General features: G+C 41.3%; 2 protein-coding genes and 1 non-coding gene across 22 annotated transcripts; 1 reads left to right on the top strand and 2 right to left on the bottom strand.

Annotated features, from left to right (window-relative positions):
• Nucleotides 1-26,565: 26,565 nt before the first annotated feature.
• PWWP2A (PWWP domain containing 2A) lies at nt 26,566-72,653 on the top strand. 18 transcript variants are annotated; one of them, XR_011257360.1, is made up of 8 exons: nt 26,566-27,297; nt 44,107-45,071; nt 54,397-54,516; nt 56,910-57,068; nt 59,569-59,643; nt 66,501-66,561; nt 67,964-68,139; nt 72,473-72,653. XR_011257360.1 is itself a non-coding variant. In XM_069592520.1 (5 exons), the coding sequence occupies exons 1-5, from the start codon at nt 26,696-26,698 to the stop codon at nt 56,921-56,923; spliced, it is 1,785 nt and encodes a 594-aa protein (XP_069448621.1). In that variant the 5' UTR covers nt 26,566-26,695; the 3' UTR covers nt 56,924-59,001. The 18 variants fall into 18 exon arrangements, 9 of the variants coding, with proteins under 9 accessions (XP_069448621.1, XP_069448618.1, XP_069448623.1 ...); XR_011257356.1 differs by lacking the exon at nt 72,473-72,653 and adding an exon at nt 49,698-49,781 and having other exon boundaries at nt 67,889-68,084; XR_011257359.1 differs by lacking the exon at nt 72,473-72,653 and having other exon boundaries at nt 56,910-57,105; nt 67,964-71,102.
• LOC138441916 (small nucleolar RNA SNORA33) lies at nt 38,199-38,328 on the bottom strand. The gene has a single exon (XR_011257484.1). It is a non-coding gene; the product is annotated as a small nucleolar RNA SNORA33 (small nucleolar RNA).
• Nucleotides 65,053-140,227, bottom strand: TTC1 (tetratricopeptide repeat domain 1). Of its 3 annotated transcripts, XM_069592531.1 has the most exons (10): nt 136,850-140,227; nt 122,536-122,596; nt 113,496-113,701; nt 112,061-112,423; nt 83,961-84,021; nt 82,792-82,904; nt 79,794-79,830; nt 75,246-75,394; nt 72,888-72,942; nt 65,053-65,670 (listed from the first exon to the last, which is right to left on the bottom strand). In XM_069592531.1, the coding sequence occupies exons 4-10, from the start codon at nt 112,391-112,393 to the stop codon at nt 65,537-65,539; spliced, it is 882 nt and encodes a 293-aa protein (XP_069448632.1). In that variant the 5' UTR covers nt 112,394-112,423; nt 113,496-113,701; nt 122,536-122,596; nt 136,850-140,227; the 3' UTR covers nt 65,053-65,536. The 3 variants fall into 3 exon arrangements, with proteins under 3 accessions (XP_069448632.1, XP_069448631.1, XP_069448630.1); XM_069592530.1 differs by lacking the exon at nt 122,536-122,596 and having other exon boundaries at nt 136,850-137,357; XM_069592529.1 differs by lacking the exons at nt 122,536-122,596; nt 136,850-140,227 and having other exon boundaries at nt 113,470-113,701.
• Between the last annotated feature and the right edge of the window lie 3,952 nt (nt 140,228-144,179).

The raw sequence follows: 144,179 nt of genomic DNA, 5'->3' as shown, positions 1-144,179 counted from the left end.
GGTGTCTTATATTTAAGTCTTTCGGCCATTTTGAGTTTTTTGTGTGTGCACATGGTGATTTGCATACAACTGTCCAGCTTTCTCAGCACCACTTGCTGAGGAGACTCTCTTTTCCCCATTTTATATTCTTGCTCCTTTGTCAAAGATTAATTGACCATAGATTTGTGGGTTTATTTCTGGGCTCCCTATTCTGTTTCATTGGTCTATATGTCTGTTTTTGTGCCAATACCATGCTGTTTATTTTTAATTTATTTGGCTGTGACAGGTCATAGTTGTGGCATGTGGGATATTTTAGTTTTGGGAGTGCAGAATCTTTAGCTGCAGTATGTGGGATCTAGTTCCCTGAGCATGGATCCAGACCTGGGCCCCCTTCCTTGGGATCATGAAATCTTGGTCACTGGACCATCTGGGAAGTCCTGCGCTGTTTTGATGACTGTAGCTTTGTAGTATTGTCTGAAGTCCGAGAAGATTATGTCTCCTGCTTTGTTCTTTTTCCTCAGAATTACTTTGGCAATTCTGGGTCTTTTATGGTTCCCTTAATTGTATAAATTGTAGGATAATTTATTCTAGTTCTGTGAAAAATGTCATGTGTAATTTGATAGCAATCGCTTTAAACCTATGTATTGCTTTGGGTAGTATGGCCATTTTAAAAATAGCAAATCTTCTAATCCAAGAGCATGGAATATCTTTCCATTTCTTTGAATTATCTTTAATTTCCTTTATTCATGTTTTATAGTTCTCAGCATATAAGTCTCACCTCCTTGGTAAAGTTTGTTCTTATGGAAAATTTTAATCATGCAGAAAAATAGAAGAAAAATTACAATGCCTTCTATTTCTAACATTCAAATGTAAAATATTAATTAATACTTTAGAGTATTTATTCCCAGGAGTTTTTATGCATTTAAATAATATTGCAATACTTTATATCCAAAGACTTATATCATAAATACTTTTCATGTTAATGCAAATCTTGATGAATACAAGTTTGGTTTTTTTTTAATGGTGATGATATTCTTTTATTTTTGAGTGGTGAATTTTCAAAACTTTCTTAGAATTTCTCAATGGTATACTGTTCTTCACATGTCTGAGACCCAAGAACAAGGTAAACTCTTCATTCCAAATTCAAATATCATTTTTTACAGCAGCAATCTGAATACAACTTTTAAAGTTGCATAATATACCATGGAGTGGCCATATTATAATTAATTTACCAAACCTTGTTAGGTAAATTTGGTAAATTTAGGTTGTTCCTTTTCTCTCCCCTTTAATAAGGTGAAAGTGAAAGTCACTCAGTTGTGTCCGACTCTTTTAGACCCCATGGACTGTACAATCCTTGGAATTCTCCAGGCCAGAATCCTAGAGTGGGTAGCCATTCCCTTCTCTAGGGGATCTTCCCAACCCAAGTCTCCTGCATTGCAGGTGGATTCTTTACCAACTGAGCCATGGTGCATAGTGATAAAATCCTTTGTATATAAAGTTTAAAAAAAACACCTAGAAATTGAAAAATTAAGGGACCTTGTTTATATTATCAAGTTGCTATTCAAAAAGAAAATATCAAATTGCAGAGGCTTGAGTGCCTAAAGGAAAGCTCATCTCACTCACCTTCACTCACATTTGATATCACCATTTCTTTCATCTTTACAAGTTCTCTGGGAAAGGGCATGGTCTCTCATTTTTGTTTTAATTGGAATTCTGGTTCCATCTCTTACAAGCCCTTGGGGAAGCTAGTTTACAGTTCCAAGCTTTGGAGTCTGGGACTTACTGGTGGTCCAGTGATTAAGACCCTGCCCTTCCACTGAATGGGGCACAGGTTCAGTCCCTGGTGGGGGAAGTTGCACTTGCTGTGATGTGTGACCACCCCCCCCCCCCAATATATATATATATATATATATATATATATATATATATATATATATAAACAAATAAGTTTTTGAGTCTGTTTGGCCAGGCTTGCGGTGTTGGCTTAGCTATCACCAACTGTGTGATCAGGGGCAAATCACTTCACTTTCCTTAGTCTGTTTTCTCATTTGTATGATGAATAAGAGTTACTGTGAGAACAAAATGATTTCTTATTTGCAAAGCATCTAGCAAGTAACAGTTATTATAATCACAAGTCCAGTATGACTAAAAGATGTGATTATTATGGCCTCCTTTATATTTGTGGCTTTAAGATGCCAGTCTCCCTAATCACCCACCCTGCAAATTTGCAATGTCAGGATTTGAATTTGGAGGTTCACGCCCAGCAGGTTTCTCCTCAGCTTTCAGAAGTGTGATCTCCCTGAGAGCTGAGCTTGGAGAGCCGAAAACCAGGAGGTAGACAAGTTAGAAATCAACTGTAACTCAAGCATGGGAAGCTCGATTCTAATCCCTTGTCAGGTAGAAAGAGGGCAGAAGTGGAGTGGTCTCCCAGGGCCTCAGGCACTGTTTGGAAAGACGGAGACAGGCAGCCCAGCTACAGCCCAACCTTCTCCAGAGATTCCTGACAGTTGCCAGCAGAATTGAAAATGAGGGAGACTAGTTAGATAGAAATTCCTCCTCCATATTCATGCAGGATGAAGGCAGAGGTGTTGATTTCCTCTTAAGCACACGTGTCACTTCAACTGTAATTACCTTTCTGCAAATTCAAGTACAGACTGGGGTGGGTGGGGAAGGGAAGGATGTGAATCTATAATGGGATTCTAAAAAGGAAAACAAAAGCCACAACAGCTCATCAAATTTATAACCAAATGCCAACTGCAGTCACTTTCTGGGACAATTATTGGGACGTAGAACTGATGGAGAACTGGATTTGTTTGACCAGATGTGGGTTCTCATAAAGGAAATTCACACATCAGGACCCATGAAATGGAGGCTGCCCCATTGGCCCAGCCCAAGTCACAAATCTAAGCCTAAGTCAAGCCTTATCTTTTAAAAACAGCCTGTCTCTAGAGTAAGAAAACAAGATAAAACGGGATTTCAAATAAGATACAATTTGGAATCAAAACAGGTCCAGGTGACTGTAGGACCAATCTCCAACAATGTGACTCAGCCTCTTTAGAATTTAATAGGCTATGATCTTTGATCTCAATTACAAGGTCAGGGACTTCTCTGGTGGTCCAGTGGTTAAGAACCCACCTTGTAATAACGCAGAGGACGCAGGTTTCATCCCTGGTTGGAGAGCTAGGATCCTATATGCCACGAGGCAACTTAGCCCGGGTGTGGCAACTACTGAGCCTGATAGCTCTGGAGGCTGCACACCACAACTCAAGAGCCCGCACTCCACAACAAAAGATCCTATATTACACAAGGAAGATCCCGAGAGTCACAACGATGGCCCGAAGCAGCCAAATAAATAAATATTTTAAAGATAAGTTATGAGGGTAAGGGGAGTTCCCTGGTAGTCCAGTGGTTAGGGCCCTCCACTTTCATTGGATGGCCGCAGCATAAGTCCCTGGTCAGGGAACTAAGATTCTGCAAGCTGAGCCACCGAAAGAAAAAAAAATTACAAGGGCACATAAAGATCACACCCAACGGAGAAATAACCCTTGAATTCCCTGGCCCACCCGAATCATGATTATTATGTACGCCATAATCTGCAATGAACAATATTGAAGATGTTTCACCCTATGAGACTCCAGAGTTATCTGAAGTTCCCCAGAATCTGTGGGCAACTTTATCATCAGACATTTAGCAAAATCAAGAGTGCTAAACTCAGAAAAACATAATCTAAAAAAAAAAAAAAGAAAGAAAGAAAAACATAATCTACCAAACTTTTGTCTAAATTGATTGGATATCCATTAATAGCACCAAGGCTACACAAGGAATCATCCCCATTGTTGAATCTTAAATTTTACAAAGATTACTGTTGCTTGCACCAGGCCTTGTAATACTCCCATCCTCCCAACTAAAACAATGAGTGGGCAAGGATGGCAATTTGTCCAAGACCTAAGGTTGATAAATAAAATTGCGATTCCTCATTTTCCAGTTCTACCCGATCCAAAGAGCTATTATCACAGGTCCCACCAACTGTTAAACGGACACAGTGGTAGCCTTCAGCTCAGCTTTCTTTAGCATCCCTGTGGACCTGCATCACCAACATTTATTTGCCTTTCATGGAACACTCAGCTATACACTCGGACCACAATGCCTCAGGGATTTACTGAGGCTTCCACATATTTTTCCCAACTCCTCTAGCAAGATCTGAGCACCCTACAATCCCCTCAGTTTTACAATATGTGGGTGATGTGTTATTATGTTCTTCCACACAGGAAGTCTCTAAATTAGACTCAATATATTTACTCTAACAGTTTCCAAACAAAGGTCACAAGTCCTCAAAGAAAAAAACTCGAGTTTTGCAATCAGTATATTTACTATTTAGGACATGATTTAAAGTGCTAGGGGATTTTACTTTTCTCTAAACTGCATACAGTGAATACAAAACTTTCCCAAGCCTACTATAAAAATAAAACAAAACAAAAAAGGGTTTTAGGCCTGGCAGGATATTGCAGGCTTTGGATTCCTAATTTTTCCTCAAAAGCTTCTCTGTTTTATGAACTCACCAAAACCACACCAGAACCATCCTCAGGGGAAGACAAACATGAACAAGCACCTACTGACCTTTAGACAGCCCTCCAAAATCCCCGGCATGGGGGCCACCTAGCTATGACACGTCTTTGGAGTCCTCCATGAAAGGAATAATCAGGCTGTAGGAATTTTTTTTTTTTTAATTTTTGTCTGTGCAGGGTCTTCTTGCAGCTCTCCAGCTTCTTTTTGCAGCTCACAGGCTCTAGAGCTCGTGGGCTCAGTAGTTGCTATGCACAAGCTTCTCTAGTTGTGGCACCGGGGCTTAGTTGTCCCACCCAGCATGTGGGATCTTAGCTGCCCAATCAGGGATCATAGCCACGTCCCGTGCATTGGAAGGCTGATTCTCAACCCCTAGACTACGAGGGGAAGTCCCAGGCTTTAGGCGAGGAAGAACAAGACCTGCCAGATATGACAGCAGGCCGCTGAACGTGGGAGCCAGGGCTCACCCAAATCAGCTTATGGCAGTCACAGCTGCAACTCAGTTAATAATAGCCTCAACAGGTCTAAACTGATGCTTATCTCAAACATCTCACGCTGTTGTTCTAAGATCAGCATCTTCTCTCAAGTAGACCCACTGCTTATAGATTCTGCTTTTGTCTCCATCTACATCTTAAACACTGCCTGGCTTGGCTTCCCTTATCACATGCAGGAAAAGAACATGGCTGCGAGACAGTCACTTTCCAATTAGGCACCCCACATCCAGACCTAAAGGACATAGGCCTACATAACCCAGATTTAATTCTCTGTGTGGATGGGTCTCATACTGAAAATAAGCAGTGAAAATATCAAGCTGGTGATGAGGTCACTACTCAATATGAGTTCATTGAATGCAAACCTTTCCTGGAGGTAATTCAGCACAACAGGCAGAATTATTTGCCTTGACCAGAAGACTGCATCATAACTCAAGAAAAAGCAGTTAACATTTACTGATAGCCACCATGCCTTTGGCATGGTAGATAGTTTTCCAGCTTCAAGCAACTCCTATTAAAAAGAGGGAATAAGTGGAAGTTCTTCTCTCCACCATTCTCCTCCCTTCTAAACACGCTATCATTAAAATCACTCGTAAAGAACTGAACCTGAAATACCAGAGAAAGGCATGGGAAGATTTTCATGCCATAGTCACTGCATCCACACTTCCCCTACTAAGGACACCAATACTAGAAATCATATTAAAAACAAATTATTTAGGGGACTTCCCTGGTGATCCAGTGGCTAAGACTCTGAGCTCCCAATGCAAGGGGCCAGGGTTCAGTCCCTGGTCACGGAACTAGATCCCACATTTGCTGTTGTTCATTTGCTCAGTTCTGTCTGACTCTCTTTCACTCCATGGACTGGAGCACACCAGGCTTCCCTGTCTTCATTATCTCCCAGAGTTTACTCAAACTCGGGTCCGTTGAGTTGATGATGCTATCCAACCATCTCATCCTCTGTCACCCCCTTCTCCTCTTGCCCTCAATCTTCCCCAGCGTCAGGATCTTTTCTAATGAATAGGCTCTTCACATCAGGTGGCCAAAGTATTGGAGCTTCAGCATCAGTCCTTCCAATGAATATTCTGGACTGATTTCCTTTAGGATTGACTGGTTGGATCTCCTTGCAATCCAAGGGACTCTCAAGAGTCTTCTCCAACACCACAGCTCAAAAGCATCAGTTCAGTGCTCAGTCTTCCTTATGGTCCAACTCTCACATCTGTACATGACTACTGGAAAAACCATAATTTTGACTATACAGACGTTTGTGGACAAAGTAATGTCTCTGCTTTTTAATATGCTGTCTAGTTTCATCATAGCTTTTCTTCCATGGAGCAAGTATCTTTTAATTTCATGGCTGCAGTCACCATCTGCAGTGATTTGGGAGCCCAAGAAAATAAAGTCTGTCACTATTTCCATTGTTTCCCCATCTATTTGCCATGGGACCAGATGCCATGATCTTAGTTTTTTGAATGTTGAATTTTAAGCCAGCTTTTTCACTCTCCTCTTTCACTTTCATCAAGAGGCTCTTTAGTTCCTCTTCACTTTCTGCCGTTAGGGTGGTGTCATCTGCCTATCTGAGGTTTTTGATATTTCTCCTGGCAGTCTTGATTCCAGCTGTGAGTCATCCAGCCTGGCATTTCGCATGCATATAAGTTAAGCAGGATGACAATATAGAGCCTTGACTTACTCCTTTCCCAATTTGGAACCAGTCTATTGTTCCATGTCTGGTTCTAAGTGGTGCTTCCTTACCTACATATAGGTTCCTCAGGAGGCAGGTAAGGTGGTCTAGTATTCCCAGCTCAGTTTGTTGTGATCCACACAGTCAAAGTCTTTAGCATATTCCGTGACACAGAAGTAGATGTTTTTCTGGAACTCTCTTGCTTTTTCTATGACCCAACGGATGTTGGCAATTTGATCTCTGGTTCCTCTGCCTTTTCTAAATCCTACTTGCCTTTCTTTGGGATTGGAATGAAAACTGACTTTTTCCAGTCCTGTGGTCACTGCTGAGTTTTCCAAACTTGCTGGCATGTTTAGTGCAGCACTTTAACAGCTTCATCTTTTAGGATTTGATATCGTTCAGCTGGAATCCCATAACCTCTGCTGGTTTTTGTTCATAGAACATGAACAAGGCTTCCTAAGGCCCACGTGACTTCACACTCCAGAATGTCTGGCTCTAGGTGAGTAATCACACCATCGTGGTTATCTGAGTGAATAAAACTTTTTTTGTACAGTTCTTTTGCCACCTCTTCTTAATATCTTCTGCTTCTGTTAGTCCATACCATTTCTGTCCTTTATTGAGCCCTTCTTTGCATGAGATGTTCCCTTGGTATCTCTAATTTTCTTGAAAGAGATCTCTAGTCTTTCCCATTCTATTGTTTTCCTCTATTTCTTTGCATTGATCACTGAGGAAGGCTTTCTTATCTCTCCTTGCTATTCTTTGGAACTCTGCATTCAGATGGGTATATCTTTCCTTTTCTTCTTTGCCTTCCACTTCTCTTCTTTTTTTTCAGCTATTTGTAAGGCCTCCTCAGACAACCATTGTGCCTTGTTGCATTTCTTTTACTTGGTGATGGTTTTGGTCACCACCTCCTGTACAATGCTATGAACCTCTGTCCATAGTTTTCCAGGCACTCTGTCTACCAGGTGCAATCCCTTGAATCTATTTGTCACTTACACTGTATAATCATAAGGGATTTGATTTAGGTCATACCTGAATGGCCTAGTGGTTTTCCTTACTTTATTCAATTTAAGTCTGAATTTTGTGATAAGGAGTTCATGATCTGAGCCACAGTCATCAGCTCCCAGTCTTGTTTTTGCTGACTATATAGAGCTTCTCCATCTTTGGCTGCAAAGAATATAAACAGTTTTATTTCAGTATTTGACTGTCTGGTGATGTCCATGTGTAGATTCCTCTCTTGTGTTGTTGGAAGAGGGTGCTCTGACCAGTGCATTCTCTTGGCAAAACTCTGTTAGCCTTTGCCCTGCTTCATTTTGTACTCCAAAGCCAAATTTGCCTGTTACTCCAGATATGTCGGGAGAAGGAAATGGCAACCCACTCCAGTGGGATTCTTGCCTGGAGAATCCCACGGACAGAGGAGCCTGGCAGGCTACAGTTCATGGGGTTGCAAAAGTCGGACATGATTTAATGACTAAACCACCACCACCACCAGGTATGTCTTGACCTCCTACTTTTGCTTTCCAGTCCCCAGTGGTGAAAAGAACATCTTTTTTTGGTGTAAGTCCTAAAAGGTCCCGTAGGTCTTCATAGAGCCGTTCCACTTCATCTTCTTTGGCATTAGTGGTTTGGACATAGACTTGGATTACTGTGATGGTTAATGGATTCTTGCCCACAGTAATAGATAAAATGGTCATTTGAATTAAATTTGCCCATTTGCTAACCATTTTCAATCCCACATACCACAACTTAAAAAAAGACCCTATGCACCACAGCTAAGATCCAGTGCAGCCAGATAAATAAAAATAAATATTTAAAAATATGTTTATTTGCTTGCACAGGGTATTAGTTGTGACACATGGGATCTTCAGTCTTCATGGCAGCACTCAGGATTTTTAGTTGCAGCATGTGGGATCCAGTTCCCTGACCAGAGATTGGATCTAGGCCCTCTGCATTAGGAGCAGAGAGTCTTAGCCACTGGACCACCTCAAAAGGTTTTATATCAATAAGATCTCCAAGCTCTGGGATATTCAGGATGGCCATTTGGTTCTCCCACAATCTCTTTTCCATAACTTATGTTCCATGTCACATGATAAGAAAAGGAAGAAGTATTTACAAGATTTACAAGCTATCAGCACTTTCTTTCTCGAGGAGGAAAGTGAGGAAAGTGCCAAATAGTGGCAGACTTTTAAACTTTAAAGTTGTCTGAGTGCCTGAACTGCTAAATCAATAGCTGCCCAACAAAAATCCCTGGACTCTGACCAAAGTTGTTCTTGATAATAGATAGCCCTTGATTATCTTTTAGATGAGCAAGGAGGTATCTGTACTGTGGCCAACACCACTTGCTGCACTTGGATTAATAATTTAGGGAAGTTGAGATTCGGCTGTGTAAGATCACTGAGCAAACCATTTTACTTAAGAAGGTGACTCCTTCAACAGGGTTTTTTTTTTTTTTTTTTTTTTTTTTTTTGATCTATCTGATCTGAGTTGGTTTGAGTTGCATGGACTTTGGCCTCAAAGTACCCTCCAAATATTGGGTGGCATCCCAATATTATATTCATTCATTATTATAATCATTCTAATAATCTCCCTGGTGTGCCATGTTCTCTCAAAGGTTTTAAGTGCATGCCTGCAGCCTCCGGGAACCAGACAAATGATCTCCGTTTGCCTAGAGCTGATCTCAGGTGGCCTCAGCCTGTGGGGGCTTGATGCAGGATTTTAGTTCCAGACCAGAGACTGAGGTCAGGCCACTGCAGAGAGAGTGCTGAGTCTTAGCCACTAGACCACCAGGGACAAGACCCTGGCTTGTCAGCTGTGTAGAAATGAATTTCCACATAGAGACGAAAAGTAGTGAAACTAACAATGTGTTTATCAGGAGGAAAAAAATTGTAAGCATGGATAGAAACACTGGCAGGCTCAGAGAGAGTCGCACCCTTGCGGTGATTTGAATCACTCTTAAAGGGTATTTCTTCTGGGTTTCTGTTGGCCAATCGCCTTGCTTTTCCTAGTTCTGAGTGTATTTGGCATATCTTAGGATCCTCCCGTGTGTACTTGTGCATCTCTTAGCCAAGATGGATTCTAGTCAAGCAGCTTATGTGTACTTTGACATCACTTATTATGACATGATGCCCTCTCCCTTTTGACCTTCAAGGAGCCTTTCTGTGCATGTGTAGTTGGGAAGGTCTCCTGGACTTGGAGAATGAGGAGTATGTGGTCTTTTATCTCTTATCTGTGCAGGACTTTGCTATTCTCTGGATCCTCATCTGGGAGTATCTGTCCCCAGGGGGACAAACTCTGGCTGCTGAGCCTGGGGCCAATTTATCTCCTGCCTCAGAATGTCAAAAATGAGATGAAGAAAATAGCCAACTCAGGGACCAAGACCCTGGTTATCCTAGCCTATGAATTCCAGTTGGAGATCCAACCTGATCCCAGCATTCACAGGAAGCAGTAGTGTAGAGCAGAGCTAACACCTTAAGTTTTAATCAATGCTCTAGTACAACTGAGAGTATTGATTAAATGTGGTGAATTGATAAATCACCTTCATATATCAGGACCTACAAAATGGAGCCTGGGGCTTCCCTGGTGGCTCAGATGGTAAAGAATTCACCTGCAATGTGGGAGACCTGGGTTCAATCCCTGGGTTGGGAAGATCTCCTGGAGGAGGGCCTGGCAACCCTTTCTAGTATTCTTGCCTGGAGAATCCCCATGGACTGAGGAGCCTGGCGGGCTGCAGTCCATGAGGTTGCAAAGAGTCCGGGTGAGCGACTAAGCACGCCAGTGGTCTGATCCAAGTTATAAATCTAAACCTAAGTCAGCCCACACTATCTGGAAACACCTGACTCTCTAGGAAACTAATCACAGTCCTCCAACTCAGCTAAAGCTGGCTCACCTTACCCCAGAGAGCAGGACCTCCCTAATCTCCTGGTCAATCACACCCTGTTTCCACATTGCTTCATCTGATACTCTTTTGCCCAAAATCCCTTAGAAGGAGTACTCTGCTGCTTGTGAGGCACTGTACTTCCCCATCCATGGGTTGTTTTCACTTAAGTAAAGGACAGAATACTCATTTCTAAGATGTATTATTTTTGTCATTTAATGTCCAAATTCTGTTACCTGAAAAATGGGTTTGCCTCTTGGCTCCTGATACGTGTTGAACCAAAGATGGGGTTAGAAGGAAGGATTTATTATTACTAGCAGCAAGTGAGGAGAACACTGGGGATCTTTCTCAAAGCAGTGTCTCCCCAACAGCAAAACTGGGAAAGTTTAAGCTTAAAAAAAAAAAGTGTTAATGGCTCTGTCAGGTCTGACACTTTTTTTGACCCTGTGGACATGCAAAGTCCTGAGCAGGCTTGATCAGAGGACAATTCACAATAGAATTGGGGCCAAGGTCACAGTCTACCCTTTAGATAACTGAAATCGGGAGGGTCAACATCATCATTTCATTTCCCACCAGGGTGGGGCCTTTGTTCATGCAGAACTTAACAGATATATTATTATGTATATCCCCTAAGGAGGAACTAGGACTTCAGTTCAGTTCAGTCCCTCAGTTGTGTCCCACTCTTTGCGACGCCATGAATCACAGTACGCCAGGCCTCCCTGTCCATCACCATCTCCCAGAGTTCACTCAAACTCACGTCCATCGAGTCAGTGATGCCATCCAGCCATCTCATCCTCTGTTGTCCCCTTCTCCTCCTGCCCCCAATCCCTCTCAGCATCAGAGTCTTTTCCAATGAGTCAACTCTTCACATGAGGTGGCCAAAGTACTGGAATTTCAGCTTTAGCACCATTCTTTCCAAAGAAATCCCATGGCTGATCACCTTCAGAATGGACTGGTTGGATCTCCTTGCAGTCCAAGGGACTCTCAAGAGTCTTCTCCAACACCACAGTTCCAAAGCACCAATTCTTCGGCGCTCAGCCTTCTTCACAGTCCAACTCTCACATCCATACATGACCACTGGGAAAACCATAGCCTTGACTAGACCGACCTTAGTTGGCAAAGTAAGGTCTCTGCTTTTGAATATGCTATCTAGGTTGGTCATAACTTTTCTTCCAAGGAGTAAGCGTCTTTTAATTTCATGGCTGCAGTCACCATCTGCAGTGATTTTGGAGCCCAAAAAAATAAAGTCTGACACTGTTTCCACTGTTTCCCCATCTATTTCCCATGAAGTGATGGGACCAGATGCCATGATCTTAGTTTTTTGAATGTTGAGCTTTAAGCTGACTTTTTCACTCTCCTCTTTCACTTTCATCAAGAGGCTTTTTAGTTCCTCTTCACTTTCTGCCATAAGGGTGGTGTCATCTGCATATCTGAGGTTATTAATATTTCTCCTGGCAACCTTGATTCCAGTTTGTGCTTCTTCCAGCCCAGCGTTTCTCATGATGTACTCTGCATAGAAGTTAAATAAGCAGGGTGACAATATCTAGCCTTGATGTACTCCTTTTCCCCCTATTTGGAACCAGTCTGTTGTTCCATGTCCAGTTCTAACTGTTGCTTCCTGACCTGCATATAGGTTTCTCAAGAGGCAGGTCAGGTGGTCTGGTATTCCCATCTCTTTCAGAATTGTCCACAGTTTATTGTGATCCACACAGTCAAAGGCTTTGGCATAGTGAATAAAGCAGAAATAGATGTTTTTCTGGAACTCTCTTGCTTCTGCGATGATCCAGCGGATGTTGGCAATTTGATCTCTGGTTCCTCTGCCTTTTCTAAAACCAGCTTGAACATCTGGAAGTTCACGGTTCACATATTGCTGAAACCTGGCTTGGAGAATTTTGAGCATTACTTTACTAGCGTGTGAGATGAGTGCAATTGTGCGGTAGTTTGAGCATTCTTTGGCATTTCTTTGGGACTGGAATGAAAGCTGACCTTTTCCAGTCCTGTGGCCACAGCTGAGTTTTCCAAATTTGCTGGCATATTGAGTACAGCAGTTTCACAGCATCATCTTTCATGATTTGAAATAGCTTAACTGAAATTCCATCACCTCCACTAGCTTTGTTCGTAGTGATGCTTTCTAAGGCCCACTTGACTTCACATTCCAGGATGTCTGGCTCTAGGTGAGTGATCACACCATCGTGATTATCTTGGTCATAAAGATCTTTTTTGTACAGTTCTTCTGTGTATTCTTGCCACCTCTTCTTAATATCTTCTGCTTCTGTTAGGCCCATACCATTTCTGTCCTTTATCGAGCCCATCTTTGCATGAAATGTTCCCTTGGTATCTCTAATTTTCTTGAAGAGATCTCTAGTCTTTCCCATTCTGTTGTTTTCCTCTATTTCTTTGCATTGATTGCTGAGGAACTAGGACTTACCACTGAACTATTGTCTGACTGCCTTTTCCCTGCTCCTGCATTTCTTTGTTTTCTAAAATCAAGGATTACTGAGACCTGTTCAAGGGCAAGCAGTGCAGCCAGGCTGATTGCAAAATGGCTTAGGCCAAATGGCTTCTTTTATATCAAGAAAGCCATTCCTGGTTCTCTTTCTCTGGGGACCTTGTAACCTATATTCTTATAACCCCAATTTATAAGCTAAATGGCTCTCGGAGCCTCAGTTTCCTCATCTGTTAAATGAGGATAATAGTACCAATCTCATGGGTTTTATAGAAATTAATGATATAAAGTATATATTATCCCAGTGCCTGCAAAATAATAAGAATGCCTGCTTATTTTTTTCTTATGGGAGACAGTTGTGGGTGTTAATATACTGTTTTATATAGTTGAAATGTTCAATTTTATTCTTACTAAAGAAGTCTTTTCTTTATAAAATGATATAGTACATAATAATAGTGATTTGGTGACTTTATCTGGCAAAATGAAGGGTTAGTATCCCTAAGTTTGTCCTCTACTAGTACAATATAGATGACAATATCTTTCAGATAATATTGTTGTGACAATTAAAGGAGAGAAATGTGAGGAGATGTTCTACATAGGTTAGCTGAGCTAGAATTAGAATTTTCTATACCAGCTCAGTTTTATAAAAATACAATATGTATCACATATATAACTGAAAAATTTCTAGTAGCTGTATTAAAAATATGAAAAGAAATGGGTGAAATTAACTCTAATAATGTATTTTACTTAAAATATCATTCCAGGGACTTCCTGGTGGTCCGGTGGTTAAGGCTTTGTACTTCCACTGCAGGGGCTGTGAGTTCAATCCCTGGTCAGAGAATTAAGATCCTGCATGCTACATGGCCGGAGAAGGCAATGGCACCCCACTCCAGTACTCTTGCCTGGAAAATCCCATGGACAGAGGAGCCTAGTAGGCTGCAGTCTATGAGGTCGCCAGGTGTTGGACACGACTGAATGACTTTGCTTTCACTTTTCACTTTCATGCATTGGAGAAGGAAATGGCAACCCACTCCAGTGTTCTTGCCTGGAGAATCCCAGGGACAGAGGAGCCTGGTAGAAAGCCGTCTATGGGGTCGCACAGAGTCAGACATGACTGAAGCGACCTAGCAGCAGCAGCATGCTACATGGCATGGCAGGGGGGTTAAAAAAAAAATACACACACACACACACACACATATATATACATATATATATATATATATACACACACACAATTATTCCCAACATGAAGATACTCTATTTTTGAATTTTAATAATTTATTTTTATTTATGTTGATTTGCAGTATTGTGTTAATTACTGCTATATGGCAAAGTTATTCAGTTCTACATACATATATATATGTATATATACACATTCATCTTTTAATATAGTCTTCTACATTATGGTTTATCGTAGGATGTTGAATATAGTTCTCTGTGGTATACAGTAGGATCCTGCTGTTTACAATGGGATATTTTATAAAATTTTTCTCCCACAAGTCTTTAAGTGTCAGTGTGTATTTTATATTTATATCACATCTCAGTTTGGACCAGATACATTTCATGTCTTCAGTAACCACACAAAGCTGGCAGCCACCCTGCTGGGCAGCATAGCTCTGAAAATATTGGCAGCAAGGCTATAGGGAGGTACAAATTTCCATCCTTCCCTTCTCTTCCCTTGTCTAAATCTTTTGAAAATTGAAAATCAGGCTATGAAAAGCATCTTCCAAATTCACCTTCCTCTCTATGGAATGTCCTTTTTTCAAGTACTCTGCTCCTTGGCTGACAGCAAAGGTTTTGGGCTCTGGGTGAGTCTGGAAGAAGATTGTAGACTTTTCTGTTTTTGTCTGTGACCAGAAGTTCTAGCAGGAGAGTACTTTTTAATTTTGGAATAACAAAAACTACTTATTGACTGTCAGGCATAGTGCTAAGTGATTTATATTCATTACTTTATTAACTCCTCACAATGACTTATAAAGTAGGTTGTTTTATCATGTTTGTACAAATGCAGAAATAAAGGCTCAGAGAAGTGAAGTAACTGTCAAAAGTCACACAGCAGGACAATGGCTGGACTTGATCTCAGTGAATTTGAAGTCATTGCCTGAACTAATGAGCTATTGTACCATCCTTTATCATTAGTAAATTGCAGAGTAGCATTCAAATTTGCCTCTGACTCCAAGTAGACAGATTCAGCCACTCTCTGAAGCTTCAGGTTTCTCAATTTAAAAGGAAATAATGATAGTCACTTTGCAGGGTAATTTTAAGGATTAAATGAGCTAATTTACTTGCAAATCTGTACTGGAAATCAAAATGATTTGTCTCCCTACAGGAACTCTAGTTCTGGCCTTTCACCGGGGGCTCATCACAATCTGATTACCATAAATTTGGTAACCTTTAGTGACAGTCCCAGGAAGTGGGACCCCAGTGCTTGGCACAAAAGCCCAAGAAGTTAGAAAATTTGGGTTGAGAATATGGGCCCTGCACGCCCTTGATGATGAGAAACTGTGGGTGAGTCCTTTCTCCTCTGTAAACTGAGGGGACAGAACCAGAAGGGGTCTCAATCCCTTCCCAGCTCTGACCCTTCCCTCTGAACAGCAGAGCACTGCCTCCCTTCCACCAGGCTCAGGCTCAGGCTCCGTGCACACCACTGCCCTGCCACCCTCCCCTCCCCGGTTTAAAGGCCCAGTGTGTCAGCTGCACGACTGTGAATGTACTCAGCGCCTGTTCCCCCGTGGGTGGAAAACGCAGAGGTGGCCTTGTTATGAATGAATATTGAGCAAAAACCACAGGGTTGAGGCTTCAGAGAGAAGTCACTATGGTGACCAAAGCCAAGAGAAGGAGCGTGGGCTCCAAGAGACCTCCAAGTTCTGGCCTTTCATTCCAGAAGTCTGCCAGCCTCCCCGTACTGGGCTCCCCCCACACCAGGAGCTCTGCTGAGTTAAGCGCCTCAAGGTCAAGCGAACAAAGCGAGGACGACACCTAAATTGGCTTGTCTGTTCCCTTCTTCCCCAGCGGCCACAAACCTGGGTGGAGAGGGCTGAGGATGGAAGGAATTCAGATTTGGATATGGGGGCCAATACTTACGGAAAGGGGTCACCTCTGAGGGTTCAGGGACAGGCGGAGGGTGGGAGCTGTGCCACCTCTAATGAACGCTGAGCCACAGAAACAGTCAAGGTCGAAGAGCTCCTTATGAATCATTCGCAGTCCTTGAAAAACTCTCTGAGGACTTGCTTCTTGTTTTCACCCAGTAAACATATGAGAGCAAAATATGATGTGCTGTGACCCAAAGGAGAATGGAAAGGGCAGGCTGGCGGAGGCTCTGGGTTCTCAGATCGGAACTCTTGTGCCTTCTCTCCATCACATCCCATGTCTCTGAGTCATGTCTGAGGCTCTGCACACCCAACCCAGACAGCCCATGTTTGTGATCTTCCTGTTACAAGACTACCCAGGTTCCATTTTATACACTTATTTATTTGCTGAAGAAAGATTTTAAACATTTTCTGTAAGAAATACATGTTCTATGTAGAAAAACGAGAAACTTAAGATAACTGGGACATGTAGATGGGCAAAAAGAAAAAGAGAGCCCGCAGTGATCCTGCCAAGTCGCTTCAGTCGTGTCCGACTCTGTGCGACCCCATAGACGGCAGCCCACCAGGCTCCCCTGTCCCTGGGATTCTCCAGGCAAGAACACTGGAGTGGGTTGCCACCTCCTTCTCCAATGCATGAAAGTGAAAAGTGAAAGTGAAGTCGCTCAGTCGTGTCCGACTCTTAGCGACCCCATGGACTGCAGCCTACCAGGCTCCTCCGCCCATGGGATTTTCTAGGCAAGAGTACTGGAGTGGGATGTCATTGCCTTCTCCAACAGTGATCCTACTCCCTAGTAATAACTATTCATTTGGTCATCTGTTTATGAATTTTGCAATTTTTTTTGGCAGTCCTGCATGTGGGATCTTAGTTCCCAGATGAGGCACTGAACCCATGCTACCTGCAGGGAAGCACAAAGTCTTAACCACTGGACTGCCAGGGAGGTTGCTACAAATGTTTTTGAGGGTCTGTTGCACGCCAGGCACTGTGCTCTCTGCGTGCTCCGTCGTGTTCAGATTCTTTGAGACCCCATGGAGTGGACCCTCCATCCCCTGACCCCTGCCCTCTGGCTCCTCTGTCCATAGGATTCTCCAGGCAAGAGTACTGCAAGGGATTATCATTCCCTCCTCCAGGGGAATCTTTCCGACCCAGGGATCCAACCCATGTCTCCTGCATCTCTTGTGTTGGCAGGCTGATTCTTTACCACTGAGCTGAAGCACTGCACTCTGTGGGAGAGGTCAAATGATGCACAAGACTGATGTCACAAGGGTTTTTTTCTGTGTATAGCTGTACGCACATTCCTTCCTAAGAAGAATCTCTGCTATTTTAAAAACAAATACAAATAAAACAGAAAGTTGGAACTTAATATAAAAATGAACCAAAGCAACATAGAACTGAATATTTTATTATGTTTGTGTTTGCAAATGTAACAGCTCTGTTGTTGCTGTTTAGTTGCTAAGTCGTCTCTAACTCTTTGTGACTCCATGGACTGTAACCCACCAGGCTCCTCTGTCCATGGAATTTCCCAGCCAGGAATGCAAGAGTGGGTTGCCATTTCTTTCTCCAGGGGATTTTCCTGACCAGGGATCCAACTGGCATCTCCTGCATCAGCAAGTGGATTCTTTACCACTGAGCCACCTGGGAAGCCCAGCACCTGTGTAGTGACAGAAATTACTGGGGGTAAGCACGGAAATAGCTGCTTAGAAACGAGTAGCCATGAACTGAATGCTAAGACTAGGGCCTGACCGGCAGCCTCTAGCTCTGAATTTGTATTGTATGCGTGCTCAGCCTTGCCCAACGCTTACATTGGATGAACCAAATGACCTCCACACTCCCACCCAGGCCTTCAGACCTTTGGGAGGGATAATAAGAATAGTTGCTGCTTCACAGCCCTGATCCAGGTAGAGATGATTGTTTTTTTGAGGTAGAGGTGATCATTATCATTTGAGACAGAGAGAAGAAAAGCAAGACAGAGAGAAACTGATGACACAGAAGTAATGCTATCAAAATGAGTTTGTGTTTTTTTCAAGAATGGATGTCATATATGAACCTCTTTAGCTGAGGTTTCCACCTGTTTTTCAGAAAGATTAAGTCTGTCAGAGCAAATGATAGTTTTTTTCAGAAAAAGCACAGGGAGCTCTTCGTAATCAACAAGCAAATAGATGTTACTCTTTGGTGCCTATATTTACTAGCTGTGTGACCTTGGACAACTTACTTAACCTCTCTATTCTTCAGTTTCCTAATCTGTAATGGTGATAATTATGTGATTATACCTCATAGGGCTTAATTGATTTAAGGCTTGATGTAAAGTAAGTACTTGATAAATATTAGACATTACTACTTGGCCTAGCACTGTGCTAAGGAAGCTATAAAATTAAGTCCTTACTTTACAAGGATCTAATAATCTAATAGCTACCACATTTGACATGAGGGGAGAACCCAACCTAGAGGAATGTTAAGTAAATAAAAGTTCTTGGAATTATTATGAGCAGGTGGGTACAATCAAAGGTGTTTAGAATCTAAGGTTAGGTTTTGTTTTTGTTTTTTTAGATTTTCTACTTTAAAGGTCAGATTTAACCTGTCAGCTTGAAACTAGAAGGCTAGACCAAAAAATGCACACTGATTTGCCATTTACCCAAGGATCTTGTCCCAGGGAATGGCTAAGGAAACATAAGAAACAGCAAAAAGATCAAAGTTGCCGAGAGTACATTCTTTGGAGACTGTGAGGCCCAGTCTCTAGCTTTGGAAGCTTTCTTTGACCTCTCTGAGGCTCCCTTTCTTGCTCAGTTGTTGCAAAGATCAATGCTCATTTCTGTAAGATACGAAGAGTGAAGTCTGGCCAACCATTAGGGTATGCCTAGCTAGGCCTGACTGACTTGTGTTTTGTTTTTTTTTTATTTGTTTTTTTTTTTTTTTTTGGACCGTGCCATGCAGCATGCCGGAGAAGGCAATGGCACCCCACTCCAGTACTCTTGCCTGGAAAATCCCATGAATGGAGGAGCCTGGTAGGCTGTAGTCCATGGGGTCACTACTAGTCGGACACAACTGAGCAACTTCACTCTGACTTTTCACTTTCAAGCACAGGAGAAGGAAATGGCAACCCATTCCAGTGTTCTTGCCTGGAGAATCCCAGGGATGGGGGAGCCTGGTGGGCTGCCGTCTATGGGGTCGCACAGAGTCGGACACGACTGAAGCGACTTAGCAGCAGCAGCAGCACGCAGGATTTTAGTTCTTAACCATTTGACCACCAAGGAAATTCCAGGTCTGTTCAACTTTTAACACTGAACATCCTGTGTCACAGGAAATATTTCAGTCCCAGACAAACTGAGACATTCAGCCTAGAACCACTCCCTCCCAAGCAGTACCCTTAGGGTCCCTTTTGAAGGAACTATGTTGACATGGCAGCTGTTGAGCATATATAGAGAGGGGCAGGGACGACGTGAAGGAACACCTGAGACCAGGGAGGAAGATGACGCAGGATGGTGCCCACCTGTGCTTGATGCCCCCAGGCTCATCTGACTGCTGTCCCAGCCTGGCACATAATAGGTGCTCACTAAATAGCTGGATAGATGATGGCTCTCTTTACAGGGATTTTCTTCAATGTTGGGATTTACTTTTTTTTTTTAATATTCATTTATTTATATGGCTGTGCTGGGTCTCAGTTACAGCATGCAAGATCAATCTTCCTTGTAGCATGCAGGATCTTTAGCTGCGGCATGCAGGATCTAGTTCACTGAGTAGGATCTAGTTCTCCGACTAGGGATTGAACCCGGGCCCCCTACACTGGGAGCTCAAAGTGTTACCCACTGGAAATCCCAGGATTTATTTTTTTTAGTATGATGGCCCCTTCCACCTGCCAGTCTGAGGTGAGGATCTGTTACTAGGGGCAGGTAATATGGTGTGGAAAGCACCTGCATTGAATAAGAGACTTCAGCAGAGTCTGTGGATGAGTGTATCGGGGTGGGGGGAGGTTTGGGAAAACATCTAGAATATTTTTTTTTTCTTTTCATCTTTTAAAACCTTTAAATGAGGTGTCCATCAGCTCCCAGTGATCCTCACCTTCTTGGTACTCCTGCCCCTGTGTGATCTTCTCCTCTTGTGTTTGGGCTGGCTCTAGTGTCTTAACTTGCTTTTGAACAGAACACAACAGAAGCGACAGAATGCCCCTTCTGAGATTAGGCTATAAGAGACTGTGACTTCTGTCTTCCTTGCATCATTTCTCCCTGGCTCTTCTCATTTGCTTGCTCTGATGAAGCAAGCTGTCAGTCACAAACTATTCTCTGGACAGGCACACATGGCAAGGAGTTGAGGGCAGCCTCTGGCCGGCAGCCACTGAGGAACTGAATTCTGCCGGGATCATGAGAGTGAGGTTAGAAGTGGGCCCTTCCCTAGTCACACTCTCAGATGACACTGCAGCCCCTGCTGGCATCTTGGTTATAGCCTTGAGAGAGCCCCTAAGTAGAGGACCCAGCTAACCCTTGCCTGAATTTCTGACCCAAGACACTGATAAAATAAATATTTTGTTTAAGACACTAGCAGTAAAGGAAAACTAATACAAATCTATACACAAAAAAGCACATATGTGCACAGCTTGATGAATTTTTATAAGTTGAACATTCCTTATAACTAGTGAGTAGATGAAAAACAGAAAAATATCAGAGTTGCAGGAAACTCCATTCATATTCCCTTTTAGTCACTAGATGTACTGTCCCCTTTCTCCTGCTAAGAATAACCTCTATTTTGAGTTGTAACAGCATAAGTTTGTTTTCTTTGTTTTTGTGCTTTATATAAATGTGATTACACAGTACATAAAACAACTTTTTAGCGGATTCTCAGAGATCCATTAATACATTGAGAACCACTGAGACACATGGAGACCCAGCGACATGTCTGTCCATAGTTATCATCACAGTCTTGGCCTGGGAGTGGGTGATCTGATTGTAGAAGAGAAATATTGGTTACTTGGACAGAAATAGGGCTAGAACAGGAGGAGCAATTTATTCAGCCACTGTGACTTCATGACGATGTGCTGACAGTTACTTCCTTTTGTCCTGAGTCTCCAGGACCCATGCTATTGCCTGTCTGTAATTCGATTTCCCAAGAGACCAGGCCCAGGAAACAAAAACTACTAAAACATAATTAGCCATATTTATCCGTCTTCATGAACCACCACCCCAGTGTTTGGGTTTTTACTTTATCTTCCCTGGGTAGGGAAGATCCTCTGGAGGAGGGTATGGCAACCCACACCAGTATTCTTGGCCTGGAGAATCCCATGAACAGAAGAGCCTGGCAAACTACAGTCTGTGGGTTCACAAAGAGTTGGACACAACTGAGCGACTGAACACATACACAAATTGTAGTACTCTGGAGAACTCAGATCAAAGTCTGTTTGAGACAGTGAGAATCCGCTTGGTTAGTCAGCTGGATTTCTTATCCCTGCCATTCATCTCTCAATCCACCCATCCTTTCAACAATTTGTCCAACCAAACAACTATTCATCTGTTATGGTCTGAATGTTTGTGTCCCTCCAAAATGCACATGTTGAAATCTCAACCACCTAGGCAATGGTACTAGGAGGTGGGACTTTGGGGAGATGATTAGGTGACCAGACTGGACTTCCCAGGTGGCACAGTGGTAAAGAAGTTACCTGCCAGTGCAGGAGATATAGGTTCAATCCCTGGGTTGGGAAGATCCCCTGGAGTAGGAAATGACAACCCACTCCAGTATTTTGCTTGGAACATTCCATGGACAGAGGAGCCTGGTGGGCTAGACTCCAGAGGGTTGCAAAAAGTCAGATGTGACTGAGCACTAGGTCGCTAAAACAAGGCCCTTATGAAAAGAGACTAATGCCTTTATGAAAGAGGCCCAAAAAAGCACTCTTGCCCCCTTCTGCCAGTGAGCATACAACAAGAATTATGCAAGCTGAAGGAGGGCCCTCACTGAACTGTCCTGGCACCTTGATCTTGTATTTCTAGGCTGCAGACCTATAAGAAACAACTTTCTGTTGTTTATGAGTCACCCTGTCTGTGGCATGTTGTTCTAGCAGCATAAATGGACCAACCTTTCAACCATTCATCAAAACCTCTCTCAATTCAGCAACAAATGCCATGTGGCTATCCATTCTATAGGGGCTTCCCTCATAGCTCAGTTGGTAAAGAATCCGCCTGCAATGCAGGTAACCCTGGTTCAATTCCTGGGTCAGGAAGATCCACTGGAGAAGGGATAGGCTACTCCAGTATTCTTGGGCTTCCCTTGTGGCTCAGCTGGCAAAGAATCCACCTGCAATGTGGAAGACCTGGGTTCAATCCCTGGTTTGGGAAGACCCCCTAGAGAAGGGAAAGGCTACTCACTCCAGTATTCTGGCCTGGAGAATTCCATGGACTATATAGTCCATGGGGTCGCAAAGAGTCGGATACGACTGAGAGAATTTCACTTTGATTTCATCCATTCTACAAATACCTCCGCTATGCTGACCCTATGCCAGGAGAAGGCTGAAGGCAGTGGAGACTAGGATATAGCAGCACATGTAAAAGCTGGATTCCCAGTAGATCTGGAAACCCCTGAGGGCAGATCCTTTGTTTTGTATTTGAAGTACATAAAATATGACTTCTATTTCCCTTTCCAGCCTTATCTCCCTAGCTTATCTTCTTGCTTATTCCTCTTCAACCACATTGAATGAGAGAGATTTCTTGATCATTAGGGTCGACTCTTGTGACTTCATGGACTGTAGCCCACCAGGCTCCTCTCTCCATGGGATTCTCCAGGCAAGAATACTGGAGTGGGTTGCCATTCCCTTTTCCAGGGGATCTTCCTGACCCAGGGATTGGACTGTGGTCTCCTGCATTGCAGGCAGACTCTTAACCATTTGAACCACCAGGGAAGTCACACTGGTCTCTCTGGAGTAAACCAAGCCCTCTTTTGTCACAGGACTTGAGCAATTGCTGTTCCTTTTGACCCAAATGTTCCTTCAGCAATGTCAATAGCTGGCTCCTCCTTCTTTTTAAATATATTTATTTATTTAGCTGGCTCAGAGGGTAAAGCATCTGCCTGCAGTGCAGGAGACCTGGATTCGATCCCTGGGTCAGGAAGATCCCCTGGAGAAGGAAATGGCAACCCACTCTAGTATTCTTGCCTGGAGAATCCCATGGACAGAGAAGCCTGGATGGAATTGCAAAGAGTCGGACACGACTTCACTTTCACTTTCATTTACTTAGCTGTGTTGAGCCTTAGTTGTGGTATATGGGATCTAGTTTCCTGACCAGGAACTGAACTCAGGCACCCTACATTAAGAGTATGGAGTCCCAGCCACTGGATCACCAGGGAAGTCCCTGGCTCCTTCTTAATCCTTTGCATTGGTTAAAATGTCTTGTCCTCAGAGAGGTCTTTTCTGATTACCTTATCTGAAAGTGACACTCTCTGCCTCTCCCCTAGCTATTCCCTATCACCTCGTCCTGTTTATTTCTTGTATGGCATTGCTCACAATTGGTAATCATGTTATTTATTCATTGCTTATTTTCTAGCTTCCTAAGTAGAAAAATAAGTCCCAGGAGGCTTACGTGTTCTTTCTGCATGCCTTTTGACTGCTAGCCCGGTATCTGACATATGGTGTGTGTGTGCTCAGTTGCTCAGTCATGTCCAACTCTTTGTGACCCCACAGACTGTAGCCTGCCATGCTCCTCTGTCCATGGGATTTTTCCAGGCAAGAATACTGGAGTGGGTTGCCATTCCCTTCTCCTGGGGATCTTTCCAACCCAGGGAACCAACCCGGGTCTCCTACATTATAGGTGGATTCTTTACCACTGAGCCACTTGGGAGTCCCCAACTGACATATAGTAGGCCTTGAATATTTATTTGTTGAATAAATGGATGAAAGATCTCCCCAGTATTAGAAATCTTGCAGAGCAAGGGAGAGCAGACCCCAAAAGATAAAGTAGGAACAGAGAGAGCCTTGAAGGACAAGCAGAAGAGGCTAGGAAGCCAGTAGAGAATCTTGAGTTGCAGGCTGAAAATGGTGATTTAGAAGGGTTACTTGGTATGCCACTACCTGCTATAAATCCTTAATTTAAAGGATTTACTGCAGTATCTTGCAGTGAATTACTGCAAGAGGTAATCACATCCTAGGACCTGAACTGTATTTTTCTCCCTGTGGGATATTATGCAATACAGGAACTCAGTGTGGGTCTCCAAGTTTCATAGAACTATATGTTATGTTTAATTGATTATGTTGAAATACAGAAAAGCAATCATGGTAAAAACTCTGTAAGTTGGGATCCATGGCTGTTTCCTGCAAGAGATCTAGCCTGCAGGGGACAGATTATTTGTTCAATGAATGAGTGAAACAATCATGCTCTTGGAAGGACCTGCATTCTCTAGGATCTGTTGCTAGCCATCTGTGTGATGGATAAGAAGGCCTGTAACCTGGCTAAGGATTGGTTTCCTCACCTGTAGAACAGGGAGAAGGTTTAACTCACAGGTTTTAAATGAGAGCTTATGGGGGGAAATCTCTGGTACAGAGTGGATCAGTACCTTTATTTCCTTCTGTTAGTTTGGAGATGCTGAACCTGCCCTGATTGGGATTTCCTATTTGCCTTTCCTAAGAGCTCCAGGGCTTGAAATAGGGCCTATGGCGATTTTTCTTTCCCATTTTCAATCCTTTCAATGTAAAACTGCAGGTTTTTTTTTTTAATTGAAATATAGTTGATTGATACTGTATTAGTTTTAGGTGTATAGTAAAGTGATTCACTCGTATATATATGTATTATTTATCAGGTTATTTTCCATTATAGGTTATTATAAACTATTGACTATAGTTTTCTGTGCTATACAGTAGGTCCTTGTTGTTTATTTTATATATAGTAGTGTGTATTTGTTAATCCCAAACTCCTAATATATCTACCCCCACCCCCACCCCCCAAGAAACACACAAAACCTTGGAATTCTGACTGCAATTTACTATATGACCTTGGGCACCCTTTTTGTGCCTCAATTTCTTTATTTATAAAATAGGTGTAATAACAGTTGGGCTTCCCTGGTGGTTCAGTGGTAAAGAATCTGCCTGCAATGCAGGAAATGTGGCAGGAGCCATGGTTCCATCCCTTGGTTGGGAAGCTCCCCTGAAGGAAATGGCAACCCATTCCGGTATTCTTGCCTGGGAAAGCCTACGGACAGAGGAGCCTGGTGCACTTAACAGTCTATGGGGTGGAAAAAGAGTTGGATACAACTTAGCAACTAAATAACATTACCAGTAACTGCCTTATAGGAGTATTTTAAGGATTATATGAGGTGTTATACCAAGTGCTTGTACTAGTGCCTGGCACATAGGGGATGCTTAGTAAGTATTGGCTGTGATAAGTCCTTATGATTCCCTTTTTCACTCCTAATTTTGGTAAACTTTCTTCTTTTCCTCCTGTAGGCATTCTCAGTGCCTATGATCTCTTCTGGAGAAAAGGCTCACTCTGAGGTACACTTTGAGAGAAATGGGTTCAGTAGAGTCTTCCAAACAAACAAATCAAGAAACTTAAAGTGGGAATAGACAAGTAGGGGCATTAGGACACTGAAGAGAGAGGCTTTTTGCACCTGTAGCATACACGAGGCAACGATAAAGGCAAGAAACCAGGTGCTACCACTTTCCAGTGAATTTGGGTTGAAAAATTGCGGTTCATGTGGAAGTCCAGCAATGCCTCAAAACTGATCTCTGAAACATTCATCAGCTTAATCCAGTGTGTGTGATGTTCTTCCTGTTTTCATTAGCATTTTCCTACTTTGAAATAAGTAGATGCATTGTTCCTAGAAAGTGGAGAGTACTCAAGGAGACACTCCTTGTGTGGGAGCTGAAGCGGCTGCCATGAGGTTATGGAGAATGTCTTTCACATCTTTCTATCCCTAGCAATAGCACAGTGCCTAGCATAGGAGGAGCTCAAAAAGTGTTTGTAGAATTATCTTCAAACTTTAGTTGTCCTTCCCAAAGAAGCTTCTCTTGCCCACACGCGGCCGCAAGCAGGTCCGCTCCTAGAAATAACATTTATTCTAAGGACCTCTGCGCAGAGATTCTTGGGAAGCGGTTCCCCTCCCTCATTACCTCGTTACTCCTCCCCTCTGTAGCCTTGAAACAACAGGCACGCCACGTGATTCCCTCCTTTATCCCGCCTCCGGGAAAACCTGGTTGATAATGGGCAGGAGTGTAGGCCAACCACAAGACTCTACTTTCTCTTCCATCCAATAGAAAGAGGCGATAGGTACTAGGCTCAGCTTTTGTGACTTCCCCCGCCCCCTTTGAGCCCTCCCCCCCAATTCTCCTCTAAGATTCGACATTTGACAACTCGTCTGGCCAATGAGAAGTTCCTACTCTGTATGAGAAGGATGGACCGACTGAATGATAGACGTCCCCACCTGACCAATGAAATGTCACAAGTGCGGGAGGGGTGTAGGATAGGACCAATGGCGCGGTGCCAATAACGAGCATCGGGGTAAGGGCGGGACAAAACTGTTTGCTGGAGGGAGGGGAAGGCCTAGGGAACGAAACAGCGCTGCCGCCGCCGCCGCTACAGCCCGAGTTGGAGGAGGGAGAAGCCAGGAAGAAAATGGCGGCCGTGGCTGCAGAGGCGGCAGCGACTGCAGCGTCCCCCGGGGAGGGGGGCGCCGGCGAGGCCGAGCCGGAGATGGAGCCCATCCCCGGCAGCGAGGCCGGCACTGACCCCCTCCCGGTCACGGCTACTGAAGCATCTGTGCCGGACGGCGAAGCTGACGGGCAGCAGTCCTCTTCTCAGGCCGACGAACCGCCGCTCCCGCCGCCGCCGCCGCCGCCGCCGCCGCCGCCGCCGCCGGGGGAGCTCGCCCGCAGCCCAGAGGCGGCGGGGCTGGAGCTGGAGCCTGAGGAGAAGCTGCCCGCTCGAGTAGTGGAGCCGGCGGCAGCCGCGCCTCAGGAAGGGCCCAGCTTGCCACCTTCTCCTGTACCGCCGCCGGAGGAGCCCCCGGCTCCCGAGGAGCGCCAGGAACCGCCGCTGCCCCAGCCAGCAGCCCCGGCTCTCGTGCCGCCGGCGGGCGGGGACTCCGCGGTGTCGCAACTGATCCCCGGCTCGGAGGTGCGGGTCACGCTGGACCACATCATTGAGGACGCGCTCGTCGTGTCGTTCCGCCTCGGGGAGAAACTCTTCTCCGGGGTCCTCATGGATTTGTCCAAAAGGTACCGCGCCCGCCCCCAGCAGCCCCCCGGGACGCCCCGGCCCTCTTGGTCCCCGGGGAGGGAGCGAGCCCAGGCTGCCCCTTTACACCCGGCTCCCGCCTCTCAGGCGCCCCGCCGCCTGCGCCGCCCTCGGGTACCGCGCGGCGCGTGGCGCGCGCTCCGAGTGGGGCAGGCGCGCGGGGCCGCGAAAGGGCGATCCCTGCCCCAGGTGGGCGCCTGGAGGCAGGTGTGCCGCCAGGTGGGGGGCGCGAGTGCTAGAGGGGCTCCCGGGTCTCACTCCCCCCACCCCCAGTCCCAGCCTCCTTCCACACCTGACCCTGGCTCACCCCACACTGAGTCGGGTGGGATAATGCAAAACGCAGAAGAATTTTCGCAGAGTTCGGGGTACAGGGTGGGGGAGATTGCTGTGTCCCGAAATTAATCTTTAATGAGGTTGGAGAAAGGGGTGTGTGCATTGGGGTTCCGGAAAGGTTAACTGTCACTCCTTACAAAGGGAAGAGCATTTATTCAAAATGAGCCCTTTGATTGTTATTCTTAATGTTAGAACTAATTCCCCCTATATAACTGTTCAATACGGAGGCATATTTGGGTAATTACGATAAATTTTAAGAGAAGCTTAAAGAGATGGGATTTTCGTTATTTAACTTTTAATATCAAGATGATGTGGTATAAAAGTGTTCAAATACTGACTTCTAAAACTGGATACAGTTTGAATGGTTGAGTTCACCCATAAACCTCTTTAGCACATTTTCATTTCTTACATTGTTTTGGGGCTTTGGTTTAGACAGGTGAAGATACTGTGTTCCGAGTCTGGAATTAAGTTAACCTTTTTATTCTCTTCTTTTGCAGATATGAAGTGCAGAGACTCCCATTCACGGCTCTCCATTCTGTTTCCTGCAACAGCACACACTCTGATGGTATCTCACCTGTTTAGAAATGGCTTATTTTAGTGTGTTTTACTTGTAACTGCTTGCCCTCCCATCAAGACACAAGAATCTTTCCTCCTTTGGGGAAGAAGTATGTAATAGAAGTATGGGAAAAGATGGGAGCCTTTGCCATTATCGCACACACTTCTTGAAAAATTTTTTTAGTTTTTTATTTATAAAGAATTTTGGGTGAAGACTTTTGCACTTTTGTTTTCGTAAAACAGAAAGCAGATAAGACCAGTGTGCTTTCTACTGATGTATTTATTTATTAGCAAGAGAGAGACTGTATGGTCAGTAGTGTGTATGCTATTGAATCAAACAGAAGTGAAGGGCAGTGATTGTGTGAGAATCTGGATTTCAAATCTGCAAAAGGAAGGTGCAAAAAGGTAAGTTGTTTCTGGAAATGGAATCCATAGTGCTTTCCTGTTTTGCAGTGCTCATTGTCCAGGTGTTTTGTTTTTTAAAATTTTCTTTCATAGGAAATTGCAGTTCTATTTTACCTATAGTACTTCTAATGAACAGCAGCTTCTTTTGTAGCTTTTGTTATGAACCTTTTACATTTTAATGTTTTGAAATGAAAAGATTTGTTCATCATTTTTTAAAAAGCCATTAAGTGAACCATATTAACTTTTCATTCCACAAATATTTTATGTAAGGCACCCTCCTAGCTATCCTAAATACTATATGTATGAGACACAATCTGACCCTCCTAGAAACTTACATGGGAGGCATACACATGGAAGTGGTGAGGAAATAAAATAGTTTTAAAAATTTAGCTCTTTGAGGAATTATTGGATCAGTGATTGATTAGTTGAAAATCCTTTCATAATATAATATGGAAAAATAGATCTGCCAATATTATTTTGCAGTCTATGCTTACTTTGCATACTTTCATGCACAGTTTTGGGGTTAACTGATGATCCAGGAGAGAAATCTTTACAGATTTTATCAAGACTGTGAGTAGAGTCATCAGTTGCTTTAAAAATAGTTTGTATCAGGAATTCCCTCGCTGTTCAGTGGATAGGATTCTGCACTTTCACTGCCTGGATCCGGGTTCCATCCTTGGTCTGGGAACTAGGATCCACAAGGCCGTGTGACCAAGAGATAAAAATAAGTTGTTTCCTATTTTAACTGGCCATTGAGTGAAACCTTTAGGTAGAAATAACAACAGCTTCCTCTATATGGGAAAAGAATATGAAGAAAAATAGACGTGTATGTATAACTAAATCACTTTGCTGTACACCTGAAATGAACACAACACTGCAAATCAACTGTACTCCAATATAAAAATTAAGAGCTTCCCTGTTTTGGTTTTTTTTTTTTTGAGTACCTGTTAAGTAACAGGCTTTGAACCTCATGCTTTAATTCTGGGCGTATTTTTCATTTAGATGGGAGGAAATTCTGTCAATTTCGCCAGTTATTTAGCTTGTAAATTGCAAAGATTCAGATGTAGTTGATCTGATTCTAAAGCCTGTGCATTGTCTAATTTCATATTCGAAAGGCAGTTGGGCTGGCAAATTTCCTGTTAAGTAGTAAGTAAAGAAGTGCATGCTTCTGAAATATATGCTTATCCTTCTGTTAATAGCTATATGGGATAATACAGAGGTTGTGTATGTTGGAGCCAGGCAGGTATTTTTAGTCAGCTCATAGCCATAGAACCTGCTCTGGAGACTCCCCATTTTCATAGCTGTATACTGGGAACATAGTAACCTCTGAGGCCTTGGTTCTTGCCTCTTCAGTGAGAGGCAAGATTGGAGGCTACTAGGCTCCTCATTGTACGTGTACTTTTCTTCAGTCTTCCAATGGGCCCCTTAATGCTTTTATAATTTTTTTATTCTGACGTGTGGCACAGAAGTGTCTTTTATTTATTTATTTATTTTTATTTATTTTTTTTTTTAAATTTTTATTTATTTATTTGGCTGCTCTGGGTCTTAGTTGTAGCATGTGGGATCTAGCTCCCTGACCAGGGATCGAACCTGGGCCCCCTGCACTGGGAGCTCAGAGTCTTAGCCACTGGACCACCAGGGAATTCCCAGAAGTGTCTTTTAAAGTTGGAAGAGTTGTTCATGTAGAAAGTGTCAGATCCTAGAGTACAGGATTTTATATATATATATGTGGCTTGATCAAGAGTATGCTTTTTGTAAGCATTTGTTTGACATTCTTTACCTTCCTGTCATTGAATTATTTTTTGCTTTATTTTTAGAATTGTTTGATTGAAGAAGACATTTTTGAAGAGAATCTTTTTGTGGAAAAGGAGCAGGACACATGTAATTAAAAAAAACCTAAAGAAAAGAAAGTGGTGCTGAATGGTACATTGATCTGGACAGAGTTTCAGGGTACATGGGTGCTGACTTCTAGCATCTGCCTCTCCAGTTAACACCTTGACTTTGGGCAAATCTCTTTGCCTGTCTGGGATTCAGTCTCTAGTCTTTATGAGGCTAATTCATTTTGACTTAAGGCAATTCACTTTAGACACAAATAAGCAAACAAACTTTACACCTCAGTTTATAGACCTAAATAGGGTGACCAAGTGGTCTGGTTTTCCTGTACCATCCTATACAGGTACCTGGTTTCCTGTACCTGGTTTGATTGTTGATCTCCTTTCTTTATTCAAAGTAGCTTGCTTCGGCAAGTAAAAAACATGGTCACCCTAAAAATGAGGATATTTGAATATCTAGTTAAAACAGATTTTGTGTAGTGGAGTATTTATTTGAAACTGAATGGCTTTAAGTTGAGGCTTGCATTATTTATTCTAGGCCTATCCACTATTTTATCCTCAGCCCTCTTTGGTAGTTTAACCCTTTCTACTTTAGCAGTCTAATGACAGTAGTCTAATGACTAGCAGATAAAGTAATCAAGTAACTCCCAGATTTAGTTTGGTGTTCCTATTGTCTTTTCTTCCTTAACCTTATGCTTTTGAAATTTTGACTTTGGTATGTTTGTTTCTTCATTTAGCATTATATACTATTCTATAGTAAACATTCCTTCAGGTTGTTAAACTGTCTCAATGCTTATTTTAGACAGAATAATCATTGGTTGTACAGTATTTAATTTTCTTATGGTAAATGAACATCCATGGTATTACAGTAAGTGGATGTTCCTTGCTCTGACATATGTCAACTGTTAGCCAGATTTGTTTTATCATATGCACACCTCCACTGGGTTATTTTGAAGCAAATCGTAAACATCATTTTACCATAAATATTTTGGTACAGATCTCTAAAAAGATAAGGCCTTTAAAATTTTAACTGTACTACTGTTGTCACTTCAAATACAATAGCAATTCCTTCACATCATTATACATGTAGTCAGTGTCTCAAAATTAACATCTAAGTGAAGTGAAGTCGCTCAGTCGTGTCTGACTCTTTGTGGCCCCATGGACTGTAGCCTACCAGGCTCCTCCCTCCATGGGATTCTCCAGGCAAGAGTACTGGAGTGGGTTGCCATTCCCTTCTCCAGGGGATCTTCCCGACCCAGGGATCGAACCTGGGTCTCCCAAATTGCGGGCAGACGCTTTAACCTCTGCGCCACCAGGTAAGGTAAAGTCGCTCAGTCGTGTCCGACTCTTTGCGACCCCATGGGCTGTAGCCTACCAGGCTCCTCTGTCCATGGGATTTTCCAGGTAATAGTACTGGAGTGGATTGCCATTTCCTTCTCCAGGGGATCTTCCCAACCCAGGGATCGAACCCGGGTCTCCCACATTGTAGACAGACACTTAACCATCTGAGCCACCAGGGAAGCCCCCTAAAACATCTAAGTTTTGTTCAAATCAGAATTCAAGTAAAGTTTATGCATTGCAATTGGTTAAGTTCCCTAAGGTTTCCATCTGTAGTTCTCCTGCCATTACTTTTATTCCCTTGCAGTTTATTTGTTAATCCATAGCCTTTTTGGTAGAATTTTCCACATTGTGAGTTTCTTCCAATTGCATCCCCTTGGATGCATTTCCATAACATTTTAAAAATAGTTCTTTTCCCTCAGGAGTAAACAGATGGGACAACTGTAGCCCCCTACAGGCCCGCAAGGGCCTTGTTTTGGGTCAGTAGAAATGATATGATATCTTTTGCCTGCCTGCAGACTTCTAGGCCTCTCCCTTAAACATACCTCCAACTTTAGTAATTCCAAACATAGAAAAGTTTAACCAGGCAAGATAACTTGCTGAGGGCAAAAGCCTTCAGCCGGAGCTTCTGAACATGTAGTTTCCCAGGCTTTTCAATCTATACTTGAAAGAAAATAAGTCTTTCTGTAAGTTGTGACTGACTCTCTGCCCCACCAGGCTTCTCTGTCCATGGGATTCTCCAGGCAAGAATACTGGAGTGGGTTGCTGTTTCCTTCCTTCTCTAGATCTTCCTGATCCACGGATCAAACTCGGGTCTCCTGCTTGGCAGGCAGATTCTTTACCACTGAGTCTTTTGAAGGGACGTATGTATGAGACCTGTGGTTCCTTTCTATAAGAGGGATCTTTAAACTGTTTGTTACTATTCTTCACATCTTTAAAGTTATAAAGCCACGTTGAAGTCCTAAAAAATCTTTCTGATCCCGTATTTTGAGAACTGATAGGAATTAAGGGATCATGAAGTAAATGCTTATGCTTAAAAATCCTTGTGCATTTTAATTTTGTGGTACGTACTTATTAAAGATTATAGCTAGTTGTATTTTGGAAACGATCTTTTACAAATATTGACTTTTGTTTGTGTATGCAGGTTGCATTAATAAGAACTGAGGTGATTTCTTTAGACAACTTCAGATTTCACTAAATTCTTAAGACAATTTATAGATTTACTTGTTTTTTTAAGGAAATATAAACCAAGACAATGATTTTTTTTCTTTACAGACATCATGAAACGTATGGTGCAATAGCCCTACTTTTGGTGGGAAAAATATACAGCCATTCTGGTGAAGCAGTGAGTAGTGGTATGAGTAGCTTATATTAAGTGTCCAGGTTGAGAATTTAGGCCCTGAAGTAGTATGCTTGAATAATTGTGCTGAGTTGTGTATATTTAAAACACTTAAAAATATTTTTGATTATTCTGCTTATATCTAAACATGTTGATAAAGAATTTCCACAGTAAAACAGCATAGAGATGAGTGCCAATCACTTTGACCCAGGCAGCTTTAGGACAGCCACTGCTGTACTGGTATATATATTGTATTGAGAGTTAGCTCTTCATTGCTGGTTGGACTGCAGTGATTTTTTTGGAAGTGATTAGTTGAACATTAAAACTCTAGTTTGAATGTAAAGAATCTTGTAATATCATCGTATTGAAAATGAATTTTGTAGACTAGATAACTAGATGTGTTAAACACAAATTATGCCAGGCATGTTTTATTGGAGTTGGGTCTCCAATAAAATGAGGTTAAATTTCAGCCTTTTATGTGTGAATAAGACCATACTTCACTGTGTACTGTCTTAAAGCAATGCTCTTGATGGAACTAAGTTTAATCTTCCTAAGATCAGCTTTTCTGTGGGGGGCCATTAAAGAATTTGTGTTCATCTTCTCTGTTATGGCTGAGTTAATTTCACATTGATTAAAAATGAAAGATATTTTTAGTAGTTAAATTGTGCCTCCAAAGTACATCCTTGTTTCTTGATATTTATTGGTCCCATTCTGTCTTAATTCCCTCATTAGTTCAGGCACACCAGCAAAACAGAGCTTACTTTAGTGGCAGCTCATGCAGGAAAGTGGAGGTTAAATTATACTCTGGATGGATTTAATAGAGAATGTTTTGGCTAAAATCTTTTGGGCAGTTTTTCTCAAAACAAATGTGCTTTTAAGGTTTCTGAGCTTCACTCCACCAATTTGTTTTTAACAAGCTGATTCTGATACAGATGACTCTTAGAGCATATTTGGAGATAACTGACTTTTAGGGAGGGGCAGTTTTGCCAAGATAGTAGGACCATAAATTTGTTAAACCTGTTTTTAAAGTTATTGGGTAATTTGATTGGAATGTAGTTACAAAGTAAGCAATACATGGGCCACTTGGGTGGCAGGTCAGATCCTTTGTGTAGAACTGGTAATTAGACTTGCAAATTGTTCCTTAAGTCTGGTTGCCCACTAGAAGTTTAAGAAGTCAATTTTTGTCTCTTTACCTTTGGACCAAGTGGCCTTAACAAAATTGTGGGGGGTTTTTAGCCTTTTTTAAAACACATAATTCCTATAATATTTGACTTCTCTTTTCTGCTTGTTCCCAGCATCTAAGGAGGTTGCCAGGCTTTACTTTCTATAATCAACCAGAGTCACTATGTATCTCCCACTCCCATTCTAGGCACTGTGCCAGGTTCTTTGTAGATACTATTTCATTTTACTCTAGGAAGTCCAATGAAGTTAAATTCTATTAATCCTCATTTCACAGATTAAGACACCAAGGCTCAGAGATTGAGTTAATTGCCTAAAACTATAAGTGGTAGGAATTAGCAGGTGTATTGAAGACACCTTTTTGCTCATGGAGTAAGATGAACAGCTGATAGTCACAGTGGTTTGTGAGAACTACATTTTGTGATTTGAACAGGAAAGCACTGAGGAACCATTTTTTTTTTAAAGTCTTTATTGGATTTGTTACCATATTGCTTCTGTTTTAGATTTTGGTGTTTTGGCCAAGAAGCATGTGGGATCTTAACTTCCCAAGGAGAGATCGAACCTCCCTGCCCTGCATTGGAAGGTGAAATCTTAACCGCTGGACCATCAGGGAAGTCCCCGAGGATGCATTTTTGAATGACATACAATTCTTTAAGATTTACAAACAGCCCTGTTCTAATTCTAATACATTTAACTATTTTGTTCCCATTACCGTTTAGCTTACAATTTTGTTGGGGAGTTACCCTGGTAGGTAGAAATGACAGAGCGCTCTGTTCTCACGCCACCAAAAGTAGCTGCTTGACTTTAAAATGTGAACAGCTTTTCAGTTAGTTCAATTTAATGAACTCTGTGGGGATTTTTGAAACTGGGGCTTCTTCTTCATATATGGTCCTAGGTCTTAAATGTTTTGCCTTGGTTGGCCTGGTCCTGGCAACAGTGGAGTCTACTTCATGGGAGGAATCACAAAGTGTCAGATTGGAAGCTTGTTGAGCACAAGATCACATTGATTAAGTGCTGGATGATTGAATTGGAAAAGACTTTAAAGACTAACCTATAGTAAGTCGTTGGACAACCTGTTTGTGGTAAAACAGAAATAGTGAAATTAAGTGAATTAGTTGCTTTTTAAAAAGTCCATCCATTGAGAAATAACTTAGACCTCTGTATGATATATCCTATTGGATATAATACAGAAATATCAAAAGTACATAGAAATCATAATGGAAACATAGAGAACTTAAGACTATGTATTGGTATCTTAGAGCCAGGATCAAGGAAATTCCTTCCAAGTGTTTGAAAACTCTAATGAGTATTTATGTTGATAATTAAGAAGATTCTTTTATTATACCAGTGTTCATTTTCAAGTGTCTTTCTCTAAGTGATGTTGTACAAAAGTGAGGTCGAGATTTGTCAGCTCTTAGAAATATTTTGCCACTTCATGGTCATTATCATTTTCTCGGATGGTTATTTTAAAAGAAGAATTTACTGTTAGGGAGTTAAATAATTTGAATACCATACAGATGTTATGACCATTTTGCTTTGAAAAAGATTGAAGTGTGTTTTCTCTATAGTTGTTTCCATATTTCCGGAATATCCAGGTAAGTAGTTGTTCTTAGAGCAGCAGTTACCAGCCTTTTGGCACCAGAGACTGGTTTCATGGAACACAGTTTTTCCATGGACTGGGGTAGGGGGGTGGTTGCAGGATGATTCAAGTGCATTACATTTCCTCTGCACTTGATTCTGTTGTTGTTATATCAGCTTCACTGGAGATCATCACGCATTAGATCCCCCCTGTTTCAGAGGATTAGTTGACGGTATATGAGTGGGAGCTTAAACTCTAAATTATTCACGATTAACCTCTTTTTTCTTTTCCTCCAAAAACTATATTTATGAAAGGGAATTGCATAGACTTTTTAGAAGATGGAGTAGATTCTTAGGATTACAGAGATGTTCTTTTAAAACTTATTCAGCCTGTCCATGCTCCCCACCCCTAATTAATTTTTCCTGGCATTCTTGTTCATAATATGTGGATGCTTTGTTTTTATGTTGCTAAAGTCATCTTCCCTCCCTCCTCACCCATTTGGGTACCACAGTCCCTGCAGATTGCCTTTATAATACTTGGGGCTTTTAGTTAAAAATATCCATTCACTCGGTTAACAAAATTGAATATATTTTATTTTTTAAATATTGATTTGTTTATTTAGGCTAGGCTGCACGGATTCCCAACCAGGGATCTTAGTTCCCCAACCTGGGATCAAACCCATGCCCCCTTCAGTTAAAAGCAGAGTCTTAACTAGACCACCAGGGAAGTCCCAGATATGTATTAATTTTACTATAATAATAATTAACATATATTATGACTGCTGCTGCTGCTAAGTTGCTTCAGTCATGTCTGACTCTGTGTGACCCCATAGATGGCAGCCCACCAGGCCTCGTATACAGTAATTATGTATACTCTTAATTAATCTTGACAATTCTATCAAGTTACTTCAATTCCAATATTGAAAAAGCTCTGAAACCAATTTTCTGTTAAATTTTTTGGTGGCAAAGCCTAACCTGACTGAGGTTATATGAGGATATTATATGTATTTATCCCATTTAGCGTGAAGTTGTTTCATTTCGCCCCTGAACTAGTAAAGCTTGATGAATCAGTGCTTATTATCTTTAAAGCTGGAAAACCTCTGAGGCCTGTCCACCTCGATGGGGTTCAGAAAACAGTATGTGGGCCTGTTAGCTCCTCCACTCCCTTAGAGGTGGATGAGAGGGGTTAAGTAGCTTGATGAAGTTTGGGGAAGCAGTAGTAGTTGTGGTTAAGATTCTGATTTTGGGGGCAACTGCCTGGATTTGTATCTTGGCTGTACTGCTCACTAGCTATGTGATCTTGGGAATGTCATTACACTCTGTGCTTTAGTTTTTCATCAGCTACAAATTGTGATGATTAATCAGTTGCTGTAAATAATTTAGAATAGTGCCTGGCACAAAGTAAGTACTATGTAGTTGTTAACTATTCATAGTTTTATGAAGTAGCTATTAAGTGGCAGAACTAAGATGCAGCGGCTATTAAGAGTCATTTAAATAGGTTTGCTTGAATAGCCTCCCAGCCTAATGCATTGTGGCCTGCAGTATAATCTGCATCTTCAAAGAACTTGAAAAAGTCTGTAAGCTTCAAGTAACACTGGTGAAGTATAACTTTCCTGTTCTAATAAGGAAGGATGACGTTTACATTTATGAAGGAGTGAGATAACTAGGAGTTTTCATGATGGATGGTGAGGGAAGTGTCTCAATTTTTTCTTCCCAATAACCCCTTGGAGCAGATGCATTTTGAGGGAATTATGGGCTTTGTCATGAAGAGAAAGTTACAGTGTCATTTGGGAAATTTAGTCCTGCTTCTTCCTTGCTTCTAAAACATAATTGAAAGGGGCTCACTTTTGATGAAGACAAATTTCAAACTTAGGGAAAGGAAGATGTTTTGTGTTCTTTCTACTTATTAAATGGTGGGACCAGACTAGAACTTTTTAACAAGTGATTTGTACTTTTGGTCCCATCACTATGTAATCAGAAACCTTCACTGGCATTGTCTTTTTAGGAGACTAGTATTCTTCCCTCACACTCTTAACCTAACCCTCCCTCATACACACGCTCGTCAACATGTCCTCTTTTCCCACCATATGGATTGTCTGTATTGTATCGCTTGTCTTGTGAGCCTCTGAACTGTCTCCTATGGAAGGGGGTATCAGTTTGCTGACGGGTAATTCCTGGGCTGCACCTTATCACCTGTTGGCTTTTTTTTTCTAAAAAACAAATGTGATTTCACTAAAATTTGCGAACTCCCAAGTTGTTAGCACTAGTTACAGTGAAGTTAAAAAAAAATAGCACATTTTGTTAAGTATTTCCCATTAAAATGCCTTGTAGCCATTTTCAGGGACCTTAATGACTTCAGTGTCTTTAAGGCTTGTAACATGGCTTTCCTATTGCCAGCATTTTCTAAATTTCTGCAGAAACACATTCAGGTAAGCAGATTCTTTGGCTGGCTTAAGTTTTTTGCTTTTTTAAAACTAACTTTAGTTGGTTACCAACATTCAAAAACAGGCAACCACTCTCTGCCACTCCTGTTTTGCTCTTTACTTAATCTGCATGGGCCCTTCCAGGTGTAGTCTGTTGCAAGGTTCATTGCCTAGTCACTGATCCTCAGTGCTTTCTTTCCCTCTAGTCTAGAACCTTTTTTTAGCAGGGACTCTTGCATTCTGTCTCACGTACTGCAGTTGATCCTAGGGCTGGGAACTAGTTTTATACTATCTGACTAATTAGCATACTTATATTTGAATAGATTTTGTGCTTAGTGGTACTTGAGGTGAATTTATGGGCATTTATGCTTAAGCAGAACAAATTTTCTTTTTTATATACTTCCTTTGGAGGTTTTAATTTTTTTCCTCCTGGTCTTGTCTGTGCCACAGCATCCCTAGTTCCCCGACTAGGGATCGAACCCGTGTACCCTGCAGTGGATGCATGGAGTTTTAACCACTAGACCGCCAGGGAAGTCCCTGCTTGAAAGTTTTGATGGAACTGAGGTGTAAACTAAATTTAAGATTATACTTTTTAGAATAATTTTTAAACTTTGAAATAATATCAAAATAGAGAACTTAAACTCTTTTATCTAGCTACACTGATTTTTAACATTTTGCCACATTTGCTTTATCATTCATTATATAAACATGTTTTTCTCTTGAACTGTTTGAGAGTAGGTCGCATACATCATTCTCTCTTACCCCTTAATATTTGAGCATTTATTTCCTAAGAGTAAAGATATTTTCATGCATAACCACAGCATAGTTTTCAAATTCAGGAAATGTTGATAAGAGAACCTTTATCTGTTTTGTAGCTCAGGTTTTATTTGTCAATTTTCCAAAAAATGTCCTTTAAAACTTCTTTTCCTTGAGTAAGTGTAGTGCATTTAGTTGCAGTAGAATGTATGAAATGGAGACTGTTCCTCCCTTTAGCTGTCTGTTACTTACTCATCGGAGGCTCAGGGTCTACAGGCAGTGCTGTGTGCTCAGGGCACCATGGTGATGGTCTGTTACTTACTCATTGGAGGCTCAGGGTCTACAGGCAGTGCTGTGTGCTCAGGGACCCATGGCGATGGTCTGTTACTTACTCATTGGAGGCTCAGGGTCTACAAGGCAGTGCTGTGTGCTCAGGGCCCCATGGCGATGGTTATGTGGCCTCACTGGTGATGGTCCGTTTGAGTCTCCTCTCAGGTCAGGGTATTGCCCTGTTATTCTCCACTGTGCTTATTATTTCCCCTGCAGTAATAATTTATCACCATGGAAATATACTGCTTCTCATCACACTTGCCCCCCTTCATTAGACAATTTAAAAAATTTAATTGTGGTAAAAACATAAAGTATACTCTTTAACTGTATGTAGTTCAGCAGTTTTAAGTACATTCATATTGTTGTGAAGCAGATCTTCAGAACTTTTTATCTTAAAAGACTGAAACTTTGTACCCATTAAGTAACTCTTGTGAGTCTGACTACTATAAGTAGAATCATACTGTCTTTTTGTGTTGGGCTTATTTCACTGAGCATAATGTTTTCAAGGATAATACATGTTGTAGCATGTGGTAGGATTTCTTTACGTCTGAGTAACAGTGCATTGTACTTTATCCATTTGTCTGTAAATAGGCATTTGGGTTGTTTCCATCTTTTAGCCTGTGGTGAATGCTGCTGTGTATGTGTGTGTGCAAATATCTCTTTGAGAAACCTTTTTTTTTTTTTTCCAGTTACTGGCTAAATACTCAGAAGTGGATGTGTTTAATTTTTTGAGGCATATATGTACATTGTATTTTATTTTTATAAAATTTTCTATCTCACGTAGCTGACTGTTGAACTAATTTCATTTGACCTAACCACCAATCTTGCAGAGATGCACTGTGAACCAAAATCAGCTTGCTTCAGTTTCCCCTCCCTTATGATTAAACTTGGTGATTTAAGGAGGGAGGTAGATGTTCTGAAAACATCTGCTTGAAATGAGTACATCTAGATATTTTAAAATATGGGTTAATTGCATATAATTTTTTCCTACTGTAGGTTTTTATAAGAGAAAAGAATCCTGAGAGAGAAAGGATTCCCTTTGTCTTTCCTTCATACACTTGATTGGAGGGAGGTTTGGTCCAAACGGAACACTGGCGTCTGTCTCAACTAACTTGCCTGAACTTCTTTTCTGAGCAATTGTTTCACATCTGCATTGGCTGAAGATTCTTTTTCATAGTGATTTTCTCTTGCTTTGACAAAATAACTATTAAGCCTCAGTATTTTCCCTCAGAATTTTGATATTCATTACTCCTAGATTATTAAGATGATCGCTAGTTTTAAACTAATTCTGAACTAGATTCACAGGAATCCGCAGAGTTAGGGCAGGGAGGTCTCCTGTCTACTTTATATCCAAAAGCTATTTTTAATTAAGCTATAATACCTGAATAATTTTCCTTTAGAAGATTTGGGTACTAAAGATTGGAAATGGGTAGGAGTTAGAATGAGTTGTTGCCAATGTGTTAATAAATATCCTCATGCTGCACAGAGAAGGGGAGGGGAAAGAGAGATGGTTTGAATCTTTCTACTCAAGGCTTGAAGTATTTGTAAAAAGTTCTTTTGGAAAAAGCTCATGCAAGGGATACTAGTCTGCTTTCTCCGTCTCCACTGATCATTAAAATCTTCCTCTGCTGAGGTCACCCTTTGGTGAGCATTCACATGGGACATAAATATCTTCACCTTAGAAAATGGTAAAGCAGATATACTTGCTAAAAATTTAGATCCTGTGTTCCACCCTAGGAGAGTCTTCACATTCAGTCTTGGGGCAGGGCTTAAGAATCTCCCTTTTCAAATACCATTGAGTGGTGGTGTGTTGTAGATTTCCCCAACTGTATTTGAGAAATTAGATTTTAGGGTTTTTAGGAGACCATAGTTTTATTGCTACTTTATATTCTTATTAAGGTTACAGTTTCATAAGTCATTGGCTTTCACACTTGCACATAGTAATATATTTTATCTGTGACCCCATATATACACATACATGAGACAGATGCACTGCAGTTACATATATTTACACATTTTTAAAAATTTAAATCACAGACATGACTCACAAAATTGATTTTGCAACCAGCCTTTCCACACTCAGTTTGAAAATAGCCATGGTTTTAAGTGTTCTTCCTGGAACCATAACCAAAATGGTCACTAAGATGGAGTAGGACATTGATGCCCTTTTCCTCTTAAAATAATTTATCGTTCTGGTTCTTTTTGGAAGTTTTGTTATCAGTTAAAAAATATTTGCCAATCCACTGGCCACAATTACCAGTTAGGCTTCTTTCTTTTTTTTCTCTCTTTTTTGGCCTGCAATTTCCATTATCATTATACAATCAAGTGCTTCCCTATGTTATTAAAAATATGTAATACTTGTATATGCATAAGAGGGAAAGGCAAAAGATCTAGTGGGGAAACTAATGTTCTTATTAAAAACTCCATGAAGGTGGACATACCAGATTTCACAGCTTATTTGACATAAACAGCTTTAATGTAATTGGCCAGATGATACGTAAGAGATATAGAAAGGATCTGAAACTCAGGTAAATTGTTAGTTGAAAGTAAGATTAAGTTACTTGAAAAATGGTTAACAATTTTTGATCTGTTAACCTCCCTGAATTCTCTAAGGTAGGAAATAGTGCTATTCTCTTTTATACAAGCAAAAACTGAATTTAGAGGGCTTTAGGACTGCCTGAGGATACAAAGTTGTTAAAAAAAGAAAACAAACTAAGATGATTGCAGTTTAGTTATCCCTAATGAAAGGAAGGAAATTTGTTCTTTTCTCAATTATGGAAATAAGTGAAAGTATAATGGGACAAAATGATGGCTTATACAAATTAGGGAATTCTGTTAATACAAATAGTGGTCTCACCTCATTAAGTTTTTTATGTAGCTCCAGAATAAAACACAGAAATACCTTTGCCTTCCTGTCATCTTGAAAAAGTGTTGAGCACTGATGTATAAGGGCAGATAATCAGAGTACGTTGCAATTAAGTAGTCAGGAAGCAAACACTTGGGTACAAAATGCTATACTGAAATAGTAAGCTACTTAAAAAAAATTTTTTTTTTTTTTGTATTGAAGTATACAGTTGAAAGTTAATTTTGCAGTCTGACATAGTGAGGAATTTTGTCCTTCCTTTGTGGATTAGCACAGACCCAAACTTGTCCCACCCTAGGTAAAGAAGGCTTTCCTCTTCTTTGTGGCTTATATTTGCTAAAAGTTGCTGGTTTGTGGTAGTCAAGCTAACAAAAGACTTCAGGAAGAAAACCACTCAAGCCTTGGAACCAAATATCCCGGTGTTGGCTCTTCCTGTATCCCTGCCCAAGTTTAGGTTATCTGTAGCCCTAAGAACTCAATCTTAAGATTTCTTTCCAATGAAGAATTCAATACATTTTCAGGGACATAAGGATGGTTTAGAGAATGTGAGAACCAAGACTCACCCATTCTCCAGAAAAACAGATCTATATAAAACATTTGCATCTAATAAGGTCAGGGGTTCCACCTGACTATTTGAAGCCAGTTCTTTTTGCTTTAGAGGACTGGCATTAGAACTGTATTGTGTTCAATACTGTTTTACTCAATTAGTGCTTAAAATTAGCACGTTAACATGTACTTGATGAAACTGGTGGTGTGATTTTATTTTTATGTGCAGGATTCTGAGTATATAGCAAGTTTAGATTTAAGGGTTCTTGATGTTTAGCTCAGGCAGATTAAACCACAGTAAGTCCACCTGAGAAGCAAGGTTATTTGACCCCTGTTTTATTAGAAATTGATCATTGTAGAGATTTTTGTTCTCTACCATAGCTTCACAAACTGGGTTTGGGTCTGTAAAGTTCTGAAATCCATTTAATGCATCTGACTAGCATCAAAACAAATGAAAATAGACTAGAGTAGAAAAAATACAAGTATGTATAACATACTATACGGTTGAGTATTTAGTGATGCTTTTGCTCAGCTGTGTGCATTTACCTATGTGTGCATTTATGTATACATGCATAAACACTGTATGGGATTGCAGTGTGAAAATACTTCTTATTGTGTGATGTGATTTTAAAAAGCTCAAAAGCCATGGTTCTACAGCTCTCTGCTTTTGAAGTTATCTGAATTTCTAATATTTCTGTGTTGTTTCCCCCCACCCCTACCCCCTTGGGGATAGGGCGGGGTGGATGAATGGGATGAGCTAGGGTAGAATAGTAGAGAAGCAAATAAATACCTGTGAATCTTTAGGGTTTAAACAATAAAGGTGAGATATAGGATTTTACTGATTGAATATTTTGGAGTAGGTAAGGCCAAATTTGCTTTGTGAAGCTTTTAAAAGCTATTATATAACCAGAGGAAGATCCATATACTACATATTTATAGTTGCATTTATTGGACATGTCTGTAGTTGAGTGTTACAGCAAATTACATTAAATATTAAGCTATCTGACAGACCTCCTTACTGATTCAAGTCTGAAAAGATCTATTTAAAATAACAGCAGCTATCATGGCATTGCTTAGAGCAACTATTGAGTATTTCCTGTTGAGTGTATGCCAAAATGTGAGACAAAAAAAATGGAATGGTATGCTTTGGGACTTTTGTGGGGAGGTCCATCTGTAGGTTTTTAGAGTGAAAAGGCTTTTTAAAGTGAAATAGCTTTCAAGAAAGGTCATATAAACAGTAGGTGGTCTTTCAAGAAATGGAATTGTAGATACTAACTTAATGGTTTCTTTTTTTCCTTCCATTTCTTTCAAAGGTTTGGGCCCCATGGGATCCCTGTGACAGTATTTCCCAAAAGGGAATATAAGGATAAACCCGAAGCCATGCAGCTCCAAAGTAATACATTCCAAGAAGGGACAGAAGTCAAGTGTGAAGTGAATGGTGCTGTTCCCAATGACCCTTCTCCTGTCCCGCCTCCTGAGCTCAGCTTGGCCGAAAGCCTGTGGACTTCCAAACCACCACCTCTCTTCCATGAAGGAGCACCTTATCCTCCCCCTTTGTTTATCAGGGACACATATAACCAATCAATACCTCAGCCGCCTCCTCGGAAAATTAAGCGACCCAAACGAAAAATGTACAGGGAAGAACCTACTTCAATAATGAATGCTATCAAACTACGACCCAGGCAAGTTTTGTGTGACAAGTGTAAAAACAGTGTTGTTGCTGAAAAAAAAGAGATTAGGAAAGGTGGTAGTGCAAGTGACTCTTCTAAATATGAAGATAAAAAACGGAGAAATGAAAGCGTAACTACTGTGAACAAGAAACTGAAAACTGACCATAAGGTGGACGGGAGAAGCCACAGTGAAAGCCAGAGAAGAAATGCTGTGGTCAGGGTTCCAAGTATCACCCACAGCAGAGGCCGAGCAGTCAGAGTGCCTGCTCAGGCAAACACGTCAAAAGCTCAGCTAAGTACTAAAAAAGTGCTCCAGAATAAAAACATGGATCATGCAAAAGCTCGGGAAGTGCTGAAAATTGCCAAAGAAAAGGCACAGAAGAAGCAGAGTGAAACCTCTACATCCAGAAGTGCGCATTCAAAAGTCCATTTCACACGTCGATATCAGAACCCTAGCTCAGGCTCCCTTCCACCCCGGGTTCGTTTAAAGCCCCAGAGGTACAGGAATGAAGAGAATGACTCTTCTCTGAAGACCGGACTGGAGAAGATGCGAAGCAGCAAGATGGCACCCAAGCCCCAGTCACGCTGCACCTCTACCCGCTCAGCAGGTGAGGCCCCTTCAGAAACTCAGAGTCCCTCCAGAGGCCCTGGAGAGGCCGGCAGTGGGGTTCAGGACGCAACTGAAGTGCTTGTGCCTGGTGAGCAGGAGGAGCCGCAGACGCTGGGCAGAAAGGGCAGCAAAAGCAGTATCTCTGTTTACATGACCCTAAATCAAAAGAAGTCTGACTCTTCCAGTGCTTCAGTGTGTAGCATTGATAGCACAGATGATTTGAAATCCTCCAACTCTGAGTGTAGTTCTTCTGAAAGTTTTGATTTTCCTCCAGGCTGTATGCATGCACCTTCCACCTCCACTTCCTCCTCTTCAAAGGAAGAGAAAAAGCTCAGTAATTCCTTGAAAATGAAAGTCTTTTCCAAAAACGTCTCTAAGTGCGTCACACCAGATGGCAGGACCATATGTGTAGGGGACATTGTCTGGGCCAAGATATATGGCTTCCCCTGGTGGCCAGCCCGTATTCTTACCATAACTGTGAGCCGGAAAGATAGCGGCATTTTAGTCCGACAGGAGGCCCGTATTTCATGGTTTGGGTCTCCAACAACATCTTTTCTGGCTCTTTCGCAACTCTCCCCCTTTTTAGAAAACTTCCAGTCACGCTTTAATAAGAAGAGAAAGGGCCTGTATCGCAAGGCTATCACAGAGGCAGCGAAGGCTGCCAAGCAGCTGACCCCTGAAGTGCGGGCTCTGCTGACACAGTTTGAAACGTGAACATGGACAGTAAGGTAGGCAAGAACCTTTGGGAGGCGCCCCAGGGTTTGTAGTCTAGTGAGGGGTAACTTCTACGAGACAGCTTGGCTAAACCCGAGAGAGAAACTGCACTCAGTTGGCTGCTTTTTTATACTTAATCTTATAGCCATTTTTAGACAGAGAAGCTTAAACTGAACAAGCAATCAAATTTTGTCTTTAGGAAAGGAGATTTTAGCAGTATTTTTCAGTTTTGAAGTCTAAAACCATCCCAAGGCATAGGAGCCATAGCCTCAACTGAAAATAAATTTTTGCAGGGACTGTTAATTGCCATTTGTACCTAGTACTGTGTGTATGTGTATATGTATATACACACATGTACATGTATGTGTGTGTACATAAATGCATACATATATAAAATACCGCCTGTCACTATGTGACACAGGTTGCATATCTGGGATCTTAAGGGCTGGTGAGCTGGGGGGGAATAGTGAGGATATTCAATGACCTTTGTTTTTTAATTAATCAGTACTTTCTATGTGCATAATGGCACAGGAGTTTGATATTTGGATGTCTGACAAACTGAGATGCTTGCTGTTAAGTTGCAGACTGGGGAAGCAGCCCAGTCCTGAGGATTAAGACTGTCAAGGCTGGCTAGGTCTGAATCATCGCGCCCTCTCTCTTGTCCAGTGGGGACTTAACAAAAACTTTCAAACTTCTGGTTTGGGAGTTCAGATAGATTTGTCTTTGGATATGTAAATAGTTGATTGCTAAATTTGGTCAGATTTCTCCTGACTGACTGGCTGTTCCTAAATTCTTAGGATATGTCCTGGTAAATTATACTTTGTGAATTAATTGTCATATATGTAATTGTTGCATTCTGGATGTACCTAGTTTGATAATTTTAAAAAAAATATTTCCGTTTAAGGTTATCTGTTTGCAGGTCAGAAAATGAGAAACTGTAATTGTGTAATGCTTTGAAATGTAAAAAAAAAAAAACAAAAAAAATAAGCTGTAAATAAAATCGACTAAATCCAAATTATTTGTGTGTGTTTCTCAAAAAGCTTTGAAAAATTTCAGGATGGTAGAAAATTATTCTTTGTAATAATATATAGAGAAGATGAAAAAAAAATCACCTATATTTTCCTGTTTGCCCTATCAGGGAATATATAATCTGAGCATAGATAAAATTCAAATGAGGGACTAATCAATATAGTCTTAAAATGAGGTCTTGTAGTTTAGAGGTCTGATAAGCTTCTAGATTTGAGCCCATCGTCCAGCCAATTTCTCATAAGTACATGGGTTTTAATTACTTCATATTTAGCTTTAATATTTCATCACGTTTCATTTTTTTTTGGTTTGTTTTACATTTGGGTAATTACAAAGACTCTTTTCTGCCTGATCTTCTGCCTCAGGTATCATTGCTTTTGGGGCTTGTAACTTAGCTAACTATTTTCTACATGGTCCATCTGTCCCTAAGATTTGATCTCTTATTTTCCATTTTTAGATTTTGTATTCTTAGTGAAAAATCTGATGGCCTTTTGGAGGCAAGTTTCTCCCCATATTTATAAGTTGGTTTCATATTGTATGCATCCAACTTAACCTTTAAGTATGATATAATGTCAATTTGACACTTTTGGAAACTTGGAACATTTAAAGAGAGCAACTTTTTGTGGATTCCTAAGTAAACAGTTTGAAATAATGTAGTTCCTATGGAATTATGAAAAGAGTTTAATGGAGACTGAAATCAATAGCCTGTCAGCTTCTTTAAGGTAAGGTACTGATATCTACAAGTAGAATTTCTTCTGGGGAACTCAGTCAATGCTTTTTGATTATAATAAACACACAATTTTAAAAAGATGTTTCACTTGAATAGAAACATATTCTTTCCTGCAAACAGAAATAACTAGTATTTTTTAAATTCTTTGATTATAATAGGCTGAAAGAAGTTCAGTGTGATTGAGGGGTTTTAAGGAAGTATCTTAAAGGTTTTCAGAGTATTTGTTTCAATTAGTGAATTTGTTCATTCAGTTATTTTCGGAAAGTTTCAAATCTAAGGTTTAGGAAGTTTTAAACATAGGCAGAGTCACCTAAGTTATGTCATTCTAACGTCTCATGAAATGATCCAGGTGAGTTTTATCCTAACAAATGTTTTTGACTGGATATTGCTAACGTAGTCAAGTGCTTGGGCAAATGTGCCCTTGTGGGCTAAACTAAATTTGTTTCAGAAGCCATGAGGAAAGAAGAAAAAAATCATGATTGTTGAATATATAAAAGTAAAACTTGATACAGTCCATACCTTTGAGGAAAAAGAGGGAGCATAATCACAATTGTGCATGACCTCTAACCATGCCAAGTAAGCCCTCAGCGTTGAACCAGCAGTCTGGTATATTTCATCTGAGTTTTCAATAAGGAAACTAGTTTGAAAGAAATTGTTATCTTTAAGATGTACTGTATGTTCTAAACACTAACAGCTGCACACTAAACTTTTATTCAAAGAAGTTTTTAAGCAGCTAAGGTCCAGGGTCCACTGTAGATGGAGATAGGATTGAATTGGGTAATTGTAGTCATTTTTCTCCTAAGTGTCTTAACGATAAAAATGGAGACACTTCTCTCTCTGTGTTGTGCATAGTCGCTCAGTCGTGTCTGACTCTGTGACCCCATGGACTGTAGCCTGCCAGGCTCCTCTGTTCATCAGATTTCCCAGACAGTGCTGGAGTGGGTTGCCATGCTCTCCTTCAGGGCATCTTTCCAACCCAGGGATTGAACCCAGGTCTCCCGCGTTGCAGGTGGTTTCTTTACAGTCTGAACCACCAGGGGAGCAACTCTATGGAGACAACCAAGTGGGTATTTCCCCCTGAGCAGAGAGAATGCTAGGCTTAGGCCAAGTCTCTAGTGGTCCAAGAAGACTTAAGCAAAGTAAAAGCTGTGAAGGCTAAAGATGTCTATTTCTAGAAATCTTCAGAAATGTAAAGCGTCATAGTGTGTTTTAGTTTTCTAGAATTTATAGATCAGAAATGGTCTGGTTTAAATTTGGAAGGAGCTCTTTATAGATGTGGAACCAGATCTAAGTTATCAGTGAAACAGAAAGTAGAATTCACTCGTCTGAAGCCCATTTGCAGGACTTAACAGTGTCCCTACTTGGATATTGAGTAAAGTTTATAGTAGTGAGTAGAAAAGACAGTAGGAATATAGATATGAGGGTGGACTGCAGGCAAAGGAATATGGGACTTAACATCAACTAAGTGAATATATACATTAAGTCTGAATATCTAATGTGAAAATACTGAGTTGCACCCCTATTTGAGCCGGTGGTTATGCTGAAGAACACATTTACATTCCTTTATATACATATACATTCTTAAGTACCTGAGTTGGGAACTGGAATACCTTAAGAAACCAATAATTTGGATCTAAAACATAAGATTTTCCTTTTTAAGTTGTGAATTTCTCTATACTTTGTGCCTCATTGGTTCACATTTGTTACTACTAGCAGAGAAGAGACTGGTAAATGTCTAGAAAAGATGGTAATATGTAAAGTCAGGACAGTGTTCTGATTTGTATCCAGTGGTGGTCTCCAGTAGGGGATTTGCCAGAAAATTCTGAAGCCCCTATTTGTAAGTTGGGACAAATTTACTTTTTTCTTTGGGACTGTACCAAGTAGGGTTGATATTAAAACAATTAAAATGCCTGATAGAGGGAATTCAGAAATAGAACAGGAGGCTGGTGCCATGCCAGTTGTCAGGAGAAATAAAACAGCTAAGCTGTCTCAATTACTTTTACCTCATTCTGACTTAGTTACTAGGTTCTTTATACTCTATTTGCCTGTGTGTTTACTGTATACCTTATTTCAACAAAGAGTGAACAGAAATGTTAACAGTTAAAGCTTTAGCAGTTAAAGTCCTGGGGATATAGATGATCTATGTATTTTTAGTTTTCCAGGATGTCTTGGTGTTTTTACCACGGAGAGTTGATGCTGAGATGAGAAGAGAAACAGCTCAGCTCTTTGTTTACTCAAGTAAGAGACTTAACCTTTATAGACTCAAACAGGGCCTTTTTCCTGTTTTTTTTGTGACTGTAGGTGGAACTCATTTCTTCTCTTATATTAATAGATCATTGTAATTTGCTGGGATTTTATTTTTCTGGTATTTAAAAACTCATTAAATATACCTAACCCAGTTTACCATTTTAACCAGTTCTGTGGCACTAAGTGCATCCACATGGTTGAGTAGTCGTCACTATTACCCATCTGTAATTTGGTTTTGGATAGAAGTCTTCTGAGTTTGGATGGTATTGTTCTGGCAGCTTGGTTTCCAGCATTCCTTCCTAACCAGCCTACAGTCCTGCGCTGTGCTAGTGGTGCCCATTTTTAAGAACTATGACTACCTCTTGGTAAAATTTTTAAGTACTAGTATGACTGTATTTACCAGAGTAGGTTTTGGGTTAAAACCATCACTTCCTAATGACAATTTTGTGAATATGAAAATCGTTTAAATGATTTTAGTAATGGAATTAATTAGTTTCCCAAACTTTGTTTACATGCAATCACACTCTTTACCATATTTTCATAATATGGGTACCGTTTTTCCACTTTTTATGTGAGTATTACTAATGAAAAAACAGATATTCCTTGACATATGTAGATAATTCTGTTTGGAATTCTAAGATCATCTTGTTTATCACACTCTGGTAGGAAATACTGAATTTTATACTCTGTCTTAAAATCCATCTTGGATAGTCAGGTTTTAATGTATCTAATTAATCTTTGAAAAAACTAATTGCCAAACTTGAATTTTTTCTTATACGATCCTATGTCATGCTAGCATAAATTAAAGACTGGTTGTGGGGATGTGTAAAGGAAATGAAACCAGACTCAGAAGTTACCGGGATTTATCAAAACAGTGAATTTGAGTCAAATTCTCACTGTTCACTGAATAAATTAGATTGCTGTAGTATATGTAGTCTAACTTGTGGGCCTTTTGTTTTAGAAATTTTGGTTTGTGAAACAATTTTATAAAACTTTAATGTTGAAAACTGGCCAGTCCTAAAATTACTTGTCTTTAAGCTTATTCTTTTAAGTTTTTGATATGTGTAAGATCTCATTAAAAAAGTTGAAAACACAGCCATTATTTAAGTATGGAATTTTCCTTTTAAGAATGTGACCGTTAATTTCCTTTTATTGATTTAGAAATCTTAGAGCGCTTTTATTACCAGAACCGTCATTTAAACCTCCTTATAATTTTTTTTTCTATCTGGTGTAGCTATCTAGAAGTAAAACTAGGTACCCCTAGTTACATAGCCAAAATATTACATCTATGTTATAATTTTTTTCATGTAAACTAAAAAACTTGTAATATTAATGCACATCAAGTTTTAGTAAGGGCTTTTTGTTGTTTAAATATTTAAAATAATTTTGTAATCCTCAGTATCCCTCACTTAGTTGTCTGCAGCACAAAGGTTAAAAAAGCTACCAAAAAAGCTTGATAAATGTGCTGCACAAAAGCTATTGAAAAAGCATGGAAGGAGCACATGCCCATCCCCCGCCCCATTCCCCAGGCACTTTACCTATTGTACTTTATAATAGGGTTCCTCCCCCCAACCCCCACTTGCCTGGGGAGACTTTTTTAAGAAATGTGAGAGGATCATCCTGTTGAGTGTAAATGATAGAAAATGGATACTTATGAGAATATAAGTTATATTCACCTGCCAGATGCAGGTGAACTAGAGAGTTAACATTTTTGCGCTAATAGTACTTGGTATCAGTCTTTTAATTGAGCAAAGGATCCTTCTTTTTCACTTTTCAGGCACATGGTGGAAAGTACATGAAAGTCTAGAAAGCTAGACTTCCTAGGCAAAGCCTGACTTGGATCTGCCGGCTTCCAAGCTGTGTGATCCTAGGCAGGTTACTTCAGTGTCATGATCTGTGAAATGGGGAGAAAAATAGTACCTGTTCAAAAGGTAATTGTGAGAATTTAAATGTTCAATGCAATAAAGTGCCTGGCCATAAAACTTAACATAAATACTTGCTGTCATAACTACCACTTTCAGTATGTGGCATAGAAATTTCATTCTGGTAGCCTCAGATAGTATCTTTCTGCAACATACATGCAGTATAAGCTTTAAAAAAAAACTTAAATATTCTTGTCTGAAAGTTCAAGTGAAGTCTCTCAGCCACTGACTCTTTGCAACCCCATGGACTGTAGCCCACCAGGCTCCTCCATCCATGCAGTTTTCCAGGCAAGAGTACTGGAATGGGTTGCCATTTTTTAAATCTGAAAATCCCACTAATCATAGTATGATCAGGTACCTAAAAGTGGCATGGTCTGAGTAGTCTCAACAGTCACCTGTGGCGAGCAACTGGGTTGGAGGTCATGGAGGTTATAGTAAGGAGAAGTCCATGAACATTACAGCTCTTGAATGAGGAAGAGTAATTGTGCTTCAGACACTTGTGTACTAATGACCAGTCACCATCTCAGAAGGCCTTCAAAGGCATGAGCAGCGTCTGAGCTGGTGGGGCTCAGTCGGGCCAAGGTCCTCTTATGAAGACTTTCCAAAGGCATTAGAACCACAGAGGTATACTTGTCAGCTTTTAAGTAGCATAAATTAGCGTTTTTTGGTTTTCTTATTTTCTTGGAACCTCAGTGTTTATTATTTTAATATTCTGCCAATTGGTGGAAAAGTGGACATTAGCTTGAACATTCCTTCTTAGTGCCACTGGTGTGATTGAGTAGGAGATTGTTTCCCATTTCTAGCAGGGAAATACCTCACATTCCAAGGCCTTGATCTGTGTGTGTTGTGGTTGTATTTTCCAGAGGGTAGTCATTTCTATCTGCGGCTCATTTTTGAGGTGCTGTTGTTTACCAACCTGTGATTTCCCCTCACCATTTAGTTTTTAGCAGGGAGTCCAGCTGGGAGTGGCACATCTTGGTGGGAGTCCTGGAATGCTGGGAAGAACTATGCAGTTTGTCTAAAACCCTAAAAAAGAACTGGTTAGAAAAACAGCATTGAGGCTGAAAAACCAGAATGTCTATTGTAAAATGTTTTTCCTGGTGGTTCATGTTGCATCATGCTACACTGTATTGAGAGGCAGCAGGATGTATGTAATCTTAGTTCTTTAGTTTTTAATTCTGGGCTTTGATCTAAGAGTGTGACCTCCTCTACTTCATTCCTTCATGTGCTCTAAAAAAGGAAAATTCTTACCCTGTTCTGGTTTGCCCCTTTATGTCTTTTCTTGCATCCCAAGGAGTAGTTGCCATTGTTGCATGTAAGCTTTTCTCTTAAAAAGGACAAAAATAAGTAATTTCCAGTGAAATCCCTACCTTTTATGAGGTTCTCCTATTTACTACCTCACTGTCAGGGTTTCCTGGTTCTTCCTAATGAATCCTGTGTGGTCAATTCTAAAGAAAAACCTTGAGACCCTAAAAGCTTTGAGGGGAAACTCAGCATTAGCACAAAAGACTCACAGGCCAGGCTCTGTGGACTGGGGTCTTGCATGTTAATATTTTACACAGCATTTCTGGGCACTGGTGGGGTTAATGCATAGGGTAAGATTATTCTTTGATGCAGCTTTTTGGCCCTCCTCTTGCCTAAAAGTGAAAAGGAGATTCTTTAGAATGATTGTTGAAACCTAAGTTTTACCCATGGAGGGAGAGGCTCAAAAGATAATTCTTTGTGTATTCATATTTCTACTTGTGTGATTACTGTTGGGTTATAGCTAATAGTATATTTGTTTTCCCATAAACAAAAGGGTAAATAACCTCATTATTGAACCTCATTTAAGAAATCTGTTCTCTTGAGTTAAAATTCAGTAAGTAATCATGTTTATAGATCAGGTGTGTAAAGTTTCTTCTTTTGCAGTATTAGAAAAGCCTTTTTTAAGGTTTTGATTAGCTACTATTTCTGATTTAGAACTCAGTATTATAGGGACTGGACATTATCTAAATCAGTGATCCCAGAGTTGCCCACACTGATATGCTACATGAGTTGTTTCTTACTTACACTGTACTTAGAGAAAAAAGGAAACAAGCAAATAGGTTAATAAAAAATAAAGCTTAACAGTAACCCTTTTGCTTAGTGTTTGGTCTCTTCTGAAAGCCTCAGAGAAAGCTTACCTTGTCAAACCAATTTCAAGGAGGTTTGACCTCACAGTAAGTTCAGCTGTTGAATGGTACGCAGAGGTGCCACTGGCATTACAGAGAAAGGGATTCAGGCAGTTTTGGTGATTCTTCAAAACGGAGTCTCTGAGCTCATTAATGCAGGTTGGGATGACAGCTTTGGCCCTTGTAGAATACTGAGACGATCAGGACTGTTCCACCACTAGGGTAGTGTTAGGCTAGTACAAGATTTTTGAATTAAACCATGAGTTAGCGTTGGCAGGCAACATTTTCATGAGCCTTAAGGCATTTTGCGGCTCAACTGACTTGGGCTGGCGAGTGCCCTCTTCTGGCCAAGACTGGTGTGTACACACCTCAAGTCTACAAGTGCTTCCCATTGTGTGAAGCCAGCAAGCTATCTAGAATAAACTCATTATGAAAATTCAACTGAATTTTAGCCTATTTTTATCTTTTTTTGGTAAGTGGATGAAAAAGAACTCAAATGCTCTATTTTTGTTAACTTGGTTTTTTCTACCATAGGTCTCAACAAATGGCAGCTATTACATCAGACAGTGACGAGCGCTGCTGCTCCCTTACAGTGTCTGACAGACCACTGTGGATTCAGACTGGGAGCGCTGACGTTAACAGTGAGACGGGCAGGTCTGTCTGGGCTAAGCCCTGCCACAAAGTGAAGAGGGCGTCATGTCATCACTTACCATTCCCTAAGCAGATTAGGCTGGACACGAAAGAATGCACTGGTTCTTTTTCCTTTGTTTGCACTGACCGTGGTAGCTGGGTGTACCTCATATTGGTGATAGTTTCTGTGAGTGAAAATAGCTTTCAGTCACTATTACTTGTGTTAAAAAAAAAAGAGAGCCGCTTCCGGAGCACTCCATGAATGGAGAGGAGTTACCTCATAGGGTGGGAGAAGTTGGGTGTCCAGTTGCAGAATTATGTCAAGTAGTGACTGAGGCTCCACAGAAAGTCAACTAGTGGGCTGTCTTTTCTCAGTCTTTTGTCTCTTTTATATTTAACTATTTAGTCATTACTTAAATATATATATATTAAGAATATGTATCTATATGAACATACACTTAGTGAATTAAATCAACCTCAAAACCATTGTCATTTACATAAGGCAAGTCAGAATTCAACGTGGTGGCAAAAGATAATGCTGAAGTACAGCTGTAACCTGTTTCTTCACATTTAGTAAAACCTCCTTGGATAATGCACAAAAAGCTTCTTCGGGGCTTTTGTATGGCAGGAAGGGCTTAGGGATTTTCGTTGTCATGCTGCTTTTGAATTTAGGATCTTTTTTTTTTTCTTTGCTTCCTTGAATTAATGCCACTTAACTCTGCCGTTTGAAGCTAGTGAAGAGCTGTAACTGGGCTGTATCATTGTGTATGAGCTGAAATTGGCAAACCAGGTCAGAATGGCACATTTTGGATCAGAGATTGTGGCTGGAATATTTTGGACTCTAAATATTATATAGGAGTCTTAGGTACTGGTGATCCCTTGAGGAAATAGCATTTTCAGTTTTCTTCATCTCCCATAGGAGGAATAGTAAGCTTCAATCCTTGGCTTTCCTGCCGACTTGAATAGGCCTCACTAAGGTTGAAGCCAAATATTGGGAGAGTCATAAATAGAAGTGTATATACAATTGGCTCTTTACCTTTTTTTCTCTTTCAGTTTATAAAATGGGGATATTTACTTCCAAATTTCCATAAGTCTAAATTTATTAGTATTATATTAGTGTAATAGTCTTAGAAAATAAAAACTTTTCTTAGCTCAATGTCAGATTTTAAAACCATGTTAATGATTCCATTGCTTTAGTAAGCGTGGACTACTGTTGCTTTGATGTGTGCAGTATTTATGGCTAGAAGTAACTTTCTATTGCTGGAGAAGAAATGTGATAGAATGCCCTGTGAAATTTATAAGCCTTGATCCAGTAAGTGAATGAAGCATGGCAGCACTGGGAAGTTTATATAAGATCAAGAGTGCTATCAAAAAATGAGAACTACACCTACTCTGAAATGTTTGGAAGTCAAATACCGGAAAGGATGGGGATGGTTTTCCTTTTTCCCTTTTTTGCTTTGTCTGTTATTCCACTGAAGATACCCTATCTTTGGTTTAAAAATACATTTGACAAATCATAATTCTCTCCACAGTTCACCTCTTGGGAACTTAAACCCTTACTGGTACTTAGGCTTCCAAGTTGGAAGGGCAACTGCAGAGGGTTTCAATGGGATTGTACCACTTCTTGGGATCAAAGTGAGGTTGTAATGTTGGGCCTTCTGGTCATGCTCCTTAGTGATTTTTGATAAGCCTTGTCCTATACAAATATTCTGTTCAGAGTCGGGCTTTCTGTTGGAGGTACAGTGCAGAGTGGCTCTGCTGGAAACCTGGTCTGCTGGTGTAACAAGGACACTGTGGTCAATGGCCAGTTGTCTTCTGGCTGCAAAGCAGTACTGCTGATGCCTTGGATGTGCTGTGTCTACCCTGGGAGGCGTCCTCCACCCCTCTCTCTGTTTCGCTCTTACATGTGTGTAGACAGTGTCATCTGCAGCAGTTTTTACCTGGTTTTGTATATAAATTTGCTTCTTAATCCTGTAGGTAGTCTGTGCTAGAGGAAGACTGCTGGTGTTTCATGGTCCACAGCGGCAAAGCTGACTTGCAAACTTCTATATTGTTACTTATGAAATGGCAGCGTAAAGAACAAAGCCCAAATCCTCCTTTTATTAGGCAAACATTCACAAATAAGTGTTGAAAAATACACTCAAGTGCAGATCGACTGTGTGACGGTGACAGCCATTTTCTTTGTGGTGGAATTTGGCCAGATATACTTTAGAAAGAATAAGAATGCTTCTGCTGGCTTACAGTGGCAGTAAGTTGTTTTCTCAAAAAAATGCACACTGGTCAAATTTAGTTGATTTTAAGTAAAAAATCAGGTGTGCTTCCACAGTCTATATAGGGCTTAAAAAAACAAGGACATCATGTTTATCATACTACTTGTGCTTAACTACATTTTCTTCCTTTTCTTTACTATATTTCAGCACAAAGACATTAGCAGGCTGCTGGTTTCATGGACCTGTACCACAATGACAGAGAACACCAGACCATCAGGACTGAAAGAAATTGGAGACTCAGATTTTTAAAGCTGCACTAAGAAGTAAATGTTCAGGCAGTGGTTAAAACCAACAGTCTATAAAGAGGCACGTGCATATTGTGCTATATTAAACTGAAGAAAAGGTATTAGGGGAATATTTTATTGAAAAAAAACTATTGCAATAAATTATGCATGAGATGAGGAGGAAAGTGATGTGAAATACGCAAAGAACTCTTGAATTCTATGTGTGAAGAATCACTGACAGTACCTTCTTTTGAACGTGAAGTTCTCAGTACAGTTTGGACACGCCTAAAAGGCACGGGATGATGACAAATGCTGAATTATTTTTCATATTAAAACTGCTTTCTCCAAGGTTTACTGTTAATCAGCTCAGAAAAGATTATCTAACATCCTACTAAAAGGATGGTAAAGTGTCCCTATACCCCACCAAGAAAATTTGGATCTTTTCTTTAATAAAGCAGGACTATATTATCTTAAATATACATTTGCTTGTTAGAACATATTAAGATGTATTTATTTGCCACCAGTATTTAATATTTTCTGCACATTTTCATACCTACATCCTTAACTTTCAAATTCTGACTCCAAGTGGACAGGCTGCTGTCAATCTTGGAGTGAAAACATACTCTCTAGGAACTAGTTCTTAATCCTGCTGAGCTGGAAAGGCTTTATTCTTCCTGTCCTTACTGATTTTATCAAGTTCACAAAAGGTGATAATATCTGAATTTTGATACTGACCTCTCTCCACAGAGAGCCCCTCTTTCTAAGTGCAAGAATTCCTCAGAGGTGTCCAGTGGGGGACAAGCAGCAGGAACCATAAAGATGGTGAAGTTTTCATGCATAAAGTATGAATTCTTATTCACAGAGACCATAATGTTTTATCTATGAAAATTACACATTATAAAAAATCTTACTTTTTCTTTTTTAATGAATGGAGACAACATTGAGAAAACCAGATGAACTTGTTAGTACTACATTTTTAAGGCATTTTATATTTGATGGTGCCGTACTTTTAATAATATACCTGAAGTTTTTTAGTGGCAATACTGATTTATTTTTTAAACCAGAAAGATAATCCATAGTGATTACTTAATACAAAAGGAAAAAAATGCCAAAAATAAAAATACAAAATTCATTTGAAGCAACATAAATGATAACTGAGCATTTGCCTTCAGTGCTCAAACTCTGCATAATCTTACTATATGTGTTTGGAATTACTTATTAACCCCACACTCAGGATTAACACAAAGTTCTGGGTAAGTTTTAGAACATTTACTATACCAGCTAGGATCTGTTTTACAACTCTAGAAAAGGTAGGCAGTCTTGCTTCTAGCAAGTTTAATGCCAACCCTAACCACGCTGTAACTAAAAGTCTTGATTCCATTCTAAGATTGTCTTTATGGAAAATTTTTTATCATGAAGTCATTGTACATTTGATCAAGTCTGAAAGAGTCAGCTCAGGAACTGCAGCAGCAGGGAGCTCTAAACACAAGCGGCGCCCTGCTCTGGCCCAGAGCTTAGGCTGGGGTCCCTCTTGTTCTTTCAGATCCGTAACCCAGCAGTACCACTTCAGGCTCATTTCAAGAACCTGGTAACTCCCAGATCATAGCAGATTTTGCATAATCAAAACTTCTAATTGCAGAGTGATGGAAATGATGAGGAAGTAACATAAAGGCAAAAAGAACTGGGAGAGATCAGGTTTTAAGTATCTATTTTTTATGACAGTTCTCAGTGGTGTTTGTTATAAATCAGACTTTCATTTTTTAAAAAATGAAACTTGGTGGTATTTAAAATCTAGACATACCATGTTTGCTATTTCACCTTCATTGCTTTAGTTGCTTAATATTTAAGCTTTGCTTCATGCTGCCTTCATCTGTATTTCAAATCTTCACAAGCCTATTTCATTTTGTAGACTTGAATGACAACAATTGTTTCTCATCTAAACTATGCTGAGACCTAAATGTTAAAGAATGTTGTGTAACATATATTCAATAAAGTCTTGATTTTTTTAAAATTTAGTTATTTAAAAACTATTTGTTTACTACTTAGTTAGGTTTTAAAGATTATTTTTAAACTGTTAAGATTCAACCACTTGCTCTCTAGGAAGCTGTTTTTAAGCAGCACTGCTTCCTTAGGAGAACCACCCATAGTTTTAATCCCTGGGAGATTTTATGGGGATGTCTTTATGACCAAGGATAGAGGAAGGGAAACTAGCTTAATAAGGAACTTGTGCACAAACATTACTGTTTTCTGATAGAAACAATCTACCATTCACAGCTGGATGTAACTAAACATCTATTGTTGGGTTTGTCTTAATTTCAAGTAGTTCTACTCTTATGGATAAACGGTTGCTTCTTTAAAAGCTGAGTACCTCCAATCTGAGGTCAAGTGTTTGACCAGAAACACTCAGGTGTCCAGAGGCTAATTTTTCCTAAAAACTATCAGACAGCTGAGATTTTTTAAGGCTGATCCAGAAACTAAAGTCAGGTAATTTTTTTTTTTTAAGTAAAGCAATCCTTTAGAAGGCTGCCTGTTATTCCAGAGTATATACAGAGTCTTTAACCACAAACATTCTCCCATTTCAGTTTACCTAAATGAGTGTAAGAAGGAAGCCACTGGAGTGTCTCCCTGAGAATGCTGGCATGTCACTGCACATAAAAGTAAGCCGTTTTCTTGCTTTTATACATGACAGCTCATTTCTGCTCTTTCAAGTAATGATTCTTCCCTCAGTGCTTTGAAGAGAGTATACTGTAAGTGTTTCTTAAGCATACTTTTCTCTGGTGAATAGCACCCTGCCAAATCTTTGCTTATTCACAAAGAAGTTTCATGGCCTTTGCTTCGATATCAAAGGGTGATGACCTTGGGATGGAAGAATACAACTCAGGCATTCTGTGCCAGAGGAAGAAAGAGCTGGCTAAACCAGTGGCTAGGTCACTGTCCTAAAGAGTTAATACTTCTAGGATTAGCCCTTCATTGCATTGTGGAGCACGGTTTTAGAAGCAACCTCACATACAGGAGGCAAAGTGAGTGGGTGATATTCGGATGATGCTTGTCTGAACAGGCACTTCCCTTGTAGCTCAGTCAGGAAAGAATCTGCCTGTAGTACAGAATAACCTGCTTTACTCAGTAGAGACATGGATTTTAATCTTAGTTCTATCAGTTACCTTATTGACAGAAGAATCACTTAGTGGCCACACTGGCCAAGATGAGGTATGGAAAATAGGTGTCTCACTCAACTAGCTTGAGTTCCTATTCAGCCAAGGCCAAAACACAGGTGACATCAGGAACTCTATAGAATAGTTCACTCAGGGAATAATCCTTTTCTGAATTCTGCCTGTGCCCAGTGCCTGACACCTGTGGATATTGAGCAGACCACCCACACCTGTAATCTAATGGAGGCAAACGGATTCAGCAATGGGCAGTGCCCTGCGGTTAAGAGGAACCTGATGTGTCCCTGCCCTAGAAACGCAGGGCCAGGGGCTTCAGTGAGACACAAAGCAACCTTGCAGAACGCGCTTCCACAGAGCTGCTTTCATGCCGACAGAAAGGGAGCGGCTGCAAAAGCTGCCTCCTGGCCTTGGAGCCGACTGAGAATCCAGTCAGTCACAGGGCTCTTCGAAATAAGACTTTGTTTCCCAGCTAACTCCCTGAGGTAGCGCTGCAGATAGCTTATCTGTTCTGGGCAGCCAAACTATACCTACACAACGGTCCTGTGTCCTTGAGACCAAGTACCAGATAGTCCTCCAAAGCCTCCATCCTTTGAAATGTAAACATGTTCCCATCTCACACTGTTCCCTCACTTCCCAACCCTGGCCTCCTAGTCTTTAGTTTGCTTGATGACGTTCATGCTTGCTGGTTTCTGACTTGGAGGGGAGTGTGCCTGCTGTGATGGGGTGGGGTGTCAGATGTGGACCTCCGCTGGCACAGAATTCCACCTGGTACTAGGAGGTTCCACTGTCTGCAGATCTGGCTCCTCACACGTGGAACTAAAGGCTTCCTGAAGAGCATCTGGGTTGATTCCCTTCACAGCTGTCCATCATGACATGTTTGGAGGAGCCCCAGTGCCTGACTTGGGGTTGCATCTGGGTAGGCTGTATTTTTTTTGTTTAAGCAAAGTAGAACTAGCAGCTGGGACTCAATCTTAACCACGGATTATTAGCTGTGGGCTACCCTGGCAGTGGGGTGACAGGCTTTGCCGTGCTTTAGCTAAGGCGGGAGGAAATGTGAAAGGAAGCTGTAGGGAGTCTAATTCTAGTCTGGCCAATGGAAATTCTCAAGAGTTTATTCCTAGCTTGCAGCCCTCAGAGGGTTGAGAAATTAGAAGAAAATGGAGTATTTTTTAAAATCCTAGAACATTGCAAACATCTGTAAAGGCAGACTAGAATAAGAAATAAACCCCATGTACCCATCTTTACCTTAAATTACTCACAGGAAGACTGAAATTTTTGATACTCTGAAATACAAGGACATCCTCACTAATTTTCATAAACTAACCTCATTAGTTTCCTTGATTGCCCTTTGGAAGTTCTTAAGCAGTCACCCTGATACTCTATGGGCTGGCTGGTAGCAAGTAACCCATTTCTCATTCTCAGCAGTACTAATGGACTCGGTCTAGTGTGAGGTCAAGGCTGCTCTCCAGACAACAGATAGTGACTGGAAACTGCCATTCTCTGTATTAGCTGTGAGCTTCCCTGAAGAAAGAATTTCCAGCCACTTCTGGTGGAATGTTCACGTATCAGTGCTTCCTTTTCTAAAGGAAATCCAGATGATAGAAGGACTAAGCTGCTTACTACTGAAGTGCAGAGAGGGGTAGGCTGCAAAGGATGAGGAACATCTCACTGAAACTGCTTCCAGGAGATTTTTCCTAGGGTGTGGGAATGTGTTATCAGGTACACAGTATACACCCATAGGAGGATTACAGGGAGATTTCAGTGCCTTAATAAGTAAGGCAGGGTCAGAAGCGGAAGTGATCAGAGAGTACCATGGACAGAACTGTGGGCTGGCAGTGACCCCTGGGCTGCAGGCCCAGCGAGACTGAGCTCTGGCAGCCAAGGGCCCTCCTTTCCCACCGGGGAGCGTACACACAGAGCTGAGGAGGAAATGAGTTTAAGCTGCTGGTGGCTCCTGTCCGGTGTGGTGTCTCAGGTTTACACTCTAGTCTTGGAAGGTTATTGGGTCCTGTGCTTTAAAGATCCTTCTCAAGATTAAAGCAGCTATTAACTTCTTTCCATCCTCCTTGGCCTCCTATCATAGCCTTCCCCTTTGACATTCCAAGTTTTGCTAAACCGGTTCTAAGGCAATTTGCAGGTCTGCTCATTAGCTCTTGGGAACAGATAACCTTCCGAATACACCTTCTAATCAGGCTTAGATTTAACAGCAAGCGCCAGCTCCCCATTCCATGCCAGTCCAACCTGACAGTAACATGCCTCCATAAAGTCCCTGTGCCTCTTCCTAAAGCAGTCTGGATTGAGAGCTGTGAGACACTCAGCAACAGGCTCGGACACCAGCACAGAGATCAAGGAGCACCAGAAATAATCACCAGGCCCAGCCACATTTCCTCAAACAGTTCTCTATCTTCAACTACACAAAGTGTTGTAGGACTAAACAAACACTCACACCTTTGACTCTACCTGAGAAGCTCTGGAGGTCCAGTGTGTGAGGTCTTGTCATCTTCCTGCAGCTCAAACACAGGCCCAGTGCTGCAGCGTTCAGGTCATAACTGAGCAGCCTCGGCCACTCCCTGCCTCAGCACCTCGGCATGTGATAACATTCTTTAGTCCAGTAAGCATGATAAGTTACGGTATCTGGCCAGTGGGTCAGACAAGGAGCAAAAGGATAGGGAAAAAACCCAGCTGCAGTGCTTGTGATGGAAGGGAAACGTAGAAAAGGAGTTCTTAGGAAAGAGTTGGATATTAAGAATAGGATTTAACCATACTTCGGATCCATGATGTGTGCGCAAAATGAACTAAATCCACAGTACACTGCACAAAAAAACTACCAAGCAAGTGTGACTGTAACAGAGCCAGGCCCTGGGTAAGCCTACTGCAGAGGCTCCAATGTATGAAAAAGCTGCTCACGTGAGAACCAGGAGGTGGCTGAGACTGTGGACACAGAAATAGAGAACATAAGGTGACCTGGAAGATGGAGGGGAGCATAAAACCAGAGGACCAGCTGGGGATTTCTGAAAGTCTCAAGACAAAGCCTTGTAAATATCCAAGATGCAGAAATGAAAATATAAAAATCGGGAGGCATTATGTTTACAGGCCAGGGTGAATGATCACCATCTGAGGATATTCTACGTGGCTGTACAACATGGGCTTGACTGGCCTTAAGGGACTCTACAAATGTCTTTTTAAGCTGCAAAAACAAAACCAACCAACCAACACAGGTACTAATTAAAGAAAGGCAGGCCACAGAACCTAGAGACGTCTGGACTGAATGATCGTTTGCACTGAGGCCACTTCTTACGGAATATCCTTTAACACCAGTTTACTAAGTTTCTAGTAAAGCAGTAGGTGCTATTAAGAAGATAAATATGGCCCTTACCTTCCAGAAGCTCACGGTCTATTCATGGAGGCAGATAAGGAATAAGTAACACTTTTAAAAATGTGTTTGAGTCTTCAAGGAAATTCTAGAAATCTATTCTGGTATACCTTTTTTGTGGGGTGACAAAAGCATCACAGACTTTTAAATCATACATCTTATATCATGAAGTAAATACAGGCCACCATAATCTGAAAAAAACGACTTTTAAGGTGGTCCAAGGCACCCCAAGGGTTCCTGGGACCCTTTCAGGTGTCTACGAGGTCAAAACTTTTCATAGTGGTTATGAAATAACTTACTAATAAAAAATAAATTTTATTTTAAAGGAATATTTTTAAAATTTCTATTTTAACTTCTATGCAAATATTGATAAACATCAAGAGATTAGTCCACATAAAGTGCTCTTTGAATTTTTTTTTCCTTTATTTTTTTGGCAGCATGGTGTGGCACGTGGGATCTTAGTTCCCTGACCAGGGACTGAACCCATGCCTCTTGCAGTGGAAGCGTGGAGTCTTAACCATAGGACTGCCAGGGAGGTCCCCTCCTTACATAGTCTGAGCGTGGAGTAGTGCTGAGATCAAGAGGTCAGTGGAGTGCTGGCCTGTAGGGCACTGCTGCACGGGGAGCACGTGCCGCCGCCAGCTGGACCATGCAGCTTTCAGCCAAGGTTTCTGTGCTACGTGTGTGATTTCTCACACACCTTCTGGGAGAAATTAGACGCCAGATTTATCATAAAGACAGCAAAGCAAAATGAACCACATTCTTTTCCCTTCTCCCCTTCCCCCTTATAAACTGCATGAAGAATGTGATCTCCATCTAGGAGACAGGGCTTCCCTGGGGCTCCAGTGCTTCCACCTCAGGGGGCTTGGGTTCAACCCCTGGTTGGGGAGCTAAGGTCGCTCATGCTGCCCCTGCCAGAAAACCTGGGAGCCACAGAGTGTATACAGCAGACCATCCCACTGCCTAACAGCACACGCTAAGAGGCTCTGAGGAACTGATCAAAACAGCACAGTTCTTAACACTGGGAGCATGCTTACTGCATGTCACTTACAGAATTATACGTGTACTTCACTTCTAACATGAAACCTGAATGTCACCACTTTTAACACTTAAACCATAACAATCAAAAGCTTTTTAACAGCACCGAGGATTAGAAAACTACCTTTGAAACTTCTGGGTTCATGGAATCTAAAAGAATACGGTTTTGTTCTGGGATTCACATACCAGCATTCCTAAATGAAGTTATTTTAAGTTGAAATCACTAAGACTGGTTACTTGGTCAAAAACACTGATTTCATAAGCATCTGTACAAACCTGGAGAGGCCTAAGACAGCTTGTGAGGTGGGGTTTCTGAATCTTAGTACATGGTGGACGCTCAGCTCCTCCAGATTGTCTTCAAGGTAGCAGCTAAGGCTCTGGGAGGACTGGACTCCAGTAACACTGCTCGAAATCAACACTGCCTCCTACAGCCAGGATGCCTTCTGCTCTAGCTGTTATTTTGGGGACAAAATTCACAACCCAGCTCAGACTGTCACAGAAAGCATTTATTACCAGAGGAAACCAGGAGATGCTGGAGCCCACGCAGGGCAGTGTGTGCGATCGGGGTGAGGGGACAGCAGGCGGGGACCCCATCACGCATGGCCGGGGGGTCTCTGCCCAGCAGGTTTGCTCAGCCCAGGAGACTCCAGCTGGGTTTGTGTTTATGGAGCTCAGGGAGGCAAGTCTCGATAAGCAGGCTTTCTCCTGGACAAAACAAAGGACAGCCGGAACCGGGGCAACAGCAGCACAGACACCACCGTAAAATGGAAATCAAATTAGGCTCACTGTATCAGGAAGTGCGTTTCACCCTGATCGTAAAACAAGGGGGAGAAGGGAGCGCTGGGCTCTACGAGACAGCCTGTCTCTGAGATCAGATGCTTTTAGAAGTTAAACACTGGCAGGGCCTTTCCCCTTGCTAATCCAAGCAGCATACAATTTCCAAGCCAGCTTTAAAAGCTATTGTTATCTTTGTTATCTGTTGTTATTTGGATTTTGAACAAAATTGATGGAGTAGGAGCCAGTAGAGGAATCCTGTTTGATCTGGAAATTCTCTGTGGAGAGTCCAAAAGGCCGGAGAACCAAGTTCCCAAGATCTTTTAGTTTACCTGCAACGTAAAAGCAAAAAGTCCAGTAAAAACAGGGAGTTGGCAGAAGCAGGAGATTCCAACTGCCTTCCTATCTGACTACAAAATAGAGTATTCCTCTGCAGTTAAACTCCTGCTTTTAAAATTATGAAACCCTCAGCCCCCAGTGTACCAACAGCAGAGCAGTCATTTCGGTGCTATCCACCTAAGCCATCGCTTGCACAGATGAGCACAAGGGGCCCCCACTGGGACAGCAAAACTTCTTGGCCACACTGGCCAGAATCCCTAGGGGACAGGCTCTCTGGGCTGAGTGATGAGCTGCTGCCCCAGGGACTGAAGGCCAAGCCTGGCGGGGAGGGCCGAGGCGCCTCCGAGTCTGTTCTCCATGAAACAGCAGAACCACTTGCTGAATCTAATTCCACTCAGCAGATTTCTACTGAACCTGAGGTTGAAACTCAAGAGCCTCCTGCTTTTCCAAGTCAAGTCTCAGCTTCCAAACCAAACTCATCATTTCTGGGGAAACGGGAGATCTTGCTCTCCTGCATAGCTCCATCAACCTCAACAGCCTAGTTTCCCTCCCTGAGTTTCGGGCTTTGTCAATCACAAGGTGAGTTCATGTCATAAAGTCAAATGAACACACACACAGCATAACCATGGATTTTTATGTTGATTCTCCATGTAAGGGGGACATGGAGCTTATACACAAGTAGGAGTTTCCAGGACATTTGGGAGACTGGGATTTGGGGGGCAACAGGATGAATATCTGAAACGAGGGTGTTTCGGAAAATCTTGGCTAGGATGGGTAAATACGCATTTCAATCATTTCTAAACTGTTCTAATTTTTCTTGCAGGTCTGCTTCCAGTGGAGAGGAGGAGGAGGGTAAAAGAGAAAGAAACCCCTGCTCATCAGAGGTACAGGTTCCTTCTCACCTTGCTGTCCTTGTTGGCAGCTTTGCTGCTCTGAGATCTCCCCCTTTGAAATAAATCCCAGGTAAAGAACTTAAAGATGCATGCCTTTAAATGCCAAGGCCTTTCCTGGGAACTCTTGGAAAGAACTTTTGGAGTCAGTCTGAGATTTAGCCCCAGGAAATGCTCACCATATTCACAGAAACCCAGACTGACCACTCTCCAGACAGGCTTCCCAAATCCGAACACACGTGCTCAGTGCTGCTGATGGAGGGAGAGTCATTGCACAGGCCTTGTCCCTGCGCGCCGGGGGCAGCACAGAGAGGCCCCGTGTGGGGCAGGAGACGGATGTGTGAATAGGAAGCCAGGAAAGACAGGGCCTCCCCAGGAGAGCACGAGTCAGCCAGAACGCTGGCAGTTTGTCTGTCTTGCGACTGAAGAAAGAGGACAGGGAGGGAACCAAACATTTAAAGAAGCCCAATAAAATGTCACTGCTGGCACAATCCTTGGCTCCTCTGACACAGAGTGAGTGAAGCAAGGAGGTGCCTGTCCCAAGCCTGGGGCCACCACCCGGGGGAAGGGATCACGGCATGGCCATGTCCACGGCCAGAACAACAGTCTCCAGGGCAAATGCGTGTATTATCTGGTGTCCACTACAGGAGGCACTGGGATCTAAAAAGTACGAGTTACTCTGGTGTAACTTCTGAGATTCTCACAGTCTAGCAGGCAGACACAGATTGGGGAGAGTGCAGAGGAGCCCCCAGGCCCGCGCAGGGGTGTGAGGCAGGCGTTTCAGGAGGGCAGAGGCTCAGAAGGATGGGAGCAGGTGCTGAAGGCGGTGAGGAGGCCCCTGTGCCTTGGAGACGGCAGTGAAGCCAGGGCACGAGCATGCACACTGAGGACAGAGCGGAGCAGGGGCCGTGCACTGGCCCTCGCTTTGCCCATCAGGCCGAAGTGCCTGTACCACAAGGAGCTGGGGACCTCGGCCTGGCTTACTCCACTGAGTGGCAGCCAGAACACACACTTCTCTGGATGCAGGGCGCCTCCACGCCAAGGTCGCAGGTCCCACGGCTGTTCAGTCAGTGACAGCCCTGCAGGACAGAGCAGGGGCCCCTGTGACAGGCGGTGTTGGCTCCCCAGTGGCTTTGCTGAAGTGTCCCTGGGACTAACCTGCAGGGCAGGACTTCTCTGACCCAGGTCCCTACTCCTCTCAGGGACCTGATGGGATCCCAGTCACGTCCAGTTCCCTGTTTCTGCTCACTTCCCCTTGCAGGTGCTCCCTCCAATAAACCCCTCATATTTCTAATCCAATCTTTGCTTCTGTTTCTCCAAGGTCCCAACCTAACACACGTGGCATCACTTTTTCCTTTTATTCTCATATCTCTGCCCTCATAACATTCCACAACAGCTTGACTATTACCACCAGAACAGCAGAACAGAAGATGGGAAGCCTGGCTGCCAAACAGATAACGCACATAAAGTCCCTGGCAGGTACCAGACACATAATAAAGACACATGGCTAAACAGTCTCCATGTAAGAGAAGACCTGAGGTTACCTGACTTGAATTAACCAACATGTACCAAGTACGTATGTGCAGTGGGGGATGCAAAGATACATGACCTTGTCTTTATACCAAAATAAGGTTAGGTCTGATGGAAAAGCACACACACACACACACAAGCCAGTGCACATGGAGTCGAGATGTAAAATGCTGTGAGAGTCAGTAAGCAGATGATCCCCTCCAGCTTGGGCAGGAAGGGGGGGACCCGGCAGAGCAGTGTATGTGAATCTGCATTTCAGTCGCCAAGGACAGGCGGACTGCAATGGTCTGAGACAGAGGGAGTAGGCAGTGCAGGCGAAAACAGGAGACAGGTGGGCACAGGAGGGCGGCGAGTCCATAGGACTGAAAGGAAGGCAGGAGGGTGCGGCCAAGGCCACTGATAGTTGGAGAATAGCTTTCAGTGTTAATAATGCTGTGCGGCAAAGTGAAGAATAAACCCAAAGGTTCTGACAGAGAGCTAGTGCAACATTACAGGAAAGAGGCCATTTATTCACTGAACAAACAGCTGATGTCTATGCTGTCGGGTAAAGAAGCTCTGAAATTAGGGATATGGAAATAAAAGACACAAACTACTATATATACAATAGATAAGCAAAAAGATACACTGGGAATTATACCCCTTATCTTGTAAAAACTTCAAATGGTGTATAATCTGCAAAAATACCGAATCACTACGCTGTATACCTGAAACTAACACAATGGTGCTGATGGTTTGTTTAGTTGTCGTGTCCGACTCTTTGCGACCCCATGGACTATAGCCTGCCAGGCCCTTCTGTCCGTGGAATTCTCCAGGCAAGAATACTGGAGTGAGTTGCCATTTCCTTCTCCAGGGAATCTTTGCAACCCAGGGACAGAACCTGCCTCTTCTGCACTGCAGGTTTTTTTTTTCTTCTGCTGAGCCACCTTTGTAAATCAGCTACAGTTCAAGCTCTAAAATCAGCGTAGGACCAATGGGGACATTAGGAAACAGAGCCCAACATTAAGGTAGAACCAAGTTGTGGTGTCTGCCCAATTCACCCTGTTTACGATGGTGGTAGAGAAGCACCTTCAGCGAGAGCAAGCTTTCAGCTGTGTACACGATCACATGCTCACAGACTTCCTGCTGCTGCTCAGTCAGGCTGGGCTCTCAGAGACTCAAGCAGCTTCTGCAGACCCCAGACAGGACCATCTGCCATCTGGCCCATCTCCCACACTCTCCACTGGCTGCCAGATTTCACCCGCCCCTTATCTGGGCAGTAATCAATCAGGTTCCCTTCTTTGCACTTGCAGCAAACCTGGTACCACCCACTCAGCCTGAATGTGTCCACATGTCCTTAACTGTAAGGGTCTCATCTCTCAGACCAGATCCCATGGCAAAGAGAAGAGTCCAACAGTGCTTGGGCTCAGACAAGAACACTTATGACTAGAGATCAAGGCTTGGCACTGGACCCAGTTCTGATAAATATTAAACTTCTGTGTCTGCAAGCAACACTGTATTACGATAAACCAACTGACTTGTTATACCTCACTTCTCTTTGGAGGCAGTGACTGTGCAGTAGTCAGCTTACTGTCAGGAGAGGCAGGAAGACCGTTTGTTTTCACCTTCTCAGGATCACTGAGGTCTGGGCCTCGTGGAATAGATCCTCTATTAGGAGAACCAGACTGCACACAAGTGAATCCTGACACTGCATTTCCTCTTCTGAGACAGGAAACTAAGCCGCGCAGCTGACTCCTAATGTCCTCTGAGCAAAAGGCAAATTAAGAGACAGCACAGAATACAGAAAATAAAACTTACACCCAATTCAAATGCTTATATATTAGCTCCTGGGTGAAAGTGGAAGTTAGTTCCCTACCAAGAACTATCAAAGCAGCAGGAGTGATTCTCTCGAGAGGAGGAGCAATGGGAATAGCAACCAGGAAATGAGGCAAAAGGCAGGGAGGGCACTGAAACCCCAAACTGGCCCTCCCTACTGAGGGGCAACAGCAACGTGAGCTGGCTGAGACTCTCTGCTGGCCAGACCCACCGCACGGCAAGTGCACAGTCTGAGCTAAGGACTAGGGAGTGCAGCAGGAAGAAAAATGTGGGAAAGGAGCATGGCTGCAGCAGCTTTCAGGGACAGTAACAGGCGAGGGAGCGACCAGATTCTAGGAACCTGAATCACTTGCACAGAAGCTCCTAATGCTAAGGAAGAGTCAAAAGAACCCTTACAATGACATGAACAAGTTACCTCCAGCTCCACATCTCACTTTTTAACATGGACCATACAAGGTGGTGTTCTTAATTTAGTTCACAAATGGCACACTCTTTAGGATGCTAGTGGACAGGAGCGAACACCTGAGTAACTTCAGGACTCAGGGGACTGGTAACATGTTCCAAGAAGGTGGAAGGAGGGGACGGTACAAGTGGAAAGCTGGACTGGATGGCGAACAAGGCCCCCGTGTGTGCCGAGCAGCTGGAAGCTAGTGAAAGAAAGGCAGGGTCACTGGGGCAACACCTCACCCACGGCTCTTGACCTTTGAGGGAGTCAATGAGTTTCATGCCCAGCTCTAGGTTTTCCAGGTCAGGACAGACTCTCAGGTGAGGTGGGAAGACAGATCATCTGGAATGAGTGGAACAGAAGCTAGATGCTCTGTCCAGGGCATCTTTCCCACCTCATCAAACCACTGACTATACCCTGCAGTCCTTTTAAACCTTATGTTCCCTGGCTACAACAGGGAGGGCTGTCTTCCCAGAGAAGAGAAGAGGGCAAACAAGTAAACACTCCAGTGACTGACCCCTTTCCTCTAATCTAACGTCAGCACAATCATCTTCTCTGGCAAGGACTGTGGCACTATTACCAGTGGCCACTCCTGTTCTAAGGATGACATTTACAAATGACAGGCTAAGAAGTGAGGAGCAAGTATGTTCTGCCCACTCATAGTTTCAATTAGAATTTTTTTCCAAAGGAGGGGGGTACATTTCCAACAAAAAGGAAGTCAAGTTACAGAGAGAAAAGGAAAAGAAAATCAAGAGTACTGAACAAACTAAAAGTCATGCAGTCCACTGCAAAAAGCCTGCACAGGGCTTCTGAGTAAGTGATGTGGCTCTGCGCATCTGGAGACCAGCCTCCAAGGATCTCAAAGTGCACGAATCCAAACTAGTTCATCTGTAATGAGGAAGGAACACACCAGGAAGCTCATACAATGCTGAGAGTGACTTCTCCCTTTAAGGCTCTCCTATGGGAGATGATACCAAGAGGCAGTATTTTATTCACTATCATAATATTCATGAAGAAAATAAAGGAGTCTGGTCATTCAGACTACTGATGTGTAACAACAAACTGACGTATGATTTACCAAGCGACCTAAGTTGTTCATGAAAGGAACAACATAAGTAACTGCCAAAACCACAAGACAAGAAACATCCGCTTATGAGAACTGAGTGACAAGGACAGACGGAACTTAATTCCGTCTGGAACCGACAATGGCAGTAAGATTCAGTTTATATCTATCCATTTATTGTTTCATGGTGATTTAAACACAGTGGACCCAGAGATCAGTGCCTAAGTGACCAGTACAGTCACTCACCAAGTCTTCTCTTTCAGCACAAAATCCAGCTCAGCTAAATGCAAATAAAATAATCATTGTGAATTATTTTTTGCTAAAATAAATAATCATTGTGAACAGGTGAGGAATACTCTTTTCTTCCTTCTTTGAAGAAAAAGTACCTTCAAAATAACTTTTTGGCTCAAACGTGATGTCAAATTTGATTAAAAATGTAAATTAGAGAAAAAGCCAATTTTGGAAGAAATGAGGAAGGCTCCACAGATCTGCCCATGTCTGAAGCAGCTCTCCTAGGAGTCTGAGTCCACCCAGCAGGGCCCACACTTGGATTTACTAGGTCAGTAGTTTCTCCTCAATCAACTCTGTCAGTGATCTTTTGGGAAATTTGTCTTATTCTCTGATACTGATGCCTAAAGGCCATAAATGGCCAGGCTCAATATATTTTAAGTGATCTTTCCTTTTGGCCCATGCGACTGCAATTCATGATATAGATTCTTCATAAGGAAAACATACAGGAGGTCATGAATAGACAACTATCACACAGGTTATAAGCAGATTATGGTGGGCAGGTCTCTGTCCAGGAACCTTTACTCCTCTTGGTCAAGCAGACTGTTTACGACGACAAGCCCTCTAATCCCAACCATAAACACGGTTTGGCCAATGTGAGAACTAACTAAAACATGGGTCAAATGAAACCATTTCCCCTGACTCCACCCACACAGTTTTTTCCCCTCTTCCCATTTACTACTAATTCTTACCCTCTCACGTCTTCTCAAATACTAAAGGGTCTCTGAACGTTATTTTCAAAACAAAAATCCCCTTGGTTTTCACAGGGTACTGGCTTGTACTGATTGCATCCTAATGAACTTAAAAACTGAAGTTGTTTCCTCAGTGAACAAACTCAACTGTTTTTATGAAACTGATGATCTGAAAGAGAGGTTGGTGGCACCCCCAGGGTTGGGCGTTAATTATGTTTGCATTTTGAAGGCAGGAAAACTTACCAAAAAAATAAAAGCAAAATGGAAGTTTAGTTTTTGAAAAGCTGATATCCACTCTAAACCACACTGGTCCTTTAGAGTCAAAACTGAGTAATAACTCACAAGCCCCAAGGTGCTGGTTCTGAACCACAGAAGGGCCTCAAAGCTGTTTCCAACTGTTGAGTTCTCCTCTGATGAATAAGAGGACGGATGGCCGCATCCCCCAGCTGAGCTATTTATGGTAAAGAGAAGCTAAGGGAGGCAGACTTACCTAACATCTCTTCCTTCAGTCTTTCATTCCGTTCTTCAATTTGCTTAGGTAATCTCTGAGGGAAAAAGCACCAAAACAAGGGTTGTGAAAATCTTTTGGCTTTATTTTGAACTTGAGAAACATTTTTACAAACCTTGTGTGAAAATGAGATCAGGTTAAAGCACACATATATGATCCCACTAACTATAGAAAAATCCCAAATATTTCTCTGTGGGGGCACTACAGAGACAGGAGTTTTGTTTGGTTCAATGCTATACACAGTTCCTGGATCACTGGAGTGGACTCAGGAGGGCCTCGATAAAAATTTGGTGAAAAATACACATACACATACACACACACACAATATCTGAAAGGATAAACATCATACGTTTACAGTAGTATATTCAGCGGTATAATGGCTGATATTTATATATATTTTCTGCTCACTTGTATTTTTTAACTTGAGGTCCTTTCTTTATGTAACTTAATTGTTGAGAAAGCATCAGATTGATATGAGATATTCCGAAATGATCATCCAGCTTAGGGCTTTTCAACCTGGCACTACTGAGTCTGGACGGGGCAGTTTGCTCTTGGGGCTGCCCTGTGCACAGTGCAGTGGTCAAAGCACCCACGGCCTTCAGCGATGCCAACAGGACCCTCCCCACCATGACAGAGCGGCCCCACACGTAGCCAATGTCCCCCGGAACCAGACCGCCTCCAGCTGAGAGCCGCAGGTCTGCTCTGGGCACTGTTAGCTCCGGAGTTGCCCCCACACACTCTGCAATTCCAGTATTAACTCTGTTGCAATAATTCAAGATAAAATAAATTCTTTACGCCTATAACAGCAAGCTTTAATAAAAGGCTCCCTTTGTCTTAACACTTAATTTGACAAGGATAAAGGCCACCATGAATTTAGCCAAGATTTTAAGTACTCTATTCCCTTTCCTCATGTCCAATTTAAGTTAATCCTAACACCATTCAGATACGTTAAAAGTCAGATAAAGGATTAAAACTGCTTTCAAATTACATACGTATTTTAATTACCCAAATGAACTTTTCTCCGATTGCTCCATTTCTAGGTAAATAAAAGACCTGTTGTGACCGAAGGAACTCACCTCAAGTGGGTATAAAAACAAAGCAAAACAAAACCCAAACTACCTAGGATATTGATATGAATGCAGGGAGATGAGTCAACATTTCTCAGGTCTGCCTGGTGGAAAAACAAATGAACTAAATAGGAGAGCCTGTGGAGTAGGGGCTCAGATGCCCTCGGGACTGACAGGAAACGTAAATAAGTAATGGACCGACCGGGTGTAAGGCAATAACACTGGTGTGCTCAGCCATGTAATCAGAGCACTCCAGCCCCACGCCAGCATGTGCGAGTTCAAGGAGCAGCCAGCATGTCCACATTTTCCAATTTTCAAAAGGAGCCCGACTTAGATTTTTACCCGTTTAATTTTATCCACTTGAAATGGATAAAAGTTTATCCATTTAAAAATTCTTTCCATTTTAAAATGTTGGTAACTAGCCTCAATTAAAAAAACAAAACCAAAAAGTCTGGCTAAATAAAAGACGCCTGTAGCTCTCTGGCTCCTGCCATCTCTGCTACATACTGGGTTCAGGACAGACCTCCCATTCTAATGCCCTCTGAAAAGTCCGGCAATCAAGAAACCTGGTTAGCTAAAGCCGGTGTGAGTCGAACTTATTTGAACACCTATTATTTTGGGGCAGTGAGACACACATCCAATTTTGCAGCAAATCCTTAAGAGTACACATTACTCTATGCATTGCAGATAGAGAGTGATGATAAAGGTAAAGGCACAAACATAGTTATTTTTAAAGAGAGGAAAACAAGTACTATTTAGTTTTAATTTACTACTGACATAAAAATATGACATTTAGAAGGAAAAGGATTTTTAGTGACACGGACAAGAACTAGAGTCATTTTAAGAGGGATAAAAAGATTAGGATATTTTCAACTAGAAATGTTCTGCACATATGACAACGAGTAGAACCTTGGTGACTGAGTAAGGAAAAGAAAACCAGAAATTTATTATCTATAATATTAAGGCTCACTCTCGACTAAACTGTACACCTATAAGCAGACAAGGTTTCCCTAGTCCAGCAACAAAAGAAGGTTCTTGTTAACCCTAGAGGTCAAAGGTTTATACAAGACAACAGTTTTAGAATGAAGATTGAATAGTACAGGGCGCAATGTGTTGCAGCCACCACTTCAAAGCTCTATCTCCTGCATATTCCTTCCAATAAGCTTCTCAAAAGCATAGAAATGGCATGTAGTTGTGTCTCAAAAGATTATTTAAGATTCAATGACTAGTAACACAAGGAATAGAAAATATTTTTGTAAAAAATCAAGTTTACCATGCAAGCTTCTCTTGCTTGATGTACTGATGGGTCTTTTTCTAATATGGATTTATAGTCTTCCAGGGCTTCATCCAGCTTGTCAGTTTTCTCATACAACTCTGCTCTCCTCAGTATTGCCCTGATATAGCTGGGGTTTAACTGAATTGCTGTAAAAGGGGAAGAAGTAACTGTTACCATGAGGAAAAGGTCCCATACACCCTCAGTTATATCAAGTTTCCTCAATAATCATTCTCCGTGGCTCCGTAAGAAAAGTTATTTGTTAAAGGTTATACCTAGGTTCAGCAAACTTTTTCTGTAAAGGGCAGGTAGTGAAGATGTCAGGCTTTGTGGGACAGACTGTTACAACTACTGAACACTGCTATTGCAGCATGAAAGCAAGCACAGACAATGTATCAGCAAATAAGGGTGATGGTATCACAATAAAATTTTATTGATGGGTACTGAAACCTGAATCTCACATAATTTTCATGTGTCCTGAAATATTACTTCTCTTTTGATTTTACTTCCAATGGTTTAGAAATGCAAAAACCATTCTTAGCTTGCAGGCTGTACAAAAGCAGGTGGCATTCAGGCTGCATTTGGCTTGTGGCTGTAGTTTACCCAACCCTGGTCTATACCCCAGGTCCTGGTTTCCACCTAGTGCACAGGGAAAATGTGAGGGGAATTTGAAGGTCCATGTTAAAGAACTGAGGCAGAACAGTGGCAGACTATCATTTACTCTCTCGTTTTCTAGGCCTCAACTACGGAGGTCACACAATGACAGCTAAGGTTTTATTTTTAGCTAAATCCTCACTGTTCTTTCAAACTCTTGCTCTAACACCCTTAGGTCACTAGTGTGTGATATCCTTTCTTGGATCCAACAACAAATGCCTTATAATAATCTGGTGCCCATATTTTGGTTCAAGTACATTACATTCTTCTATTCTTGTGTTTTTCCTTTTTCTGTTAAAAAGCAGTATCATGGCTCTAAAACTTTTTTCTTTTCAAATGATGTCCTCATTTTTAAATTCATTCATGTTTTCAGTAACTGTCTGTTTATACCTAATATATGCACTAGGGTAGTGACCCTCCAGAGTACAGTGGTAACCAGAACAGACCAGGTCCAAGTCCTCATGAGGCTTTAAGCTATTCTACGAGGCAACAGAAGATGGCATACAAATAATTTCAGCGAGCTATAGAGCTACAGAGAAAAATAAAACAAGGTGATGTAAATTCAAGAGAAGAGGGGAATAAGTGACTTTATAAAGAGTGGAAACAATATGAAAAGGGATTATTTGAGGGAAGCCAGCTATTTGAAAAGAGGAGGCAGACAGTATAGGAAAAAGAACTAAAAAGAGTAAAGGATCTAAAAGCAAGAATAACTTTGGCATCTTGGCGACAGGCAGAGGTGCAGAAGCGATGAGGCTCAACATACCCAACAAGCAGGTCATGGAGGCCTTGCTGGCCAGGGAAGGAGCTTGGACTTTTTCTATTTTGTATTTTTTCAAAAGCTTTTATATTGGAATAATACAGTTGATTCACAATGTTGTGTTAGTTTCAGGTGTAGAGCAAAGTGATTTAGTTATACACACACACATCTATTCTTTTTCAGATTCTTTGCCCATTTAGGTTAATACAGAGTAGAGTTTCCTGTGCCACAGAGTAAGTAGGTCCTTGCTGATTGTCTATTTTAGTTATTTATTATAATTTTTATTGGAATATAGTTCATTTACTAGACCTTTTAAGTATGATAAGAAGCCACTGGAATAGTTTCAAGCAGATTAAGACATAATCTGATTTACAGTTTTAAAAGCTCACTTTGGCTACAGTGTGAAGGGTATGGGTGGAAGCGGTGAGACAGCCGGGAGGTCACTGCAATAGTCCAGATGACAGCGGATGCTCACTAAGCTGCTAAACGTGGAGATGGAAAGGAGAGGCCAGATTAAGGAAATGTCTCTGAATCAGAGCCCAGTGGACTTGATAATTAATTAAGCCATGTGGAATGAGAGAATAACTCAGGGATGACTCCAAAGGTTTTAGAGTTTCAGCAAGTGAATAATGATACCATTCACTAGTATGAAAAAAACTAACTATAAGTTGTTTTCATGCATTCATGTATGCGTGGGACTGGGAGGCACCAGAGTCTGTTCTGGGCACGTTCCATCTGCCACGCCACGGGACCAGACATCCCAGGGAGAGGTCAAGTTGGCAGCGGGATACAGGGCTCCTACAGGGCAGGACCGAAGATATAAAGTACACGGTATGGATGGGCTACTTCATGTGCAGACAGTCTTTCAATGAAGCAGATGACAGAAATGGTGCAGTGGCTGGAAGGGGATATTGGTTCAGGAGAAGGTTTTCTGAAAGAACCTAAACTGCAGGATTTCAACTTTACACACTGTCAACCTCCCCTTAGTCTAGCACACCATATTCTCTTAAAATACTCCAGGGACCTCTACTACATCATTTTTTAAAAAACTGAACCCCCTAGTTGACACCTTAATGCCTATACTGCCCCCTTTTCTCAACTAGTGGATAACTTGTAACAATGCAAATACTGACTGAAGAGATGGAATCCTTCCAGGGTTACTGTTCTTGGCCGCACAGCTGACAGGATCTTAGTTTCCCAACCAAGGACTGAACTCGGGCCCTGGCAGTGAAAGCACTAAGTCCCAACCACTGTACTAGGGAATTCCCTATGACTACTTTATAAAAACCTCTAACACCAACTTACCACTCTAACTTGTGACTTGCTTTCTCAATCCATATAGAGAATTAACTTAAACTTTATTTACATGCTAAGCTAAAAGCATAAAGGTGACTGGCATTAAATATTGTTCCACAGTTTTCATACAGGTTCTTATATAGTATTTCATAGTAAAGAGCTCCAAATGAGTTAAGTCCTTTGCCAAAGTTTGTACACAAAGTGAGCATGTGTTTATTTGGGGGGCAGAGGAATGAAAGGTCCTGTATATCCAAATAATCTGTACTACTTAATCCAAATAAACTGTACTACTGTTAATGTATTTTGTGCATGGATTCAATAAACCATATGTAGTCATAACAACTAAGTATAAGCACATGTATTTTGGTTTAACCAAAACCAAAAATGAATCTGGAAAACAAACACTTCCCCCCACTTCCTCTCATTCTCTTGGCTCCTAGACTGAGGGTGACAGCTAGAGATGTACTGTTTTCTAGTGTATTCCCCGCTAATCAGCTTACAAGCTATTTTCTCACCATTTGGTTACCAAGGAAAGAACTCTGAAAACTGCAGCTTGTTCCTAACTTAAACTCGTCAAAGCCACACATCTCACAGAGATTAAGGTTAAATATCTTCTTTCAAACAAAACAGTACATTTAGAATTAGTTCCAGTCCAAGACAGTAATAGATCAGAATAAGTTTGCTAGATCCTAATATGTTAAGTTTCATTCAGAGACTCTAATGAATTGCCAAGTATAAAGAAGAGAAGGTGACTAATTAATGTTATAAAAAAATCTCAAGAAATAAAACAGATGAGGGAATTCATGCTTGGTCTGAGAGTAGAATTCGATAATATATAATGTTCTTTTTTTAAAAATAAAGTTCTTTTAAACTCTGATTCTCTCAGAGAAAATATTATCCAAAGGAGAAAATATTATCCAAAATGGAGAAGAAAATACAAATTTAAAAAACAATATTGGCTTGAAAAAACTCATTCGAGTAGCAAGATGCAAGGAACAAGATTATGTGTGTTCCCCACACCAAGCAGGTTATAAAGACAAGACAACCATCTGGCCTGTCAGGAAATTTTTTGGAAAAAAAACAAAAACAATAATGACCCTATGTCTGGAGCTGTCTCTATGAGGTGGTGTAATGAAAAGATCATTATGGAACTCAGACATCAGATGACAAAGACTGGATTCACTGTGTTGAACTTGATAAAAAATGATGGCAAGGAGATCTGGATTAAGTACAACATCTGAACGGAGTACCATTTCCCTAATAGAAACCACCACTGCTATCCAAGCACATGGATTCAGAAGCCCCAACAGCAGCTAAGATCTTCAATTTCAAAAGCAAGCACACAAGAAGTATATACTGTTTCTGTGGCCAAGGTAGGTTTGAATTTTCTCCACGTATTTACCAATACAGGATAAACTGACTGTACTGTCCATTCAAAAAATGCTTTCACTAAGATGACTACTGTGCAGGACACCTCTGAGAAAGACCCGAAGCTTCTCATTTAGCAGCCCCAGAAGGGTGCATGTGTACAAGTACACATCTGACTGACAGCCTCTGCATTTGTTGTCTAGCTGAAGTAACAGGCTTCCCAGGTGACTCAGTGGTAAAGAATCCACCTGCCAAAGCAGGAGACAAAGGTTTAATCCCTGGGTCAGGAAGAGCCCCTGGAGAATGAAATGGCAACCCACTTCAGTATTCTTTGCCTGGGAACCCTATGGTCAAAGGAGCCTGGTGGGCTACAGTCCACGGGGTCACAAAAGAGTCGGTCACAGCTCAGCAACTAAACAACAGCTGAGGTAATGCTCTTGTATGTCACCATGTACAAGACCAAAAAGCTGTACCTTTGCTGCAGTCACTGATGGCCATCTCTTTCTTGTCCTAAAAGGAAATAGATCATTAATATGTGTCACCCTAATACTGTCTCAACAGCTCAAAGGCTCAATGACATAAACTGATCATTAATAATTGCTTACACAGATAGATGCATGCTTTTCAAGGAAATCACACCAAAACATGCATACCACTTCCAAGCTAAAATTCAAACTATGCTGACAGCTGACTTGAAAGACTCCTGGCAACAAATTATTCAAGGAGCTTCCTCCTGAAGTATCTTTATTTAAAGATTGCTGCAATTGGCCTGTGACATTTTACATTAGAATGTTGATAGTGAGAAAACTCTGTGATCAATAAACAGGACAAATGACTGACACATGAATAATTGAATGAGTAACCTTCCTCGTTGGTGAACTGTTACATATCACACCCAAAGTGGTATTTTCCAGGAAGTACAGAGGTGGTCCACATACAGACAGGGCATGGCTTCTTATGTAGTCTCAGTTATGAACCTTAATTGATTCACTAACCAAACAAAAATACAAAAGAACCGGCCAAAAATCTAATTTAATTTGCTGAATTGAGAAGCACAGCATAGTGAAAAGAACATAGGATTTCAAAAGAACTAGATTCTAGCTTCAGAACCAGATTCTCAAAAGAACTAGATTCTAGCTCTGATATTCATCTGCTATTAATACTTCCATAATGGCTACTATGGCAAATGCCAAATACTTTGTAGAATATTTTAGAACACTGTCTACCAAATTGAGTTTCAGGATTCAATCAAAAACAGTTCCAGGATGGGGAGTGACTACTTAATGGGTTTTTCTTAGGGTCATAAAAAATTTCTGGAACCGGACATGATGATCATTGCCTAATACTATGAATGTATCTAAAAATAGTTAAAATGGTCAATTTTATAGTATGTGTACTTTACCCACAATAAGCAAAAACAGGTTCCAGAGTCGTCTGGGAAACACTAACTACATTATCTCTTCCAATGTCCAAAATAGCAATTCACATACTAAAAACTCTAACAAGAAGTCCTGTAGTACAGAAAACTGGAAGTCAGTATTTCCCTAACTTTTAGATAACTGTTAAGTCTGAGACACACAATGCCATTTTTAAAGTTTCTGATATAGGAGTAAATCTATATAACTCGTGTGTACAGCTGATGTGGTGCTATTCTTTGTGCCCCCAAGTAACTATTCTTAGAACCTATTTTTTGTGGGACTTTGTTTACTGTTGTGTAGTCAGGCCTAGAGCTAAAACCTGCCCTAACTCCAGGTTTGCCTTTTCCCTCTCCAGACGTGAAACATGAAGCTTAGCCAGGCATACCCCATCAGGGATGCTGAGCCTGCAAACTTGTCTTTCAGAAATTCTTCTTAAAATATTTAACCTATCACTTCCTTAAACTCAGAATAGGCTCCTTAAATCACTTCAGTGCATTCCTAAAAGTCTCCAAGTCTGTAATTTTAGAATCTTCTTAAAAATATTAAGAATGAAAGTTGAAAAAATAAAACAAAAAGAGCCCACCAGCAAACTTATCCCTTGTAGAGGTCAGAGTTACATAGCAAGTTTCTTCTGAGTTCCCCTCGGCTATGACAGAGACTAGCAAGGCCATCCATTTCCCTAACTCAGGAACGAGTTGCTCATCCTAGCCTAATGCCAGCAATGGCACTAGTTTTGGCAATTATGAGAACAAAGAATCCCAAATTCCAGGAGCCAAATGGGTATGGTGCATTTTCTCTGACACCGAAGGTGTCCTCGATCTCAATTCACAATGACAATTTCCAGTCTGTGAATGTGGCTTGATGTCTCCCAGAGGCAAAAGTGAAATCAGAATTTTCCAGCTAAGTGGAAAGACTGTTAGTTGTGAATTCTGATCGATGGTAGAATGTATTAATGAATGTTGTTTTAAATAAATCTAAAAATTGTTTTATTTCCCCTAATACAAAATGTCTGTTTGTATACTCTGTATGCTCTAGAATTATTCCCTCTTTTATGTCACATGAATCACTCTAAAAATATTAAAACTTCACCCTGGACACTGAATCCAGTAACAAAACACACAAGCCTGGATTAAAATAAAACTTTTTGAATGTCCAAACATTCAAGCGCAGCCCCCACTCTCCCCTTTAAAAACCCTCATCAGTCAACATCAAAAAGAAAATGACATAGATACCTGATCAAAAAAAACAGAAAACCACTTCACCCAATCTTACGCCTGCTTTGTGGTTGCTTAAAGGTAAAAAAAATTCTACCCTTGTGCTTTGAATATAAGTAGTCTTTAACAAGTGGTACTGTTTGTTTTTTCAAGCGCTCACCATTTCAATCCAGCAAGATTTACTATGCTGTCTAAACAGGAATATCAACAAATCACCAATCTAACTTTTAATACCGACATGATACCAAACAAATATCACGACACTCTCCTCTACTCTCCATTCACCCTGCAACACCAGGTTCTCAATCCTTTGGAAATACAAAAATGCTTCTGAATTTTCCCTGACACCCATTTTGCATTAAGGGTACTTTTCACCTCAGCTCTTGGACACTTCTCCCTATGTCCATACTTTCAACAGAAAATCAGAATCTCAGGGATAAGCACCTTGAAGTCCAGTTTCAAGCACGGCTTCCTGTCCCTTTGAGTCTTATCTAAAGTTCCAGAGGCCTGGAGTAAGCAGCTGGAGCTATGCTAGGACATGTACTACTTGGCTGTTTGATTCATTAACCTACCCTGGTTTGGTAGAAACTGTGCCAGGCTTCCTTCTGTGAAAGTATTCACTCAGCCACTTTTTAATAAGGAATATGAACAGTAATCTGACTTAAGTTTTTCAAAATTATGCTTCTATCCTTCCCACGCCCTTTAAATCAGCAAAATATAGGTGTAGGAAAAGAGAGGCAGCAACTTTAAAGCCCCTATGCTTGTTTCCGGGGAGAAGCTATCCTACAAAAACAGTGCAAATTCATGTGCTTCTGAAAAAGACAGGGTCCAAGACATACCTGTTTCATCCTTGCTGCAGCTCTGTTGGAAAACAGAACAGACCGGTCTTTCTGGAAACAGGAGGGACACGTCTGCAGGGCACGAGTATAAGAACTTTCGGCTTCTATGTAATCTGAGGATAAGGGAAAATATAAGAAGTTGTTATGATTTTATTCCTGATATTACTGTATTCCAAATGACCTCAGGATGTATAGCTTTCCATTCTATACATTCACCTTTCACTTGGCTTATCAATTTAGTAAAGAGTTTTGAAACGGGATTAGGAAACTGGACAGATAAGAGACTAAAATCTGGAATTAACAGCCCAGAATGAAGAAAAAAACTCTCTATATTTTTCATTAAAGATATTCTGCTTTCATGGAGTCAACCAGGCTAAAAATGCTTCCATGAAGTGTCTGGAGAGACATTTTATAGAGCTAAAAGAAACTATGTTAAAAACCACTAGTTGACTAAACACCTTAGAGAGAAAATGGTGATAAACTCATACATTCATTGCCACATACAGAATTACAGTTAGGATACTAAAAGATAATTGCCTACTCACTCCTTTCTCAGGTTTGAAATATTTAATATTAAAATATAAAGAGATAAAACTTTCAAAGAATTTTTAGTTCTCTTAAAAAAAGAAGTGACAATTGATAGATCAGGATACACGAAAAATAAATTTTTTTTAACCTAAAAGTAACAAAGGGAAGATGTTACTGCTCCTAGATATCCAAAGCAAAATGAGACGTGACAAATTTGATAATAAGATCAGATAGTTCCCCCAAATCATAAAAATGAACCTCAATTATCCCTAAGCAAATACAAGAAATGCATTAGGACCATCTCTCTAGTTAAGGCATCTATAGAAAAAGGAACTTGAAAGAGCAACTGAAGTGTAAGCAAAACCCTTCTCGAGGCAGCACAGGCCGCACGGGGCCAGTATTCACAGCACTGTCACTAAGTGAGGAACTGAGACCCTCTTTTTACAGCAATGCGGCAAACAGCCTTTTAACATTCTGGATTAGTTTCCCAAAACAAAAACTCAGAGAGCTTTGTTCTTCAGTACTGTTAGCAGTTCAGATCTGCTAGCTGTTTCCAAACATTCTTCAGTGTTTCTTCACAGACTCTACAAAAGAATGAGGAGTCAAGACAGCCAGCATCAGCGCTGAAAAACACATCTTACCTCCCTTCTTAAACTGCTCATTTCCCTCCTCCTTTAGTCTAGAGCTCTCTTCTCTCCTTCTCTGAAAAAGATCAGAGAATGACATAAATACAGTATTATGATAAGTGAACAGAAAGGCCAGCTTTCATTACACTAGGCTATTCAACAGCCAGCAGCTTGACTTTTGAGAACTGGGTCAGTTTTATCTAAATCTCAAACACACAGAAAAAAAACACATGACCATCTGGCTAAACATCAAGTGAATTCTTGACACCAAAAAGACAAAACCCAGGTTTTCTTTGTTTCTGGCTTTTGCATGGAACAGTAATTTCCACTTACTAAAAATGAAACTAATAGACCCACTGGTATGCTTACCTTTATAAATTAAAATTCTAGATCTGCTACTTATTAATTGCAGATGACCTTGGACAAGTTTCAGATCTTTCTGGGTGTTAATTTCTTCATATAAAAATTAAAGCTAATAGATTTATGGGTTAATGTGATATGTATGCAAAGCTTCCAATACACTGGTGAATAAGGGTTCAAAAATTAGCTATTATTTTTCTGTAAAATAAACAATGTCATACTTATTTAGCTACAACTGCACTCTGTGTCATAAGCAGGCATACAGAGGCTGGCAGAGTGTACTATGGGGGATGAGTCTTGTTTGCAGGGTCAGGTGGTATGCTGTTAGCAGGCTAACACAGGGAAATTTGAAGAAACCCAGAGAAGTCTCTTTTCCTAGCCTCTTCTATCAACAGAAATTCATGCAGATGGTAGGGCACTCATGGGACTCAAAGGTAGAGTGAATGTTAGTCTGTGGGGCAAAAAAGACACGTGCCGAGCCCCTATGTGCTCTCAGCCCTGAACACCTTGGCAAGTTGGCCGGCATAAGCAGAGCTAGCATGCCACCTTTGACAGCATTTAAACAAAAGAGAATCTCCAAAAATCTCTTCCTTCATTCTTGAAGTTTCTGACTCAATAAAAACTCCAATGGGAGAACACAAAATTAGCAGACTTTTTCATCGACAGTACAAGCGACATCCTGAACCAAATTTAAAAAATATAATGCTTCTGGAGAAGATCTGTAAATGAGCTGCTGAGATCTGGGTGCTTTGCAAATACCTTATTACGATACTCTGAAAGAAACAGAACACTTGATGAATCTCAATAAAGAAACTAAGAAATAGGTATAAACAGAATCTAATTTTTACGACATCTATTATAGGCTAGATGTTCAGCAGACAATAATAATTCATTTTAGGATATAACATATCTGAAGAAGGCCTATTCTAAGGGAATACAGGAAAATATAAGATGGGTAGTGGTGATGACAATCAAAATACAAAAATGTGGCCACATTTACCTACTACCACCCAGAGGAAGGTGCCTGAACTGTAATATCCTCTGTTGAACTGGTGAGGATTTTTTGTTGTTTGGTCACTAAGTCACGTCTGACTCTTTTGCGAACCCATGGACAGCAGCCCGCCAGGCTCCTCTGTTCATGGTATTGCCCAGGCAAGGATACTGGGGTGGGTTGCCACTTTCTCCTCCTGGAAATCTTCCCGACCCAGGGATCAAACTTACGTCTCCCTGTACTGGCAGGCAGATTTTTTTTTTTTTTTTTTACCACTGAGCCATTTGGGAAGCCCAGTTAGGATTTCTGGAGGCAAGCAAAAGGACTGTCTATCTCGGGCAAAAAAGAAAAAAAAATTTTTTTAAGGGCTTAAGTTTACTGGAAAGCTACCATGGGGCTCACACAATCATGGGGAGGCATAAAATATGGACTTATAAAACAGACAGGACTCAAGGCAATTCTGAAGTCAAAAAGCTAAAAAATATTGATGTGTCTTCTAGGAGAAGAGTCTCGCCAAGATAGGGCTGTAATAACAGCCAACAGACCCTAACCATTCCCCCTTTTTTGTCCTAATTTAGATTTAAAGTTTTGGTGAGAAGCATTCAATGAGCCAAGCATAGTCACATGCCTTGGCTGTCAAGTGAACAGAGTGAACAGGGGGACTGACCAGCACTCAACAAGGGGAGTTTCCTCCACATAAGAAAGGGAATTCTATGCTGGAAGCAAAGAAAACCCCATAATGAATCCAGTTAAAAGTTATTTCAATCCCAAATAGACAAAGTGACCTGGAGAAACAAAGTTGGAGGCATCACGCTCCCTGATTTCAACCTACACTTACAAAGCTATAGTAATAAAAATGGTATGGTATTGGCATAAAAACAGACACATTGATCAGGGAAACAGAATAGAGAGCCCAGGAATAAACCCACACACATACGGTCAATTAATTTATGATAAAGGAGCCACTAATATATAATGGGAAAAGGAGTCTCTTCAGTAAGTGGTGCTGGGAAAACTGAACAGCCACATGCAAAAGAATGAAAACAAACCACTGTGTTATACCACACACAAAAGTTAACTCAAAATGGATTAGAGACTTGAATGTAAGGCCTGAAACCATAATACCCCTAGAAGAAAACAGAGGTGGTAAGCTGCTTGAAGTAAGTCTTGGTGATGATTTTCTGAATCTGACACCAAAAGCAAAAATAACCAAGTGGGACCACATCAGACTGAAGAGCTTCTGCACAGTAAAGGAAACCATCAACAAAATGAATGGAAGAAAATAGTTATAAATCATATACTTGATAAGGGGGTAATATCTTAAATACATAAAGAACTCACATAACTTAAAAGCAAAAACTCCCCAACCTTATTAAAAAGTGGGTCAAGATCTGAATGGACATTTTTCCAAAGACGACATACATGGTGAACAGGAAAAGATGTTCAACATCATTAATCAGCAGGGAAATGCAAATCAAAACTACAGTGAGATATCATTCCACACCTGTTAGAATAACTATTATCAGAAGACAAGAAATAACCGGTGTTGGCAAGAATGCGGAGAGAAGAAAACCCTTGCGCACTGCTGGTAGGACTGTGAAGCCACTATGGAAAACAGTATGGACATTTCTTAAAAACTTAAAAACAGAACTACCGTATGATTCAGCAAGTCCACTTTTGGATGTTTATCTGAAGAAAATGAAAGCGCTAACTCAAAAGGATAGTGCATCCCCATGTTCAACTGCAACATTATATACAATAGCCAAGATATGGGAACAACTGAAACGGCCATCAGTGAACAAATGGATAGGGAATTCCCTGGCTTTCCAGTGGTTAAGAATCCGCCAGCCAATCCAGGGAACACAGGTTCAATCCCTGGTCCAGGAAGATCCCATACACCACAGAGCAACTAAGCCCATGTGCTGCAACTACAGTGGGCGGGCCTACGTGCCTAGATCCTGTGCTCTGCATCAAGGGACGCCACTGCAACGAGAAGCCCGCCCACCACAACAAAGAGCAGCCCCTGCTCACCACAATGAGAGAAAGCCTGCACACGGCAAAGACCCAACCCAGCCAAAAACAGAAGAGTCATATCTCAAAAAAAGAAAAAGGACGAATGGATAAAGAAACTGTGGTTATACACACACAAAGGAATATTATTTAGCCATAAAAAGAATGACATCTTGGAAAAAAAAGACAAAAAAAAAAAAAGGAATGACGTCTTGCTATCTGCCACAACATGGATAGACCTCCAGGGCATTATGCTAAGTGAAATAAATCAGAGAAAGACAAGCACCATACAGTCCCTCTTATAAGCAGAATCTAAACAAATTATGAAACAAAAAACACCAAGCTCAAAGGTTGGGGCAGGAGGGTATGTGGAGAAATGTGTGAAAAAATAAAACAAGACAAAAATTCTAAAATAATTTCAATTAGGGTAAAATGAAAACCCTATAAATAGTAGTGACTTTATTCAATCAATCTTAAATTCACACAAACACAAACAACCATATATCACTGGCTAATAAAGTTCTAACAGTAAAATGAAAAATTGGTTTCACATTAGAAAAATATTAATGCAGGATAGCATGTTAATGAGTTAAGAGAAAATTACAGGATCACATGAATAAATCCATCACAGGTCTGTAATATATATATATTTTAAAACAGTACTATCAAAAATAAAAATTCTTCAGGGAAGGGTGGCTCATCAAGTTATTAAGAATTCAATGCCCATCCATTAACAATTTCACTCTCTATAATTTTAAGCTACTTTCTGATCTATAATCTGTTCTCCAATGCCAACTTACCAGGAATGTTCTATGAACACAGATAGGTCATTCAGACTGCCAGATCAGGCTCTTGTGAAGTGTGTTTTAAGAGTCTAATCATTATTTGGTAAATTTAGAACATTAATATTCCAATGAGAAAAGCCTAGATCCAAAGTATACCCAGAAGGAATTATTGACAGGGGCCAGCCTGAGCAGGCAGCCTGAGAGAAGTTCACAGTGTTGTTACAACTAGGCCTAAAAGTTGAAATGGCCAAGAGGCTCTGGAACATACTACAGAGGCCAATTATTCTAAGGAAGGCATTTTATTTTTTTGGTCTGATAAATCACAACTCAGTGACCCATTAAGTAATAAACACTGGAAAAGAGCTGTTGCTTTCACAGATTGTGTTAAATTGAGGATTAATGCAATTATCAATATCATGCTGAATATCCCCTTGGCAACAGCTAAAAATAGCACTTTGAAAAGAAAGCTGCACTGTCTCCTGGCTGTGCCAGGAGACTAACTTGATCCTAGTACAAAGACTAGGATTTACTCTGCCGCCGGAACACATTCTTTAACCAAAGGATGGCATGCACGCTGTGTAATGAATGCTATGGAATCCAAGGACAGACTCCATAGCGCATAAGTCTTACTCAGCCTGCTAAGTACAAAGAGCATCACATGTAAGGAAACTGGTAGGGCTGGTATCCTGCAGCATTACTGGGTGCAAATCTTCCAGGTTCTGGTCTAACGTGGTTAGGGGCCCTCTCACATGCCTCCAGATTCTGGGGAGGTCTCATAGGGTAACATCTGTTCTAGAATTTTATTTCCTTAAGAATAGGAACCAAAGGAATTTTACAGGACTCTAAACTCAGTAGACCTCCCCATTACTGAAAACTCAGGGGGAAACAGGTTATTTTGCATTGTGAATCATCACAGGAGCTGCCACGGAAAACCTCAAAAACACAATGCCCTTGATGAAGGGAGTTTATTTCAACTGTTATCACTACAACTGCCAACTTTTCAGCCTGTTACTCAGTTCACTATAAATTCAACCAGTATAGTTTATAGTTTATATCTATACCAGTATAGATTTCACTGCTTACATCTGCTGTCATATACATTAGAGCTCTACTCATCTGCTTCCCAAGACAATTCTGAGAGATGGGCATGGAGGTATCTACCTATTTTACAGGTTAAAAAAAAAAATTCAAGATTCAGAAATCTTTTATTTTTTGCAACAAACTTCTATTCCAACCTACTCAGTCTATCTCCCATTACTACACAAGTCCTCTCTTCTACATAGTTGGATCTCTTATTCTTCATTCCATTCTTTTCTTATGCATCCACTGTGGAAATGCCACTGTTTTTCTTCCAGATTTTCCTTTCAACTGCCCAAACCAAATTTTGCTGTTTTCCAAGTCTAACACAAACCAGACCTCTTCCCCAGGACTACCTTCACTTCCTTCCCCACATGATCTTCCTCTGAATATAAACTGTACAAAACACCTCTAACTGGGCAATTCAATTCTACCTCAGGTTATTTTTAAAAAATTATAAGAGAATTTTTTTAAAAACACTGCAGAAAGTCTAGATGGTAACAAAATGCTTAGATGGTTTCATGAGTTGAAGAACATTGCACATCCCTTAGGCCTGGGCAAAATAGGCCAGTCAAGCTCCTCCTCTGACTGCACTCTTCCTCCTGTGGGGCCTCTTTAGGCCATACTCCAGACTTTTTATCCAAGACTTCTTAGCCCACTCTCAGGATCTACATGAATCTTTGCCTGGATCTATCCCCCTAAGGGTAAGCTTTGCTGCAGGCATACATTATAGTCCAAGTGCAATAGTTTGTACTCTGCCTTCCCTGTACCTGGAATCAGTCATTTTTTCAAAATCAAGATCTAGGTGTTGTTATGAGGGAGTCATTGCTTTTAGGTCCTCTCAGTGAAGAGACTCATGAAAATACATCTTAAATAAAACAGAAATCCCAGGAGTAAATAAAGAAATAAAACAGAAATCCCAGTAACAGCAAAATACTTAACTCATTTTGCTCTATCCAACAATAAACAAAAGTTTCAAATACTATGTGACTATCACTACTTATAATCTACTACATAAAGTTCAAGATCTCATTTTTTTTTTCCAACTTTAGAACATATTCTACTAAGGATATACAGCCAAATTTATTAGAATTACCTTCTCTATGTAATTAACTTGAAATAGTTATGCTAACATGTAACCAATTTGATATAGCTACAGCAATTTGTTTCTGTTTATAATCCATTTTAAGGGTTAACCTTCCTTATCCTTTCTGATTTAGTTTTAACATGTGAAAGTGTAAAATACTTACACAGTTCAAAACAATACCAAGTGAGACTTCTGATGTGGCCAAATGAGGTTTCCAAACCCTCTAAGAGCAACTACAAAACTGGACAAAAAGATCAAACACAACCATTTCAGTGTCCTGGAAATGGATTACAGGCTTATGACAATGTGAATAATGCTTATTTATGAAAAACTATTGAACTTCAGGAAATCAACATGAAAATCCCTGGCATACTTCCTAGGGACTGCTCCCTTTCTTCCTCCCATCATTCAGTGTGGTAATTTTCACACCACAAGGTAGGCTATGAATAACCAGCAGTTTTACTGCTGGAGGACTGACTTGATTTAAAGAAGGTTAAATAATCCATGCCTCGTGGTGCTGTAATCTGAGAGCCAAGCAAATGGGGAAAGCCAGGGGTTCTACTGATCTGTGGTTGCAGTCCTGGTTGGGCAAAGACAAACATAAAAGAGCCATGGGACAGACAAATGTATTGGGAAGATAAAAAGAGAGAGAGTCATAGAGGCACTTGACAAGCGTTTCACATATCCTGGCTGACTGGAGTTGGTGTGCACGCTTGAGAAGGATGAAACTATTCACGCATCCTTGTTGTATCAGAAGCCTGTGCACACGTACTAAGGAAACACAAGAGGCGTAGACCTGAAAACTATCTCAACTTGGAATATACTTCTAAATTCACATATAGATCCACTGATAGTAAGTGGAAGCCATACTGGTTTGATATGTTTGAGTATAATCTCTAACCAGTACTGGATGGCCGCTACACTGTGTGGAAACAGACACCACCTCAAGAAAGCCAGAATTAAAATTAAAACAACAACAACAACAACAAAGAAAACAAGAACAAAAACAAAAACCAACTAAACAGAGCCATCAGTGGCCACACATCCCAGAGGAAATGAATCACACAGCTAAGTCCAGATAAATTACTACACATATAAGCAGACAGGCAAAATAGCAACAAAAATAACTGGGGCACAGGGGAGGGTCAGACTTTACAGTTGCATCAATATTACTTAAAATACCCAGATTCATCAACAACAACAAAAAATGTAAGACAGGCAAAGAGAAAGTTTGACCACAATCAGGAAAACGCAGCAGTTGACAGAAATATCTGATTATACAGGGATACTAGATCTAACCCACAAAAAGCAGCTATAGAAGGGAGGAATCAAGATGGCAGAGTAGGAGAACATGGCGTTCATCTCTCCCCACAAATGGAACAATTCTCACAGAGTACCTGCAGAAAGCCAGCAGAGGACCTTGGACACCTGAAAGGACAAACAAAATCCCCACAGGAGGGGCAGGACAGAAGAAAGAGAGAAAGAAGAGAGCAAGCAGGACAGGACCTGTACTCCTGGGGAGGGGCGAGGAGCTGAAGGAAAAGAAAAAGTCCTGCACCTGGGGAAGCCCCTTCACCAGCAGGGAGATCAGCAGGGTCAGAAAAGGAGCTCTGGGGGCTTGGAGCAGAGTGCAGCAACTGGTCAGTGGCAGGCAGGACAGAGTGAGACCTACCTGGATGGTGCGTGCCACAGCTCTGCGCACCCCAGCCTAAAGTGTGGGTCTGCTAGTGTGGATGGGGGCTGGGGGCTGGAACGTGGGGTTTGGAGAACAGACCTGGGTAGAGGACTGCTGTTGGCTATGAAGAAAGCCTGTAGGGATGGGAGTGAGGAAGTCCACAACCAGGCACCAGGAATGCTTGTGGAAGAAGCCTGGGCCTCCATAGAAATGAAGCTCCGTGGTTGAGCAGTGCATGATGGGCACGGCCGCCACTGTAGCCTCTCCCCATCACACTGGCCCCTGTCACCACGGGCACTAGGAGGGGTGGCTTGCCCATCACATGTGGGCAGACTCACAACCCGGGTTTTCATGTGTTGGCCCCATTCTGCCTGGGCAGGCTCATGTGCCCTGGGGCAGCCTCAGGAGAAGAAACCAGCTAGGGAGCCCACATGCAGAAAGGGGCTGACCCCCCAGCTGAGTCCCAGGAGCCATGCGACTGAGAGAGAAGAGATGATATCTCTGCTCACAGCTGTGCGAACTGTGGATTTACATCCATGCTGCTGATTCTGTAAATTCAGCACCTACAGAACAGCCCAATAAACAATGAGTGCTCTCAAAGCTGAGATGGGTCCAGCTTTAGAGCTGTGGGCTTTGTGGGGGCTGGGCCGGGCCGGAGGCTGAGCTGCTTCCATAGCTACCACAGCAGGTCCAGGGGCATGGCTACTGCAGTGCTGAGACCCACCTTCAGTGAATCTGTGCTGGTGGCCTGGTGAAAATAATGCCTGAGAGACACCAGGGCCAACCACAGGCCTACCCAGGGTTACGACAGGGCTGAGAGCAGTGCCGACAACGGTGTAACCCGTGAGCCCGCACATCGGTGAAAGGTGACACGACAGGGCACACGCACAGGTGAGCAGCTCCAAGGAGGCCCTCAGGGAGCGCTCCCGTGGGAGTGCTCCAGTCCCACCTATCCTGCACCACAGCTCAGAATCGCACCTCAGAAACACCTCTGGGGGCTCCTACTCCAATAGCAAGGGAGCAGATCCCGCCCCTGACAGGGCACTGACAAGCACAGAGCAAAGGGGAGGTCCCACTCAATATCCAGTGCAAGCCCTGGTCACCACAACATCAGTCTGCCTAAACCTGTACTGAGTTCACAGCCACCTCAAAACATACCCCTTGATACGGCCCTACCCACCAGATGGACGAGACCCACCAAGGGGTAGTCACTAGGAGCAGGAGGAACCACTCTCCTGCTCCCTGTGGAAAGGAGACCACTAACACAGAAAGCTACAGAAGATGACATGGCAAGAGAAGTATGTTTCAGACAAAGGAGCAAGATAAAATCCCACAAGAACAGCTAAATGAAGAAGAGACGCAGTCCACCTGAAAAGGAATTCAGAGTAACAATAGTAAAGATGATATGAAATCTTGGAAAAAGAATGGAGGAACAGACCAAGAAGATACGAGAAATTGTTAACAAAGAGCTGTAAGATTTAAAATACAAATGGAGATGAACAGCATAGTAACTGAAATGAAAACTAAATTAGAAGGAATCAATGGCAGAAAAACTGAGGCAGAACAAGTAAGTGAGCTGGAAGAGTGGTGGAAATCATCACCACAGAACAGAACAAAGAAAAAAGAATGAAAAGAAATGAGGACAATCTCAGAGATCTCTGGGAGAACACTGAATGTGCCAACATTCACATTTTAGGGGTCCCAGGAGGAGAAGAGAAAGGCCTGAGAAAAATATTTGAAGAGATTACAGCTGAAAACTTCCCTAATACGAGAAAGGAAACACTCAAATCAAGGAAGCACAGGTATTACTATACAGGATGAACCCAAGAACACATCAAGACACATATTAATCAAACTAACAAAAATTAGACACAAAGAAAAACATTAACAGTAACAAATAACTTTAACATACAAGGGAATCCCCACAGTTATCAGCTGATTTTTCAGCAGAAACTCTGCTGACAAGAATGGCATGACGTATTAAAAGTGATGAAAGGGAAAAATCTACAACCAAGAATATGCTACTCAGCAAGGCTCTCATTCATATTTGACAGAGAAATCAAAAGCTTTAGACAAACAGAGGCTAAGAGAATTTAGCATCACCAAACTGGCTTTACAACAAATGATAAAAAGGAACTTTTCTAGGCAGGGGTTGGGGGGAGGTGAGGGGAGAAAGGAAGGAAAAAGAAAAAGACCATAACTACAAACAAGACAATCACAAGTGGGAAAGCTCACCAATAAAGGCAAATAAACAGTAAATGTAAAAACTCATCCATACCAATAAGATATTAAACCCAGTAACTGTGAAATGAGACTACTATTGCAGGAAGTGGGAAATGCATTTGAAAATAAAAGTCCAGTAACTTAAAAACAACCTTGTATAGTTGGTTTAAAACTCAACATTTAGAAAACTAAGATCATGGCATCTGGTCCCATCACTTCATGGCAAATAGACAGGGAAACAGTGGAAACAGTGATAGACTTTATTTTGGGGGGCTCCAAAATCACTGCAGATGGTGACTGCAGCCATGAAATTAAAAGACACTTACTCCTTGGAAGGAAAGTTATGACCAACCTAGATAGTATATTAAAAAGCAGAGACATTACTTTGCCAACAAAGGTCCATTTAGTCAAAGCTATGGTTTTTCCAGTAGTCATGCATGGATGTGAGAGCTGGACTATAAAGAAAGCTAAGTGCTGGAGAATTGATGCATTTGAACTGTGGTGTTGGAGAAGACACTTGAAAGTCCCTTGGACTGCAAGGAAACCCAACCAGTCCATCCTAAAGGAAATCAGTCCTGAATATTCACTGGAAGGACTGATGCTGAAGTTGAAACTCCAATACTTTGGCCACCTGATACGAAAAACTGACTCATCTGAAAAGACTGATGCTGGGGAAGACTGAAGGCGGGAGAAGGGTAAGACAGGATGAGATGGTTGGACGGCATCACCGACTCAATGGATGTGAGTCTAAGTAAACTCCGGGAGCTGGTGATGGACAGGGAGGCCTGGGTGCTGCAGTCCATGGGGTTGCAAAGAGTCAGATATGACTGAGCAACTGAACTGAACTGATCTGATATAGACTGCTATATCATAACCTCAGGGGAACTACAAACCAAAAAACTACAACACATACAAAAAAGGAAACGCAACACTAAATAAAGATAATCCTCAAGTCACAAAAGAACAAAAGGGGAAGGGGAAAAAGAAGACCTAACAAAATCAAGTTGAAAATGATTCACAAAATGGTAGTTAAGAATTCAGATAGATAATTACCGTAAATGTAAATAGATCAAATGCTCCAATGAAAAGATTTACAACACCTGAGTATATACAAAAATGAGACGTGTGCACAGGCTGCCTATAAGAGACCCACTTCAGATCCAGGGACACATACAGACTGAAAGTGAGGGGATGGAAACATGTGTTCTGTGCAAATAGAACCAAAAGAAAGCTGAAGTAGCAATACTCACATCAGATAAAACAGGCTTTTTAAAAAAAGACTGTTACAAGAGACAAGGAAGGACACTATGTAATGATCAAGGGGTCGATCCAAGAAGATGATGTAACAACTATAAATATATATACACCGAACCTAGATGCACCTCAGTATGTAAGGCAAATGCTAACAGTCATAAAAGGGGAAACTGACAGTAATAGTGGGGGACTTTAACATCCCACTAACACTAATGGACAGATCATCTGGACAGAAAATCAATAAGGAAACACAGGCCTTAAATAACACATTAAGCAAGATAGACAATTGATATTCATAGAAAAACTCATCCAAAAGCAGAATACACTTTCTTCTCAAGTGCACATGGGACATTCTCCAGGATATGTCACGTCTTGGGCCAGAAATTAAGCTTCAGTAAATTTAAGAAAACTGAAGTCATATCAAGCATCTTTTCTGACCACAACACTATGAGATTAAAAATAAATTACAGAAAAAAAAACTGTAAAGAAAAAAAATCAAACATGTGGCCACTAAACAATTTGACACTGAACTACCAGTAGATCACTGAAGAAATCAGAGGAAATAAAAAAATACCTACACACAAATTATAATGAAAGCATGACAATCCAAAACCTGTGATATGCAGCAAAAGCAGTTCTAAGAGGGAAGTTTATGGCAATGCAATCTTACCTTAGGAAACACAAAAAATATCAAACATAGCTTTACGCCTAAAGAAAGAAGAACAAACAAAATCCAAAGTTAGTAGAAGGAGGCAAATGAAATAGAGATGAAGAAAACAAAGGAAAATAATCAACAAAAATAAAAGCTGGTTCTCTGAAAAGTTGTAATTGATAAATCTTCAGCTAGACTTACCAATACAAAAAGGCAGAAGGCTCAAAACAATAAAGTTAGAGATGACAAAGAAGTTACAATAGACATCAAAGAAATACAAAAGATCATAAATTCTTAGAAAGGTACAATCTTCCAAGACTGAACAACAAACAGAAAATATGACCATATCAATCATAAGTATTGATATTGAAACTGTGATCAAAACACTTGGAACAAATGTTGACAGGCAAATTCTATCAAACATTGAGAGAAGAGTGAACACCTATCCTTCTGAAATGTTTCCAAAAAACTGCAGAGGAAGGAACACCCCTAAGCTCATTCTAGGAGTCCACCATTATTCTAATACCAAATCCAGACAAAGACACCACAAAAAGGAGAAAATTACTGGCCAATATCACTGATGAACACAGATGCAAAAATCCTTAACAAAACATTAGCAAATCAAATCCAACAATACATTAGAAGGATCATACACCATGATCAAATGGGATTTACCCCAGGGATGCAAGGGTTCTTCAACATATGCTAATCAATCAGTGTGATACAGCACATTAACAAACTGAGAAAAACCACATGGTCATCTCAATAGATGCAGAAAGAGAATCTGACAAAATTCAAAAACTCATTTATCATTAAAAAAAAAAAAAATCTCCAGAAAGCAGGTACAGAGAGAACCCATCTCAGCAAAATGAAGGCCATATATGACAAACCCACAGCTAACATCACTCTCAATGGTGAAAAATTTAGATCATTCAGATGGCACAAGTGGTAAAGAATCTGCCTATCAATGCAGGAGATGCAGGTTTGATCTCTGGGTCATGAAGAGCCCCTGGAGAAGGAAATGGCAAACCACTCTTATTTCTTGCCTGGAAAATCCCACGGAGAGAGGAGCATGACAGGGACAGCCCATGGGAGGGCAAAGAGTTAGACAGGATAGCACACACACGCCATGCCTTCTAAGATCAGGGACAAGCACGTCTACTCTTTCCACTTCTACACAACAGAGTTTTGGATGTCCTAGCCATGGCAATCAGAGAAGAAAAGGAAATAAAAGAAATTCAAATCGGATAAGAAGTAAAATTGTCACTGTTTGTACATGACATGATACTATCCACAGCAAATCCTAAAGATGCCATCAGAAAACTATTAGAGCTCCTCAAGGAATCTGGTAAAGTCACAGGATACAAAATTAATATACAGAAATCTCTTGCATTTCTATAAACAACAAAAGATCAGAAAGAGAATTAAGGAAACAATCCCATTTACCATCACATCAAGAATAAAATACCTAGTAATAAACCTACCTGAGGAGGCAAAAGGACCTGTACTCAGAAAACTACAAGATGCTGATGAAAGAAATCAAAGATGCCACAGATGGAAAAATATATAGTGTTGTTGGATTGGAAGAGTCAATACTGTCAAAATGACTATACTATCCAAAGCAATCTACAGATTCAATGCAATCCCTATCAAATTACTGATGACATTTTTCACAGAATTAGAACGAAAATTTTAGGAATTTGTATGGAAACACAAATGACCCTGAATAGCCAAAGCAATCATGAGAAAGAAAAATGGGAGTTAGAGGAATCAGGCTCCCCGACCACAGACTACATTACAAAACTACAGTCATCAAAACAATGTAGTACGGGCACAAAAACAGAAATAAAGATCAGGGCAACAGGACAGAAAATCTAGAGATAAACCCATGCACCTATTTTCAACTAATCTGTGATAAAGGAGGCAAGACTATACAATGCAGGAAACATGGTCTCTTCAATAAGTGTGCTAGGAAAACTGGACAGCTATATGCAAAAAAGTGGAAATTAGAACCCTCCCTAACACCATAGACAAAAATGAAAAGGATTAAAAACTAAAACTAAGGCTGGAAACTATAAAACTCTTAGAGGAAAACATAGGCTCAACATAAGTCACAGCGGTATCTTTTTTGATCCACTTCCTACAGTAACGAAAATAAAAACAAAAATAAACAAATGAGACCTAATTAAACTTTAAGTTTTCCACAGCAAAGGAAATCATAAACAAAATGAAAAGACAACTCACAGAATGAGAATATTTTTAATCAATGCAATTGACAAGGGGTTAATCTCCAAAACATACAAACAATTCATGCAGTTCAAACAAACAAACAAACAAACCCCAAACAACCCAATCAAAAACGGGTGAAATATATAAACAGGCTTTTTTCTAAAGAAGATATACAGATAGCCAAAGAGCACATGAAAAGATGCTCAACATCACTAATTACTAGAGAAATGCAAATCAAAACTACAATGAGATATCACTTCACACTGGTCAGAATGGCCATCATCAAAAGATTATATTAAGTGAAGTTAAGTCAGACAAATATCATATGAAATCACTGATATGTGAAATCTAATAAAAAAAAATGATACAAATGAACCTACTTACAAAACAGAATAGACCTACCAATCTCAAAATCAAACTACGGTTACCAAAGGAAAAACACAGGCAAGTGATAAATTGGGAGATTAGGAATAACATACACACACTACTAAATACAAAATAGATAACTAATAAAGACTGACTACAGCACAGGGAACTCTACTCAATATTCTGTGGTGACATATATGAGAAAATAATTTGAAAATGAATGGAGATACACACACGCACACACACACATAACTGATTCACTTTGCTGTATATACGCACTAACCAAATTATAAATCAACTGCACTCCAATATAAATTTTTAAAATTTTAAGATGATAAAAATAAAAAACATTTATATATAATTTGTTGAAAAAAACTAAAAGGAGTATGTTTAAAAACTTAAATGAGCATGATGACAATGATTTAAAAAAACAGAACCATGAAAAAGGACAGACATTATTTACAAAGAGAAACAAAATGAAAACAAAGATGGAAGAGTCAATAACTGAAATAAAATATTCACAGATGGGCTCAGCAGACCTGCATTGGCATAAGGATTAAGTAAACTTGAAGTTAGAACAATAGACATCCAATCTGAAGAACTAAGGCTGGGAAAAAAAAGATGGAAAAAAAAAAATGGACCCGTCACAATACATGTGATTAGAGTTCCAGAAATGAGGAGAGAACAAGTATTTGAAAAAGTGACTAAAAATCTCAAAACTGTGATGAAAAGAGTTAATCTAAAGATCCGAGAAGCTCAGTGAACCCCAAGTATATAGATCCATCTCTTAGAGACACCAGAGTCAAATCTGCTCAGAGACAAAATCTGAAAGCAACAAGATAAAAACAACTTATTAAGTATAGGGGAACAACAAAACTGTCAATATCTGATTTCTCACCAGCAACAATGAAGGGCAGAGGCAGTACAATGACACATTCAAAATGGTAAAAGAAAAAAAACTGTCAATCAAGAATTAAATATTTAAGAAAACCATACCTCAAAACAAAGGCTAAATAATAAATAAGGACATTCACAGATAAAGACAGAGAATTTGCTATCATACCTGCCTTACAAGACATACTAAAGGAAGTCCTTTGGACAGAAAGATGACACCGGACAGTAAAAGTTCCTGAAGAAGGGCATTATAAATGGGAAATACACCAAATGCTCTATAAACATGTTATTTTCTCTTTAGGGCTTCCCTTGTGGCTCAGCTGGTAAAGAACTGCCTGCGATGTGGGAGACCTGGGTTCGATCCCTGGGTTGGGAGGATCCCCCGGAGGAAGGAAAGGCTACCCACTCCAGTATTCTGGCCTGCACATTTCCATGGACTACAGTCCATGGAGTTGCAAAGAGTTGGACACGACTGAGCGACTTTCACTTTCAAGAAAATTTAGCTAAGAAACAGATGGCTAAAAAATCAGAAACATTAAAATGGTACAGTAAAAAAATTAACACAAAAGACTATAGTAAAAGAAAAAGGAATAAAAAAGACATGAGATGTATAGAAGACAAAATGTCTGATAAAAATTTAACCATGTCAATAAGCATAATGTGAATGGACTAAACACTAATGAAATGGCAAAGACTGTCAGACTGAAATTAAGAAGATCCAATCACATGCTGTCTCTAAGACACACTTCAGATTCAAACATGCAAACAGGGTGAAAGTTTAAGGATATCAAAAATATGTGAATCAGTAACCATAAAAGAGAGTGGATGTCTTAGTTTGGGCTGCTATCACATAAGTATCAAAGACTGGGTGGCTTATAACCAACAAGCATTCTGGAGGCTGGAAGTCTAAGATTAAGGGGCTGGCAGATTCAATATCTGGTGAGGGCCTGCTCTCTGGATCCTAAGGGTCTTCTCACTATAGCCTCATGTGGCAGAATGGTCAAGGGCTCTTAGATCTCTTATTAGGGCACAAATCTCATTCATGAGTACTCCACTCTCACGACCTAATCATTTCCCCAAGGCTCCATCTCTTAATTCCATCACATTGGGAGTAAGCTTCTAAGATATAAATTTTGGGAGGATGAAAATATTGTCTATAGTAGTGCCTACAGAAGTATCAGACTAAATAGTTTTAAAAACAAGAAATATTGCTAGAGACAAAGAAGGAACATTTCATGATGATAAGAGAGTCGTTAGGAAAATATAATAGCTATAAAAATGGATATGCACCTAAAAGTAGAGTTATAAAATACATAAAGAGGACAAACGGCCAGAACCTCAGAAGCTTCCCAGGTGTCCCTTCCAAATTCGTAATACCTTCTTTCTCACCCCAGTCCCACATCCCCCAGCAAACACTCAATCTGTTCTTCATAAATTAACTTGAAGAATAATTTATGTATTATTAACTGAGGTTAACATAATTCTAAAAATTTGAAATATTCACTTATGCTTGCCACCTTGTGAGAAACGTGTCCAAAAAGGACTCAAGAGATCTTAGAGGTTGCTCTAGACCCCTAAGTATTTTGCAGTCTACACTCACATTGAATTTTAGCTACAACTTAGCTAACAACACTTCCTGATTGTTTTCATGTGCTAGTCATTTAATCCTTACAACAACTTTGTGAGAAAGGTACTATTATTGGAGAAGGCAATGGCACCCCACTCCAGTACTCCTGCCTGGAAAATCCCATGGATGGAGGAGCCTGGTAGGCTGTAGTCCATGGGGTCGCTGAGGGTCGGACACGACTGAGCGACTTCACTTTGACTTTTCACTTTCATGCATCAGAGAAGGAAATGGCAACCCACTCCAGTGTTCTTGCCTGGAGAATCCCAGGGATGGGGGAGCCTGGTGGGCTGCCGTCTATGGGGTCGTACAGAGTCGGACACGACTGAAGTGACTTAGCAGTAGCAGCATACCAAGTTAAATGATGGAACTAGAACAGATCTGTCTAACTCTTCATGCTTTTAACTACAAGAGTATATTGTCTTTCACTGTATGAAAATAACAAATTGTTTGCAGGAAGAAATAACTAAGCCAGACACAGAAGCTGCTGCAGAAAGGTAATAAGCACAGAGCATACGTGTTTCACTGTCCTAAAGAAAAAGTGACTTTAAATTCCCTTGCGACCAAGAATTAGGGCACCTGAAAGGAAGATGACACTACTTCAGAACATGTCATCAAGTCACAGAGACCTGATCTATAAAGATTCTGAGACCTGTGTTAAAAATAAACCTCTACCTCACTGTGAATCAGGGACTTGTACCACTGGTCTTGGGTTTTTCTTCTACAGTTAATCCAAGTTCATTTTCCAGTAAGTTGGCAAAATGGATTTCTTGAAGATGGATGAATTCAATCTGCAAGTACTTGTTCTTTGAAAGTGAAAGTCACTCAGTCATGTCCAACTCTTTGCGACCCCACGGACTACACAGTCCATGGAATTCTCCAGGCCAGAATACTGGAGTGGGTAGCGTTTCCCTTCTCCAGGGAATCTTCCCAACCCAGGGACTGAACTCAGGTCTCCCTTATTCTTTGCCCTTACAAACATACAGATACATGGGATCTTTTATTCTGTTTTCTAGGAAATTATTTTCTTGGGTCATAGGGTAAAATAATTTCACATGACATGGGGCACAGTCCTTTATGAAAGAAGTGAAATATTATACTGCAGAAAGCCATCTCCACAGCACGCTTTTATACTTTTAAAATAATTCTCCAGTTATTTTATTACTACTCAAATCTCTGGTAATCCAATCTGAGTCTAAATGAGGTTCTAATGCCACTATAACCTAAATTTATGTGATAATCTGACAAACAGGAAGAAGGTAAGCATTTGGGAAAGGAAACAAACTCAGTTGACACTAAAATATAACGAGATCTTCGAGGCAAAGATGGACATTTTGAAACAGTCCTGGGACAAGTTGGTAGTTATTTGGAAAGTGAAAAATTTGGATTTCTATGCAACACCACACACAAGAATAAACTCCAACTGGACTGCAGATATAAATGTAAAAATCTATAACTACTGGGGAAAAAACAGGTGGACTTCCTCTTTAAGCTCAGTATAGGGAATGGCTTTCTGTAATTCAGAATCCTACAGAATTTCAACTGACACAACTTTAGATATTGGTGTAACCTGGAAAAAATATCAGAAGGTGTTCAACCGTTCCCTTAATCACAAAACAACCACTTCTCCATCAGAGACTCTCTCGATGCAGTGGCTGGCTAGGAATATTTCCTATACTTCAGATCAGTGAACAAAACATAAATACAATAAGCTTGACTTGGAACTTGCAAGTGTATATCCCATCTATCATTACTAAATGATAAAAACTTGCATTAAGTACATTTTAAAAAACTTCTCTTAATTAAATAATTCTGTAGTGAATATGTGTTTATAGACAACAGGGAGAAAAACAAGAGGTTCACTATCCGCAGATTAATTTCCACATTGTAACTCTATCAGCAGCTCTCTGCTTCCCCCTGCAGCTTTGTAAAGTAATTGCTACAAAATAAGAAAGTACTAACTTTTAAAGCACAGTAAGCAAAGATCAATCTTACCTGGCTGAAAAAGAGGGATAAAAAAAGTTACATACTTGCTGAAGGGCTGGAAAGTGGAAGCACAGACAACAAAACTTTCTGCCTCAGCCCTATTTAGATGGAAAGAGGAAACCCCACACTGAAAGTGCTAATCCACTGACCTACAAATCATCCCTAAGGGAATGGCTTATCATTAAGAAGGAAACAGAAGCTTCAGTTTTGTTTTCTTTGAAATAAGACATCATTTGCTTCACACATTTGCTCTTTCCACAAGTCACTTTTATTAGTCTACTAGGAGCTTGGAGGGAGAATCTCTAGATTGAAGCTGTAGTTAGAACCTCTCACTAAGCCTTGTCCTTCTGAGGAAAGACAACTGATCTTGGAAACAGTTTCCTGTTTCTTAACTCAGAAAATCCCATCTCCCAAAACTCAATTCAACAGAAATAAATTTTCTTATTTTGGTACTGCTTAAATTCTGTCCAACTCTTTTAATCTTTTAGAACCCTGAGCACAAGATCAGGGTAAAAAAAAAATATATATATATATATATATTTTTATATATAATATAATATATATATATATATATATCCTATTAGCAAGCTCTTCTGATGTTAGATGGAGTCAGTATACTGATTAGTCAATACTTCTTGTTTTGGAAGCTTAGTCATCTCCATCCATCGAGCTCTCTGTCTCCCAAAGTGCACTCACAGTTCTACCTGAACCAAAATGACATGGAAAATAAGCCACAAGGATTTATTGTATAGCACAGGGAACTACATTCAATATCTTGTAATAACCTATAAAGAAATATAATTGAGAAAAAGTACAACTGAATCGAACTGATGCTTTTGAACTGTGGTGTTGGAGAAGACTCTTGATAGTCCCTTGGACTGCAAGGAGATCCAACTAGTCCATCCTAAAGGAAATCAGTCCTGAATATTCATTGGAAGGACTGATGCTGAAGCTGAAACTCCAATGCTTTGGCCATCTGATGCGAAGAGCTGACTCATTTGAAAAGACCTGATGCTGGGAAAGATTGGGGGCAGGAGGAGAAGGGCACAACAGAGGATGAGATGGTTGGATGGCATCAGACTCAATGGACATGGGTTTGGGTGGACTCTGGGAGTTGGTGATGGACAGGGAGGTCTGGCGCTGTGGTTCATGGGGTCGCAAAGAGTCGGACACGACTGAGCGACTGAACTGAACAACTGAATCACTATGCCACACACCTGAAATGAACACAACGCTGTTAATCAGCTTACTTCAATTGTTAACAAAGGAGATTCCTGGCTGCTACCTCACAATTTTGTGGTAGCAGACACTTCTCAGGGCTTTGCATGGTAAGTAGGTTTCCTGTGATTCTCAGACACAATTCAGTTTGAGAACCAATGATCTACACAATGAGATCTTCCTTAGTAAACAAAAGAAACACTGAACTCCATTTTAACTCTTTCATCAGCAAATAACTTCCAAAAGTTTAAGAGTAAATGACCCTTACTTCCCCTGTTTTAAAATCAGGATCAGAAATCTAAGGGCCCTTCCAGTTCTTAAATTCTAGGATTTAATCACTTGTCAGTAGCATTCATTAAACTTAATACTGGTAAACGCTATGAAATTAATAAATATGGCAACCTTAGTTCAAAAGAATGCACATTAGAAATGAGATAAAAGGGAAAGAACAAATCAGAAGGGGTTTTCTCATGAGGTTAACAGAATATGCAGGGCACTAAGTTACTGAAAGCTTTCTGGAAGCAACCAAGAGAACTGTTCCTGGTAACCATGCCCAGGATTACAACAACACTGATAAGATTATGAAAACAATGCAATGGGGAGTTCCCTGGTGGTCCAATGGATAAGACTTGGTGCCCCCGATACAAGGGGCCTGAGTTCAATCCCAAGTCAGAGAACTAGATCTGACATGCAGAAACTAAGACCACCCACAGACAAACAAATAAAACAAATCATATTTAAAAAAAAAATAATGCAATGAGGCAGTAGATACATGGAAATCAAAAGGATAAAGTAATGTGTGATTTAAGAAATATGGGAGTGACGGGGGAAAGACTAATAAAGAACTTCAGCACTAAACCAGTAACTATTCCTGGTTAAAGATTAAACAGCCCTAAAGGAAAAAACAATCCTTTACAGTTTCAGAACCTAAGGAAAATGTTTTAAAATCGCAGAAACAACATGCTCTGAGTCCATGCTCACCAAGCAACAGACTTTTTGTAAATGAATTCGATGAGCAAACAACTGGCAACAGGGAGCAAATCCATTAAAAGGATGCAATCTGCACTCCGGCTTAAAATAAAAAACCTTTTTCATTTGCACACAAAAATGAAGTCACCAGAGACCTGACAAACTCAAAAAGCCCTCCACCATCTGCCTATTTCTAATGGGCATCACCAGCTACCAGGTAGCCAAAGCCAAGGAATCATGCTTATTCCTTTGTCCAGCCCTCCCAAAGGAAGCCAGTATGTCTCATCAACTCCTCCTCCAAAATGTATCCTGAAGTACTCACTTATATACACTCAGTTCACAGTTCAAGCTACCGTCAATCTTTCACAGGCTACAGATTAGGCCCTAACTGGTCTAAGTGTTCTGCCTCATCCCTGTCCCCATGACCAACAGAATACTCTCAATAAAAGGTTAATAACTTTCATCTTTCCTCTGGCTTAAAATTTCCCATCTGTTTTCCATCTGTGTACTCAGAAAAAAAATTCAAATTCCTTACTCACGGCTCTCAAGGTGTTCCATCATCAGACTCTCTCTTACTTCATCACCCCATTCTCTTGCTTCATCACTTTGCTCCAGATCCCGGGCCTTGCACTCCTTGCACGCTCATAAACTGTAGCCTGCCAGGCTCCTCTGTTCATGAGATTCCCCAAGCAAGAATACTAGAGGGGGTGGCTATTCCTTTCTCCAGGGGATTTCCCTGACCCAGGGAGAGAACCCAGGTCTCCTGCATTGCAGGCAGATTCCTTATCATCTGAGCCACCAGGGAAGCCCATGCCAAAAATATATCAAGTTTACAGCTACTGTACAACCTTCACACTAAGTGCTCCCTTTATATGGAATATTTTCCCATCAGATCCTCACACACTTGACTCCTTTTTCCCCGAAGTCTTTCCTAAAATGGCACGTCCCCAGAGAGGTCTTCCCTGACCAACCAATTTAAAGTAGTCCTGCCTACATGAAGCAACCTAGACAGATGTTCACCAACAGATGAATGTATAAAAAAGGTGTGGTACAGGTACAAAATGGAATATTACTCAGCTATAAAAAGGAGTGAAATTGAGTCAGCTGTAGAGATGTGGATGGACCTAGCATCTGTAACAGAGAGTGAAGTACATTAGAGAGAGAGAAACACCATATATTAACACACATATATGCAATCTATAAAAATGGTGCAGATGAACCTACCTGCAGGGCAGGAACAGAGATGCAGACATACAGAACGGACTTACGGACACAGAGGGGAAAGGAGAAGGCGGGTCGAACGGGGAGAGCAGCACGGACATGCGTGCATCACCATGTGTCAGACAGACGGCTAGTGGGAAGCTGCTGCATGGCACAGGGAGCTCAGCTTGGTGCTCTGTGATGACTAGAGAGGTGGGGTGGGGGTGGGAGAGAGGGTCTAGAGAAAGGGGATGCATATATACATATGGCTGATTCACGCTGTTGTATTGCAGAAACGAATAAGATATTGTAAAGCAATTATAATCCAGTTAAAAAAAATAAAGTAGTCCTGCCCACCCCTCCAGGCCCCATGCATTTTTCATCACTCCCCTCACCTCCACCCATACCTCCCAACTAGAATATGAGAGATGAGTGTTTTATTCACCACTGTATTCCTGAATGTCTCAAACAATGCGTGGCATGTGGAAGAAATGCAAATATTTCTTGAATAAATGAATGATAAAATCTCTGATATCTGTAAGACCAATTACTGGCCCTCACAGAAGAGAGAAAACCTTACTTACTCAGCTACTTAATGAAGGAAGACAGTGTGCAAGGTTCCAAGACAGTGGTCTTTGAATTTTAGTGTGTGTATAAGAACACCCAGAGAACTCCACTTTGATAAGCAGCCCACAAAAATGATTCTCTTACATCAATACTACCACAAAGAAATATATTCTATAGTTTCCCAAACTATAAGCATCTTTGTATCATAATATTATTATAGTAATAATTCTCATCTGCTACCAGCTAAGTCCACCTCAGTCAAGCCTTTAAAAATCATTTATTTGCTTTGCAAATCTAGTACATCTCAAATGTGAGTTAAAAATCCCATCCCTCTGGGTAGTCATGTCTACATTTAAGTTTTCACAAATACTCAAGACAGCTTCTGAAACACACAGACACACACACACAGAGCTTTCTTGAAGAGATTCTGCCGGTTTTAACCAAACCTTAACTGCCTCCCTTCTCCATTACTCCTAATTAATCTACGAGTTCTGCTGGGAACTGGCACTCACTTGAGCCTGGATCTTCTCCTCAGCCATAGGGCAAGTCAAGTCAGCTTGAATAACAGACTTCAGCTATTGATACCTGATACGTTTGGCAATACATAGATCCTATGATAGTAAATCTTTCCCAAATCCCCAAAGGTCAGCTTTATGTACTTATTTTAGTAAAAAGTCTGCCCTGGTTATAAAGAATGGAAATTTTATTTATTTATATATTCAAATTGGAGTTACTTTTTTTTTGATGTTGGTCATAAATGTAACATATGCTTACCATAAAAAAAATCCTGCAAACATTATAAAATTGTATTAAAGATAAATGAAAATTTTCCAATAATGACATCCTTCAGAGCTACTCACTTTTTATAATTTGGTGTATACCCTTCCAAGCATTCCTGTATAAACATATTTTTATGTATAAACTAATTTCACACAGGTTTTTAACTTAAATGGAATCACTGACTGTTCTATGCTGCTGCTGCTAAGTCGCTTCAGTCGTGTCCGACTCTGTGCGACCCCATAGACGGCAGCCCACCAGGTTCCGCCATCCCTGGGATTCTCCAGGTGAGAACACTGGAGTGGGTTGCCATTTCCTTCTCCAATGCGTGAAAGTGAAAGGTGAAAGTGAAGTCGTGCAGTCGCGACCCCATCAACCAGGTTCCTCCGTCCATGGGATTTTCCAGGCAAGAGTACTGGAGTGGGGTGCCACTGCCTTCTCCGGACTGTTCTCTAACCTCTGATAAAGAAAACACCTGCATGTCTCTTCTACTCTCAATGCTCATGTAGAACATGTGTAGAAGTTTCTCTCACACCAAGCAACTCCAGCTCTACAGTGGACACCAGCCAGTGTCCTACACTTTAACTCAATTATGTCACTATCTACTTGGAGACAGTGCCAGACCCCAAAGCTTACAGACTGAGTTCCACAAGACTGGCTCCATCCACATTTCAGATGCCAATTGCAAGTCCAGGTTGTCACTGCTGTTTTTTTTTTTTTTTGGGGGGGGGTCTGTTTGTATGTGTATATATATATATTTTAAACTATAGTTGATGCACAATATTATATGTTATACATAAAGGTGTATACCACAGTGATCCATGATCGTAAAGGTTATACTCCACTTCTAATTATTATAAAATATTAGCCATATCCCCATAGTTTATTTTATACACAGGAGTTTGTGCCTCTTACTTCTCTACCCCTATACTACCGCTCCGTTCTTCCCTCTCCCTGCTGGTAACCACTGGTTTGTTTCCTTTATCTGCAAGTCTGTTTCTTTTTTGCTACAGTCACCAGTTGCTTTATCTTTTAGACTCCGCACACAAGTGGTATCATACAGTATTTGTCTTTCTCTGCTGCTTTCACTCAGGTCCATCCACGCTGTTGCTGCCAGCTCCGCTTTTGACCCACCGGCTATAAATGGACAGCTTCCACGACAACCTCCTCAGGTTCAACTAATTTGCTAGAGGGGCTCAGAGAGCTCAGAAAAAGAGTTCACTTATTAGATTATCACTTTATTTTACAGGATATAACTCAGGAACAGTCAGATGGAAGAGATGAGTAAGGCAAGGTTTGTGTGAACGGGCACTGAGCTTCCAGGCTCTATGGATGTGAATCCTCTCAGCATCTATAGGTGCTCACCAACTCTGAAGCTCTCTGAACCCCAACCTGCAGGGGTTTTATGGAGCTTTCATTAAGTAAGCATGATTGATTAATCACTGATCATTAGTGATTAATTCAACCTTCAGCATCTCTTCCCTCCCCAGAGGTGGGGTGGAACTGAGAGCCCCAAATTGACAACCAGACCTCATCCTTAGGGGTTTTCCCAAAGTCATCTCATTAACTCAGATGTGGTTGAAAGAGCCTTGCTATGAATAACAAACCTTCATCTCTTCACTTAGGAAATGTCAAAGGTCTTAGGAACTCTGTGTCAGGAACTGGATAAACACCAAATACATATTTATTATAAATCATATTATAACACCTGCTTAATTCATTTTAACATTCAGGCATTGATCCATGTCAATACAAGATTTATCTCTTTTTAATGACTACGTTGTACACCACACATAAATATGCCAAAACTGTTTAAAGTAATACCCTCTGTTCAACATTAGTTCTAGTTTTCTGAAATTATGAATGATCCTGCAATGTGTCTTTATGGGACTCACCAGCCACGTGTGACCATTTAAATTAACTAAAATTTTAAAAATAGTTTTCAAATTCATTTTGTCAGCTGCACTAGCCACATTTTAACTGCTTTATGGCCAGATGACTGTTAAAATGTAGTAGCCAGTGGCTACCATATTGGACAATGGAGATATAGAACATTCCCATCACTGCAGAAGGTTCCATGGTAGCCCTGATCTAAAGAAATGCTCATATAAAAATTTGCTATCTGTACACCATAGAAATGATGTAGCAATTCAAACTCTCACTGTTAGTACATCAGTTCCTACTTCCTTTTCTTGTCAACATCCAAACAATGCTTGGATCTGAGAAATGACGTATGTTTTAATTTGCATTTAAAAATTATTACTGAGACTGAAAGTCTTCCCATGTGGCCCTTTGTGTTTATTTTTGTTGTTGAATTATCTGAACCGTGTCTACTTTAAAAGAATCAAGCTTAAACATATCCTTTTCCCAATGACCTATAAAACTAAACCTTATGTGCAACAAAGAGACATTTCTTCATCTGTTTAGCTGATTTCCTAATACTAATTTCACAAAGATATTTATCAAAGCAGCATAAAAGAAAGCTAATACTACAACTGATGTGAGTTACACAGGTATACACAGTTGTCAAAACTCAGTGTGAGTAGTACACATTATAACTTAAAGTTTTACGACATGTAAATTATATCTTAATTTTTAAAAAGAAAAAAGTTTAAAAAGTATTCTGCTATTTAGAATATTTGATTTATAAGCAATAAAAAGAATTATTTCTAATACTTATAGAACTTAAAATTTTCTGGCCAGGAGACAAAAAATGTTTTGCTATAATGAGAATGGGAAGTACAGTATGTAACAAATCACGCAACTGCCAAACCAATGGCACTGGAGAAAATTCACTATGGCAGGGCAAACTACGTTAAGGTATCAGAAAAGCATTGCTGATATTTTAACATAGTCATTTCATATCTACACCAGTGTTACGAAAATTGAGCCAAACACTTTCTGGAAAATCATTTCTCTAATGTTATTGAATAGTACTTGATATAATTTTCTGAGCCATTTCTGCTGAAGGTAGTTTATGAACTTGGCTCATTTTTGCCCTTTATCGTTCTCCTCTAGTGGCACACATTAGCACAAAAGCTAAAACATGCATGTTAAAACCAAAAGATCTGATAATGAAAAGTGCCTAAGATGTTTCTCCTTACTTCCTGCTACCTCCCCCCTTCCATTATTACACTGCATGTTTACCATCTCAGCCCATCACCAATGCATCATAACCTGTTCAGTGAGTGCTTCAGAGGCATAAGCTACAAATCTCACTTATATTCTCTGCAGACAAACTCAGATGTTACAGTACCTCTTTAAGCCACCTTGCTTATGAGATCAGAAGAAAGAATATATAGAAGACACCAAGCCTCTGTCTCCCAAAATAAATGCTTGCTCAGTCACTAGCCCAGGGGCAGAGTAGCAGGACAGTATACATTTTATTAGTGCATCTGCTTTGCAGGAAGACAGTTGTTTTTATTATTAAATTCTGCATTATATTTTACCTTTGGAATCAAAAAGATCTGGGTTTGAGAAACAGTTCTACTGCTTAATAGATATATGATATCAGGCAAGTTACTGTACTATCCTAAGCTGCTGTCTTATGGAGATACTAACAGTTTCTGCTGGAGGTAGTTGTAGGCCATGTTGTAAAGATTAAATGAAAACACAAGCAACATTTTAAGCTTAGTGGTTGGCATAATACTGGTGCGTAACAAATGAGCTCCTATCACACACAATTCTGTTCCTCAAGAACAAAATAAAATGTAAATGACACAGGTCCCAGTCACTGCCCTCTGTAAGCGAATCAACACCAAGATATTCAGGCAGTCATTTTCTGCTAACGAAGGATTAACAAACAGGCAGCATACCAAATTCTAAAGTCTGACCAAAAAATATGCACGACAGGAATTTCAGCAGCCAACCATCCATAAGGTCATTTAAAAAAGCTAAAAGGTATATAATAAGAAATAATTACACAAGATGAACATAAGAACCCAAAGTTCACAGAAAAAAGTGGAAATTTCTTTGCTAAGCAGACACACTCAGCGCAGCCCCACCACGTCATTGATTTATCTCAGATCCATCATTACTAAAGCAATAAGGACACAGATGGGCCAGTCACTCTTTACCACAAATGATGCAATCTATGATAGTAGTATCAATCAAATTAAGCACTTTAAAAAAGTTTACGTGGCAAATCATGCACACCAAATAGAATATTTACCTTTTTCTCTTCATCTGGCATGTTCTTCTCCAGTTCCATTAGATATTCTTCATCTAGTTCGGAGGAATTCATATCATCCTCAGGTTTGTTCTCAATCTTCTCCGCTCCCGGCTCCTCCGTCTCAAATGAGGCACTGGCGTCATGAAAGCACTCCTCCTCCCCCTGGTCTTCCTGGGGCTGGGCGTCGACATCCTTGAGCAGTTCGCTCTGGGAATGATGCTCTTTGCCACTGGATACTGGAGGGTTAACACACTCTGCTTCCTGGGGATCTGTAACTTTCAAACCAGTGAACAGATCCTCTGGAACCCTACAGTCCTCCGACTTTTCCCCCATGCTGAATCAGTGAGGGAGGTGAAGCTGAAACTGCCAAAGAGAAAACAGGTTAGGTAATGCTATCTACCTGCCTATCCAATCCTAACTATCACATTTCAACAAACTTCTGCATCAAAATTCAAATCACATCCGAACTTCTTTTCATTGATTCAATTATATATTCATATATAAAGGCTTTCATAAGCCCACAAATAATGCCAAATGTAATTCTAACTGCTACCCTTTTCAGAATTTCTTACAAGCCAATAGGAGACACCGCTTTTAACGTGATTCTTTCATCTTCTACTGCTCCTAGTTTTTCAGGGTTGCAAAAAATTGGCAGAAGCGAAAACAATGGCAAGAAAAACGATGCGTTTCTAATTTTTCTTCAGATTGAATAACTAGGTCGTAAATAACTTCCAGCACCACCGCAGGAAGCTCAAAAATAAGTTTCTGGTAGAGTTCAAAATATAATCCGTGTCAACAGAGCAATCATCAACTTCACCCACTTGCATGTGATACAGCCCACGCAGGTTACAGTGGAAGGGAGGCCTTGGCTCAGGTAGCCCTAATCAGGATTCCCTAAGGGGTCAGAATTAGCCAGGAAAAGCGTGGTTCTTAACCCTGGATGCACAACGTTAACACTCAAAACGCTTTAGCAAGTCTTGCTGACCAGATTGTATACTCCGCAGATTCTGATTTACTGGTCTGGCGTGAAGCCAGGACATCTGTAGTTTTAAAACGGCATCCCAGGTGACTTTCAGGTGCAGCCAATTGAGAACTAGTACTGTAGAAGCTGAGTCAGACCTTCAGCAGCTTCACTCTTCCGGTCGCAGTAAAATCACGCCGACCCTTGGGTTGCGACAGAACCCGAATTCGCCCCTATCTCGTACCAAGAAAACTTAAAACAGTACAATTTTAATACGGAGACTTTGCCTCCACAGCAACGTTTTGTTTATCCCCGGTCCCAGGCCTAGTATAAGAACAAAGGAGTCTGAGGCTCCTGAGTTAAGGAGGGCCACCCTCACACTTCCCAAACGTTCCTCCCCTAGCTGTGTCCCTCAGCGCCAAGACTAGAGACCCATGTGGCTACTCACGGCTTCCCTGTTCCTCTCGTCCTCACCTTCCTCGCCTCCGAGATCTCTACTTCCGCTCAGTCAGGTGCTCTTCCGTCGGCGCCGGCCAATAGCGTCGTCGTTGGCAAAGCATCCTGGGAAATGTAGTAAAACCTCAGGGAGAGGGTGCGGCACTGTCGCTCTATCACGTCACTGTACGGACTGAAAATGTGCGATGGTTGCCATCTTGGGTTACGGCGAGACTCTGCGGGCTCTGGAGGAAAAAAGGAAAAGAGAAAGGCTGTTTCTATAGTGTTCCTTTTACTTCTCAGCTCTGACCTCTCAGATGCCAGCTGCGCTGTGTACAGAAGAGTCCTAAAGCATGAATCTTGTTCAGAAATAGTTTTCCCTCTGATCTTTCTCAAAGTGGTTTTTTTTTTTTTTGTCGAAAGGGGTCTACAGCTAGATCAAAACAGTGTTGATAAGTTGTTAAATGGCAACCCACTCCAGTACTCATGCCTGGAAAATTCCATGGACGGAGAAGCCTGGTGGGTTACAGTCCATGGGGTCGCAAAGAGTCGGACACGACTGAGCGACTTCACTTTCACTTTTCACTTTATACTCCTCCATGAATGTACAATGGATTTTTCCAGAGGATGTGTCCTGTGATAGCGCAATGGATTGAAAGCAGGAGCAACGAGAATCCAGGTGTCTTTCATTAAGCTAGAGATTTGCAAAAATGTAAGACAATGCCACTCTTCACTATATGTACATTTTTTGTTTCGGAAAACTTACCTATTGAAAGATTGTTTATGTTAGCATATAATGGGCGTATTGTTATTTTAAGTGAATTAATAAACTGATATTACAATATTTTCAGTTATAGGTAGAACCCACATAAACAAAAGCTTTTTGTGGTCCTCAATAATATTTGAGAGTGTTAAGCAGTCCTGGAACCAAAAGCGAACTGTTGGCCTATACATTCATTCAAGAGATGTTTACTGAATATTAATTAGACCCCAAGCATTGCCCACTAGGAATACAGAATCCCTTTAAGGTAGCCAGATACATAACCAAGGATAACAGCAGAATATTAGTTTTCTATAATTCACAGACCCTACTGCAGAGAAAGCTGGAAGTGACTTTTTCACGAAGGGTATAACATTTGCTTTTTGAATTTGTGTCTGAATGAGGTTATACATACAGTTATATTTTTGTGTAAATCAAAAGTTTTAATATGCCAAAAGTAAATATTAAAAATATATCAGAATTTTAGAAACCTTTTTATATCTTTTATTTTTTAAAATACAGTAAGACCTTCAAAAAGTTAAGTGGTTAGGTCTTATGATCTTTAAGAAGTCCTGTTAAATTCTGCTGTGATACGCTGTAAATTTCAGAGCAAAACTAAGAAAGTAAATAAATTCAACAGACACATTACAATGTCAAGTTTTTTTAATAGCTGTCCAACTTTGGATGATAGTTCTAGTAGCTAGCCTTTATTGATTACATGCTTATTAGGTGCTATATACTGTGAGAAATGCTCTAGGTGGATGATTTGATTATTTGAATCCTAATTCTAGCTCTGCCATTTGACTAGCTGTGTGACATTGGGACAAATTACTTAAAGCTTCTAAGCTTAATATATAAATGTACCTCATATGTAAAAATCGGGATGGAGCCAAGGGAACATTTCATTCAAAGATGGGAACAATAAAGGACAGAAATGGTATGGACCTAACAGAAGCAGAAGATATTAAGAAGTGGTGGCAAGAATACACAGAAGAGAACTATACAAGAAAGATCTTCATGACCCAGATAATCACAATGGTGTGATCACTCACCTAGAGCCAGACATCCTGGAATGTGAAGTGGGCCTTAGAAAGCATCACTACAAACAAAGCTAATGGAGGTGATGGAATTCCAGTTGAGCTATTTCAAATCCTAAAAGATGATGCTGTGAAAGTGCTGCACTCAATATGCCAGCAAATTTGGAAAACTCAGCAGTGGCCACAGGACTGGAAAAGGTCAGTTTTCATTCCAATCCCAAAGAAAGGCAACGCCAAAGAATGCTCAAACTCCTGCACAATTGCATTCATCTCACACACTAGCAAAATAATGCTCAAAATTCTACAAGCCAGGCTTCAATAGTATGTGAACCATGAACTTAGAGATGTTCAAGGCTGGATTTAGAAAAGGTAGAGGAACCAGAGATCAAATTGCCAACATCCGTTGGGTCTAGAAAAAGCAAGAGACTTCCAGAAAAACATCTACTTCTGCTTTATTGACAACGCCAAAGTCTCTGACTGTGTGGATCATAACAAACTATGGAAAATTCTTAAAGAGGTGGGAATAACAGACCACCTGACCTGTCTCCTGAGACATCTGTATGCAGGTCAAGAAGCAACAGTTAGAACTGGACATGGAACAACAGTCTGGTTCCAAATCGGGAAAGGAGTACGTCAAGGCTGTATATTGTCACCCTGCTTATTTAACTTCTATGCAGAGTACATCATGAGAAACGCCAGGCTGGATGAAACACAAGCTGGAATCAAGAATGCCGGGAGAAATATCAATAACCTCAGATATGCACATGACACTACCCTTATGGCAGAAAGTGAAAAAGAACTAAAGAGCCTCTTGATGAAAGTGAAAGAGGAGAGTGAAAAATTGGCTTAAAACTCAACATTCAGAAAACTAAGATCATAGCATCTGGTCCCATCACTTCATGGCAAATAGATGGGGAAACAATGGAAACAGTGACAGATTTTATTTTGGGGGCTCCAAAATCACTGCAGATGGTGACTGCAGTCATTAAATTAAAAGACGCTTGCTCCTTCAAAGAAAAGCTATGACCAACCTAGACAGCATATTAAAAAGCAGAGACATTACTTTGTCAACAAAGGTCTGTCTAGTCAAAACTATGGTTTTTTCAGTAGTCATGTGTGGATGTGAGAGTTGGACTATAAAGAAAGCTGAGTGCCGAAGAATTGATGCTTTTGAACTGTGGTGTTGGAGAAGACTTGAGACTCCCTTGGACTGCAAGGAGATTCAACCAGTCTATTCTAAAGGAAATCAGTCCTGAATATTCATTGGAAGGACTGATACTGAAGCTGAAACTCCAGTACTTTGGCCACCTGATGCAAAGAATGGACTCACTAGAAAAGACCCTGATGCTGGGAAAGATTGAAGGTGAGAGGAGAAGGGGACAATAGAGAATGAGGTGGTTGGATGGCATTACTGACTCGATGGACATGAGTTTGAGTAAGCTCCGGGAGTTGGTGATGGACAGGGAAGCCCAGCATGCTGTAGTCCATGGGGTCACAAAGAGTCGGACATGACTGAGCAACTGAACTGAACTGGATGAATCACAAGGTGGAATCAAGATTGCTGGAAGAAATATCAACAACCTCAGATATGCAGATGATACCACTGTAATAGCAGAAAATGAAGAACTAAAGAGCCTCTTGATGAAGCAAAAGAGGAGAGTGAAGAAAGCTGGCTTGAAACTCAACATTAAAAAAATTATGATCATGACATCCAGTCTCATCACTTCATGGCAAATAGATGGGGAAAAAGTGGAAGTAAAGACCGATTTTATTTTTTTGGGCTCCCAAATCACTGTGGCTGGTGACTGCAGCCACAAAATTAAAAGACACTTGCTCCTTGGGAGGAAAGCTATGACAAACCTAGACAGAGTATTAAAAAGCAGAGACATTACTTTGCCAACAAAGGTCCATTTAGTCAAAGCTATGGTTTTTCCAGTAGTCATGATGGATGTGAGAGTTGGACTATAAAGAAAGCTAAGTGCTGAAGAATTGATGCTTTTGAACTGTGGTGTTGGAGAAGACTCTTTAGAGTCCCTTGGACTGCAAAGAGATCAAACCAATCAGTCCTAAAGGAAATCAACCCTGAATATTCATTGGAAGGACTGATGCTGAAACTAAAGCTCCAATACTCTGGTCACCTGATGTGAAGAGTGAATTCATGGGAAAAGACCTTGATGCTGGGAAAGATTGAAGGAAAAGGAGAAGAGGGTGACAGAGGATGAGGTGGTTGGATAACATCACTGCCTCAATGGACATGAATTTGAACAAGCTCCGGGAGATAGTGAAGGACAGAGAAACGTGGCATGTTGTAGTCCATAGGATCGCAAAGAGTCAGACACAACGTAGCAACTGAACAACAACAAAACAGTGGTTACTCCCTCTTCAGTTTTTTGGCAGAAAATGATATAAACTAGAAGACAAGGACCCACAGGCTTGGCACATAATATTTAATGCACATTAGAGACAATAATAATATGTGACAGGCCTTATGACAATAGCTGGGTACAGGACACCTAATAAGAAACAGTCCCTGCCTTCCTCCATCCTCATGAGCTCACAGGCTAGAGGCGAAGGCTGGGAGACTGGGGATGAAGGAAGGCACTACTGAGCCGAAAGGAAGAAGCACTCCATTCTTTTCTTTTTATATCAAGAACAAACAAGCAGTTCAACCTGTTTGGTAGATATTCACTAAGAACATATCTGAGTTAGTCGGTTGGAGGAGGAATAATTCATTAAGAGGATAAAAAGGACAAAAAGAGAGGTTGGAGGACGTCAGGAAAACCTTTGGAGCATTTTGGGGAATGAGGAGGAGTTGGGTGTTGCAGAGGTATAGAGCATGAGACAAAACATTTTTAGAGATGCAAGCCCACCAATCAGTTCTGGAAACTAGAGATTTTGTCTCTTCGTTCTTGCAACCCTGCTCTGTAAAAGGAAAAGAAGTGTTTTCCATCTAGGGGGTGGTTCTGTTGTGATTTTCCCAGTGCAGAGACCATGTCTGCTTTGTTTACAGTTGTAAGGGGTCAGTGAACATCCTGCTATCACATGGGTGAATGACCCTCTTTCAGGAATTTATAGCCGAAACACTGAATAACCCAGTGCTCTCATGGGTTGTGTAGTATTTTGAGGCTTCTGGAATTTCCTTACACCATTGTTGTGAGAATTAAACACAGAAAACTTAAGTGCTCAAGATAGAAAAAAAAATTACTAAGTGCTAACTAATTAAGTGATATTAATATTAATAGTACTTAGCATGGCAAGTGCTCCACAAATATTATTAATGAAGATGTTACAGTATTACCACTATTAAGACCAATTACTAATAGTAATATAACTTGATTATTAGTGTTACTAATGATGACCAGTAATATTACTAATAGTGATAGTATTTGTGAAGTTTTCATTCACATCTCACAAGACAGGGAACTGATCACCTAAGTTTGTTGAAAGAATGAAAGCTGAACATGAATGAATGAATAGTGAATGAATGCTAGGCAGCATACTAGACCCTGTGGTGGGTACAGTGATACATCTGGAGAATAGCAAAATAATCATTTACTCTTTATTTTTCTTTCTGGAGGGAGCAACTGGGTGATTTCTCAGTGGCACACACCCATCTCTCAATCATAAGGAGTTGCTCACTTAGTCATGGCCTGCTAGCTCAGGGCTGGGAGCAGAGGAGGGACTAGCAAGGGGTAAGCAAGTCTCAGCAATGGCTAGAAGAGATGGAAGTAGAGAAGAAGTCTTATATTCAAGGGTGGTCCCGTGGGTCACTGGCATGTCAACAGGATTACTGCCTGTATGGGGGCTAAGAGTGTAGGTTCTGGTGTCAGGCTGCCTGGGTTTGAATCCTTGCTCTGCTTCATAGCAGCTGTGTGATATGACTGATCTTGGACAAGTCACTAAACCTTAGCACCTATCTCAGAAAGTTTCATGAAGTTTAAATGGGGTGACAAACCTAAAGCACTACATACAGACCCCGGTACAAACTTTACCTATACTTTAAGTTAAAGCAATTTATTTAATTGCTTTGTGGAGAATCTGCAGGCAGAGATGGAAATCACTCCTACCTCTCCCAGTGATTTACTATGAATACACTGTCCTAAACCTTTAGGAGGCTCTGTGCATCTATGCTCCCTGGAGCTGGAGATTTCAATCTATGCTAGACTTACTTGATCCTTCTCTTGCTCAAAGTGGATATAATAATACCACAAGGTTACTAAGCCTGGCTTTGGGGATTCAGCTTTACACCTGCAGGTTCTCTAAGTCCTGGCTCCTTCTCCCAGAGTTGGAGTGCTTGAATTTGCTAAAGTAAGGTCCAATATCCAGGAATAGTCAGGGATGCCAAAAGAATTCCCTGAGGTTAAGATACACATCAAATATATAATTAACATGCAGATTCTGTATTCTTAGTGTTTCCAAAAGATGCTATTGCTTTTTATTTTTTGCCAGTTCTAGTCTTCAAGTTGAGATTTCTAGATAGGAGACATAATCAAGATGTCACAAGTTAACATCCTGTGCATTTAAATTTCTAGATTTCTGTCTCTGTTTGACCAGCATGTCCAATAGTAATACACGTGAGACACTTATGTGTAACACACAAGAACAAACCTGACTCCATATTGGATCTATTTCTTTAGCTCTAACCCAAGTGCTCTGTGGCCCATGCTTAGTCATGCTGGCTTTGCACCTTTGTAAAAGAATGTTGCCTATAGCCTGCAATATACAGGAGAACCCATTCTCAAGGCTCTGACCTTTAAAGATATAACACTTTTCCTCTAAAGACCACAGAACAAAGAATGACATTTGTCTTGTTGGAGGTTTACAGGAACATTGTTACCAAACAGACCTACAGGGAAGGCAGGAACAAAGGATTCTGGCACCAAGGTTTGCAACATCGAGCCACACCCCCTTTCCTTTTAGCATAAAAGAAGCCTGAATTCTAATGTAGGGAAGATAATTCTTTGGGACACTAGTCTGTCATCTTCTCAGTTGGCTGGATTGCAGAATAAAGTCTCTATTCCTTGTCCCAACATCTCATCTCTTAATTTATTAGCTTGTTGTATGGCAAGAAGTAGTAATCTTGGACTCAGTAACATATGTTAGTTTAAATTTTTTTTAAAGCTTTAAAAACAGTAAAATAAGTGAAATTAATTTATTTAAATAATATTTAATTTAACCTAGTATGTCCTAAATTTGAACATGTAATCAATATGAAAATTATTAACAATTTTACATTTTCTTTTTCATACTAAATCTTTGAAATCATGTGTGCATTTTACTGTTATAGAACATCTCAATTTGGACATTAAATTTTCATCAAAAATAGTTGAATCTGTACTCAGATTTCATAAAATTTATAGCTAAAAAATAGATTCATATATCCAAGTTTTTCAAAAGTACTTCCGAAGTGACTAGTCAAATACTAGTTTTTAAATTTAATTAATATGAAATAAAATACATTTGCATGATTGCACTAGTCACATTTCAAATGCTCAACAGCCACATGAAGCCACTGTCTACTGTATTAGATAAGACAGGCTTCGATTTTTCAGGAAAACAGCTAACTAGCATTCGTAGAGAAATTCTATGTGTCAGGAGGTATGCTCATTTTTTAACCTTTGTAATTTTAGGTAATCCTTACAACCTTGGCCTCCCTGATTTTACTCTTTCCCCCTATAATCCCTTCAATATGCAGTAACCAGACTGATCTTGTAAACATGCGAACCCTATATGTATCTCAATCACTTTCATTGGCTTCTCAGGCTAATTAGAATAAAACCTAAAACTCCTTGTCATGACCCATAAGGCCCATGTGAGCTGGTCCCTAGCCACCTCTCTGACCTTGTCTTGTACCACTGCCCCTCTTGGATACTGACTACTCTGTATTCCTAAAACACATTTTCCCCACCTCCAGACCTTTCTGCCTCTGCCTGATGTCATTTACAGCTCTTCCCATGGTTTGCTCATTCTTATTCTACAGGTCTTGCCTCAGTAGCACTTAAGTAGTTCATTCTATTACATCACCCTGTCTCCTCCATATCACTGATCACATCTGTAACAATCTTAAGTATTTATTTACTTGATTATAATAACTCCCTCTACTAGACTATAAGAGCCACAAGGATTGAGATCCTTGTTTGCTGTGAAGTCCAAAGAGCCCAGCACGGCACCTGGCACATATGAAACACTCAAATATTGTATAAATGGATGACAGTAATAGATATTATTATTACAAATGACAAGACTGAGGATCAGAGAAGTTAAACGTTTTCCCCAAGGTCACACAGCTAGTTGAACAGAACAAGGACATAAAGCCAGGTCTAACCACAAAGTCTGCATTTTTCTAAAGAACCAAACGGGTGGGCAGATATAGTAACCTTAACTGTTAAGAGGAGAAGTGGCTTTGAAGGCAATTTATATCTATAAAAAATATATGGATATATACTTGGCAGGGAAACTCAGCAGTTTATCACTGTCAAGCAAATGGCCCAGAGCCCAGTTAAAGATGAGGCCTTTAATGTTGGTAATGGATGGATGAAGGTACCATATAAAATGGAGACTGACAGTCTTGGAGGGACTCATGCAGAAGACTGACAAGGCAAGCATCCTGCACCCACTTGCCCAACCCCACCTCTGCCCTCAGCCTTGGCCATTTGGATCAAGAAAGGGAATCTGTGCCCCAACCACAAATGGAATGACTTAGCTAGCACATTTTTCCCCCTTGGGACTCATCCACTGGACCAAACAATTTGTTCTGAGTATAGGACACATACTTCCAACCCTCACTTTACTATATTAAATGTCAGTGCCCATTTTAAAGCATAAAGCATTGTGTTCATGATGTATAAACCTTTGCAAGTTTAGGCAACAGACCAATTTTGGTTCAGCTGGTGGCAAGGATGGGAGACAGAAGGAAGACGGGCTGTTTGGGAAGTGCCAGCTGGGTGTCAAGTACCATGCTGAACATTTTCATCTGTCATTCCCTTCACTGAATCCTCCCAGGCTCCCATTTAAAGGGAGAGGCAATCTTTTAACTCCAGAAAGGAGACTGGCTTCTTTGTCATCCTTTGCAGATGTAGTGGATATAGGGGGAGCTAAATAAACTACAAGTTCTTCAGCGAGAACCTCTGTCCCAGGTTTCAGATCTCAGCTTGGAGGTCCCCTTTCTGGGGACTCACATTTTAAAGAGCTCATGCCCCACCACTCCAGTGATTCTCTTTCACAGGGTTCCATTTCATGAATCATGGTACGTTAAAAAATTATTTTCAATTATTTTACGTACCTCTTGTCATTTCTGTGGGAGAGGAAGCAGCAAGAGTTGGAGTTTTAGAGCAGTCTCTTTCCTGTAAAGGGACAGGTAAATATTTTAGGCTGTATGGGCCATGTGGTCTCTGCTGCAACTACTGGACTAATACTGTTACATGGAAGCTGCCAAAGGCATCATGTAAATGAATGGGAACTTGTCTGTTTCAATAAAACTTTGTTTACAAAAGCAGACATTGGGCTGGACTTGGCCAGCGGGCTGTAGTTTGCCAACCCGTTTCAGAGCACAGATTGTGGCATCAGATTGGCCAAGACTGAATCTCAGCTCAGTCCCTGACTAGCCCTGTAAACCTGAACAAGCTCCTTAAACTTGTGATTCCTTACCTGTAATGTAACGTGGGGTAACAGTATTTTCCTTCTAGGGTGACTGGGAAGCGTTAATGAATTCACATAAGTAAAATACTTAGCACAGAACCTGTCTCTCAAAATTTTTAATGTTATCAACATTAGTCTTAAGTGTTAGGAGGGCAGGGGCCACATCTGTTGTGCTTGGCATAGTGCCTTGCTAAAGGTGGGCAATCAAGGAACACTTGTAAGTAAATGAATGAATGAATGACCTCTTATTAATATCAAGATAAGAAAACCAGAGTTTTTTATCTGTTTTTTTTTTTGAATATAGAAGTAGGCTTTCCTTTTTCTATTTTAGTAGAATAAAAATTTTCCTCAATTCTATCTTTTAGCCGAGTTCTTCCCTATCTGGCTAAGACAGCAGAATCAGACTTCCATTCTCTCAAAGCCAGAAAAAAAAGGGCAGCTTCCATTGTGCAAACCAGACATCCTCTTCAACAAAAACATCCCAGGGTATTTCCAACAGTCCTTGGGGAAACTGATCAAAATATCACCTTGTTTAGGAACCATCTTTCTTGGCCAAGCTGACTACCTCCCAGTACACCGTGTCTTTGAGTTTAAGACTATGAAAGCATGAAGTTAACACCCCAAACATAATTTGAGCTCATTTCTAAAATATTGTTGAACAAATAAGATATTTGTAGATATTTACTTTGCTACTTGAAACATTAATTATAGTCACCTCAGCAGATTTCTTGGATGAATAAATATTTGGTAAATACAGATATTTTAAAGGCACAGACTATGAAAGAAACAAACCAACTTTCTCAACTTTCTAGTCATTTGTCCAATTATCCCTGTATTTAAAGATTACAGAGGAAATAACTGATTGATCTGTGATTTTTTTCTTTTAACCATGGTTTATTGACTGAAGTTTTTCAGAAGTGAAGTGAAGTCACTCAGTGTGTCTGACTCTTTGTGAGTTCATGGACAGAGGTGCCTGGTAGGTAGGATTTTCCAGGCAAGAGTACTGGAGCAGATTGCCATTTCCTTCTCCAGAGTATCTTCCCAACCCAGGAATCAAACCCGGGTCTCCCGCATTGTAGGCAGATGCTTTACCATCTGAGCCACGAGGGAAGTCCAAAATACTGGAGTGGGTTGCCTTTCCCTTCTCCAGGGGATCATCCCAACCCAGGCGGATTCTTTACCAGCTGAGCTATCAGTGAAGCCCAGCTTCCCTGGGGGCTCAGACAGTAAAAGCGTCTGCTTGCAATGTGGGAGAACTGGGTTCAGTCCCTGGGTCGGGAAGATCCCCTGGAGAAGGAAATGGCAACCTACTCCAGTACTCTTGCCTGGAAAATTCCATGGCTCCTAGGCTCCTAGTTTCTCAGAGCCTAGGATAATTGGAGTTATATGATCCATTGGGAAAAATCTCATTTTATCTCCTGTGTTCATAAGTAGTTCTATCCAAGTGCATTTAAGGTGCAATTTCCCCTTTATTACTGAGTTTTTTCCTAGTCCCAATCTATATGACTATCTCAGGACACTTATCTAGAAGTGATTGAAAAAATCAGCATCTCTGGGAAATAGGTCTAAAGTTGAACAACTTAATCACCCTCATTTATTACCACTTCAGAAGCTGACTCTGCACAGCTGAACAGGCATAAGCTCTGCATCTGTGTGTACTCACATGCAGATTTCCCTGGTTCTCTTAGCCCTTAACTAAATAAGGCTAGTATTATTCCCATTTTACAGAAGAGAAAACTGAGGAAATAGAGCACTGAAGGAAGTTGTTCACAATGACCATGATAGTTAGTGGCATAGTCTCATTTACAGCCAGAGAGGCAGAGTTCTCATATTTCAGGAGCTTTGTCTTATTTGTTCCATGGGCTCTTTGGCAGTCCAATGAAGCCTATGGATCCCTTCTCAGAAAAAGTTTTTAAAGGCATAAAGCAAAATACACATGATTATGAAGAAAATAAATTACTTTGAAATATGCATGCTCAGTCACTTCAGTGATGTCTGACTCTCTGCAACACTATGGACCTTAGCCCGCAAGGCTTGTCTGTCCATGGGATTTCCCAGGCAAGAATACTAGGGTGGGTTGCCACGCCCTCCTCCAGGGGATCTTCCCAATCGAGGGATCAAATGTGAATATCCTGTGTCTTCTGCATTATAGGCAGGAGAATCTTTATCACTGAGCCACCAGGGAAGCCCCAATTTTTTAAGTTACTAAAATATTAAAAACAAAATTTGTAAAGTAGATCTATATAGATGTATGCCTCTCAATTAACATATTAAATATGGCAGCTCTAATAATGACCACAATTTTAGGTAGTGATGAACGTAAACGACATCTTAACATATCTGAAACAACTATAATAGGCTATAAAATATCTGTGATTTCCTTCGGTAAAAAAAAGTCACAGAACCTGCTACTATTATTGTGGTCTGTTGCCTACAGTCATAATAGAAGGAAATGCTAAATTTCAACTAGAGGTTAGAGAAAATAAGAATGAAATGGTTTTCCCCATCCAAATTCACAACCCTTCTTCCTGGGTTTTATCCATGGTCCCTGTGAGGGTCTGGAGACTTTAAAAACTCCTTCTCTAGTCTGGTCCTTCATAAAACAGATGAGGAAACTGGGGGTCAGAGACAGAAAGTGATTACTTTGGATTGCTTAGCTATATAATAGCAAGGATAAAACCAAAGCCCAGGGGTTGTAAAGAACTCTCATACAGGGCTGTTACGAAGAATAAATACAATACATGTGAATGTCTGGTACAGTATCAGGCACACAATAGCCATCTTGCAAAAAAAAAAAAAAAAGGCCAGGTGATACAGTAGAAGCACATAGAAATAGAACTTTCTAGAAATCTCCTTAAATAAAAGGGGGACAGAGTCAGCAGTATGTGCCTTTTGTTCTTGTCCCTTTCCTTTTCCTGTCCAGAAGAGAGATTTGGTGTCCACATTAGAAGGACAACACAGGCAAATGCTAGAAGGCACATGGGGCCTCCATCCTCAATGGTAAGGAGCAACCACACAAGCCCTGGGTTAACTATTCCCCAACTTCTCACATGAGGAAAAACATCTGAGTTGTTCAAGCCACTGCTACTTGTGTTCTGTTATGTGTAGCCAGTTCACTCACTGACACACACCTCTTGCTGGTTGGTGGCTGACTCTCTCTGAGCTTTGCATCTGTAAGAGCAACATCAAGGTTTTCTGGTGAGGATCAGAGGGTACAGAGGACTCAACACAATGCCTGGTTCAATTTGAAAGACACAGTTAAACGCAGTTGTTGTTGCTCATACAACTCAACAAAATAAACCGAACAACCCAATCAAAAAAATGGGCAGAAGATCTAGACATTTCTTTGAGAAAAAAATGCAAATGGCCAATGAGCGCATGAAAAGATACTCAGCGTTCCTAATTATCAGAGAAATGCAAATCAAAACTATGGTAAGGTACCACCTTACACTGGTCAGATGGCCATCATTAAAAAGTCTACAAATAACAAATGCTGAAGAAGATGTAAAGAAAAGAGAACCTTCCTACACTGTTGGTGAGAATGTAAGTGGGTGCAGCCACTATGGAAAACTGTATGGAGGTTCCTCAGAAAACTAAAAACAAAATTACCATATGATCCAGCAATCCCACTCCTGGGCATATATCCAGACGAAACTCTAATCCAAAAAGATACATGCACCTCTATATTCCTAGCAGCACTATTCACACTAACCAAGACATGGAAACAACAGATGGATGGATGAAGAGGTGGTTCATATATACAATGGAATACTACTCAACCATAAAAAAGAACAACAACAAAAAATTAAAAAGAACCAAACAGTGCCATTTGCAGCAACACAGACAGACCCAGAGTTATTATACTAAGTCAGTCAGAAACAGAAAGACCAATACCATATGTTATCACATATGTGGAATCTAAAATATGACATAAATGAACTTATAGAGAAACAGACTCACAGACATCGAGAACAGACTTATGCTTGCCAAGTGGGGAGGAGGCTGGGGGAGGGATGGAGTAGGAGGCTGGTGTTAGCAGAGGCAAACTATTATATAGAAGGGATAAAAAACGAGGTCCCACTGTATACCACAGAGAACTATATTCAATATCCTATGATAAACCATAATAGAAATGAATATAAAAAAGAATATGTACATATATATAACTAAATCACTCTGTTGTACAGCAGAAATTAACACAACATTGTAAATCATTATAAATCAACTACATTTCAACTTTTTTTTGGAAAAAGGCAGCTGCTGTTACTATTATTGTTTCAGTGCCTTGCGGTTCGTTTTAGTGTCTTGCGGTTCAGTGCTCTTTCTTCCATATTGGCTGACAGCTGCAAAACCACATACACAGCCTCATCATTCCTATCCACCCTCCCACCGCCTCAAACCCCTCTCCCCCTCCCTCTGGTACACATGCCTCTAACTCAGCCTTGATTAAGTGCTTATCATGTCTCACAGAAAGGAATAGTTTGTGAAAATGCTGACAGAGGCAAAACACCTAATAATTAGTGGCTAACAACCACAGACATGGAAGCAATTAGGAGGTTTATACAAATTCAGGGAATGAAAGCAACTTCTCATTTATTCCTCAGATTTCTTGCATAAGCCCTGGAGATGTTATTTCCAACCAACAATGCTGACTTCACAGGAAGACTGTGGGATGAGAAGTGAGTGGAGAGATTGGAGGGTGTTGTGAAGAACCTTCAGACCCCAAATGCCCCTTCCACCCTGCTCCTGTGGCTACTCTGCTGGACCTTTACCACCCAAGCTGGGGTCCTATGGATGGCACTCTTGCCTACGGGTCTTGACAACAGGATGGTGCTATTTCCCCATTCGGTCCTTTCTTTCCTTAGACATCACTTGCCCCAGCAGTGATGGACTGGGGACCACTTGGGATGCTAATGCCTTCCAAGTAGGCTTTCTTAGCCATGGAGCACTTCTCTGCACTCAAGGCTGGTTGGGGCTCTATATGTGTAACGGGCAGCAAAATGAAGACTATTTAACAAATTACCCAGTCCTCATAAACAGGTCCACACTATGCATTATTTAGTATCAAAATTTCAGCTATGGTGAGGCTAACTTCAAATATTTTTGGCATGCTTTAGTTCTATCCCATCTACATGGTTCAAAGAAACTTATCACTTTTTACCACCAGGCACTTAGGGAGAAAACTACTTATTCTCTCCTATAGGCATAAAGGAAAAGCAAGAAGCAACATCAACTGTCTACCTTCCACTCCTCTTTCTCCTGACTTCGGGACAAGGGACACCCTGAGATTGGGACCTATTTTCTAGGTGGAAATCTCTTACCCAAAGTCACTGTTCCTTCTGGATCAGAGTGTAGAACTCGGATCTCTACCTCCTGTTTCTAGGAAAGCCCAAGGACAGAGCTGCTCATGAGGCCATGTGCTGATGATACATATGAGAAGTTCCGGGGTCCAATAAGGATCCCTTCCATGCCTGACCTTCCAATCTTGCCCCTAAACTAGAACCAGGTTCCTACTGCCCATCTCTTCCATGTTTGTAAACAGGACTATTCTACCCTAGGAGCTGAGTTCAGCTGGGGAGGGCTTTCTTTTGGCTAGGGTCTGCTGGGGAGTTATACAAAGTTATATGTTGATTTGTGACACATTTTGTGCCAAAATACAGTCACTATTTGAACATCTTTTCTTTTTTCCTTAATTGTTTTTAAAGGGAGAAGAAACATTTGTATGAGAATGTTCCCAGGCACAGGCAGAAGTAGAACTTTAAAAATACTCTTTGCTGTGATTACTAATGTTTTGTTGACTCTGACCAAACACGTGTATTGCACAAAGTTAGGCCTGTGTAAGGCAAGAGTGGGTTAAAAAAAAAAAAAGTCCGTATCAAGAACTGTCTTTTAGAGCAGGAATGAGACCAATTAACTTTTCTACTTATTTACGCCAGTGAAGTTTTAGCATTTTTTATAGATCCCTCCCCAATCCCCATCCCCGCCGGAAGCTACAGAACTGGTGTGCTATTTAATCCAGTTGTCTACACTAAAGTCCTGGGACTCCCAAGGCATCAGTTTGAAGGACACTGGAAACACCTCAGAATGTTTTTTCTTATCTAGGAAGATTTTTCTAAGAACTAAAATGCAGAGAGCTGCTTTTATTATACCTTAAAATGAATAGCCTTTTAGATCTTAGATTTAGAAATAGTGCTCATTTGAGGGCTTCTTAGTAATCATTGCTCTGAGGGGCTCCTTGAATGGATGAATGATGAAGTCTGAGTGCTTGTCGAGGCTACTTAGAGAGCAGTGCACTCTGCTAGTAGCATGCTCGTGGGAGGATAGCTATAACCAGCACTGTGAACATAGCTCATGAAGACCCATTTCTAGAAGATCCTCTCACTGCAGGAGGATGAGTTGGGGTTTGGGAACTAGTGAGACTGACAAGACTGATTGATTCTTGGGGACTTCCCTGTCCAGTGGTTAGGACTCGGAGCCTCCACTGCGAGGGCATGGTTCCATTCCTAGTTGGGGAACTAGGATCTCACACGCTGTAGCACAGCAAAAAGAAAAAAAAAATTAAAACAGTTTTGAAACACATCAAGTTGGTTGATTCTTGTCACCACTCATCCATCCCTTCCCCTGTTGAGGACTTCTGTGAGAGAATCATGGCTGAGTCCCCAGTTACCCTCGAGGTCAGCTCCAAGGGCCTTGGGGGAAAAGCCAGATTCTCCCTCCTCAGCTTTAATTTCCAAGCCGCAGGCCTCCCTGGCTCACTCCACTTACTCCCTTAGAGTGACACAGTGACAGGGTGGGGGTGGGTGGGGGCTGCTACAAGTTGAGCCTTAGCCAGAACTTGGTCCGCAGCCTGTAATTTCCACAGGTTTGATGGGCTCCAGTTCCTGAAAAGTAACAGTGTTTGAACAGTGTATTGTTTCCCAAACTTCAGTCATTAGTACAGTCACCGCATAATTTTTGCTATTTCTGGGGTCCTCTATTATTTCTGTATATTTAAGATAATAAAAATAATAAATTACGTATATTTAAAAATAATGTCTGACTGAACAAAAAATAACTTCACCACTTAAAAAATCTATTTTAAAAGGAAAAATTTTATGTCATCTGCATAGTTGAAATACTAGTGCCGCTTGCTCTAAAGAGAAGCTTTCAGCAGAAGTAAATACAATGAAAACGAAACAATATGATTCAAGTTGAGCTCTGAGGCTGCCTGCCTAAAGCCCTGGGCCTGAGATGTGCTACTACTTTACTTAAACGAGGGAGGGAGGAAGAGAGAAACAGAGAGGGGTATTTGGGCTTTACTAGCATCAAAGTCAGACTTTCAATATGATACAATCAGAAAGACTAAAAGAAACTGAAAAGAGAGTACTTTCTCATTTTACGGTCTAATATTATTGCCTATTCAGTGTTCTACTTAAGTCATCCTATAGGTAGGCAGCATGCAAAGTACACTAGCTGAGCAGTTACGGGATCTTAAAAAGTTAAGATCAGGGACTTCCCCAGTGGTGCAAGCAGGGACCAGGTTTGATCCCTGGTCAGGGAACTAGATCCCACATGCTGCAACTAAAGACCCCATATGCCACAACAAAGATCAAAGATCCAGAGTGCAACAACTAAGACCCAGCTGCTGCTGCTACTAAGTTGCTTCAGTCGTGTCCGACTCTGTGCGACCCCATAGATGGCAGCCCACCAGGCTCCCCCGTCCCTGCGATTCTCCAGGCAAGAACACTGGAATGGGTTGCCATTTCCTTCTCCAGTGCATGAAAGTGAAAAGTGAAAGTGAAGTCGCTCAGTCGTATCTGACTCTTAGCGACCCCATGGACTACAGCCTACCAGGCCCCTCCTATGGGATTTTCCAGGCAAGAGTACTGGAGTGGGGTGCCATCGCCTTCTCCATAAATATTTCTTAAAAACGGATCAGAAGGTCATAATGAAATCAATTTCCTTCTTGCATAGATAAAGGGAGATGAGGACAAACTAAATTTTTTATTGTAGTCAAATACACATGAAATTCACTTTAGCGACATGTAGTATATTCACAGTGTTGTGCAACAATCACTGCTATCTAGTTCCACAACACCTGCATCATCCCCAAAGGCCTCCCTGGACCCATTATCAGCATTCCTCCTTTCCCCCTCTCCTAGCCCTGGCAACCACTAATGTGATCTCTGTTCCTACGGATTTGCTCACACTACAATTTTATATAAATGGAATCATGCAACATCTGGCCTTTTGTATCTGGTTTCTTACACCTAGAATGATGTTTTTAAGGTTCATTCATGTTGTAGCACGTATTAGTACTTTTCATTATTTTTTATGGCTAAGTAATATTCCATTTATATTCCACCAGGGACTTCCCTGTTGGCTTAGACAGTAAAGCATCTGCCTACAATGCAGGAGACCTGCCTTCAATCCCTGGGTTGGGAAGATCTCCTGGAGAAGGAAATGGCAACCCACTCCAGTATTCTTGCCTGGAAAATCCCATAGCTGGAGGAACGTGGTAGGCTACAGTCCATGGGGTCACAAAGAGTTGGACACGACTGAGCGACTTTACTTTCACTTTACTTTCAATTTTCCATTTATAGTTTTACCACATTTTATCTATTCATCAGCTGATGTACATTTGGGTTACTTCCTCCTTTTGCTCTATGCTGCTATGAACATTCATATACAAAGCTGTGTTTGAGTCCTTGTCTTCAGTTCTTTGGGGTATATACCTAGGAGTGGAACTGTCAGGTTAAATGGTCATTCTATGTTTAAGTTACTGAGGAACTGCCTATCTATTTTCCACATAGGTTATATCATTTTGCATTTCAATCAGCAATGTACAAAGGTTCCAATTTCTCTGTATCATTGTCATCACGTTATTTTCTGAGGTTTTTGTTTGTTTGTTAAATTGTAGCCATTTTAGAGAGATGGACTAACTAACTTTGATTGAACACTTACTCTCCATTTCTTTTCTGATTAATTCTCCACTCAGCAGCCAAATTAATCTTTCCAAAATGCACATCTGATCACATCATCTGATTTTTGATCCCAATCTCTTAGGATGAAGACAAAAAACATCCCAAGTCCTCCAGACTTTGGCCTGGTCCTTGTCTGCTTTTCAACCGGCACCATTCCACCCAGGCCTTTTCAGAAAGCATCCTCTTGCCAGAGCATGGAGAGCTCCCTCTGCCTGGAATGCTCCCTTCCCACACCCTCAAAGCTTAGCTCAGGCTTCATTCTCTCAGGAAAGCCACCCCCCACCAGGCCAGGGGGCTTGTCCTCAGCTCTTAGAGCACTGTGCATTTCGCCTTTTTAACACTTTTGCCTGTTTGCAGTTACATATTTATTCATGCCATTATTTGGTCCTGTTGGAGAGCTCCACCTTCACTCTGCAGAACAGTCAGCAATGAGGCCTTGGACACTCCTTGAACTTGGACCAACTGTCTTTCCCCTTTTCCATTCAGTCCTCCCAACGAAGGAGGATGAATTTTCCTTTCTCTGCATTCCTTTGCTCTAAGAGCAAGTTTTCCCTTCCTCAAAACCTCTTCAAGCATGCAGGGTTGTCTGCTGGGTTTGCTTGATTCTTAAATTAAAAAAACACTTATAGGACAATAAAAGCATGAACACTGTTCAGGAAATGAAAAGATGAGACAAACTGGGAGAAAATATTTGCAAAGCATATATACATTCAAGAATTGTGCTTAGATATATAAAGAACTCTTAAAAGTCAATAAGATTTAAAAAAACAAAAATGAGCAGACAATTTAGACATATGATCAAAGATGTAAGCACATAAAAAGATGTTCAATATCATTAGTCATTAGGGAGATGCAAATTAAAGCCACAATAGAAGCTATATACCTACTGCTGCTACTGCTGCTGCTAAGTCGCTTCAGTTGTGTCCGACTCTGTGTGACCCCATAGACGGCAGCCCACCAGGCTCCTCTGTCCCTGGGATTCTCCAGGCAAGAACACTGGAGTGGGTTGCCATTTCCTTCTCCAGTGCGTGAAAGTGAAAAGTGAAAGTAGAGTTGCTCAGTCGTGTCTGACTCTTAGTGACCTCATGGACTGCAACCTACTAGGCTCCTCCGGCCATGGGATTTTCCAGGCAAGAGTACTAGAGTGGTCTCCATTGCCTTCTCCGCTAGAATGACTAAATTTGAGAAGACTAGCATTACCAGGTGTTGGTGAGGATATGGAGCTTCTAGAGATCTCACACATTGTTGACAGGAATGCAAATGGTACAGTAATTTTGGAAAACAGTATGGCAGTTTTGATAAAGTTACCATACAACACAGCAATTTCACTCTTAGCTATTTACCCCAAAGAAAGACAAACATCCATATGTTCACACACAAAGATCCTCAGCTGCTGGCTGTGCTGAAGAGGTCTCCCCAGCAGAGGTCAGTCTGCTGTGTGTTGACAGGGTATTTTCAGCCATCACAAAGGAGACATATAAGAAGTTATCAGTCTTGCCTTTGCTTTTACAGAGTTTTCCAGGGGATGAAGTTAAAAAATGCCAGATAAAAATGCTATATAGGCTTTGTTTTCAGACACTAGAAAAAACTCCAAGTAGCTCATAAGATTCCACTGTGAGAAACACAGAGTCTGATGAGGGGAATAAGAGTCAGGCTTCCCTTGTGGCTCAGCTGGTAAAGAATCCGCCTGCAATGCAGGAGACCTGGGTTAGAACCCTGAGTTGGGAAGCTCCCCTGGAGAAGGGAAAGGCTACCCACTCCAGATTCTGACCTGGATAATTCCATGGACTGTATAGTCCATGAGGTTGCAAAGAGTCAGACATGACTGAGTGACTTTCACTTTTCCCATATTTAGTTCCTCTAGGGAGGATTTCTTATCTATGACACTGGGGAAAACTGTAGGGAAGATCAGTGGTTTCCCTCTGAAAGTGGGAGGAGAGCGGCCACATACAGGCATGAGTGAAATTTGGGGGTGTTGAAATCTAGATCTTGATTTCAGTATTGGTCACACAAATGCATAGTTGTCAAAATTTATCAAACCATACACTTCAAAAAAGAGTAAGTCTAAAAAGATTTTTAAACTAAGAAAAATTGAAGTATAATTAATTTACATGTTGTATTAGATTCAGGTGTACAGCAAAGTGAGTAAACTATATTTTCCAGATTCCGTGGCATTACAGGTTATTAGAAGACATTGAATATAGTTCCCTGTGGTATACAGTAGGTTCCTGTTATCTATTTTATGCATAGTAGTGTGTATATGTTAATCACAAATTCCTAGTTTATCTCTAAGAGTTTTTTATATAAATTATACCCAATAAAACTGACTTAAATACTTGAAATTCAACCATAAAAAAGAAATAATTTAATTTAAAAATGGGCAAAGGACTTCCAACAAGCATGTAAAAGAGGCTCAACATCACTAACCATTAGGAAAATGCAAACCAAAACCACAGTGAGAGGGTCTTTCCTGGAGGTCCAGTGATTAAGACTTTGCCTTCCAGTGCAGGGGGAGCAGGTTCAATCCCTGTTGGGGGAGCTAAGATCCCACAAGCCTCCCAGCCAAAAAAACCAGAACACAAAATACAGAAGCAATATTGTAACAAAATCAATAAAGACTTTAAAAATGGTCCATTAAAAAAAAATCTTAAAAAACCACAATGAGATACCATCTCATACAAATTTAGATGGTTACTATTAAAAAAAAAACAAAGTAACAACTATTGATGAAGATTTGGAGAAACTGGAATACTTGGGCACTGTTAGTGTGGATGTCAAATGGTGCAGTTGCTATGGAAAACAATATGTTAGTTCCTCAAAAAATTAGAATTGTCAGATGATTCAGCAATTCCGTTTTTGGATAAATATCTAAAAGAATTGAAATCTGAGTCTTGAAGAGGTATACATACACCCATGTTCATAGCAGCATTATTCACAAAAGCCAAAAGATGAAGCAACCTACATGTCCATTAGAGAATAAATGGATAAACAAACTGTGGTATATACATACAATGGAATATTATTTATCCCTAAAAAGAAAAGAACTGACATATGTTACAACATAGGTGAACATTATGTTGGGTTAGATAAGCCAGTTGCAAAAAGACAAATACTGTATGTGAGGTGTCTAGACTGGTCAAACTCAGAAAACAGAATGGTGGTTGACAGGGGCAGGGCAGGGAGGTGGAGGGTGGATAAGGAGCTGTTTAATGGGTACAGAACTTCAGTTTTGCAAGATGATTCTGGAGATTGGTATACAATAATGTGAATATATTTAACTCCATTGAATTACACATTTAAAAATGGGTATGACAGTAAATCTTATGTGTGAGTGAAGTGAAAGTCACTCAGTTGTGTCTGACTCTTTGCAACCCCGTGGACTATACAGTCCATGGAATTCTCCAGGCAAGAATGCTGGAGAGGTGGAGTAGGTAACCATGCCGTTCTCCAGGGAATCTTCCCAACCCAGGGATCGAACCCTGGTCTCCTGCATTGCAGACGGATTCTTTACCAGTTAAGCCACCATGGAAGCCCTATGTGATGTGTATTTGACTGCAATTAAAAAAAAACACAAAACACCTTAGAGCACTTTAGGAATGGTGTGTGTGTATATATATGTCCTGCATACAAAAAAGCCAAACAGGGAATATATGAAATAAAAAGAAAAACCTTTCTCTGTTCTTTTTTCTCTCTAGTACATACTCTCATTCCCATTTCCTGTTGAGAGTCACACACACAAATATATAGCTTTAAAACATACATAAATGGAGTGAAACTATATGTATGGTTAGGTAACCTGCCCTTTCCGTAGTGTCCACCTCATTTTAGTGATTTTCTATGTCAGTATACAGCCAGTGACTGCATTCCTTCTAACCATCATACTGCATTTCATAGCTGGGCTGTGCATAATCTATTTAAGCATTTTTCTCTGGATGGATAGTTACATAGTTTCCATTTTTTCCCTTCCCCTGACGAAGCTGCAGTAAAGATCCTTGTACATCCCTGTGGGCTTGTAAGAGTCTCCCTGTGGGTCACAAGCCTACAAGTGCTCTGTCGAAGGAACGTTCCCTTAAAATGTTACAGATATTGCCAAACTGCTTTCCAAAACATCTTCGCTAAGACCACCCCCTAGTACTGCATGAGGTTGCCTTGTATTCACACTCTCGCTAGATTATCAATTTAAAAAATATTTCCTGCTGGGCTTTCAGAAACCCCCAGAACCCCAGCCAAATAGCCCACTTTTTCCACTGACACAGTGGCCACCAGCTAGGTCTTGTTCTTGCTATCTCTCTCTAGGAATGTCCTCCCTAACCCCACTACCCCCAGTCCCTTTCCAAATCCTTCAGGTGGGCTGCAGCTCCCCCACCTCAGCATTTTCCTGGACACCTGGGCCTCACCTCCTGCCTGGAGGCCTCCATGGGGTCCAGGCCTATCTAACTGCACCTTCCACTGCTTCTTCAACAGCACCTGTTTCTTAACCACCAAAATCTCTCTACCCGCAGGAGAGAGTGAAAGCAGAACCTGGAATGTCTGGGGAGCACAATTGCAAGGCTTCCCCGGTGTCTCAGTGGTAAAGAATCTGTCTGCCAATGCAGGAGATGCAAGTAACATGGGTTCCATCCCTGGGTCAGGAAGATCTCCTGGAGGAGAAAGTGACAACCCACCCCAGTATTTTTGTTTGGAGAATCCCATGGACAGAGGGGCCTGGCAGACTGCAGTCCATGGGGTCTCAAAGAGCTGGGCACGACTAAGGATAGGGAGAGGAAAATTTCTTTCAAATCCCTCGGTTTCAGATTCTAGTTTTATATTTAAAATGTTTTAATACATGTCTCACCCCACAAAATCGGTGCTTCAGGAGAGGCCCCACATCGATCCCACATTTCTGTGAAGCCCCTGGCACATCTGTATACCCAGGTAGAAAAACGCAATCTTAGTTTGATCTTCCTCACTACTCCCAGAGTTCTCCAAAAGAGACAGACTCAGATGTAGACTTACCCGTCTGGTACAGGCAGGAAGTTCAGTAAATTCACTCAGTGTTTGGTGCACTTTCCCTCTCTTTGACTTGTCAGTTGGGGAGGTCACGGAATTGCAAAGCAGTTTCATGCCTTCACACTCCTCTCGCTTAGGCGCGCTGGACGACAGGTGGCGCCCGGGTCCGCCTCACCGCGGAGCTTGTCCCGCTCCCAGCACCTGCTCCGGAGAAGGAGCCCTGGAGCGGTGTCGGTCACTGCAGTGTCTAAAGTACTGTTTCCCAGTCTCTGCACGTACACAGGAAGGAAGCTCGACTCTGGGAGGCGAGGAGCTGTCCCGGGAGGCTTCATCTCTGCTGTGCGCAGCTGGAGACGCGGCGGCGCCAGCCCCGCAGGAGAGCCCAGCGCACCTCGGCGCACTGAGCCCCCCGCCCCTGGACAGCGATCCCAACTCCTGGCAGCAGCAGAAAACAGAAATCTTATGCCACTTATTTATGAGCCTGCTAGAGAAGGAAACTGAAACCTCTTGGTGTGACTTGAAAGACATGGTAACAACTGCTGTGTGATTTGTGGGAACTGGCTCCCCAAGCTTGTTACAACACCGTCCTTTCCCCGCCTCCTTTCACCCCCTCTCCTCTTCTCTCCCGCCTCCCCCCAACCCCCGCACCCCCACGTCCCGGCTTGGCTTCTTACTCGCTGGAAGCAGAGGTGGGTGGTCAACAACTTGGGACAGAAGGATCAGAGGAGAAAATTCGTTTCTCTGAAGCCACCTAGGCTTAAGGCAGATGGCCAACTCAGTGTTTACCCAAGCACGTCCTGGAAAACAGCAGACTCTGGTGTATGTGGAAGGGGAGTAAAACCTGATCCTTTTCTTGACAGGGTGCATGTGCTTCTCCAGATGTGGTCTACCCACCAGTGGAATCATTTGCAAAAAAAATGCAGATTACCGGGCTTTACTTCCATATAACAAATCAGCCGGAAGAGGCCAGAGGTGGGTCTGTATTACATTTGTGGGAGTAGTTCTCTTTGGAGAAGGCAATGGCAACCCACTCCAGTACTCTTGCCTGGAAAATCCCATGGGAGGGGCCTGGTAGGCTGCAGTCCACGGGGTCTCCAAGAGTCGGACTCGACTGAACGACTTCACTTTCACTTTTCACTTTCAAGCATTGGAGAAGGAAATGGCAACCCACTCCAGTGTTCCTGCCTGGAGAATCCCAAGGATGGGGGAGCCTGGTGGGCTGCCATCTATGGGGTCACACAGAGTCAGACACAACTGAAGCGACTCAGCAGCAGCAGCGATTATTCTAGGGATTATCTCACTACCATCCACCCAACCCTTTGAGGTAGGCATTTTACAGGGGTCCTAAGATGATATAAAACTTTCCCAACCCAAACATCTTCCCAATTCTTAGCAAAGGTTCTTCTCTAGGAAGGACAGGCGACATTGGAAAACAGTTACAGCTGAGTTTCTGGTCTGAGATAAGCAGAAACCCTCACCTGGAACAGCATTCCTTAAACTACGGTTCTTGCACCGTGAAATTGAGTTAGTGGGCCACAGTTAGCACTATTTTAAGTGACCATCTAATTAATAATACAAAATGAGAAATAGAGTACATTCTGTAAGCAAGTATAAACTTTATGAAACTCTTGTTCCTTATATCTGTATGCCTCAATGGTTTTCAGTCGTGGACAATTTTGTCTCCTAAGGAGACGTTTGGAAATGTCTGGAGACAGTTTTGATTGTCACAACTATGGCGAGACAGGAAATGCTTCCAACATTGAGCAGGTAGAGGCCAGGGATGCTGCTAAGTATCCTACAATTCACAAGAGAGGCCTCTCCCCACTCCCTTAGGAATAAATTATCCAACTCAACCTCTCAAGAAACCCTGGTATATGTATATCTATATATCGATTATCTACGTGTACTGGGTTGCAGTGTGCAGTGTTCCATTCTGTGGGTTGTATTCAAAAAGCTTGAGAGCCTGTAGCCTAGAAGACTCCTTGGAAATCCAGCTCCTGAACCTAGTTCTGCCACTGAGCTTTGCTTGCCAGGCCCTAGTAGCATCTGTCCCTGCTCAGAGGATCTGAATGCACTATTTGTTTTCTCCTGGTTTACCTTGATTGTCAGATCTCCCCAAATAGGATTTCTCCCAGGAGAGTTGGAGTGTGGACATAAGTAGCTTCAGAAGAGAACCTTCTGGGACTTCCCTGGTGGTTCAGGGGTTAAGACTGTGCATTTCCAATGCAGGGGTCTTTGGTTTGATCCCTGGTCAGGAGACTCTGATTCCACATGCTGGAGCGGAGCAGCAAGAAGAGAACCCTCTAGCACCCATTAACCCTGGTTCAGACAGAAGGTTTTCACTTTCCTGTTGGCCAGTTCTGAGACCCTTGGTTTCCCTTGTGTCCCCACACTGAGCTAATCACTAACACTAGTTGAACACTTTCTGTAAGCCCAACACTTCTCAGTTCCATGGAAATATTTCTTCCTCATAGCAACTGTGTGAAGACGATTCTGTCATGGAGGTTTTACTAGTGTGGGAACTAAAGCTCAGAGAGGTTAAATCACTTCAGTAAGACCGCACAGCTTGTCAGTTGCAGAGCTAGGGTTTGAACTCAGCCTAATGACCAGGCTATACTGCCACTTTCCAAGCTATGTTCTGATTGGAACCTAGGCTTGAAACACATCTATCACACAGACAGACCTGGTAGGAGAGGACGAATTCTAGGCTGGGGCCAGGCAGTGTTTAGTTTTGTTCTGACTCTCCCCTTTATCAGCCATGTGACCCCGGGAAATAACTTTTAGAGGTTCAGCTTCCCAGTCTGTCAGGTGGGGATTCCTGTACTTGCTAAGCCTGTCTTAGGAAAACTGCTCTGGGAACACTATGGACATGGAACTGCTTGGGCCAGTCCTTTAAAGACACCCACCCTGGCCAGTCCTTTAAAGACACCCACCCTAGCCAGTCCTTTAAAGACATCCACCCTGTCACCTCTCACCTCTTTGACATGCCTCTTCATCCAGGTTCTCATTTGTTGTGTCTTAGAGCCTCCTGTATCCATCAGCTTGGGCTGCCAAACAAACTCTACAGACGGGGTGGCTTAAACAACAGACATTTCTTTCTCACAGTTCTGGAGACTGGAAGTCTGAGATAAGGCATGAGCAGACCTAGTCCTTGGTGAGGACCCTGTTCCTAACTTGCGAGTGACTTCCCTCTCACCGCATCCTCTCATGACGGAGACAGGATGCTCTGGTGTTGGTTCCTCTTATAAGAGCACCCATCCCATCATGGAGGCCCTACCCTCCTGACCTCAACTAAACCTAATAACCTCCCGAAGGCTCCACCTCCTAACACCATCACATCGAAGGTTAGGGCTTCAACTCGAATCCTTTCTCCCTGGAACTCCCAAAGCCCTTTATCTACTGGCCTCCAATGGCAACGACACTGGGTCCTTCCAAAATTCCTGTGTCTTCAGGGAATGTCCAATCTCCTCTTCCAGACTGAAATGTTCACAAGACAAACCTTGTGTTTTATTTGCTTTTGTTTCGCTGGCTCCTGGCTTTGTGCAGGTGCTCAACAATCGCTTGTAGGATAAATGAAAGAACAAGTGGAGGAGTGAAGTACAGGTGTGAGTGGTTGCCGGCTTTCAGGTGGTGTTTGGCAGAGACTCAAATGTGCTTCCAGCAGTAGCAGCTGGCACTACACGTGAGAACAGTCACCAGGTTTTTACACTTTCATCTGCTCCTGAGCTGTTCTGGAAGCTTTGTATATAGATGCTGCTTTTCTGAATGAGGCCATCAGCAAGGGCCAATGCTCTTTATCTTACTAATCCCAATGAAGTTGTCTCCACAAATAGCTTATCTCTGAGGATTGTGCTTTGAGGAGAGAACAAAAGCGGAATCATAGATTGGCAGAACTTAGGGGTTGTCTTTGACTCAGGGCCTCTGATTGTCAGACAATAGACAGAAACCTAGAGAGGGGTGGGGACCTGGGGGCTGGGCTATGACCAGATGCCTGGCCTTCAGACTCCCACCTCCACTGAGGGGCATATGAAAGCACTAACTACGAAAACACAAGGGTGCTGGGTAGGCAGGACCCAGCTGACATTCTTCAGATGCCACTTCCTACAGGAAGCCTTCCCTGACCAGGACTGCCCCTGGCCCAGCTCCCAACATCAGGTTAGAGGTAGGAGCCCCTGCCATGAGGTCCCTGAGCACTCTGTTCTGCTGTGAGAGCATTCTGACACTCATGGGAGGTAACATACACTCATTCATTCAAAAATATTCAAGCACCTACTGTATGGAAAGCACTATTTTAGATGCTGAGGATATAATAGTGAACAAAACAGACAATAATACCCACTCTCATGAAGCTTGTATTTCTAGTGAGCATAGGAAGACAAAAAACATGAAAACAGATAAAAACACATAACACGCTCAGTTCAGTCACTTGGTTGTATCCAACTCTTTGCTACCCCATAGACTGCAGCATGCCAGGCCTCCCTGTCCTTCACCATCTCCTGGAGCTTGCTCAAACTCATATCCATTAAATTTGTGATGCCATCCAACCATCTCTTGCTCTTTCATCCCTTTCTCCTCCTGCCTTCAATCTTTCCCAGCATCAGGGTCTTTTCCAGTGGGTCATATAACATGCTAGGCATCAATAAGCGCTGAATGATGTGGGCAGTGAGGAGGTCAGTTTTAAATAGGACAGCCAGAGGAATCAGATGACCCCTGAGGGGTGACATTTGAGGAAAGATGGAAAGGAGTTGAGGGAGGAAGCCACATGGATGGAGGCGGAACTAGGCAGGGGTGTCAGCAAGTGCAAAGGCCCTGAGTAGGGAGCAAGGCTCCCCAATTTGAGGACCAGCAGAGGCCAGTGTGGCCACAACAGAGCGAGGGAAGGGGCGGGGCCGGGGAGAGAACGTCAGAGCAGACTGAACATTTGTTCACTCCCCACTTCCCAACCCACACTCCTCAGTGAACTAAATAGGAAGACAAACACGGCCAATTCCTGGCTGTTAAGCTTCAGAAGGTAGGTCCAGGTACAAGGCGGGAGGACTGTGAGAGGATGCAAGTTCTTCTGAAGTGACATGACATTTCTTCATATCTTCACTCTCACCCTCAGCCAGCCTAAATAAAGATTCTGTGGACTGATGGGGTAGGGTGAAGATGGTCCTGAAGGAATCGACTGAGAGCAGGTGGGGTCGCTGGAAGCTACCGTGTCTGTTTCCAGGGCCAGGTGGAAGTCCATGGGAAGTCCACCTCCATGCCCCAGATGGTAGATGAAGCCTGACACTTGGGGTCTCACCAGGAGAGGATGGTGGTAGACACCACCCCACCCCCAATCCTGTCACACACGTAAATGGGATTCCCTGGTGACTCAGCCACCTCTCATCCAGGCTGGGCTCCGTGAGGGCTCCATCTCTCTTGTGTATGTCTCTCTCTTGATTTGGCTACTTCTCTATATCAAGAGAGTAAAATCTGCTGAAATTCATGTATCTGTTAGGAGATTTGGGTTGTTATGCTCAGTTGTCTCTGGTTTTTATCAGACTCTCAAAGGAGCTGTTGGTTTAAGAAGGTTCAGTGCACATAAGCGGCCCACAGATATTAAAAATAATGCCCAGTCTGGCCAAGCTCTTCTGTATTTTGTCTCATCCCAATGTGAGGTCAGTGCTAATTGTATCCACTATTTTCATGCAGGGCGTTCAATCTCAGGCCTGAGTAGCTGGTTCAGACAGTGGAGATGGGCCTTGAACCCAGGTACATGTTCAGAGCAGCCCAGTGTCCCCTCCGCCCACTCCTTTATCACGGGATGCACTATCTCTAAGACACCCAGGCTTCCCTCACACGCATATTCTGGCTTTGTCACTCTAGACTGTTCTATAACATTATTATTTTTTTTATTAAATTTCACTTTTCCTTTTAGTTTGGGCTGATCACTGCTTTGAGTAATATGTTTCTTCATGCTATAAGACACAAAATTCTTTCACTCTGTTATAAACTTGTGTCTTTTTTCCTCAAGTTGGACCTGAGTCCTAAAACCCTGACGTCCGATGAATAGCACTGAATTTTTTTTCTTTGTCCTTTTACTTAGATTCTCTAAACTTCATATATCAAAGTAATGAATTGAATAACCAATACTCTGCGAATACCTACCCTTTACTGGATGTTTTCCAGGTGACTGGCATGGTGTTGTGTTACCCTCATAATCTCATTAGATCTTTCTAATATCCCTATGAAGTAAGTATTATTATTATTACTATTTTATAGTTAAGGAAACTGAGGTTGTGGCAGGAGTGGGATTTGAGCCCAGAACTGCAGGATTAACTACTGCCCTTGCCAAGCCACTGCCCTCTTTACTTTAGTTGCTGTAAAAATGTATCCCCGTGCATGCCTCAGGGGTGACAAATGACCCAGCAGCGGTTGGGTGGCTGGAGATGATAAAGTAGGGCTGCTTTATGGCCAGTTGTGAGGTCAGAGCAGAGAGGACCTGCTCTCCCCAAGGGCTCTTGATGAACTCGTGGCTTTGGCTGGGGTACACCGCAGTGAGGCTTCCTGGAGAGGTCAGCGTAATGCAGGCCCTGGCTGGGGGTAGATCCGGAACCTAGCATTCTCTGGGGATGTGAGCCATGGCTTGGTCAATTTTCCTTCTGGAAAGAGGTATGAGGCTGTCACTGCTATTTTGTGCTGCCTGGGTGGCCTCCAAACACCAATCATGTCTGAGGTCATTGGAACTGAGCAACTCAAGGAATACCTTTGGTGACTGTGGCTTCAGATACCCGAGGTCCAAATTATAACTTGCGTCTGCCCAGTGATTCACAGTTCAGTGTTTACACCACAGTGAGCTCATTCAATTCTTTGTGCTTCCTGCTGGGCTCTGATGATCGTGTCCATTTGATAGATGCAGAAACAGATGAGAAGAGGCAAGGTAAATTGCCCAAGATCTTGACCCCAGGTCCTGTTGACTCCAAGTCCCACTCACTGGTGATCTTCAGACTTCATGCTGTGGAGCCCTTGAGTGTTTGGGGCAGGCCAGGGAAAGGGCTGAGGAGGTGGAGGAGGAGGCCAAGGGGCTGAGGCTCTGTCTTCCTTTTCCTACTTCACGCCAGGCCACACTTGCATCAGGATTCTGTGACAGACTTGTTTGAAATTTTTGTGTTGCTAAGAAAACATTTCCAGAGGACTCTCTCAAATGGTACTTTCTTCTCTGGGAATTGGGTGCAGGCTCTTCCTTCCCTAGGACTCCCTTTTTTCTATAGTGGCAGGGAGATACCTGCTCTTTGTTGGAGAATATACTCAATCCCAAGGTGGCAGCACAAGGGAAGGGAAACGTACTGGACAGGGTTGCAGCAGGTCT

Source organism: Ovis canadensis, chromosome 5 (assembly GCF_042477335.2).
Source record: "Ovis canadensis isolate MfBH-ARS-UI-01 breed Bighorn chromosome 5, ARS-UI_OviCan_v2, whole genome shotgun sequence".
NCBI lineage: Eukaryota > Metazoa > Chordata > Mammalia > Artiodactyla > Bovidae > Ovis > Ovis canadensis.
This window is presented reverse-complemented; position numbering and strand designations above follow the sequence as displayed.

Coding starts and splice junctions, on each gene's coding strand:
- PWWP2A (XM_069592517.1), top strand. CDS start 26,696: ATGGCGGCCGTGGCTGCAGAGGCGGCAGCGACTGCAGCGTCCCCCGGG. Junction 27,298..44,106: donor CTCATGGATTTGTCCAAAAG/GTACCGCGCCCG, acceptor TTTCTTTCAAAG/GTTTGGGCCCCATGGGATCC.
- TTC1 (XM_069592531.1), bottom strand. CDS start 112,393: ATGGGGGAAAAGTCGGAGGACTGTAGGGTTCCAGAGGATCTGTTCACT. Junction 84,022..112,060: donor TGCCAGATGAAGAGAAAAAG/GTAAATATTCTA, acceptor GATCTTTTTCAG/AGAAGGAGAGAAGAGAGCTC. Junction 75,395..79,793: donor CATCAGTGACTGCAGCAAAG/GTACAGCTTTTT, acceptor CCCCTTTTACAG/CAATTCAGTTAAACCCCAGC.